The sequence below is a fragment of the Mauremys reevesii genome, linkage group 15 (assembly GCF_016161935.1).
Source record: "Mauremys reevesii isolate NIE-2019 linkage group 15, ASM1616193v1, whole genome shotgun sequence".
Taxonomy (NCBI): Eukaryota; Metazoa; Chordata; order Testudines; family Geoemydidae; genus Mauremys; species Mauremys reevesii.
In genome coordinates this window covers 31,331,512-31,475,024 of record NC_052637.1, presented here as the reverse complement: position 1 = coordinate 31,475,024, position 143,513 = coordinate 31,331,512, and the positions used below count along the sequence as shown (strand labels likewise).

Sequence of the window (143,513 nt, the reverse complement as noted above, 5' to 3'; positions counted from 1 at the left end):
AATTAGGTCAATTTAACTATGTTGGTCAGGGGTGTAAAAAAACCACACCCCTGTGTAGACAGCGCTAGGTCAATGAAAGAATTCTTCTGTCGACCTAGCGACTGGCTCTCGGGGAAGTGGATTACCTACACTGATGGGAGAACCCCGCATCTTGGTATAGGTGGTGTCTGCACTGAAACGCTAAAGTGGTGCAGCTGTGCCGCTGTGTAGACAAGCCTGAGCTAAAATTTGGCAGCAGCAGGATGCAGATGTTAACACACCTGTGCTCATGAGAAGTGCCGTAGGCTCAGGAAGGACCACAAGCGGTCAGGACCTCAGTCTGCCCTCTCATCTGGAAGATGGTGGTGCTGGGAGGGAATATGTACTCAGGAGATATTCAAAGAGAGGGTGGATTTCTTACCTGATGCTCTCTGCAGGGACAATCTGTGTGTGTGTCTCTCACTCCCTAGCTTCCAAACCCACTCATCCCCTTTGAAAGCTAACGGCTATTGTGCAAGAGGATGAGGCATTCTTAAATTACTTGATTTGCTATCGAAAACGCGCACACACACCAGGTGCCAGATGGAGATCTTGGGACAGCTCCTTCTTTACTTCTATGGTGCTACACCCCCTCACAGCAGTGGAGGACCTGGCCCTGTATGCTTGTGTTAGGTGGTGGGAGCTCTTACCTGGAGTAGTCTCCTAAAGTCAGGCATGTTGATCTGACTTCATCTCCATCCCCCCATGTTTCTGATAACGTAAATACGGGATGACAGTCCCTTCCTGCCCCACCCCAGGCATTTTGGGGGTAGAAGCCTCCCCACACTCCAGCTATGGAGGCGCACTCCTGTTTCAGAAGAGTTGCTCTTAAAGGGAGACATACCCCATTTTGAGGCTGGTCAGGGCATCTTCCACGGAGCGCTGGTTGTATTTCACCATGTGCGTGTGCATATCTGGATAGTTGCTCCGAATGTTTCTCTCCGTGCTGCCGTTGGGAACGGTGCCAAAGCGGAACGGGGGATACTGCTCCTGGGGCCGCTGGAACTAGAACGGCAATCACCACGAACATCAATCAATTGCCTGGTCCAACAAACAGGCCCAGCACCGCACTCCAGGCCTCCTCCTGGATTTTCCACTTAGCCCAGTGATAGACCCAGGCTCTGTTTTCACCCTCACCTTGAGCCCAGCTTCCACTCCATTTCTACCCCTTCTATCTATTCCCACCTTGTCACTGCCAACTTGTATCAGCACCAGCCCTGCATGAAAAGTGGGATGATGCTGCCACAAAAAGCTTCCCACTTTGTCAAAATTGGTTCGATTTGGCCAAGGTGGAACAAGTCCATGGGAGAGCTGGGAATCAAACCCAGACCTCGTGACCCTTCGTCCCACAAACCCTAGCCACTGAGTACAGGAACCCTATTTCCCGACACTTGCCCTACAAAGGCATTAGATTTATTAATAGGTATTCCTAGCTGGAGGCCTGTCTGTGCTCTGTTCGCAAGAGCCTGGCTTAGTGGGGAGGAGAAAGGGACACACAGGAGAGCTACTGGATCCACTTCTGTCATAGCACACGAGCATCTCCTATTGACCTCTGTGGGCAATACTTGTATGCTGCGGTGGGAGAAGAGGCCCCACAAATCAGGTTCTGCATTAGAACGTTGCTCCCCTCTCTCTGCTCTGTTCTTTGGTTTCAGTCTCTCTCTGCTGGTCACTCTGCTAGCTCTCCATCTTGGTTTCTTCCAGGTTACTTCCCTCAGCCTCTTTTTTGTTCCTTCCCCCTCCGCCCCACACTCTGACCATTCAGCCTTCAAATCTGTTCAATCTTAGGCAAAAGGAGTTCTTGCTCCCTCAAGACTGTGATTCCATTAAACTTCTCATCTTCAACCCAACCACCTTTGGAATAGTGCCCTAACCCCATCCATTCGCCTCACCCTCTCAACGCACACTTATCCCACCATATTCGTCCTGTCCAAGATGTATACCATGGGCTTCTAGTCCCGCTCTGCCCCGGAGGGGTGTCACGGCTGTCAGACTGAGGCACACACATTCAGAGTAAGCAGTAACCACGCTTAATGGATTCTACACATCGCTCCTATTGCCGGTATCCACTAGCAGTCCACGCTATGGAAGCCTGACTTGTTCAGAAGGCAAAGCAGGTCAGCTCTCCAGTCCTTTCTAGATTAACCTAATACACCTATGCTACTCACTCTGTGTGTTCAATACCCAGCCGTGGTTATCCCCCCATGCTTCCCCTCCCAGACTGTGGTTATTTTCTGCGAGCCCTCCTCACCTTCTTGTCACTCAGCCCAGAGACAGTGTCGATATATTGCTCCTGGATCATAAAGGCTGCCAGGTTAGCTGTGTAACTGGCCAGGAAGATCACTGCAAAGAAGGCCCAGATCAGCACCATGATCTTACTTGTGGTGCCTTTTGGATTCTCAATGGGCACTGAGTTATTAAAGACCAGGGCCCACAGCAGCCAGACAGATTTGCCAATGGTGAAGGAGGGCCCGCCGGACTCTGGGAGGAGAAAAGGAGAGAGGCTTTGAGTAGCTCGGAATGAACCTGGGCCTTTTGATAAACACAACACGTCTCTCCAACCTCAGGCATGCTGCTGCCCCAACTTATGTTTCCTAGAAAACAACTAGGGACGATTCCTCCTGGCTTTTAGCCTTTAGCTGTAGATAAATGAGATTTCCAGTTATGCTACTGCCTTTTTACACGTGTAACTCACCACCAAACAATGTGGGTCCAGGTTTGCTTTTGAGGAGAATTTTTTTTTCTTCCTTAATTCCTGCATTCACTGGTGGGTTCGGTATATGGAGAGAAGCCCAGACACCACAAACAGGGTAACTCTTTCTGGGCCCACATTCTGCCCCTAACATGGAGCAGGTAAGTCTGGCTGTGTTTCAGGGACCTTCAAATGACTGTCAGAGATTCCCTATTAATGTAAAGATCTACCTGCTTTATTGAGTGGAGCCAATTAAAAGCTGGCTGTTCACCTAAAACTAAAATATCTCACGGCCGTGTCCCAGCAAGCACCGGTTCTGTCTCAACAGGAATCAGTCTGAACACTGAGCTTCTCCCGACATACACTGAACATCTCAGCACGAGCCTGTCCCAACATCTAATCTGTTGTAGATACTGCTATAGCGCTAGTCCTTGCGGCATCCAGGCACTGAGTCTTATAGAAAACCTGGTAGAGATTTTTTGGTGCTTGTTTTGTTCCAAAGTCCTGGTGAAAAAGCGAGAGAGAGGAATCTTGCCAGGGCAGGGTATGTGGCCTAGGCAGGTTCTGGCTGGGCTGTGAAGGAAATCTGCCAGACCCATTTCTGGTAAGGATCCAAGACTGGACTTCAGCACAGAGACAGAGACCTACTACGTAGCAGCTTTTCTAACTTCACCTCCGGAAATAGCTGGATGGTTGCCTCTCTCTGCAGGAGAGACTGGAATGGAAATTCATTTTGCTGCCCCAACAACGTACCAAAAAATTAAAACTAGGGGTAAAGAAGGAGACAAAATGAGAAATGAGGCACGAGACTCAAGAACAAACCAGCGCTCTCTGGTGAGAGGAGTGGAGCAGCAGGGTTCTGGCTGGCCGAGTTCTGTTGGAGCCTTTGTTCATTTGGAAGATGAAAGCTAAAAATAGATTGTGTGTTTTTACTGTGGGCTCTAGGCTATTCTCTCCTGGTAGATACCAGCTTCCTTCTGACTCTCTCCTTTCCTCCCAGTGTCTAATCCCTGACTGAACAGCAAACCCTCCAAGGTCGATGCTGAGAAACTGTCCGGGATCTCAAACTAGAGCGGGGAGAGGTTTGGTCCTGGAGTGTTGGTGCACAGGGGAGTCATTGATGCTGTTTCAAGAAACATTTTGATTATGCACCCGTCAGGATGGATGTGCTTTAATGAACATTCATCAAGGGCAAAGATGGCACCCTGGCCTGGGGCTGACAGCTCCTCAAAACAAATGTGAGAAAAATCTTCTCCCCAGCTAGCTCGGATGTGGGAGCTCTTAGCTAAAGCAGACAGCAGAGTAATAGGCTGATTGGTCCTGATGGTGACAGCCACAGACACAACGGGTCTGGAAGGAATTGGATTCACTAGCTGGTCACCATGGACCCTTCTGGCCTTGGAATTTATGAATCTATGTCCACAATGGGCATTAGCAAAAAATCCCATGTCAACTTGAAGTGGCCCGAGGAATCTCCAGCTGGCATCCTGTATTGCAGAGCAATGAGGGAGGGGACGGAAGCGTGTACACAGTTTGGGGGAGGGGTATTTTATGGCTTTTCAGTTTCCCATGTTGACATTGAAGGGGAAGACACTGGAGGCACTGTTTTGGTAGCTGGTGCTAGGCAAAGAGACCCTCAGAGGCCCGGCTGAGGAAAGGAAGACTCCCTCCCCCAATAACAGAGGCTGGGGAGTGGATGAGGCCCAGCTGATGGAGGTTGGGGTCTGCTTTACAAAGGCTGAAGCTCTGCTGAAAGAGGCTGGGAATCAGCTTCCCCCTGCTCACTGTAACCCATGGATGTGGCTGGAAACATGACCCTGGGATGAGCCCATGCTTCCCCAGGACGTGAGGGGCTGTAAGAATCCAGACTCGTTCCCATGGAATTATCATAAAGCAGAGCTCACAGACTGCAGCTGCCTGCATTAAATGCGTGTGGGGTGGGGCGGGGTGCTTGTGACAAAGGGCATTGTCTCATTGTGCAACATTTGCTTGTGGTTCCTTTAAGCAACTTACTTTTGCCACTGGTTAGATTCTGGTTGTAGCCGACGGGGCTGAAATATTCGAACATGAAGACGGTGATGGCGACCACAGTGAGACACATCACGAACATCATCACCCACACCGCCGGGCTGTAGGGCTCTGCAAGGCAAGAGGGAGGCAGTCAGCGCCAGCTGTGCTGCACCTGGCCCCATGCACGTGTGTCACTGTAGGCGACTGGACCCTCCCACCGAGTAATACAGCAGGACCCAAACCTAGAGACTCAGGGAATCCCCCCAAAGCTTCACGCAGGATCATGTGACCCTGTAGAGACAGATATACCCTTCCCAGCACAATACTTTTGTGGTGATCCTATTAGTGCCCTTGGATCTCAAGGGCATCGGGATTACACTGAAAGATGCCCGATAGCTCCTGGGTGTCCTCATCTACAGACTGAGCACATGCTAAATACTCCTGTCTTGCTATTTATTAAGTGGGAGAAAGAGGGAAGTAAAAGGGAGAGTCTTACTTACAAAAAGAGCTAAATTCAGACCTGAAGTAAGCAGGTTGAGAAATTAGCCAAGGGCGGCTGGGAGAGAGAGAAACCAGCCGTGTAAAACCGTCATGAAAATTTACCAGCCCAGGCACAGAATCTACTCACCTGCCTTGATCAAAACATAGTGACAGAGGAAAAACTAATGAGACATTACTCACCAGTCAGAAAGTTTTCAGTTAGCATCCACCCCAGGTGAACAGCTGTATGTTTATTAGTAGTAGTATTGTTAAGGCCCTACTTCATTTGTGATATTGTGGATACCGCAATATTAGGCTTCCACTGCAATTTGATAGTGAGAGCCCAGGCAGAAAATTGTGGAAATGTATTTGCGGTAATAAGGTCCATTATTACTTTTCCGTGATTTTCCCTGGCTTCTCCCAACTGAGCTGCAATTTTTGGACAATCATCCTGTGATTCAAGTAGGGCCTTAAGTATTGTTTATTATTTGTATTACTATAGGACTTAGGAGCTCTACTCAAGGACCAGGGTCCCATTGTGCTAGGTGCTGTACAAAGACTGAACAGGAGTTCACAACTGAAGATTAATCTAAGTGGAATAGAATCTTGCAAGGCTGAGGTTAGAACTGAGTGAACACTGCAAACATCTGTCCATGAATATTTGTTTGAATGCATCATTTATTCAAGAGACTGTGTTCACATCCTGTGTATGTTCATTTTCTCATCAGTGAATGAGCTTCCAGGCAAGAACATTTGTGGAAACAGAACATTTTAAGTGGATATTGCAGAACATTAGTGAAAAGTGAATTTTTAAGTTGTAATCACAAGTATTCACTCCAAAAACTGATCCTAAGAGTTACTTTAATCCAGTCAGGGAACAGAAACATGCCATGTAACCTACATGTCCAGTCAAAACAGCTCAGGAAGCCAATTCTTGGGAGGAATTGCTTTCACACCAGCTGCAGATTGAGAATGATCATTTGCAGAAGTTATTCAGGAAAGAATTCTAGACAATGAGTAAATTCCAGAAAAATCAGCAATCTCATGGCTGAAAAATTCACCAACAGAAAAAGGGACAAAATACATCAGATATGTTATTAAATTTACTGAGCCAGGGCAGAGATATAGAGAGGGAGGGAGAGAATGGGATGTGGAGAAAGAACAAGGCAAAAACAAAAGAAGAGGAGACGCTAAGAGAGGGACAGAGACATCAAGAAGGCAGGAAGAGGTGTGAACAGAAAGAGGCACTCAAGGCAGAGAGAGACCAAGCGGAAGAGACAGTGGCAGTTGCTGGGTGACAGCAGCAGACACCCAGAGTGATAGAGCTCTGTCGTTAAAGGGCAGGCTGAAGGATGGGATTAATTCAGGCCCTCAAAATACAGCAGCAGAGGCCCATTTGTCAGCATGTCCTTCCCTGTCAGGGAGGAGAAAAAAAAACACTTTATCTGATAGCATCAGATGCATTTCATTAGCATGTGGAGGGAGCTGGGCAAGCGAGTGAGGTGTGGGGGGGAGGAACCTTTGACCCTGGCTTCCCCTGGGCTTAGCTTTCCTACACACATTTCTGGCGAGATGACTATGCAGTAGGAAGAGAAGGCCCAGATCTAAAGAAAGCAGAGAGTTAAAGTCCAGAGGCCTGATTCTTCAAGTAACTGAAATCAGAGAGGGTTACTCGGCTGGAGTTGAGGGAGTTAGGGGACAGCAACACTTTTCTGAAAGGGGGGGGAAGCCAGGGTGGCTTGCTGCCCCCCGACTCCATAAGCTCACCCCAGTGTCCTGGTGACAGTGAAGGTGGTGACACTGGTTCCCTCTGGAGCAGATACACTCTACTATGCAGTGCCGGAGAGACTGTACATTTCTCCTGCAATCCCACAGCACAGGAGACAGGAAGCTCTGGGGAGGAGAAGACACTCGTAGCCTCTGGCAGCAGCATGTCTTTGACTTGACAGCACACAGTTTAAAGAGGCCTTCAAAGCATATACAGGCTTATGCCAACATGTGTGCAAACATACAGAACAAGGACAAGCTCAGATATATGCACAAACATAAGCAGGCATGCTCATACACATCGTGCTACACGTGCTCTTTCGTAGACATTCTGCATACACACACTGACATGCAAGCCTGTACATACACACAAACATACATGTACACTTATATGGAACAGTTCACACATGCAACCAACGATCCACATGTTCACACACGCACACTTTCCTAACAGCAGGTACTCACATACCAAAGGTGCATATGTTCACACACACAAAGCAAATATACCCTCAACAACATAAAGACATGAATTCTTTGTCACGCATGCCCAGCTACATCACCACAGACGTACCCATATGTGTAGCAACATATAGTTGCACACACTTATTCACAAACACTTTAACACACACACACACACACAGCACGAAAATGGCACATGCATGCAACACACACTCATCTGCATGTCATATACACGTACTGAACACAAACACAGATGTAGAATCATAGAATTGTAGGGCTGGAAGGGACCTCCAGAGGTCATCTATGCAAACCACCTGTGCTCAGGCAGGATTAAGTAAACCTAGACCATCGCTGACAGGTGTTTGTCTAACCTGTTTTTAAAAACCTCCAATGACAGGGATTCCACAACATCCCTAGGTAACCTGTTCCAGTATTTAACTATCCTTATCGTTAGAAAGATTTTGTTAATATCCAACTTAAATCTCCCTTGCTGCAAACTAAGCCGATTACTTCTTGACCTGCCCTCCGAGGACTTGGAGAAAAAATTGATCACTGTCCTCTTTATAACATCCCTTAACATATCTGAAGACTATTATCAGGTCCCCCCTCCGCCGTCTCTTCTCAAGAGTAAGAATTGGGCACATTTTCAACCTTTCCTAATGAGTCATTTTTTTACAACTTTATCATTCTTGTTGCTCTTCTCTGGAATCCAATTTGTTTGCATCTTTCTTAAAGTGTGGTGCCCAAGACTGGACACAGTACTCCAGCTGAGGCCTCACTAGTGCCAAGTATAACAGAACCATCATCTCCCATGTCTTTCATACAACACTCCTGGTAATACGCCCCAGAACGACATTTGCCTTTTTCCAGCTGCATCACACTGTTGACTCTCATTCCATTTGTCATCCACTATAACCCCTAGATCCCTTTCTGCAGTACTGCTGGCTAGCCAGTTATTCACATGTGAATACATGTGAAACGTGCACATACATGCACATATAGCGACAGACTCACACAACATGCACTGCAAACACACACATCCTCACATAAACACAAACATGCAACATGCACTGCTAATCAAATTCACAGACACTCACATACAACATCCATCCATCCACACACAAACTTTTGTCTTATTTAAACTTACAGGTATTTTTCTGGAAAGCACTTCAAAATCATCTTAGTTTTTTTTTTAACCGTAATTACAAAATTCAAGTGCAGAAGAGGCAAGAACTGGATTTGTGGAATGAACCTCCCCAAGAACATGCTCAGCCAGGGCCTCCACTTAACAAGTCCCTGATTCAGTTTAATAAAATAACTATTGCATACAACCTCAGCCACTTGCTTAGAGCAAGAGAGGAATTCAGTCTTGGGGCCTGTCCAGACCTTGGCCTGTAATGACATCACCAGCAGGGAGACTGATCAGTGCCAGTCTGTGGAGGTGACTTTTGTGACATGGACCCTTATACCCTGGGAACTTTTCTGAGACTCACCGATTCATTTCACAAAGGCCAGTGAAAAACCACCAGCGGTGATGGGCTTTGACTTCCACTGATCTGGCCCAGAGTCAAACCAGCAGTAAAAGTCTCTTAAACTACCCTGCTCCATTTTAATCACTGGTTCACTGGACTTCAAAGTTTCCTGGTCTTGCAATCAGTGTCCCATCTACAAGCCCCTATTACCCAGGCTATAACACCAATATTAAACTCCAAACAGTCTCCCCTAGGTTTCAGGGGGAGCCTAGAGGGACACAGAGAAGGCGGCCCATGGGATACAGGAAATGAGCGCAACCCCTCAGAATCCAGAGAAGTGGAATCTAAATTTGCATTTTGACACTGACTGAAAGTGATGCTCTCAATCAATGCATGGCCAAGCAGTGACTTTGTATGCAGAGGACACTCTTGGCTTTGCCAAGATCAAATGAATTGCATCTGATAAGTTAACTCTTTCATTGCTGATCCTACACAGAAAATGCAGCACAGCCAAAGTCCTATCAAAATCATGGGATGTTAAGTTCATCTGGCAGCTGTCAAGGAGCTCAGCCACCAAAAAAAGGTTTGGGAAGCTATTCCTATGCATGGGTAGTAATGACAGTTCTTTGCACTTTGATAGCACCTTTCATCAGAGGAACCCCAAGTGATCCATCAGACAATTAGTTCAGCCTCCCCAGGCCCCTGTGGGGTGGGTGCTATTATAGTCATTTTACAAATGGGGAAACTGAGGCAGAGAGCTTGAGTAACTTGCCCAAGATGACACAGCAAGTCTGTGGCATAGCCAGGAACAGAATCCACAAGCCCAGAATGCCCCCAATCCCCTTACCTAGCAAGAGACAGGTTAGAATGGAAGTACCCCGACATGACAGGGAAGGGAGTTGAGCCCAGACAGGAATATCAGCCCTTTGATGGCATCAGCAATAAGTCTCGTCCCAGAGAAATCAAGCGCCTCTCTGGCTCAGCCTTGCTTCTGGGTACTCCTCACCACCTGAATCCACAGGACAGGCATGTTCCTTGGGACCAAAATGGCCCACAGCCACCACATTTACACAGAGCGTAGTCTAGGCTCCCCGTGGCCTCACCAAGCCCAGACACACTGAGATTCACCCGGGACTCGAGAGCTGGGCCTGCCTTAACCCTCCATTTTTACTCTATGCTTCTCCCCTCCTCGAACGCACCGCGCTCACCTGCAGCTCCACGCATTGAACAAACATCCACCCTGGCACCAGGCTGGCTCTGCTCACCTAGGAAGGCAGAAGGCGAGACTGTCCCATTGCTTCTAGCGACCATGACACTAATGCCGGTCTCCACAAAGGGCACAGAGAAGTCCACGATCTCAGACCGCTCCTCGTTGATGGTGAGGGACCCTATGGCCATGTCCGCTCGCTGGTAGTACACCTGGAGGATGACAAAGGAGGCAGCCAAGTGAGTCTGGAGCTACGCAAGCGAAACCGCACGCCAGCAATTCACAGGGGACCCAGCTCCAGCATGGCTAACCATCAGTCTCAGTCTAATCCCACCTCCTTTTGCTAGCTGAGTGGCAAAGAGACTAGCCCCAAGGTGACCCACTCCCCCTTTCCTCATCCCAGCTTCAGAGACGGGCTGCACAAGAAAGACGCCGCCCTTCCTGATTGGTTCTCTCCTAAGAAGCTCACGGCCTGATGCTCAGTGACCCCACATCCCTTTGACTCCATTCTGGCAACACAAAGTAGGTGGATAGGGCCACCCTGGCTGTTGCAGAACTGGGATCAAGGCCCTAGGCCAGCCTTGCTACCATTCCCAGATGTAGGGGGCAGATTGGGGGCAGGGTTATAGCGCACTGCACAACAGCTCTTCTCTGCTGCCGGGAGTCCCAAGGGGAAGCACAGCATATGAGTTAGAGCAGCCAACGGTACCACAAGGCCCCTGCACAAGCTACCTTTGCCCCTCCCTAGCCCTTAGCACAGGAATGGAGTAACAGACTCAAGTCCTTGGCCTCTAGGTCAGACTCACACTCCCCAACTACCTCCTTTCTTCCTTACCACTCACTGGAGTCCTGCCTTGCTACACACTGGGCCGAGCCCTGGTCCACTGCAGTCAGTGAAAGTCTGGACTGAATGTACATAGGGACCTCTGACCCCAGGTAAATTACTAGAGCTGGTCAAAAACCAGAATTTCTGTTTTGCAGGAAATCTCAAACATTTAAAAAAATAAACTTGTTCCAAATCAGAATGGCTAAATATTTTTGAAACTTCCCATGAAGCAGAAATTTTGAAGTTTTGCTTTAAAATTAAAATTAAGAACATAAGAATGGCCATACTGGGTCAGACCAATGGTCCATCTAACCCAGTAACCTGTCTTCCAACAGTGGCTGCTGCCAGATGCTTCAGAGGGAATGAACAGAACGTGGCAATTATCAAGTGATCCACCCCAGTTGTCCAGTTCCAGCTTTTGGGAGTCAGAAGTTTAGGGACACCCAGAGTATGGGATTGCATCCCTGATCATCTGGTCTAATAGCCATTGATGGACCTATCCTCCATGAATTTATCTAATTATTTTTTTAACCCAGTTATATTTTTGGCCTTCACAATATCCCCTGGCAATGAGTTGCACAGGTTGACTGGGCGTTGTGTGAAGAAATACTTCCTTATGTTTGTTTTAAACCTACTGACTATTAATTTCATTGGGTGACCCCGGATTCTTGTGTTATGTGATGGAGTCAATAACACTTCCTTATTCACTTTCTCTGTACCAGTCATGATTTTATAGGCCTCTATCATACCCCACCTTGGCTGTCTCTTTTCTAAGCTGAGCAGTCCCAGTCTTTTTAATCTCTCCCCAGACGGAAGCTGTTCCAGACCCTTAATCATGTTCCAATTCTAATATATCTTTTTGAGATGGTGCAACCAGAATTGCACATGGTATTCAAGGTGTGGGTGTACACACCTTGATTTATATAGTGGCATTATGATATTTCTATCTTATTTTCTATCCCTTAATAGTTCCTAACATTGTTCGCTTTTTTGACTGCCGTTGCACATTGAGCAGATGTTTTCATATAACTATCCACAATGACTTAAGCTCTCTTTGAGTGGCAACACTTAATTTAGACCCCATCATTTTGTATTACATTTTCAACATTTATTTTGTTTGTGCTTTGCCATTACTTTTATGATTTTGACCTTATGTCGGGACATGTCATATTATGCACTACTACACCTGACATATTGTCAAAATAATAAAAGAAATGGAAAAACAAGCAAACAAAATATATTTTGAAATGCAATTTTAGCTTTGACATAACATTTAGAAATTTTTCCTAAACAAAATTCATGGAAGTTGACATGATTTTGCAAAAAATTTCCATTTTGTAAAAACAGCATTTTCCAACAAAACTATTTAGACAAAAATTTTCCCAAACATCTCTTTCAAACAACATCTTTCTGGGAGAAAGGGAGCTTATTTCCTGCTAATGCAAAAGTGTCCAATAAAATAAACAAAAAATACATGAAAATAACACTGCTCTGGAAATTAATAAGAACACAACATCAGCGACTCATGGCTGCAGAGCTATAAAATTAGGCAGCCTCAATATACTGACCACCACCTCAGAGCTCCTCCTGCTTTCTCATTGCACCAGAAAAAAAGATAGACCATATGCACCCGCATGCTCTGGCTGGTGCTACTTCAGTGACACTTATCAGCTTAAATCAATTTTAGCCAGATTTACAACTACTTGGCCTTGCTGGATCAATGCAAAACAGCTTGAGCATACCAGAGAATCTGGCCCAATAAATGTAAATAGTACACACACATACTAGGTTAAAGAAAGTTAAGGTTGGAAAATCAAGCACTTAAAAGTTAAGAAATGCCAGCGTTAAGGTTACCTGTGCAATCTTAATTTAGCCCCCTTGTGCATATGCATTATGATACTGTGCTTGATTATGTGATCATATCCTATTTTCCCACAGAACTCCTGCCTCAATCAGTGAAAGGGTTGTTATTCAATATGTCTTTTTACCCTCATTCAACGTGTGGCCCCAGGCACACCATCCAAACTCCACACTGAATACAAAATTATTAAATGTCCTCCTGGGCATGACTATGATGTTCTCACCATAGTACCTGAGTACTTCACAAACATTAATAAATGTATCTTCACCACACCCAGGAAATTAGGTGGTGGTAGTGTCCCCATTTTACAACTGGGAAACGAAGGCAGAGAGACATTAAAGCCAAAATTGTCAACAGTGCCCACTAATTTTGCGTGGCCACATTGAGACATCTAGGGCTTGATTTTTCAGTGCTCAGCGTTTTTATAGCAATTTGTATATTCACAGCACAGCTTCAATCTATTTCAGCTGCAGTTGTGATTGCTCAGCACTTCTGCAAATCTGATTCCAGGTAGCCTGCCGGGCACCCAGAAAATCATGAACATACAATGACCCACTATGAACATTTTGGTGTCAGTGGCTTGCCCAGCATCAGAGAGGCAGGGACAGGATCCAGTTCTCCAGCCAGTATTCAACTGCTTTAACCACGAGACCAGCCTCTCTTTTCCTTCAATTCCCTGCTTCCTTCACTACATACCTTCCAATGTCTGCAACAAACACAGCAGAGGTTCTACCGACAACAGCCTCATTCACTACATAGCCTGCCTCCTTTTTCCCCCTCCCACTCTTCTCCTATCCAACCTCCTGCACCCCCACATTGCCTGCCCCCCTCCCATGCTGCTCTGCATTCCCCTACATTGACTCCTGCCCCCCACCCCATATCACCCTGGCTCCTACTCCTCCATTGTCCCCCCACCCCTCTGCATTCCCTTCAGGTACATCCTCCCCCCTACTGCCTGGGAACCACTGGGGAGCACTGAACGCACATGCAGAGAGTCTCCTTACTCTCACTTCCGGTACTTGGCACCATAGCGGCCTCTGGCAGATGGGCTGCTAAACCCAGGGTTGAGTTCAATCCTTGAGGGGGCCATTTGGGGATTGGTCCTGCTTTGAGCAGGGGGTTGGACTAGATGATCTCTTCAGGTCCCTTCCAACCCTAATAATCTATGATTCTATGGGAGGAGCAATTGCAGGAAATGGAGCCCCAGGTTGGAGCATGCTCAGTACAGATGGAATCTTTGGAGAATTTAGCTGCCAAACGAACAGGTCTCTCATGAACATGTGCTAACTGAGATTTTTTTGGAGGCTGATAACCTGGACCAATTTGGGTACATTTTTATGGGAACAGCACAAGGCATATCCCTGATGCTAGGGCAAATGTCTTTTTCTAAAGCACGCAGGCACTAGCGCTTCAATGATTGAATGAATTTTTTAACTTGGACAAAACAATGTACTTTTCCCTAATGTCTGAAACATCTCAACCATTTTAGCTAACATTTCCCCAAAAACATTCAGCATAAGGCAGGCACCCAAATTTCAGCCCACACCGTTAAAGTTTGGAAAAGTTATAAACAACTGAAAACAGGGTCTTATAATGCAAAATGTTAGGCTGCCTTTACTATAGGCAGTACTACCAGCTTTGCCAACAATTACAGCCCCAGCATCATCCATGTCACATTGTGCCCTACCCAAGCATGGCCAAGGATCAGAAACTGACTCCAAACATTGAAATTCTGACCCAACTCAAATGGGAGAATCCCAGTTCAGCTCATTCCTTCAAGCATTTTGGTAAACTGATTGCAGGCATGGCCCTCCTGGAGGAAAAGGGTCACACCTGTCCCCCTACCTCGCCAATCATGCCATTCCAGATGCCACGCACTATCTTCCCATGTTTTCCATTGGTTACCAGGTAGAGGTCGTAGGAGAACTTCACTGCCTTGGCCAGCTTCTTCAGGATATCAATGCAGAAGCCCTTGCAGCAGAGTTTGGTGTAGGGGTCCACAGGTCCATCCCCACTGGAACCGGACATTAACAATAAAAACCAACACAGACACTGGTCACTTCCTTCACAGGATCTCCATGGTAATGCCAGGGCCATTCCACCACCTATGCCACTTCATGCAGCAATGCTGATATATCACTGTAGGCAAATGCAGGGCCTGACCAGTCCACAGAGTGCTCAGGAAGCAGCACTAAGGTTGCAGAGCCTGATTCTCACAGCCCTGCATGTTGGGTCATCATGTCCATGCAAAGCGAGTGTAAAATGCTACCATGCCAGAATTCTCCCCTCACATGCCACCAGCCATGGTGTTTCAAATGCACTTTTCACAAGAGCAAAATGTCAACATAAGCAGCTTGATTCTCTGCTGCCCTGCCCCTCGTGTAGAGGTTAAAACTGACGCAAAGTGCAATATGCTACTGGTCTGGTCTGACTTGGTAGCATTTTACACCCACTCTAGACTCAACTTTGCACTGGTGTATGTGACTGCACAAGGGGCAGGGTGTTGGGGAGTTAGACCCAATGTACAGTTAGGCAGCGAGGAATCAGGACTACAAAGCAAGTCCAAATTACAAGGAAAGATGTGGCCTTCCCAGTCAGCTGGAAGAATAATTTCCCAGGGAGCTAAGAGGGTAGCTGCAGAATACCTGTTGCTCCCCTGGGAAAGGAGCACACGTCTCTCCACATGGGAGTGAAGGAAGCTGCTGAGTAACGTCTGTGATCCCTTGTGTGGGGAAGCACAGCTGCAGAATAGCCCCCCCCCCCGATTCCCAGTGGGAGTAGGGTGTATCCTTCCACTTGAGGAAGGGAGGGAGGAGGGAGGGAGAGAGGGAACTGTGAAAATGGCAGGGCAACAGGAAGGGCTGCTCCAGCCAGGAAGTGAGAGAGACGCTCCAACAGGCTGTCTGACACAACCTTGATCAGAGAGTTGCAGAGGTCAGCCATAGGCAAGTGATTAATGAGCGTGCACAGGCCTGCCTGGCTATGTCCCTCCGGGGGCACTTTCCAGGCCAATCTCCAAGGCCACCTTTTCAGAAGGCTGTCTCGGGGGAGTCTGGGCCACAGCTCTGGATCTACAGGCTGGCCCTCCACACACACAGCCCTGGAACTGTAATTGATGGGCCAGGACAACAGCCAGTCTGGTGGGAAAACACAGCATTTATAGACACTGAACTGATGCCCCAGAGTCTGCTCCAGGGGCTTCTCACTGTGTCGGAACTAAAGACTAGCGTGAGCCAGAGGCTCCCAGCTCTGACAATTGGGACTGGACTGCAGCCCAGTTCTACGCAGCATCTCCCAGCTGTGAGCATCAGGCCTGAAGTCAGAGCTATTACAGCCAGCATAAGAAATCCTGCCTAAAATTCCTGTACCGAATCCTGGCACCACATTAAACCCACACCAGCCACATTCCTGTTTGCAAACACTCAGACAGCACTGCCTGAGCAGAAAGCACCATTTTATAGTGAAGTTGCAGCCTGCCCAGTTCTGCTCCTTCCTTGGGCAGGGCTTGGAACACCTGACACTCCCTTCTACCGGCCTTGTGAGAAGCAGAGCATGGGCATGTCTAACCCTACTCCAGCACACCTGGGGCAGCTGAAGATGAGGGCTGCAGCATGGCGGGGCACCTCCAGCAGCCCATCTGCCTGCCTGCTTACCTGTTGGTGTAGTTGGTTTGCTTCCGGCAGGGGACGGTGTTGCGCACACAGACACCAGAGGCCGGGTCCGTGTTCTCCACGATCACAAAGGGCCTCTCTTCGAGGGTGGCCACGGTGAGGTGGCGATTATCCGACACGGGCTGCAGGAAGGAGCCATAGCGGGGCCACACTGGGTACTTCATGTGGATGATCCCCTTCTCCCATTTCCCCACCTGCCCGAGATTGGAGAACAGTGTTACTGTCCACACAACAGGGGAAATGCCCGCGCCTGCCTGGCAATGGTGCATGTGAAGTTATTCCTGGGAGGAGGGTCAATGCAGGCCCTTGGCTTCCCACAATCACCACCTTCGCAGCACTGCTGTTCAACTAGAGGAAGAGACAGCACGTCAGGGAAGACAGCACGTCAGGGAAGTGGGTCTGGATATCAGGGCAGCCTGGCCCTGAATGGACAGTAGAGCTCTGGTAGGCAAACAGCACATAACAAATGACCCATTTTGCCTCTCCCTCTGCCTGTGAGCAGATACAGACTCCCTTGGATCGATCCCCTATTACAAACTAGTAGTTGCTTCGCTCACCACCTTTGGGGCGGGATGCAGCACACAGCAACACATCCAATTATCCTGCAGTTTTTACTGGAGGAAGGCTGAATGTAATTAGCTACATTCAGTCAGCATCTCAAAGTTAATTCCCCAGCTCTTGCAAAAAGATCTGTGGGATCTTTAGTGATCACTAGTGGTCCTTTGTTATACAGCTCATGCCAAAGATGGCATGTTCCCCACCCAAAACCATGCTGGGGCAGTGGCTCAGAGGGAAGAGCATCCCTCTTAAATCACTAAAGCCACTTACTGCAGCCTCTCTGTTTTCTTAAGCTGCTCCACTTCCAGCTCTGACCCTGATCATTCCCTGAGACATGCCACCTTGGGCTGTCATCTGGTTTGCCTGAAGGCTGCTTCCTACCTTGGTGCTTTTCACCCTCTCAGAAGAAAGCAGCCTGTCTAAAAGAATATCAGACCCAGGTGCAAACACACTCCAGCGCTCCTAACCCCTGAATGCTGGGAACAGAACTCTCAATACTAATCAGATCAAATGCTAGCCTGATTTTAAACACTGCAGTTCAGAGTGAGAATCCCCCAGTATCCCAGCTGGTGTGAAATAAAACTTCAAATAGCAGCAGCAGGACTCGGGGTGGGTCTGGGAGGCCTACAGGGGGAGTCATCAGTAGTATTTAATAGGAGCAACCAGAGAATGGGGCTCTCAGGCTGCAGAAGCATAACTGGTAGTAGTTACAGAGAGTGTGATGGAGTCTGTGTAAGGAGGAGCACCAGAGGGCTCAACAGAGAGAATAGAAGGGGTTATCTAACAGGAGTATGGAGAGTCTCTAAAGGGGTGGTCAAGGTCGCGTAGGAGCCAACCGAGAGTCTGTGGGAGAAGTAAAAACACAAGGAAGCCTCCAAGCGGAGGAGCAGGAGAACATGGGACGTCTAAAGAAGCTAGAGGGCTTGGCGGCTAGTTTGTGGCGGTCTCCAGAGCACATGGTGGAGGGATCCTAAGAAGTGCATATAGGTGTTCCTGGGGATGGGAGTGGTAAGGACACTGTGGGTACCTAAAGAAGGTGTTTGGATTGGTTGCCAATGGGAGGAAAGTGAAAGAGCTTGTCACAGGTCTTAGTGGACCTGGAACCTCGAGGGAGAGAAGCCATCAGGTAGTGAGTCTGGAGCTACTGAGGCACTGGGGATGGGCGGGTGCAAACCTGCCCATTGCTAAATCCCCCCGCCCGCACCGTAAGGGGAGGAGCCACAGGACCCAGGCATGAACTAAATCCACAGGATTAATGAAAAACAGGGATGGGAGTGAAGGTCACAGGGATAAAATCAGGGATCCAAAGGGAGACACAGAGCAGAGAACCCTGAACAGTGCCCACTGCTCCTCAAAGGCGTCCAGGGAGGCAGAGGAACCCTGTCCTGAGACATGACATGAGGAGGGCTCAGAAGCCGTAAAGAGTCTGGAGCAGACAGAGCAGCAGGGTGTGGCGGTTCCTACATAACTCTTTGGTAGGATGTTATCTCCAGACAGCAGCCTCTTCTCTCCCCAGCCCCGTCCCGTGTTGGTTTTAACCTATAGCACCCAGCGGATGCTGTGCTTTGCAGAGGGGAAGTGTTCCTGAGTGGCCATGTCTTAAAAGGGAGGGTGACGACCGCGGGTGCTGGAGGGAGAAGCAGCCCTTACCATCTCCCAGAGCCGATGCCGGTTCAGTGAGATCACCACCATGGTGGGGCTCACCAAGTAGCCATCTTCGTTGAAGGAGAAGTCCCTGTGCTCCCACGTCACGTTCAGCAGGTGCCTGTGGGGGGAAACGAGAAATGTAGCGCACTGTGGCCAGGGAAGATGGGAGCTTCCCAAACAGCAACCTCTTTCCCTCCCACAGATGCCATCACCAGCATGGGCTAACTCAGAGAGCCCAGCTTCCACCCTGGCCTCTCTCCCCATCACTGCCTCTAGGCCCATCACTGCCTCTAGGCCCAGTCTAGGTCTAGCAGACAAGGCCCTAAACTGAGGAAATCTGGGTTCTAGGCCTGACTCTGCCACTGACTAGCTGAGTCACCTTGGGAGAGTCACTTCACTGCTGCCTGCCTCTGTTTCCCCACCTATGAAAAAGGAATAACAATCCCCTTTCTTGGTAGCATGCTCTGAGATGTAGGGCCGGAAAGCACTATACAAGAGTGGAGCTTTGTTATCCTTTCCTCAGTATGGGCCACAGTTATCAGTCCCAGGGCTAGGGTGCAACAAGGCTTCCCAGACAAAAGCAACCTGAAGGGAAACTAAGGCAAGGAGTCTGCATGGAGTGGGACGGCAGGAGATGAGGGAGAGCTCCACCTGTCTTACGCTCTTACATCGAGCCTATCACCACAGTTCCAAGATACTGGCAGTACATTACGTGACTGATCGACAAATTAGCCCCCCTCAGAGCTTCCACCCTGCTCCCTCATAGTCCAGGGACCAGAGGGAGGCACAGATGCAAAGCCAGACAGCGCTCCAGCGATTTAGAGACACACAAAACATAGCTGACATCCCAGGATCTTAACCCCACACACACTTTATTTTCCCTGAAAGTGTGGTCTGCCAACAGGCTAACGAGCTAAACGGACAGAACATTCTGAATCTGTTAACAGGGCATGTGGGGGAGGGGAGCATTGGGCACGGAGCGGCAGCAAGGTCACTGGATTGGCACCATGCCTGCGTGTGCGAGCCAGGTGCTGGCATATTCCGCTGTAGCGCACAAGAGCAGCCTGGTGACTGGTATCACTCACCCTCGGTGTCATTCCTTCAGACAGCTGCCCTTCTCTCTCATCACACATTCTCTGCCCCTCGGTCTCCTTCCTCCCTTTACCCAGCTCTCCCCTCCCTCCCCGGTGAGTCAGTGACTCTGTGGGACTATATCACCCAAGCAGCACAGGATTTTCCAAACCCAGAACCAAAGCCCCTTGCTCAATTAGCCAAGAGTCACACTCCAGGAGATTTAATTAAAAAATGTTGCGCTCAGACAGATCCTTCAGGCTTTGTAGCCTGGCCCTTCCTCTCCTCTTGCCCTCTGTGCCTGCTGCCTCCTGCACTTTCCCTCTGTCTGTCTATTGTCCTCCTCCTTTGCTCCACACTCCATGTTGGCGGTGACCACGCTGCTGCTTTTGACCTCAGTGAGCACTTGGAGAAAGAGAGAGAGTTTTCCCCCTAGACCCATCTCGCTAGGGTCTATCTGGCAGTGGGGCGCAATGGGCAAGTCACTGGCCTTGGAGTCTGGACACCTGGGTTCTCTTCCTGGCTCTGACCTTGTCGGTGACCCTGGGCAAGGTAACATTCCCTGCTGTAGGTCTTTGAGGGGTGTGGGGAAAAGTGAAGGAGGCAGAGTTCTCTCACCCCCAGGAAAAGGCGGTCCCGGCAGCTCAGAGCTGAACAGGAAGCACCCCTCTACCAGCCAGGAGGTGGAGCTCAGCATCGTTAAGCTGATCAATGTACTGGGCCCTCATGCTCTCTGATGGTGATCCCCCACCACTTTCAGGAGGTCCGAGGTGGGGGGGGCAGGGGATTTCCCCAACTGGTGGAGTTCAGTGTCAGTGGATACTGCCAACCTACCCCTACACAAGGGATAGTCATATCCAGGCCTCTCAGAGCTTTATCCCCTTCTTTCCTGATCCCCACTATGCAAATCGCTAAGTCCCAGCACTGTTGGTGGCTACCCAGGAGCAGCTTTCCCAGGCTGACCTGTAGAAAGTGCTGTTGGCGGTGGTGGTAGGTGGCGTCTTACAGTCCTTGCCCACATCTGGGAGGTACCCGTGGGTTCTGAAGTAGCTCTCAGCCCCCGTGGCAATGATGGCCACGCCGTCCCGAACCTTCTGCCTCAAGCTCATCTTCCAGCTCTCGGTCACCACGCTGATGAGGCCGACGGGGAAAGAGACAGGCGGGATCTCCATGTTCCCCACCGTCAGGCTAGGCACAATCCAGATGTAGCCGGGCCCGACCAAGCCTGCCTGCTCCGCCACCTGGAAGAGGTACACAGCCTCCTCCCGCGAGCAGTACACAATCATCACCTGGGCATCAATCTGCCGTAGCAGCCGCTGGGTTTTGGAGTTGCTCCCATCCTGGGTCATCTCAAAGGTCAGGACATCCTGGAGTTCCCAACCAAAGTAGCTGGCGTCTGTGAAGGAACGGATAACATCCACGAAGATGTTGTACCCTGGATACAGGCTTGTGATGACCGCAAAGGAGCCCCAGTCATATTCCTCCAGGACTTTGAAGATCACCTGGATCTGCTGCTCGATGGAGACTCCCAGCTGCAGGAAGGCAGAGCCAGGCTCCTGGAAGAGAAAGCCACCCATCATAGAGAGGAGAATGGATTAGCAACTGGTTAAGTGCAAAGAGCCCCAGGGTGCCAGTCTTCTCCCCTTTCCTCTCTTAGAAACTTTCACAAGCTGAAGAGGTCACCACCAATCCAGCATCCCATCTTCCAGCCCTATGACTGGCATGGATAGACTGCCCAGTCTTGTGCTCACAGTTCAGGGCTAAGAGTCAGGAAACCCGGTCTGTCTCCACCTCTGTCATTGGCTTATTGGGTGACCTCAGGCAAATTACTTCACCCTGCTGTGTCTCAGTTTTCCCCCACCCCCACACTGTAAAATGGGGATAAAAACCAGCTATGTAACTTCCAGGGCTGTTAAGAGGATGAATTAATGTTTGTAAAAGTGCTATTGAAATGCCAAGGATTATTATTGCTGCTATTTGCAGTCCGGCATCAAACACTTTTATCTGCTATTCCAAGTCAAATATTTCCCATTCCCAACCCTCTCTTCCCTTCCCCCATTTCTTATCCCAGTGGTTCTTCAAATTGCTTCACTCTGCCGAGCAAGGGAGGACCCCACAGACCACTAGTGGCCTACAAATGATAGTTTGAGTCTTATCCCATATCTACTCAGCCCAGTCCTTATATACCTTTCCCTGAGACCGTATCTTCCATGCCTTATCACTCATTTCTCCTTCTGATTCTGGATGTTGAATATCTGCTTCCCAACCCAACAGGATCAGGGATCTCCAACTTTCGTAATTCCAATTCTCAATTATATTTCATTCCTCACTTTGTACATTCTGAGCCCTTCCATTTTCAGCCCTGTATCTCCCAGACTGCCCATTCCAAAAACCTACATTTTACTTATGATCCCATAGGCCTTAAAGTTTGCCAGTATGAAGAGATCATCTCAGCAGTGCCAGGAGATGGTGGAAACCCCATTGCTTGGGATATAGAAAATTAGCCAGTTTAGGATTTCCTCCTATAATATATTCACTGATGTTTTATCCTGTCTGAGAGGGATAGGCTAGATGACCTAAAAGACCCTTTTTGTTCTTAATTCCTATGACTAACTCTTCCTTTGACCAAAATTCATCCTCAATTTAATTTTTCTGCAACTTCAGAAGAGACCAACATTTTGCTTTACAATTATGAAAAAATGAAACATTGAGTAAAAAAAAATCTGCCTGGTGAATTAATGCCATTAAACTTCATTTACACCTGTCCAATACCCACACTGCCTTTTCAAGAATCCCACTGGCTGGCTCCCTCCCTCCCACACCACCCCAACCATCTGTCCCCCTCATTAGCAAATCCTAATTGATCTGATTCCATCTTAAATGGTTTATAAAATGAATTTGCAGAAGGTCACAGAGAAAGCAGTGGGATTTTTTGGTGCAAACTCTCCATTAAATTGTTTTTCCAGGGAAACGATGATCAGTCCCCCTGGAGATGAATTCCCAGGTAAACTCAGAGTTGTCAGGTAGATACATTGTCTTGGGGGAGACTACCCTGGATTTGAGAAGCTTGTTGTAGAGGAGTTTGCAACCAAGAGACATACAGCTCCAAGGAGGAAACGGAGGACATCCCTGCAAATGAATGAGAACCCTAGCACTGGTGCAGGAATTAAACCCTCTGTAAAATATAAAGAGAATCCACTAGGAGGAGATGGAAAGAAGCAGAGAAAGTGCTGCAGCCCTCCGGGTCCAGCACACAGCAAATTCAAGGCCCATTTGTAATAATTTGGAGCTTGATTCTGATACCCTTATTCATGAGTAGTACCTTACACTCTAGCAGTCCTATCAAGCTCAATGGTTGATGGTTTTGTGGGCATAAATGTGCACCACAATTAACTGCAGGTTCAAGTTACACACACAAAGCTTTCTGATGGCATCCACAAGTCAGGAAGCTACACATGCAAACAGGGTCATTTGGTCCAGGTACAAAATTTCAGGCCGTATTATCTGCAGGCACAAATCTGCACCCACAGAAATGGAAAACAAGCTAAGGCCCTTTTGAACATCAGGCCCAAAAAGAGATTCCAAACTGCTAAAAAAAATGCATGTGAAGGGTTAGAATAGATCAAGACCCAGCTCCAGGGTTCTATGTTCCCACTTAGTACAATGTATTTCTAGGGAGCAAATCCTGCACACTCTCCATGCACAGAACTCTTACTGAAGTCAAAGAGAAGTCCACTCGCAGAGGGCTAGCAGGATCAGGGCCTGGTTTTGAACAGAGATGACGTTCACACAAACTGCATCCCAACACGCCTTCCAGACTTACATGGGTATGATAAACATGAGCAGAGGGGAGCTCAGAGGTGCAGCCGGGAGAGAAAGGGGTTTCACTGGGGAGTTGTGAAATCAGTTGAAGATCAGACGAGGCAGAGAGATGCAAGGAGGCTGTTTGACATGGAAGGACCCTTGAAGGAGACTATTGCACCAAGAGTGGCCAGACTGCATGCAGTGCAGCAGAGATGCTGGTGCTTTGAAGAGTGGAGGAAAGAAAGGTGATAGTAGGGTGAACAGATGTCCCGATTTTATAGGGACAGTCCTGATATTTGGGGCTTTTTCTTATATAGGTGCCAATTACCCCCAACCCCCATCCTGATTTTTCACACTTACTATCTGGTTACCCTAGGAGATAGAGATAAGGTACAGGAGACTGTTTGGAGCAGGGCCATGGAAGGTTTAGAAATCGAGTCCATGACAAAGAGGATTAGATGGGACTCCATACTCTGTCAGTACAGCTCCTTAAGACCAAATGTCAGTGTTAGGGGACCGACACATCCCTGTCCGAAGAGCTGAGCCCTGCCTTCTGCAACACCGCATGTCCTGGCTGCATGAGTAACAGAGCCAGTGCTGAGAACTGGACTGGGCTGTCTTTTGTCCCAAATAAAAACACTGCTATATCGTAGTGATCTCCCTCACTAAAAACAGCCTGGGGGGCATTCTTCCTATGTGCCTTAACACCCCACCACCACCACCAATTCCCCGCCTCTAAGGCCCTGCATCATAGTGCCACTTCCTTCAGTCAGGGGTCCTGGCAGCTCATTGCTGCCTCTCCTGAATTGGCTTGTAGGTCTCTCCCAGATGGAGCTGGGTGTGTTAATACCAAACATCAAGCTCACTGTGGCTGGTGAAGGGGCTCAAGATCTCGATTTTAGGCATTGCTTCTGGGCAGGCCAGGCAAGGACCCGTAATGTACAGTGTTTCCCATAAAGAAGCATTTGGGCACAGTCTCTTCTCAAGCTCTTCCTCCTCCCTCAACTCTTCGATGGGACGATGTTGTATTTTTTATTGGCTCTTAAAGATCTGCTGATTACATAAACTGCCCAGGAGAACCTGGCATCAAACTTCCACAAACAAACATGATCGCATTTGCAGTGAACCAGGCTCAGGGAAATCTTTACACATTTCCCTGCAAGCAGATGACAGTAACAGCGTCTGACACCCAGCAATGGGCAAACAAGCTAAAAATAATTACCCAGCATGCAGTCCACCTGTAAGAAATCGCAGCGCCCTGCAGCAGCCTAGGCAATGCATGTTCAGCCAGCTTGGGCTGGTGATTTAAGACACAACCACCACGGCATGAAACATGGGGCTGGATTCCATCCTCACCTGCCTGAGCTGAATCCCAATGCGCCTGGCGAGGACACCTTCTGTCTTGGGAGCCTTTGTGTGGACTGTGGTGACTTAGGACCACATCCTGCGAGGTGCTGGGCACCTTTAACTCCCACTAGTGTCAGCAGTGTGTGCTCAGCACTTGCAGGACCAGGATCTTGGCAGGAGAGCTTCAGGGACCAGTCCCCAGGGACCTACGTCTACACCGCTGCTGGAGCTGTAGCACCCAGTCATGTGGACATACACACATGAGCTCTGATCAAGCTAGCTAAAAGTAGTGGTGTGGCCACACCTGCACAGGTGGTGGCTCGGACTTGTCACCTGGGGACATGCCTAGGGTCTCAGGACAGTGCTCAGGCAGCTTGATCAGAAAGAGCACATAGACCTCTACCTGAGCAGGGAGTTACATCTCCCAGCTGCAGTGTAGATGTACCCATAGAAGATATGACACACCCAAAGAGGATACCAGTCTACTACTGCTGTCAGCTAATTGAGTTCCTCCTTTAGTTCAGGTGAGGGAGATTCATGCTTTGATGCTGAAGTTCCCAGATTTAAACCCTGTTGACACGCATGGCAGGCCAAGGGGGTGTCATTACGTATACATAACCCGGAAGAAGGGACTGTAGGGCCTGATCCTGAGACACTTCCCTGGGGTTCAGTGACCATTTCTCAGCACCAGTGTCCTAAAGTAAAGCTGCACTAGTTCAGTGGAGCCCCCTCACTTGGTGTGGGCAGGGTTGGCCCTGACTTCCCCATTTTGCGTCCCCCATCTGCTACTATCACCAGGCTCCAAGCTTGCCTTGCTGGGCCTGCTTTGCCTGCACTGCCTGAGTTACATTCCGAGAGGCAGCCACATACACAGCCACTGAAGGAGTTCTCAGAACCGTGTTTAACAAACCCCTCCAATGTCCTCACAGTCTCCGTTGTGGTGAGTGCCCCAGGGCAGCTGTCACTTCCAAGCAGGAGTTCCAGTTTGAAGATGCAGAGCTGGACTCAGGGAATGGAGCTCCCATGTAAATGTGTAAGAAAGCAGGGATGTTCCCAGCTGTCATAGGGTAAGTGGTACTCAAAGGAGTGGGGGTGGACAGTGAGAGTTAACTAAACAGTAGCATTTGACATAGATGCTTATGTTCTAGATCAGGGATCAGCAACCTTTGGCACGTGGCCTGTCAGGGAAATCTGCTGGTGGGCCAGGATGGTTTGTTTACCTGCAGCATCCGCAGGTTCGGTCGATCACAGCTCCCACTGGCTGCGATTCGCCATTCCAGGCCAATGGGGACTGTGGGAAGTGGTGTCCAGCACACCCCTCAGCCCATGCCGCTTCCCGCAGCCCCCCATTGGCCTGGAATGGCAAACCGCTTCCCCATGCATTCAAACTCTGGTCTGCATTTCCTGTGTCTTAAAATACATAAGAATGGCCATACTGGGTCAGACCAATGGTCCATCTAGCCTAGTATCCTGTCTTCCGACAGTGGCCAATTCCAAGTGCCCCAGAGGGAACGAACAGAAGAGGTAATCCTCAAGTGATCCATCCCATGTCGCCCTTTCTCAGCTTCTGGCAAAAAGAGGTTAGGGACACCATCCCTCTATCATCCTGGCTAATAGGCTTTAGCGGCTCTATCCTCCATGAACTTATCTAGTTCTTTTTTGAACTATGTTATAGTCTTGGCCTTCACAACATCCCCTGGCAAAGAGTTCCACATCACCAGATTGTTAAGAATATAGCTCCTTGCCTATTAAGCATTGCAGACACTTTAGACAACACTGTAGTGATTTGTTCTTCCCTGAAAATAAAATGATTGGAAATTTATATACGCACATCAGGGGCCAGATCCCCAGCTAATGTCAACTGACGCAGATTGGTTGACTTCTATGGAGCTGTGCTTATTTACACCAGCTGGGTATTTGGACCTTTATATTTAGAGGATTTCATGAGTCTCCCTAATTCCCCCTCCTCCTCCCGCTCACTGTCTCCAGAAATAACCAAGGAAGAGATTTCACCTTGGGGGTCAGGACCACAGCAGAGCCCCCACTGATGCTGATGATGGGGACCTGGGTCTGGGAGGATATGAAGTCCAGGATCTGTGCCACAGCTTCTGTGCCGATGTTGTCCTCAAAGACGATGCCGTGGATCTTGGTGCTGGCGAGGATGTTGCAGATCTGAGTCAGGAGGGTGCCGGGGTTGGTGTCATTCACAATCACCGTGACCGGGTGGATCTCCAGAGGCAGGTCCAGGAAGCTCTGGTGAGTCAGACGGCTGCGGATGTGGAGAGGGTATGAGGAGCCCCCGAATACCACAGCCACATTGACCACTGGCTCCCCAGGGCTTGGCAGCAGGAGATCCATTATGACAGCTGAACAGCCCAGCACCATGGACAGTACCAGAGTGTGCGTCAGAGCTCTGCCCATGTCCACCACGGAGTCCCTGCAAATCCAAAGCAAACAGAAACCAGGGTGGGAATGGGCAACAGATAGACCTGAGTGTGGACAGGGTGGGAGGCCCAGAGGGGAAGGGGGAGCAGGGAGAAAGAACAAGAACTTAGCAGGAGAGGGGCTTAGAGTCTGGTAACAGGGAGAGAGGGACCTGCCAGAAGAAGCTAGGAACATGGCTAGCACCTGGGATCCTGTGCTCCATGAGCCACCCCCACTCCTGCAGGCCAGCTCTCCTCCGCACAGCTCCATATACCCCTGGCTCCAGGGCATCACACCGTGTTATCAGCTGCTTCTTCATAGAAACAATCAGGGAATGAAACAAGCTAGGCACACAGTGATCCCTCACTTCCGGGTCTGCAGGCCTCTCCTGCCCTTCTCACTGACAGCTCCTACTCTGCACCTCGCTGCCTGCTGACCTTACACTTTTCTCCCTTTGATCCCCAGCCCCTCATCCCCCACCCTACTGCATGCTGCATACACTGGTTAGCAGGATGACTCAGCTGTCATCAGCCCCACACTCAGCCTTCGAGGGGCACCTCCTATGTGCAGGGAGCCCAAGCCCAGGAAGTTCTGGATCCTTCGGTTCAGAAATGTCAAAGCCAGGGTCCCAGACTTGGCTTGAAGCATTCCTGGCTGTGGGGCACTTTTGTTGAGCTGACCCACAGGGCGTCCATCCCGCGGCTCTGATGAGTGCTCAGAGGTGATGGAAGGCTGAAGCCCCATGCATTGGGCTGAGTGTATCCCCCTCAGCAGGGAGGTTTCCAGCCCCTCCCTGCTCGGCATGCTCTGCACCCCGCATGCCAAAGCCAAGTGGAGACTCCACAACAGTCAGTCACACCGCACCCCTTCAAATGCCCCTCTTTGGGCACCATCCAGCCAGAGGGGGTGGAAGCAGCTCCTGAGAAAGCCTGTCAGCTCAGCTCCTGGAGTTGGGCAAGAGTGTCACTCAAGGCCAACAACTGGTGCCTTCCCATCAACCCTGGGTCAATGCCTCCCCCTCCACACACACACTGGCTGAAGTCAATAGGATGTGTAAATGCAGAATGTATGGGATGATCAGATCCCTGATATTCAATGCCCCCCTTCCCACTGCTCCTAGCCCAACCCCCCCACCCATCCCAGTGCCCCTACATTCCCACCGCTTCCCTGGGCCCAACCTTCCAGTGGCCCCCCCACTGCTCCCTCCAGCCTACCCCCCACCCTATAACTCTAGTGTTTGCTGGCTCCTTTCACTCTGGGTGCAGGCTCCCTAGCTGCTCTCTAAGCTACTATTGCTGTGAAATTCCTTTTTTATTTCCTTTCACTTCCCCAGTTTTTCATAGCTCTGTTTTATCACACACGAAGAGGGGGTGGACAAAGAGGCAGAAGATGCAAAGAGTTGGAGGCTACTTTGCCTGGCTCTTTGTACACCTGACAATCACCTCAAAGATTTAAAGTCAACATTCTCCCAGCCAATCCATCCAGCAGCGCTTTCATCTGCACTGCGGGTCTCTACGGCACGTTCCACACTCACTGACACTGCTAGCAGGAGAATGGTGCCCTTAGCCACACAAGGTGCTGGGGCTTCCTCTCCCCATACTAGACTGAGTGGAAGATCCGATTAGAAGCCCACTATGACAGATAGGGCAATTTCCTGCATATCCTTGGGAAACCTTATTGACTTAAGCTTAACTGTCTTTGGGGTCCATTGTATTAATTGCAAAGCTTGTGTATTACTGTGGGCCAGGACTGCATGTGACCTCTCTGGGGGAGATGTGAGGTGAGGCCTGGGAGTCCAAAAGATTACACTGAAAATGTGCCAGACGAGAATGGACTTTTGGGACAATAAGCGTGAAGTGGATTTCCTGGGGAATGCCCAGAGAGAAGTTAATGCAAATTCCCCCCATCTCTAGTGATGTCTTTTAAAGCTATGCCCTGAGCAGTGGATCACTGTCTGCAGATTACTGGTTCTTGGAGATGAGATCAAAGGCCTGAATTGTAGAAGAAACAGATGAACTGTCCAGCCTGGTTCTGGTTCTGAATCTGAGACAGTCATAAACTTCCATGGGGAAAACCAAATTGAGGGTTTGAAGGACTGACACCTGCTCTAGGTTGGAATTGGGGTGACCTCTACTAAGCTTTTTACCATGTGTGTAAGTTTTTCTATTGTTTTGAATGTGTTTTTTCTATAATGCTTTCACCTTAAGAATAAATGTGCTCGCTTACAAAGATCCGTGTGGTAATTTATTACTGCAGGCAATACATTAGGCATAGCCTCTGGAGAGAAAGCACAGCGCAGACGCTGGCCTGTTTAGGCAGTTTGGCTTGCTGGGAATATATCAGGGTAGGCAGGGAACTGTGCAGCCTTGAAAAACCCCTGGTCAGGAGGGAGAGAGATGGGCTCTCCGCCCAAGAGAGGTGATGGCTGAGGAGCCTGGAGCCTACAGTGGGTGCCATTAGTGGGCCACAGAGGAGGAATGCATGTGCAGTTGCCCTGAACTGTGACACTCACAGACAGTATAAAAGCTCTAGCACTGTATTACTCTGAGCTAAGCGATGATACCTGTCACAGGGTGACTGGCCCTTTAAGGGGAAGTTGGGCCCAGCCTCACCTGTGATGGATCAGCTACCTCCCAGCTGGGGATCAGATGATTATAAAAGCCAGCAAGGAGGCCAGTTCGGGGGAGAGAGCTGTAGGAGATACAGGGAGAAGGAAGGTTTGCCCTGTGACAGGCCCTGGAGCAGGATGGTTCCCAGGCAGGTTGCTTGGAGGAATAGGGAGGCTGTGGCAAGGAAACCACTGGCTCTGGCGAAAAGCAGCTGTTGGATTTACATGGAACTGTCATATTTGGGGTTCGCTGAAGACTGTTGGGCAAAAAGCCTGAACAGCCTCTGGGCATGGTGTGAATCCTTGCTGGGCTGGGAAGGCAGACCTGCAGCCTCCAGCCCCATTAGCTGACATGGCAGAGGTCTGAGTTTGGGGAGCTCAACACCCCAATTTTTAGCTCTAATGCTAGGTGTGCAGTTGTACTGGTGCCATATATACAGCATGCAGTCACACTCGTTACAGCCTCACGGTCCCCATGTCCCTTGTACGGAACAGGCCTCCTGAAAGCTCTCTGTGATCTGTCGGACACACTGCACAGGCTCTACTCTGTGCTATTCCTATCTAGAGCATTGCAGCCTGAGCGATGGTACGCAGGAACACAGCACTTCTGTATCTTTTCAAGGGTGGCTCTTAATGCACTTTGCAAAGCTGAGCAGGAACCGTCATCTTCATCTTGCAGAGAGGGAAATGGAGGCACAAAGAGGGGAAGGGACTTGGCCAAAGTCAAGGACTCCCCATTCAGTGCCCTATCCTCCTGCAGCTCTCTCTCCTTGCTGGCTTTTATAAACATCTGATTCCCCCTGCTTCCTCACTATATCAACACATCAGAGCCCACCTGGGTGGAATGAGTTTCATATTTCAGTCAGACAATAGACTACATTAGCCCCCTGACATACAGACAGACAGACACCCCTGTGGCACATTTTGCATGTGGTTAGAGAATTCAGAGGTGAAGGGGTTAAATAAAGGCACAGTTCTCCTTGTCTCCATCCTTTCCTCCTGGTGCCCTTTGTTCCTCAGCAATTCAGGCTCCAGGCGCCTTTGAATGTTTTTATATTATTTTAAATGATCTTCAACAGCAATATTGTCTCCACTTCCTCATTCCCTTCCCTCCCCACCCCCAGCTCTCACCATCCCTGGGCTGTCAGTCACCAGAGAACTGCTTACCTTCTGTTTTAAATTAAAAAAATAAATGTATTTCACAGGCCGATAGGCACCTTCAGTTCCATCAACTCAAAGATTAAGTACCCAGGGTAATAATAAAATATTTAAACTTTTGAGGGGAAAAAAATGAGCTGTAAGTATTTTGGAGAAGGCAGAGGTTTAGGCAGCTAATCCCGCAAAACGACGACATGACAAAGCCCTGCAAAGTTCAGGGAGATTCTAATTCCCGTGGACTTCAGCTCAGCTGGAAGCTGGACACACCAGTTAAGCCTAGGGAACTTATCGGTGAGGACAGGAAGCTAAGTATCCCTCCCCCAGAACTAGCCACCCCTGGCTCGAAGGGCCCATGAATGTCTAGCAGGGACTGCCTCTTCCCTTCCTGCCCTGTGTATGTTGGTTTCATTATTTGCCAAATAGATTTTGATTGGCACCAGATCCGGCCAGTGGTCAGCCTGGTGCAGTACCCTCTCTGACAGTAGCTAGATACTTTTGAGGAAGAAATTCCAAAGTGGGGAATTATAAAATAGCCTGTCCAGAAGGGAAGTTTCTTCTAAACCCAGTCATCATTTTATGTTTTTTGCACTGAAACAAGAGGAGGATTAGCATCTTCACTGTAGGCTAGAAGAAGAACCACACACAATCCTTCAGGAGGGTCTGCATTATCCATTCCTCCTCTCCTCCTAGGGCAGAAACAGAGTCAAAAGTCAAAGAGATCAAAATCTGAACCTGCCTCCTTGGGGCTCATCAGCTCTGGGCTTTGTCTCTCTTCTCTCTCTTCTCTGATTCTGATGATCTGATTTCTGATTCCCTCCCCCCCCACCTCACCACCAAACACACACACAGCAAAAACTGCAAAAACTACAAGTATCTCTGGCTGATGGCAGCTTCCACCACCCCTCCAAGCAGTTCCAGGGTGAAGTTAATAGGATGTGTGCACACTGAACGTATGGAGCTGCTCTTGGGTTTCCATTTGATATAGAACAATAATTCTAGGCAGCAGCTTAGCTTATGAGGACCCAGTTCTGTTCCCAATGAAGCCACGGGGAAAAGCCACATGCTTTGCAATGGGAACAGGGTTGGGTCCTAAGTCACTACGGGCCCCAATTATGCCTCCAGGTTCCATGCCTAGATCTACCTTTCAAACAGCAAGAAGCTTCAAACACACCTGCAGCAGCACTTCCCCACTCACCAGCCCACCCCTTTCACCAGACTCTAAAGAAGGTACTCTTGGGGTCCGGGAATCGCCCCAGGGGAGGAGAAGGCTGGCTTTGCAGGGAAGAGGGATGTGCATCATTTCCCATATCAGCCCCATAGTGCTCAGAGTGGAAATTCCCTGGCTGGAGGCTACATTACATACACCCTCTGTGGCAGGGAATCGGCTTAATGAGGGTCCCAAAGGCAGCATGGTGCCAATGCAGCTGCACTGCAGGGGAGCAATTGAGGGGCTCTGGATCTCCAGTGCCACATCCATTAACCCCTCTCTTCCCACCCTTCACCCCTCATACCCATGTGGATCCCAGGGGAGCCACAGGGTTTGGGGTCTGGCCCGACAGCTCATCTGGGGGTGGGGAGGGGGCAGAGACTCCCATACTGCAACCCCAGCAGGATGGCTGGAGAGAACCTTGCTGAGCTTTCTGCCCCCTCTCATGGGGCAACACAGCAGGCATCTGGCCTCAAGCTGCACTGTCCAAAACATAGTCTCCTGCTCTCATGTCAACAGGTGTTCCCTGGTGTGTCCTGCTGAGAAGTGGCCCCATGTGGGGGACTGAGCTCTTGGGGCAGGCACTGTCTTTGCAATATGTGGGTGTATTGTGCCCATCCCAACTGGGCCTGTGACCTGCAGGCCCCACCCTGATAGAAACAACAGACATCAGCTAGTGACTCAGCTAACCAGGGAGGGTTAGCACATGGTTGCAAAGTTTGCATTTGTATCTAGATGCCAGATGTCCTCCTCTCCCCCGACATATTGGGGTGTTTGGATCCAATTATGTCGCTGTGTTATTTATATTGTGGTAGAGCCGAGGACCCCACTGTGCTAGGCACTGTACAAACACAGGGGGAAAAAAACAGTTCCTGGCTCAAAGAGCTTCCAGTCTGTCTCTGCCTTCCTATAGCACGTTCCATCAGAAGATGTCAAAGTGCTCTGCAAACCTTAGCGAAGACTCTCACCCTCCACTGCAAAGTCAGTCAGTAATATCCTCCTCACACAAAGGGGAAACTGAGGTACGTGGCAGTGGATTGACTTGCCTCAGGTCACCCAGCAGGTCAGGGACAGAACCCAAACCCCTGTGTCCTATGATTTAAGTGCAAGGCTGCCCCACTGAACCTTTCCCTTCCACACACAATGCCGACTGACCAATCCAGAGAGGATCTTTAATGGTTGAGTAATGAAAGGAGATCTTTGACTGTCCTCTGAAGTTAAGAGCCGGAACGGAGCAAGAGGGAGGCTCCTTTACATGATGACACCAGCCTCCCACCGTGCTACTGACACAAATGCTGGTGTCACTTTTGCAGCAAGATGTTGGCTGTCAGCAGGAGTCTTGCAAATGCCAATTGTAATTAAAAGCTGTAATTCCAAACGCATCTTTGCAGGGAGGAGCACCTCCCACCAGGGGACCTGCAGCCTGCTGGGCTGCACACACAGTTTCACATCCCAGGCTCTTCCCTTTCCTCATGCTTTTACTCCTCTTCTTTCTTAGCAATGAAACAAAACAGGGATGGAGTGTGAAAGGCGGGAAGTGGAGCCTGCAGCACAGGCCTAGAAGACGGGACCACCCAAGTTCTACTCCTAGTTCTGACACTGGCTCCCTCTGCAGCCTTGGGCAAGTCACTTAACCTCTGCACCACCTCTGGAGAATGGGAATAAGACTATGTAAATGCACTTTCTCCCTCCAGCTAAGGGGGATGAGTCAAGTTACAGAGGAGGATTCGGGTTTGTAGAAGAGCTCCACATAATTGCAATAGCTAATATTGTTAATAATAATTAAAGCCCAACTGGAAGGTTTCTAGCAGAGGAGGAGCCATCTTTAACATAGGCACTTACTGAATTGCAACTCTGCTGTACCAGCTGTTGGTCAAGATTGTCAGCACTGGCAAGGACGGTCTTTGTTCTGTGTTTGTCCAGCACCTAGTACAACACGGTCTTGGGCCATGCCTGGGGCTTCTAGGCTCTACAATAACACAAATACTAGAGTGATGAGATTTCCTCTTCGTTCTCTCTCCGCGGGGCTCATCTCCGGCTCTTACAGAAGAACGTGCAACAGGTCTCGCCCCCTTGGACTCTCCTGGATCTCCTCTGGGAATGAGAAGCCAGGTCGGCTTTACGCATTAGCAGGTGAGCGATCCCTGCAGCAACCTGCACAGTCACAGCCCCATCCTCCCCACCTAGCAGGGGAACCTGGTGTTCTGTTGCCAATAAGTGTAAGGTCCTGTGTAAAGAAGCACTACTAATGTCTGGCTTAGTCTCACAGCCTGGCAGCGAGACCAGACAGGGAAGCCAGTGAGTCTGTCCTTAGATTAGAGCGATGGGCACAACGTGAGCACTGCTGGATCATTGATTACCCCCATCCAGTGACCGGGGGGAAGGCCCTGCAGTTTTCTCCTCGCTAGGGAGCCAATGGAGAACAGAAAACAGCAGTTTGCCTCAATCTGCTTTCTGTCCTCGAAGAGGAGTTTAGGTCAAATCCAACAGGAGAACCAACTCACCCACTCGGCTCTCCAGCATCTGCTCGTATTCAGGCCAGGACTGGACTGAATCTCCAAACCCTCTCCAGATAAACCTCAGCTGTTCTGAGCAGTGCGGGTTAAGGGTTAGGCGGAGGGAACGGCAGGAACAAAGTGATGCCTTAATCCCGGGCTACGGAAACCTAGGACTCTCCCACAGTTCTAGGGTTCACCGTTACACTCATTGCCACAGGAAAACAGATAGTTGACCCCAGCCTAGCACACCACACATCCCGTCTCCCCACCCACCCGCCTGGGCTGGAGGAGGAAGAATCTCTTACAATCTTGCTGTGAATTTCCAGGTATTTTTAGTCCTGCAATAAATAATTCATAAGGAATATGGCATCAACTACCTGAGCTGAGGAAAAAGCCTCTATTAAAAACAGTGATTTGCCCGTTTAATATCTCCTCAAGGACATTTAAATATACTTTAGGCAGCACTTTGTCCTCACAGCTGCTGATCATATTTGTTTGCACCTGACACGTCACTAACACATAATCAAGTTCTCATCATGGCTCAACCATTAGCAGCTCCACAGATGGTTGAAGTCCCCTCCATCCAGTGGGCTGGCTGCAATGGAAGGAGTCCTCTCTCTCCCTCCGCTGCTGATACCCTGCCTGAGCTAGTAACAGACCCCTCCTTGTTGCTCCAGCATCCTCCCCAAAGCCAACATCCTGATTGGCAAGCTAGCTAAAGACTCAATGCCGGAAGATGCCAAGCACTCTAATCCCAATCCAGAAAAGCACTTAAGCAGGTGGGTGAAGTATTGACTTTAAACAGACTGTTCACCTGCTGAATGTGGTAAAGTGCTTTGCTGGATTGGGTCCAAAGTGCTCAGCACCCTGCAGGATGGACCCCTAAAGTGGCAAATGTTCCCACCACCCCACCGCTAGCACCCTGACTGAGATGATAAAGGTGGGTAGATTGACACAAACACAGGAATTAACTCACCCACTGCTGAAATGCATCCAGGGCTAGATTGGAATGTAGCAGCTGCTTAAAAGCCAAGGACAGACTCTGACTGAGAATACCCTCTCAAGTTCTGACTGCAGGGGGAAATTGAGGTCAGCAGAATACAATGATTTCAACTGGAACTTGGCCAGACCCTAACTCTTACAAGGCAAGTGCTATGGAATCTTTAATTGCAGTAATTGGCAGGACTTCCCTTCCCTCTTACATTTCCTATGAAGAGGGGACCTCAAGCACCAAACTGGGATTCAGTTCCAACACAGGGGAATGGTACATGCCTCCTCACACTAGGAAATTCATCCTTTTCTGACCACTGGCTGGAACACCTGGAGTTTGCAATACCATGTCACTGCCATCCTTGAGTTTTAGGACCATTGGCTGTACCATCTGTCTTTGACGTGAAGGAGAAGGTTCTTCCTGTAGGCCCAGCTGAACCAGTGCAGTCTACACTGTTTCTCCACAGCACGAGCAGCATCCCCTGACTCTTGCAGCTACCCTAGTTTAGCCACTCCCCTCAGAATGCAGTGCCTCCTGCTTGGAAGTCACCCTAAAGCCCCTTCTTCCCAACAACAGTTCCGGAGAATGACGGTGCTTCAGGAGACTCTGAATGCACTGGGACAACCATGGCGATAAGGTGCCTGGAGGAGGTGCTGAAATGGATCTGTCAGGAAAACGTCCTTGTGCAGATGCACTAAGCCATCAGGTGGGTGAGCCACTGCACAAGTCATTTTACACAATCAGCCCCATTTAGCATCAGGTAGAGGAGCATCCCCCAGTGAATCACCAAAGGAGGGCTCCCCTCCAAGTCATGACCTGGGCCAACCCTGCTTAGCTTGCCAGAACTCTCTAGAACCCTATTTCCAAGGGTCTGGTAATGAAAACAGCAGCAACAGTCTCTAGGTACCTCCACCAACAACTAAATATCCCTTTATCCTGGGAGCTTCTTTAGCTCACAGTGCAGTTTCTCAGCCGTGGCTCCTGTCAGTCCCTGGTGATCACATATACGTCTTCAAAGGAAGGGAACAGCCATACTGCTATTTTGGAGAAGCGTCCAGTTACAAGGCTGCTTACATGCTGTTGGCTGTGCCTGTCAAGTGGAAGGGGGCTAGCCGAATGAATGCATTCCCCTATCCAGAGGTGTCACTGGCCATGCAACCCGCGCAGGACTGCAGCTGAGACCCTAAGCCCTGAGGCAGCAACTCTCCCAAGTAAGCCAAAAGGGAGCTTTCCCGCCAGCCAAACCAATGGGAGCCACTGAGTGAAGCCTATCTCATCGGGGAGCCTCTTCTTGCTGATTTTACAGACATTGCCAGCAAAATTAATCTCACTTAGTTCAAATCTCGCCTGAAAATGTATTTGTTTAAAAAAAAAAAAGGCAAAAGCATGTGTCACCTCCTCTGGCCCTGGGAGGGGCAGGTTATGGAGGTGCAAATTCAGTCCAGGGGGGCAGGGGGGAAGTGGTCCAGGGGACTGGCTGGTGTTGCTCAACAGCCACTCCTCTGGGTGATAAAGTAGCTGCACTGATAAGCTACATTGACTTCAGTGGCTGGATTGAGTGTAAGGGGCCAGCCGCCAACAGGGTGGGCACAGCAGGGCCTCGGCAGGGGGGTGTTGTAGAGCAGGAGATACTTAAGTTTCTGACCAGGGGACCAAACAGCCCCAGACTGAATTTGCACCTCCATAACCTGCCCCTCCCAGGGCCAGTGGAGTCACACATGCTTTTGCTTTTTTAACAAATACATCTCCTGCCCCCCTCCAAAGCCAACTTTGTGTAAACTTAGCAGATGCCATAACTGTATCCCAGGAAAGACGCTGTTTAAGCAAAAGGAGTAAATTAGATCAATCACTGAAATCGCTGGATGATCTCAGTGGGCATGAAGGGACGGAATCAGGACTCAAGCTCTGTGCCTGGTTCCGTCACGGACTATGTGATCTTAGCCTCTGTCTCAGTTTCCTGATCTGTAAAATGGATATAGTAATACTTTCATCTATTATTATTATTCACTATTATCTAGAGGCCCCATCAGGAATTAGGGCTACTTGGTTCAAGGCACTATCCACTCACCACATATGTGACTGTCCCTGTCCTGAAGAGCTAGATCTCTTTATCCCATCAATACCAGCTTGTACCTAACTATTTTACAGGGATGCTGCCAGACTTACTGATCGTAAAGTGCTCTGAGATTCTCCATATAAGGAGTGAAATAAATACTAATGATGTTTATTTTAAGCAGGAAAGGGGTCAAATCCACCTCATTTTGGTTTAGTTTTAATGGTATGTACCCCAGCATGAGAGGATGTGGGGGGGGGGGAAATGTTGGAGGGAGAGAATGAATTAATAAAAGAAATCAGGAATGCACACAATAGAAAGACTGGTGGTAAAAGGGGGAGGGGAGAAATCAGGCAAAACAAAACTGAACTATGAAAAAACTGCATCAAAACAACATCTAGGGCTGCAGTAAAGCTAAGAAAAGCCCAGGAAATTAAAAGCTAATGTTCAGGCTCTGCTCTTTGGCATTGGCAAGACCCTGTACTCGGGTATTTACATCCCAGATAGATCTGATTGCATCCCTAAGCACAGAGTGGTGAATACAAGGATAATTTCCCATCTTGGGTCAGCTTGTGCCTCATCCTTATGGTTATTTACACTGGGAGGACAGGTGGAGAAGAAAAGGGTCATCTTTGCTCAGTTGGCTAGTTTTTGGTTTGGTGCAAGCTGTGGATTTTCTGTTAGTACTAACCCATCCACCGTAGTCCCTTTAATCCACATTTTAAAAAGCCTCTAAATAAGCATCACATAAGTACTTATTTAGGGAAATTATTTAAAAGGCAGATTATCAGCCTGAGGGAGGCTGGCTGTTGCTGTGTGACGAGTGGCAAGTCAAAGCATGTGGCCCATTTGTGGACAAGGTAGAGACTGGGAGACCATAGAATAAGTGTCCACATCTGTAAAACTGGGATAGTAACACCTACCTACCGGGGAAGGGGCAGGGAAAAAGAGAATAATAGGCCTGAGTCCATTTCCATGGAACCGAACAAGAGGTTTGCCACAGATTGCAATGGGAGAAAGACTGAGCTTAATGCACTTTGAAGATTTGAGCTTTGAGCAGGGGATTGGACTAGATGACCAACGCTAATATTCTATGATTCTATGAAGATGAAGACCACTATATAAATACCAAGTATCATGAACACGCAAGCTCTGTGTCCTGCTTAAGGTACTGATGGTGCCTTCGGAGACCCGAAAGCTTGTTCTGTGTATTCTGCATTATCTGTTGATCCAATAAACGGTGTCGCACTCTCTCTCTTGTCAGCTCTGCCTTAAGAAACAATATGGCTCCAAACATTTTTCCAACCCACTTATGCAAACAGTTGTTTTATGATCACATTATTGAGCTTAAAGACCGCAATGGTTATTTCCTTAGGGTCTGCCATGAAAACTTGTATTTACCATACTGTCAGAACATAGTGTGGTTGACAACAACATATATGGAAATAGATGAATGGAGGAAGGGTAGCAAACAAAACATTTTAATGCTTTGGTGTTTGCTTTTAAACTAACAGAAAACAAAACAAATGCCTTCATTGCATGTTATAGACCAAGTGCCTGCAAAATGTCATTTTAAAAGCAACAACCTATTGAGTTTTTCTTATACTGCCACATCCTAAAGCCAGACAGGTTTGTTTGTTTATTTTAATTGATGTGATGGATGAACATTACTTGTATTTTAAGCCTCTCTGTTGTTCCCCCGCAAATGCTGAATGTTGGGGTCTGACATGGAGAAAAGCTCTTGCAGACATTTTGACTTGAGGGATTAAATAAAAAAGGGTCCTGCTACTTAAAAAAAAAATCTTAACTAGAGAAACCTCCAAACCTGAGAATGCAAGTGAAAAATGTGCAGTGTTGTGGGGAGAGAGGAAAAATAGCGAGTTGTTGATATATTTAAAGTAATGAAATCAATGCAACCCTCAGGTGAGAAATACTGAGCAGAAGCATGACTGGGGGAGGAAAAGGAGAAGGGGAAAGCAGGAGGAAGGGTAGACTGTTACTATATGCTTGTCATTGCATGGATGAGTGAGAGGGATCTATCAAGCAGAGCAAATGATGGGAGTCTAGACTGAGCCAAAAAGAGGGAAAAGCTGCAATGGATTGTAAGTTTTCCCAAAAGGAAGATATTCCAACTTCCCTCCTGCCTCCCACCCCTCATCATTTTCCCTCTTACTTTCTTTGCCATTTTCTTCCAACCCCCCCCCCTTTTTCCTTCTCTTGGGACTCCAGATGGAAAATGAGTTGCAATTCGTAGACTCCTCTCAGTCAAGCTATGTCTCCTTTCAACCTTGATCAGATATACATTTTTCTCCCTTTCTTGCTTAGCCTCCTCCTGCAGCAACAGTTGGAGCCGGGGAGCCTATCGATAACAATTAGGACACAGAGCAATAATCATTGCCAGGCAAATGCCAAGAGTGCAGAGGCAACATGGAAATATTTCTCCCCAAGGCTTGGAGCCTCAGACATTCCTCCTTTGCCAGGCTCGGGCTCTGACACGCACAGAAATATGCAGCTTAAAAAGGTCAAATATGGATTAACCAAAAATAAATGCAAAGTGTCCTGCCTCATGCTATGTTACGCAAGGTGCTAGCTGGGGATGTAAATACCGACAGCGGGAGTCGTTTTTAAAGGACGCGTTAAAACCTCATTTTCGTCCACTTAATCGCTTCTTGTCAACGCGTTCAACATGGTGCTGGGGATTCAGCCGAGGGAGGAAAGCGAGCCCGGGGCTCGGGAGTGCCAGGCAAAGGGGAGCGGAGCAACAGGGGGCGGCTGGAGAGAAAAGGTTCGGGGAGATCGCGGGCGAGGGGCCACCAGCCCCGCGGGCCAAGCGCCGCAGACAAAAGTTGCGTCCTCAGGTGTCAGTCCCCTTTGCAGGGCTGGAGCCTCCCTGCCCGGGACGGGGCTCGGCTAAAGGCACCGCGGCTACTTACTGGCGGGAAACGGCGGGCGGCTGCAGCCCCGGCTCCTCCCGGCAGGTCTGGGCGCTCCAGGGTCCCGGGCTCTGTCCCCGCGGCTCGGGCTGGGCGCGTCCAGCTCGTCTCCTCCTGGGCGGGGAGCAAGTGCCGGGCTCGCCGTCCCTCCCTCCTCCCGAGCGGGGGCTCAGGCAGAGCCGGCTGGCGGCGGGGGCTGCCGGCTCCCCCCGGCGGAGCAGCAGGCGCTGCCCTCGGGGGGGGCGGGGGGGGAGAGCCCCACGGCCCCGCGCCCCGGCTTGTAGCAGGTGTCCCCGCCCCACCCGGGGGGGGGGGGGGGCGGCCGGAGCCGAAGTCCTGCCTCCAGCCCTACGCCGCTCGACTCTGCCCGCCTCAGCCTGCGCGGGACCCGCTCCCCGCGTGACCGGGCAGCCCCCGCCCCACGCGCGCGCCGGTCCCGCGCCCGGCCCCGTGCGTCCCGGCCAGCCACGAGACCGGGGAGGGGGGGGGGTTGGAGCACCCCAGTCTGAGGGGGGGCTGTGAAGGGCGCCCCCCCCACGGGGCGCTCGTGCCTCCCTTCCCGCGCTCCAGTTCCCTCCGCTCTGCCCCCCTCTTGTCATGGTCCCTGCCCCACTCCCCACCCCCTCTACCTACGCTTACTGTCCCCTACCCCCCCACTCACTCCTTGTGCTCCCAGCCCCGCCCTCCCAACTTTGACCCAAACTCCTTCCCGGCAACTCAGGGGAGTCCGACAGGGCAAGAGCCTGGCCCTTTAAGGGAGCCCCTTTCCCTGGCCGGGGTGGGGGGGGTGTCACTAGTGGGCGGGGCTTGGGGCAGTTTGGGGAGGGGTAACAGACAGCGAAGTTCTGGCAGCCCGCAGCGTCCCGCTGTTGCTTGGGCCCAGTATTAATGGTCAGCTGACCACGGTGCTTAACTTAGAGAATATTTAACCCCCCCTCCCCAAAAAAAACAAGGGGGGGAAATCCTGCAAAGGAAGGAAAAAACCCACTGGGGTGGGAGGTTAAGGGATCCCTTCCCCAGGGTTCGCATCACCCCAACTTTCTGATTTAAAAGAGCTTTACTAGGCTATAAAATAAACCCTGCTCCTCTGTGTGAGCGAGGGGAAGGGGAGGGGGCTTTCTCTCCCCAGTGTTGTTCCCCACACTCGAGCTGGAAGAGTGAGGCTGTGGGCCAGAGTTTGCAAGTACCTGCCACCCCTGTTGGTGTCATCACCTCACAGGACTGGCCCTAGGTGACTCATTTCCAGAAGGTCTGAGTCTGACTCTGCGTGGAGCGGATGCCAACAGGAACAGAGGGTGAGCTGCCCCTCTCAGGGTCAGATTGAAGTGAATCCCTGGCCCAGTAGGATGTAGAATTTAGGAGCCCCTGGCTTCCAGCCTGGGGTTCAGCCTACCAGAGCCGGCTCCAGGCACCAGCATTCCACGCGTGTGCTTGGGGCAGCAATCTGCAAGGGGCGGCAGTCCAGGGGCGGCTCCAGGCCCCAGCACGCCAAGCGCGTGCTTGGGGCGGCAATCTGCAAGGGGCGGCAGTCCAGGGGCGGCTCCAGGCCCCAGCACGCCAAGCGCGGGCTTGGGGCGGCATGCCCCGGTGGTGCTCTGCTGGTCACTGGGAGGGCGGCAGGCAGCTCTGGTGGACCTCCCGGTCCGCTGGTCCCGTGGCTCCAGTGGAGCATCCGCAGGCGTGCCTGCAGGAGGTCTACCGGAGCCGCAGGACTGGCAACAGAGCGCCCCCCGCGGCGTGCCGCCGTGCTTGGGGAGGCGAAATTGCTAGAGCCGCCCCTGCGGCAGTCCCCCTTATTTTGCCCCCACGTAGGGCACCAAATTGCCGCTGCAGGTGGGGAGGAAGAGAGGGGCAGTCCGTTTGCCCTTAGGGCGCCAGGCGCATTTCCACGGCAGCGGCAATTCGGCTTCAGCTAAACATAGAAGCTGCCACTGAATTGCACTGCCGCAGAAACGTGCCTGCCACCCTAAGGGCACACAGACACCCCCGCCCAGGGCGGCAATTCGGCGCGCTGCTTGGGGCAGCGAAAACTGTAGAGCCAGCCCTGCAGCCTACAAAGGAATCAGTTTTTCACTTGAGGTATTGGCCTGGAACTAACACGTTCTGGAGTCATGTGCTGGTTCTGCTAGAGACTTGCTGTGTGGCCGTGTGGGCAAACCATGTAAGGCCACGTTTTCCAAAGAGCTCAGCATGCACCACACCTGCTCAGCATGCACCACACCTGCTGAGCTCTTCTGAAAATCTGGCCCCAGTTGTAGGTGCAGAGCCCTTTTGAAAATGTCATCTTTAATCTCTCTCTGGGCCCCAATTCCCCATCTGTAAAATGAGGCTAATGCTTCCTTCTCCAATCCTGGCTTTGTCTCATCTATTTGGATTTGTAAATTATTTAGGGCAGGGACTACTTCTTACTATGTATTTGTACAGCACCTAGCACAATAGGGACTCATTCTCACCAGAGGGTGTTACCAATAATGACCCTCATGCCTTTCTGAGAGAGAAAGCTTAAAAACAAAAAGGTTAAAGCCTTGAAGCAATGAAATAACATTTTAATATCTCAAAAGATGTACAAAGATTTCCAATATACTTTATTTCAGTTTTTTAAAATCCTCCCACCCAACTCTCATATACGTGAAGTCTGTGACAATAAAAATGTACAAATACAATGTAATATGATCAGGTTCATAATCTCAGCTGGTATTGTGCACAAACCAAGCTTCACTTACATTTCTCAGTCACACACCAGTTCATAAAAATGAGATTCTCTTCTGGTTTAAACCGATAAGGAAAACACACAGAGAAGACTACTGAGAACATCATTGGGTTCTGAAAGTGACACCTGGCATTTCGAGCGAGACGGCAGCTTATGTAATGACCCTGACTCTGTTAGTTAACTATTCGCTGTCTAAACTATACTCTGACGGGAAACGACCTATTCCTGGGGAATTGTTGCTGTTACAAAACTGCTTGTAACACCTGGAGGAACTATGACTAGCCACAGTGACCTTTGAAGGGTTTCAGGACTTTACACCAGTCAACTCAAGTTAAAAACAGTTACTGTGGCATTAAAAGCTCTGAGCTAAACCCATCGACACCAAGAGAAATAGCATTCACTCCATCCTTGATTCACAGCGCTGGGCCAGGTATTGTAAAACATCTCACTAGGCATCTTTGAGTGCCTAAATACCTTTGACACTGGCTCACTGGGCTTGATCCCATTGAAGTCAAAGTGATGGTTTGTGTTATCATATTACCCAGGAGCCCTAGTTATAGAGCAGGACAAATTTAAAGTCTTTCATTTTAACAATTAGAAGGAATATAGAAGCCTGTTATGCATATTACAACTGGCTATTGCAGGGGCCTGGATTCCTCTAACTGAAACCATGAGACACCCAGATTAACTGATGCTGCTGCATCATATTTTTTCTCTTTACTTTCTTACCTGTACTAAGGAACAAGCTTAAAGGGGTCAGTGAAGGGTCATTGGCGCCTAAAATCTTTGCAAAAGTAAATTTACAAATGAAATGGTTTCATGATTTATTTTATTTCAATGAAAACATTGTTTCTTGGTTGGATTTGCGCTCCCCCCGTGGTGTTGGCAACCTGGACATTATCACATGGTGGAGTCAGTCCCAAGGGTTTAAACTTCCCAAATAGCATATCCTAGGAACTGTATGTTCTTGGTGTATACCAAATATTTACTTTTTACATATCAGATTCCCCTTTTCTGTACCAGAAAGCCAGGCTCCCCATTTAGCAACATGGGGTGCTTGTGACCCCCTGACATCTGTTTGCATCCCCTTGGTTGAGAATGCAAGGCATATCCGATCAAACAATACATTTCTGTCTACATTTTAAAAAAGAACAACAGGTACAGAAAATGCTGCTTGTGATGCCACATGGCAGAGTTAATATGGGCAGTTTTGGAAACCCCAGTCTTTTGTTGATTTCCCAACCTTCACATTAAATGCAAGTACTTTCTATTAATGCAATATCATTGGTGTGTTTAACTGCATATGCTTTATAGGGGCAGATTCAGTGCAGCTCAGTACCCAAGATGGACAAGAGCTCAGGTGATCTCAAAGGGCCACAGTCTCTGCTAGTGCAAATTGGCATTGAGAGGCACCAATTTACACCAGCAGAGAATTTGGGCCAAAGTCTGGCTCTATGAGGCAAGCCCACTGTCCAACCTATTCCCCCTAGGGAGAGGGTGAGAGAACAAATCACATCACAGAAGTTAGTCTCATTGCTTAAGAGAGTACTGGAAGGCACTCAGATGCTACATTGATGATCACAATATAAGAACCTCTATAGAACAGAACAGTGTGAGGCAGCTAGCAGACAGACAGAGAGACCAAGGTGGCAACAAAACTAATTGTCACCTCCTCTCTCTTGCTAAGTCTCCCTCCTAACACAGGGGTGTCAAGCGAGTTCTGAGATGAGGGTCAAGTTAACCAGTGTCAGTCAGGGACCCTGGGGTAGAAGTAAAGAATTAACTGACAAGAGGCACTGTGCAGCCTTGCCTGGCTGTAGAGTGCGTGTCTGAGAGTACCAGTGTTAAACCCTACAGCTAAAGACAATTAAGGGCTTAGTAACTAGAGATGGTTGGGAATTTTTCAGCCAAACATTTTTTCCCCCATCAGAAAATGTGAATTCACCAACACTGAAACCGTTCATGGGAAAAGGCCCGTTTCAACAAATCTCTAAAATATTTTGAAATTCAAAATTGCCGAAACAGAATGTTTTGACATTTTCGAAACAAAAGAGTTCTGTTTTTCAGGTCAAAATGACTTTATGTTTAAGATGAAGTTAATTTATAGCAAAAAGGAAAAAAATTAAAAGATCAAAATTGACACCAAATATTTTGATTGAAAATCTGCCCCAAAATTTCAGATCAGATCAGTTGGCAAAAAGATGAGATAGATTTTTCCTCCAGATTGAGGATAGAATTTTTTTTTTTTTACATCTCAAATTCTCAAAGGGCAGGAGAACAGTTTCTTAGCCAGCTCTAGTCATTACCAAATAAATGCATTTGAGACCCCTCCCTTTCCCCCACATCACACCCCTCTATGCATCCCCGACAGCTAGTCACCTCTTCCTTTGGTGAATTTCCCCTACACCATTGCCCCATTTTGGGCATCCTCTCCCCCTTCTCAACATTGTTTTCCCTCTGCCCTTTGTGAGGTTCTCCCCTGTGGATGGTTTCCATCCCTGGGAGGGGAAAGCAGCAGCCATTTCCTGACACTATGGGGCGGGAAAGAAGTTCTCCCCTCTTCTAGAAGCCCGTTAAGCAACAGGGACAACAAGCGAGGCAGGAGCAAGAGAGGACAGAGCCTCCTCTGGGCCCCAGGATGGTGTGTGTTGTGGCATTGCTCCCTCCTCAGCTCCACCCACTCAAGCTTCAGCTCTTCCAGGCTGTGTTGCAAGAGGCTGACACTGGCAGGTGCAGGCTGGATCCCTCTGTTCATTCCAAAGGGAGCTCCAGAGTGGAGAGAAAGGTGCTGGGGGGTCAGATCCAGTCAGTGGGCTGTAGGTTGGCACCCCACGCCCTCAGCTGCTGCTGGTGGCCTGTTCCCTCTACCACCACTCAGCTGCTGACCTTGCCAGAGCTGAAAACAGACTCTACTTCTGTTTTGCCAGTTGCAGCTGTTCAAATATTCATCAGCCCCCCTACAATCATGAGAATGGCTTAAAATAAGCAGCTTTGTTTTAAAAATACATTTGGGGCTCTTTTTCTTTGCCCTGTGATTTCTAAGCCTTTAAGGTGCACCCAGGTCACACTTACAAACTTTTCTCCACCACCATGAGAGCTAGAAACTTCCTTTTAAAAATCAGAAGAAAGCGGAGATGCTGATGTAGTCACATGATTCCCGGAGCTGCAGCTTCAAGAAAGACGGACCTCAAATATCCTGAGACTTTTGATAAAATGGTGAGAATTGGCAACACTGCCCTGAGCGGACCAAACAGAGGATCACCCAGGCTGTGTATACAAGGCAGCAAGTGCAAGGTGTGGGAAAGGCAGCCAACAGCCAAAGTGCAGAAGCAAGGAGAGAAGCAGCGTTATCATCCAGCAGCCAATGTGCTGAAAGGGGCATTGCCCTACAGGACCCCACAAACAAGCAGGTGGGGCAGGCAGGGACAGATACTGGAGGGGACAGGCGTGGGGGTGTCTAGCAGCCAGTGACCAGAGATGGGGGAGAAGGGAGGAATGGGATGGATTTAGGGGGAGCAGTGACAGAGCAAGTGGAAAGGAGATTCCTGGAAGAGATCTAGGGGTGGGGAAGAAAATAAGGAAGGAGCAAGGGCCAGTGCGGTAGAGAAGAGATTAGATGGAGAAGTCGAGGAAGGAAGGAATTAATGGGACTGAACAACGTGGGAGAAGAGAACAAAGAGATACAGGGGCTGGAGAAAGAAAATTTCTCCTGAGAGATCAGGAGAAATTAGACCAAGGCCTGGTTTACACTGCACGGTTAGGTCAACGTAAGCTGCCTTGCATTGACCTAGCTGTGGAAGCGTCTTCACAAATTTGGCTCTTGTCTGTCTAAGTGCCTCTCTACGCCGATTTAACACCACCACCACCTCTCCAAGAGGCGTAGGGTCACGGTCAATATTATTAGGTTGATGGAGTGTCAGTGTAGTCATTGCATTGCTTACGACGACTGTTACCAGCTTTCAGGAGCCGTCCCACACTGACAATACGATCCATACAAGCGCTCCTGGTGAGGACCGCACCGCCGACACAAGGAGCCAACTGTGCACACACACAAGTGATTTAATAATTGTAGCGGCTGTGTGCCGATATAGGTTAGGCCAACATAATTTTATAGGGTAGACATGGCATGAGAAACAGATGGGGAAAGGTGGAAGAAAAATAAAGCCAGGCCATACACTGCAGCTGGGAAACAGACAGACGCCATGGCAGAGTCAGGAAGAGCACCCAGGTCTCCCGACTCTCGGTTCATTGCCTTATACACTAGGTCATGCCACCTCCTGGCTGCCTGCATAACTCCTAGTGACCCCAACCAGCATTATTCACTTACCAAGACAACACAGTGTTGTCCCAAAGTAACACTTTGAAGGTTGATTGTTAGTGGGAGAGTCTAATGGAGACACTATCTAGACGGTGGTCCCTTCTCCTTGTTAGTGTGAATACAGTGCCCAAGTCCCTTAGACAGATGTTTCCACCAACAAATTCAGAGAACTTGAATTTTAAATTACTGCTGCTCTATGTGAGCTGGGGAAGGCAGAGGATGGCAGAGATGAGGGTGTAATCAAAACAAAAACCATCAAGTAACTTCCAGTCAAAATCTGTCCCTTTCGGAGTTCTGGGGCCTGTGGGATACAGGATGTTAGACTGGATCAGGGGTTCTCAAACTTCGTTGCTTCCTGACCCCCTTCTGACAACAAAAATAACTACACAGCCCCAGCAGGACGGACCAAAGCCTGAGCCTGCCCAGACCCTGCCACCCTGAGTGCAGGTAGGGAGGGGCAAAGCCAAAGCCCCAGCCCCACCACCCTTGGGGGGAGAGAGAAACCCAAAGCCCAAAGGCTTCAGCCCCAGGCAGGGGGCCTGTAACCTGAGGCCTGTCGCCCAGGGCCTGGGCTTCGGTCCCAAGCAATGGGGCTCAGGCTTTGGCTCTAGCCGCAGGCCCCTAAGCCAGCAATTTGTACCCACCTGCAGGAGTGAATCTAGTCTGTGGGTAGCCAGCACCTCCAAATGCTTGATTTATCGTATGTTGTAGCTGGGTCAGTCCCATGATATTAGAGACAAGGTGGGGGAGGTCATATCTTTTATTGAACCAACTTCTGATGGTGGGAGACAAGCCTTCGAGCCACACAGAGCTCTTCCACACAGAGCTCTTCCCCACGGAAGCTTGTCTCTCGCACCAAACAGAAGTTGGTCCAATAAAAGACATGACCTCACTCACCTTGTCTGTTTATCTTAGGCACTTGTAAGGCATCATTGCCATAGTATCTAGATACCAGCACCCAGGCCTGGACTCCTCACGCTTCTTGCTCCACCAAAAGGACGGCTCCTGCTTTGATATTAACATTACCTTTCTAGGTGCCTTTCATCCAGGAGACTCCAACAGTATTTGAAAAGCGTAACAGAACTCCCTGACGCGCAAGTCGCTTTGGGAATGCAAAGCGGCTGCTGATGAACAGGACAGGAGAGTTTGGGACCATAAGGATACGTTGATTCGCCTGAAACTACAGGGGCAGGCGTAGGTAGGGAGGATGTAATTACCAACACTAGAACTTGGGCAGGACACCTAGGTTACTCTTTCAGAGAAGTGCCCTGGGATGCTCTAATTAGAGCAACAGTCAAGTTTCTGTTTCACATCAGAAACACACTGTCTTCAGCAGCACATTGTTCCCTAACCCCATGATGGCTAGTGATCCAATACTGACTCCAAGGGTAGTGTGCCACCACCCCACTTCTATCATCTGACAGGTCTTCCCAGAGGCCTGCCAGCCAAGTAATGTCCCAGTCCTGCTAGCTCACAACCTAACGCAGAAGGGCTGCATTTACACACAGCATCCCTCCCTCAGGAAGTGGTTACACCCAGGGTTTAGCTGCATCAGACAGATCAAAACTAGTGATTGGCTTTATAATGTAATATTTTATATTTGCAGTTATTCACAAAGCAAGTGCAGGCAGCAGACAAGTCCTTCTAGAAAACAACAGAACAGTTTCCAGAGGTTCAATTACATTAGATCCTCTAAACATCTGAAGCAGGGAACTTTGAAATGGAAAGGTTACAAAAGCACCCTTCACTTTTCTTAATCATTCCCGCCGATCAGACATGCCTCCTGCGCAGAGTCCCGTGTGCGTCAGAGTGCAATCCAAATACAATGTTGCTTTCATTCGTTTAGAAAGGAAGCAGTCATGTTAAAAATCGCGGGCCGAGGGTCGAATCTCCAGCCCAGAGTGTAAATCCCGAGTAACTCGGCTGACATTAGTAGAGCTGCTCTATATTGTCACCAGGACAACTGAGATTGGAATCTTGGCAAATGATTTTTAACCCGACTACATCCTAAAGCAGGGGCTAAGATTCTGATCTCCGTTTCAATCAGTGTAAATCTGGAAGAGCTCCAGCAAAGTCTGGATTTACATCACTGGGCCTGAGATGAGAATCTGGCCCACTACTTAAAACCAAAACAAAACGCTGTTCCCCTTGTCCGTGTTTCTAACGATACTCAAGAATTAAACCAGATAAAATGTTTGAAGTCTAGTTTAACATTTCATCATTTATGTGGTTTGGTTGTTTTCCACAATTCATTCAGTATGGCCAATGAAACTACACTCTATAGTCAATTTCGATTTAGCGCCCACTTCCAGGATTTGCAATCCAAGGATTCATTTAAAAAAAAAAATCCTTTTGATTGTTTTTAATTTATGAAAATGTTTGTTAATATGAGATTTTGTAGGCAAAAATACTTGCAAGACAGAACCCTCCCATTCTGGGGCTAACTAACCTGTGCAGTGTCCCTTTAAAATACCGTCAGTCTCATCTTCCTGGTCATGAACTGCTGCCTTCAACAGCATGGCCTCACACTGCCAATCCTTAATCAATGCCTCCAAGTGCCAGCTTGAGTCCTAACGGAGGTAGCAGACAGCCTGTCACATCCTTTCCCTTTGATTCTTCCCCTTCTCTGGCAGGGATGGCAGCCATGCCACAATGATCCCCACCCCCTTATCCTGTCCCCCTGACATACACTGGTCAGGACCATGCTTCAGAGTCATCAGTGCCAACCCCAACCCTTGGCACAGTGACAACAAGCAAAGCATGCTGGGTGAAATGCTGGCCCTGTTGAAGTCAATAAGAATTTTGCCACTGATGTCAATGGGGTGAGGGTTTCATGCAGTCATTGCTCCTAGAGAAGGAAGTGTGAATTGCACCTTAGTCTCCCAACAAATCCACAAAAATATGCTCTAGCTGCTCATGTGAGATTAAGCAAGGGAGGATGAGCCACATAAGGAAGGGCCAATGCTTACGTAAACGCCCCTCATTCATAGCTCCTGCAAGCCCCAAAATGGAGTAGATTGTCCATGACATCAGCGAACGGCTCAGCTGTGGCAATCTTCCACTAAGCATAGCATGGAGGGAGTGCCAGCTGGCATTATCAGCAGAAGCAGGTGAGCAGACAGGCAGAGTATGGAAGGTGAGCACATAACGGAAATGTAGGCCAGAAACCCAAGAGAGAACAATTGAGGCAAAATAGAGGAATACAAAAAGAAATGCGCAGCTGACTAAGGTCTGAAAGGGTAAGTACCATGTCCATTAGAGCTGGACATACAGCACAAGGCTGCCGTACCCCTCCCTCTCTCTCAGCTCTGGAATGGTACGCACCTTATGACACATGCTGGAAATGCAGTGTCCAGTTACACTAATTAAAAAAAAAGAAACGACCCAGTGAAATGAATAGGGACCCTCAAATCCATGGACACAGTGCCCTGCATTCATTTATATTCACTGAAAGATCGCTGGGTAAGCCGGGGATGAGGCAACTAAAAACCTTCTCATCACAGTAAGGGAAGTTTCCCATGGAGGGAAGAAATAGCTAGTTACTCAACAAAAATAAGCTACTCTAACCTGGACAACTTTATTTGTTGCTTTTCAATCACGTCCCTAAATAGCTCCTCAAAGCAGCTGCTGCAGGTTTACATCTCACTCTAGTCTATTCCCCTTCTAGCCATAGGAAACCTGTTCAGGAGGCCCTGTTATGCCAAAGTAATTAACACACATGAAGAAAAAACCTACAGCCAATTATGGAAACTGGAGCTATGGAGCACTCCTGCCTGCACCTGAGAGCCAACAGCGCCCCCTTCCTCTTCCATTTGGGATTTCTCCAGGAGAGATGAGATTTGATAAGGTGTACAAAGCACTTCCACTGCTGTCAGAGCAGAGCATGGAGGGCTTTGGGCATCAGGGCCAGACAGAGAGATGCTGAGGCATTCAGCTGTACTAGGTGTCTAGAACCAAATATATATTGATCTGATAGAGGGGTTCACCTCAGAGTTGTAGCTCCACTGAAAGCCAAAGGAATGAAATTTTCCTAATGGAAGTTTCTCCTGACCTGATAGTGCTACAGGTGTGTTACACACAGGGCATTTAAGCTTCCCTTTAGAGTGGTCCTCAATCAGCTAACTTGAAGCTAAAGATGTTAACTTACAGATTGAGATTTGGTTGGGGTTAGCTACCCCTGACCACTTTAGCCACATCCTGGGGGTGAAATCCTGGCCCCACTGAAGTCACTAGAAGTTTTGCCATTGGCCTTAACGGGGCCAGGATTTCACCCTCGGTGTACAGTATAAATTCCTGCCATGGAACAAGTAAGCCCCAGCTATAAGTATAAAGGACATGCTGACGCAGACCCGAACACGGTGCAACAGTCACAGGAAAGCAGCAAGCATCTGGTGATGTGGAGGATGCAAAGGGAACGTGGAATCTTCCTTCCTTCCTTCCTCATCCCCTCATGCCTCACCCCCTTCCCCCACACTGTTCCAACTCAAAAGTGGCTTTGACCCTTGAATCAGAATTTTGCATCTAGTTAGCCCTGCAGATGGCCCCATTTCATGAGAGTTCGGGGCAAGGTGGTTGAAAGCCTATTTTATGGTCGTGTTGGCCACAGGCCATCCCATGCCCCACATTCTGAGAGAGGTGGGTATAATTCCATGCACAGCAAGTGATTTTTGCTAGAAAAACGCCACAAGGTTCCAAAAGGACAGTAGGGTTTTGTGGCTCTGTCCAACGTTCTCAGAAAGTTTTGCTGCTGGAGTCAGCATACTCTGGGTGTGGGAACAGATGGCACCAACAGCCATTTAAGACAGAGTCACGCAGACTCGAAGAAGGGATGCCACTCTGGGTGATTCATATGCATTAACGTCGCGGGAACTTTCCTCGGGACGTTGCCTTGGCCGACTGAGTAATTGAGGAAATTCATCTAAATCCATTTTTATGATTTCATTAAACAAATAGCTTTTTAAACAATGCCTCTCTGGTCTTGCTAACTCGATCTTAAATCATGCCATTCCTCTTCCCCACTGGAATGTAAATGTAATGCAGAACCTTTCCCTTCGGCTGTAATGGATATTAAATAACCAGGTTTCAAGGCAGCATTGCCCTCAGGTGGCTCAGTCACTTTAAATACACATTTCGATAAACAGTGTGTGAGTTAAGCAGGCAGGAGGCTGCCTAGTTGACGCTCATAAGAAAGAAAATGTGTTTATAAACACAGTGCTAAGAAAGTGACAGACTTAAGTGCCAGCTGACAGTTCCATGCCCCACCGTGGAAAAGCACAACCCTGGAATGGCAGGAGTGCCACCAGGGCCAACGGGGGCAGGAGCATCTGGGAACCTGCTTGGATTTTTCTCGTATGCTGCCTCTTTATCAATTTGCCAAGCAGCCCCATGACAAAGGAAAGACCAGCCTCCATGGGAGTGGAGTCACTTCCTGGGCACTAGGCGTGGTGATAGCGTGTCTTCCGGGGGAGGATATCAGAGCCGCGCATCCCTCCTGAGGCTGAAAGCAAGAACAGCTCGAGAACGCAGCCCCCTTCTAGATGCTGCCAAACGGCAGAGGAAATGTAGCAGCTTCCCCATTTCACAGATGAGGAAACTGAGGCACGGAGCGGTTATATGACTTGCTCAGGAGCACCAAGGAATAGCAGCCAGCTATCCTGACCTGCTTCAGCCAGTTGTTTTTCTCCTCTACTAGAAAAGTGGCATTATCTTATCTGCATCCCAAAACACAACTGAGTCAAAGCACAGCATCTTGCAAGGGACTTTTCACTGTTGTAACTAGGCTGTGTAATCTGACTGAACACTCTGGCTAACGCTCTGGGCGTGTCTGTTTCCAGAGCAGGGCCATGGTTCGGCCTACACAGCAATGGATGTGGTGTAACTGGGTGAAGGGACCGGGGCTGGGTAGTCTAGATGGGCTCTTAAAATAAAGGACATTCCTCTCCACATTCTAATCTTTTATTGGCCTCAGCTGTTTCATACTGTTCCACTAAGACTAAGCTGTGACACAAATCGCCAGTGCAGGGAAATTTAACCGAAAGGCCAGTACTGTCTTTACTTCAAGCTCTTCAGTTCTCTTCCCCTTCAGAAGCAGGAGGGGAAAGGCAGGTGCGTCATGCTCAGCTTTGCACTGCCTGGCTTCTTATGCATTACACATAACTGTGACAAAGGAAACGAAATGTTTTGTATCAGTAGCTTCTCTTGCTATCCTCAATGCCACTTTCGAGAGAGGAAGAAGCAGGGGGCAACTCTCCAGCAATGTTCACCATCGCCACCTGCTGGGCAAACATTTCAAACATAGCAGCAGGATTTCTTACTGCTCATGCCATGCACACTTGGGAACAGCATTGCAGCAAGGGTGGGAGGTATCTGAATCATAGAACAGAACTGTAGGTCTGGAAGGGACCCAGAGAGTTCATCTAGTCCAGCCTCCTGTGCTGAGGCAGGACCAAGTGAACCTAGACCATCCCAGACAGGTGTCTGTCCAACCTGTTCTTAACTTCCAGCGATGGGGATTCCACACCCTCCCTTGATGCCTATTCCAGAGTTTAAACCCTGTCCTGCTGCGGATTAAACCCATTACTTCTTGTCCTACCCTCAGTGGACACGGAGAACAATTGATCCCAGTGCTCTTCATAACAGCCCTTAATGTATTCAACGACTTATCAGGTGGTCTCCCGCCACCCAGTCTTTTCTCAAGACTAAACATGCCTAATTTTTAGCCTTTCCTCACGGGACAGGTTTTCTAAAGCTTTCAGCATGTAGCCTCTTCCCTGAGGTGTAGCCCAAGCCTCCTCCATGGCACTTGCTACTTGGAGCAGCAAGTGTCTGCAAGGCTAATTCTGTTCAGCGCCAATAAAACCAGTTCCCCACGGCACCAGCCCACAAAGGGAACAGTGGTGCAGAGCTCCACCCTGGTTAGAGCAGAGGGAGGAGGTGGGTGAGTCTTACGTTCATTCCTCCATCGACAGCAAGTGAGAAACACCTCTAGCTTGTCTCCTACCCGTCCACATACACATTGCGGAAAATTGGCTTGCAGCCACCATTCCGCTATGAATGCGGAGCCCCATCTGCCTCACCCCACCCTCCTGTATTACTGACACTTATCTGAATAGCTAAAATAAAAATAACCTCATTTAGCGCTTTTCATCCAATCTCAAAACACTTCACAATCTTAATGTATTTATCCTCAACACCCATGTGAGGCAGGGCAGTGCTATTATCCCCATTGCACAGATGGGGAACTGAGGCACAGAGACATCAAGTGACTTGCCCAAGGTCACACAATAAGTCTGTGGCACAGCAGTGATACGAACGCAGGTCTCCCACCTCCTAGGCCAGTGAACCATCCTTCCCCTTCACACGTGATTGACTCACCTCAAATGTCCAGGCTTTCAAAGGTTTATGATCCCAATGGTCTAATAATGATATTTTTTAATTGATTAATACTCCCTACTTTAATGGTATCTTGAAGAGATTTTTAAAGCATGGGAATTAACTGAGTCTGAGATGGCTACTGTTGTGTGGGAGGTGGAAAGGGGAGGAGTAAGAAACCAGGCCACTGCACCTCACTGCAGGTGAGCTCCCTTTGAAGTGCAGCACTGAACTCTGAACAGCTGAAAAGCACCAAGAAAGCGGGGAACGAAAGCAGAAGCGGACAGGGCCTCATTTCAGACAGAGGGAGGCAGCCACCCCGCACACAGGAAAAGCTGAGTCTACGGCGGACAAAGTAGAGACAAAGGCGGCTAATGAGCCACTTGCTCTTTCAGGCCAGGCATCACCATTCATCAAAATGTAGGTTGTCACTCAGCCCTAGGAAGGCTCTACTGCCCTTGCTGTACTTCTTAGGAGTTACAGTACTGGCATCACAGCGCCACCTAATGGACAGACTGTAATTGGGAAATGAAGTTTACCAGAGATTTAATTGCCCTGGTCCCTGAAGACAGAGATGAAAGAGCAGAGTGAAGACAAGGGGAAAGGAAGCCAGCTCTCCATCCTGAGATGAATTAACTCGGTCAGGGACAGATGACATGCAGCCAGCTATGGAACAGGCAGTTCAAAGGAACAGCGAACATGAGAGGAATTGACATAATCCTCAATAAAAGTCCTTCATCTGCCTGAGATATTAAAACCTGGATCTTGACCTCTTGTGCATCCTTAATGGTCCTATGGCACTTCCCGGAGGGCATTAGCCCCAGGCCTGGGCCAAATTCCTATCTAAGTAACAGCATTCAATCCCCCTCAGTTATTTTTCCCTTCCTAAAAACTGGCATGGAGCCCTGCTTGTACAGAACTGACTACTGCAACCCATCCTACAGACAAGTGTGTGCTCCCCGTACCATGTACACAGCCAGCACAGTGCTTTGGGATTAGCATTCAAGGTGAACTCTGTTGACATAAGCAAAAAGCATTTACCACCGACCACTACAGACAAACAAGGTCTGGCCCATCACATCATGTCGCAGGCAAATACATCACTCACAATGCATTTCAATTGTTTCCTCTATTGTTATGTTCCTGTATGCCCAGCATCAAAGCAGGACAGAGAGCAATTTCATTACTTTGTAGTCAACAGCCTCGCCAAAAAAAAGCTTAATCACCTTTCCAAATCCAGAATCCACGTAATCTCCAGCTCAGAGTTTAACATTAGAAATGCATCATCCTTACGCCATAACAGGAGTCACGTCGCACAAACAGCTGTTCAACAAGCTTTATTGCTAATTTGCATAGATGTTTCCAGCAGTCATCACATTTCCTGAGTTTCTTAATGAGTTTGCAAATGAGATTTAAAAAGAGATGAGGCCCAGATCTGTCTTGTCTAAAATTGGACTAAATGCTGAGCATGGAAATACAATCTGGAACCTCCCAGCAGACAGGTGTCCACATTGCAACAAAACAGCACCACAACTGATACATTTTAGCAGACACCAAGGGCTGCATGAGGACAGAGATTTAACTCCCCTAACACCCAGAGACCTGGTCTACAATAGACACATTTACAAGGGGCATCTGCAGATGTAAACTGTTCAGATCCGTTTTTTATGACAACATGTGACATAAATGCAGTCCAGCCATTCAGGTAGCCCCTACAGGTCAAGGAGGAAGCACATTAGCAGAGCAGTGAGGAAGTCTGCATGATGCTATACTTCTTCTGTAGCTAAACAGAGGATATTAGGGGCTCTCAGTCTAGCAGTAAAACCTGGAATCATTTAAAACATGATCGATTTGGTCAAAGAGGAAGAGGGGACTGTTTAATAATCTTCAAAACATACAGATTACATAAAAAAAGCAGAAAGGCCAAGAGGTTGGTGCTAGTCATAATCAGGGCAGGCTGCACCTCTGAAATACTAATGCACAGACGATTCTAGATATTCTGGGACAAGTCAATTCTATATTTACTAATTTCCCACCCCCCAGCTACAAAAATAAAATAACCCAAGCCCAGTCTAGGTTTCCGTCATTAAGAGCTGTTGAGCAGACGAGGACTCTCCAGGATTTACGGACACAGACTGCGCCTAGTAAAGTTTGCAGACAGACAGAAAGCAACACTCACTCAGCGGATGAGACGCACGGCCCTGCATTTGCACAGCTCTTAGGCTAGCTGCAGGCCTAGGCTGGCCAGCCAGCCCTAAGATTAGTGCAGACAGAGATTAAGAGGTTGGACTCAAACTGTCACTCCAACTTCACCTTCCTCTTCCTGAGAGGGCTTATTTATACGTGATTTAAAGAGAGAAAATCACTTGCTTGGACTCTGACACAGGTTACAAGGAAATAAAGCCATTTGGCTTCAGGCTTTTGGTGTGAATGGAAAGGTGACGGTCACTCATTTTCTATCACTGGCTTTAAAGGTGCAGTAAATGACCAGAGGAGAGCGGTGAGCCAGGGCCTCTCACTCTAAGCGGCACCCGGTACAACTAAGCAGTTAACGCCCAAGTGACTCAATCTACTGCGAGCTCCCAGATGACTGCAGTGACCCCCTCTAGGGCTGACCCAAGGAGGGAAGGTGGCTGGAGACAAGACTGCAGGCTGCAAAGATCTGGAGTCAGTCCATAGCACATGGCCTTGTGTAAACTCATGTCCACGTTGAGAAGCCAGAGTCAGTTCCAGCTCACTACTGGACAGCTCCACAGGCCCCTGGAGCCACCCACCTTCTCCCATGCATCCAAGAACAGCAATCAGTTCTGACTGTGCCGATCCTCCATGGCAGGCATGGCCAGCTGCGAATGGGACTTGCTGATGAGATGCAGGGGATACACTGTGGATCTGTCACTTTCTCAGACCCAGAGGGCTCTGCATAGGCATCTTCAGTGACTGATCAACTGCAGCATCTCCTGAGGATCCACTATCTTCTCCCGTGGTTTGCCAGCCAGCTTGCCTCTTGCCACTTCAGCAGCATCTATCTTCTCCCAGTCTGAGAAGGTAACTGGATGGACCCCTGGTGTTATAACAAAAGAGAAAGGACAGGTCCATCTATCCCAAATGAACAAGAATGAAACATGCAAGCAAACAGAAGAACTAGAACCTGGCAAACACAGGCACCTTCAAAGGCAGTTAAAAGACACACTCCAGAGATCCAGTCAAATCTGACTATTCAGACACTTGCAAGCCATAACAATATTCAGCGCAGCACTCATGAAGGGGAAACGGCCTTGATTCACTTAAAACGTCTTGAACTATTGGAGGGAAGCACACTTGAATCGAAGGCCTTTAAATACAGCAGCAGTAAATGACCCTCTGGGGTGTTTTAATCTGTCCCCAAATGTGCCTGGAAGGATTGCTATGAAAGCTAATCAATAGCAACAGCCATGCTGTTTATGCAGCTGACAATGACACTTTACTCAAGGATTGTGCTGCTTTTAAATGGCCCTTGGCTAGCAACCATTCGCTGCCCTGCAATGACTTTCAAACCTTACTACATTTAAATAAAGAGAATTGCAGTCCCCCCCACCTGTGGTTTTTATTTTTTTTTGTTTTTTTTTTAAGTAATAAAATGCGGGGTTGGATACACATTGTGTTACACACTCTGCTCCCATAAATACCCTGTGGCAATCACTGACAAGAGTTTAGTATGATTCAAACAGAGATTAATCATTTGTATGAAGAATAAAACTGTTTACAGTTACATTAGACGGGATACAAAAATTAAAGGATAGAAACTCTCATGCTTCAGGGTATAAGTCAACAATAAATCAGAGTGTTAGGAAGAAAACTTCCTTCCAGATAGGCAGTTATGGAATAGCCTACTAGGGGGTTACTTGCACAATTTGGTATTTGCTACTGCAAGATACAGGGTACTGGATTAAGATGACTGGCCTGAACTGGTGTGATCATTCCTATGAGCCTAAGTGCAACAGGGCTCAAGGAGAGATCTGTCATAGGAAAGACTCTGAGAACAGGCCAAGGGTAGAAATTTCTCTCTAAATTGCTGACTTGAATATGGATTAGATTAGTAGAAAGCAGGAGCTATGTCTGAGGACTATTGGGTATCATCTATGAAATGGATTTGAGTTCACACCAAGGAATCTAGCAGCACAACCAGCACCCTCTCTGGTCACCTCAGCAGCAAAACCCAAGGGTTTAGCAGCCCATGGAATGAACTCCTCTCTCATTCTTGGAGTGGTTCCTCCGGATTAGGACTGAAGCATTATGGAAGTGCAGCACTGGTGGGGAGCTCATGCTGTCCTTAAACAGACCACCGGGTAACAGAATCTCAGACCCAGGACTGTCACCTCTCTCTGCAATATATTCACTGTAACCACTCAAAAGCTTCATACACAAGGTTCCTCGTTTTGTTAACAATAAGCAGAGGTGCTCAAAATAGCACTCTTTAGGTGCGCTGCAAGCACCCAACTAGGTCTCTCCATATTCTGCACCATTAGGCAGTCCACCTTATTGCTTCAGTGAGTGCTGTAAATTATAATTAAAAATCATACAATTTTCATGCTATTTTTTTTTATTTAAAAGACTGCTCCCAGCAAAAAGCAAAAGGGATAAAGAGACTCGAGAAATGCTTCATATGTCTAATCAGCAAGTGAAGTCTAACCAAGACCTTACAAAAACGAATGCTAAGTGGGAGTGGGTGGAATTTAAACATGGGTAGCGTCCATACAAATGAAAAGCACCCGGAATAGAGAGCGCACTGTGCAAGCTTTGTCCACTCAGCCTTGCCCATGCAATTAAATCCTGACTCTCAGCACTGTGATCGTATTATTACTGCATGCATCCCGTGCAGAGACTGACAGTCAGACCAGCGTGCGTGGCATTTGTTCTCTCCCACCGCCCCTCGGAGACAAGGGGAAGAGAAACGTCCACTACAGACCGAGACAAGATCAAACCCTTTTACTTAGTCAAATTAGAGTCCATGCTCCAGATTTCAGGAGACAGTTCATTAACCTATTGTCTCAGCCTAGAACTTTTGCGTGAGTATGCTGGAAGGAGGTTGGCTGGCTCACACATTGCTACAGATACTCTCACACAAGGACTCATGTATGCATGTTCACTGACCTCGACTGTGCAGGATGCTCCTCACAGACTCGAAGCCTTCCTTGGAGTTTGAAAGGTTCAGTACCCCCGTCTGGAGATCTTCTAGCACGGACTGGGCTGTGTCAAAGCTATCGTTCATGGTGGTGATAATCACCCCTGAGGGTCCCCTCTTCACCCAGCCGCTGCAGTATAGACCTGTAACAGCATGTTACACAAAGTCTGACATGCTCTGATGCAATCCCCAGTACACATGTGGGGATAGGGTCCAGCCAACGCCCCAACACAGTTGTCTCTTCAGCTTGAAGGGACTCAAGAATTAGATATAGATCTATATTTCCTTATCCACCGTAGTTTTACACCCACACCCTCTCAGATGTAGCTGGCCACTGTTAACAACAGCTGACACCAAGATACGTCACACTCGGATCACTACCAAGACCATTGTGGGGTATATTAGGGTAGTATCTCCCCTCCCTGTAGCAGAGAGTGCATCGCCTCAACCATGCTGTCCTCCTCACTGTAGAGCTGCTATGGGAGTTTCTAGTGCCTCAAGAATGTTACCCCTAAGAAGCCATTGCAGGCTGCCATCTCTCGTTAATAAACTAATAACAATTACAGCATGCTTTTGGGTCGTTTGTGTATCTGAGCTATTCATGTTACAAGATGCAGGACAGGACTTTAAAACTGTAACCTTTTAGCTTTTTGGTAAGGTCACAAAATGGCCCAACTGCTACAATACTTGACACGTCAATAGCAATTTCTGTCAGAGGATGTTCAAGTGCTTTCCAGATGCTGGTGACTTATGCCTCACAACGCTCCTTTAAAGCAGGCATTACATCACTTTTATGGATGAGGAAACCGAGGCACAGATAACTGAACTGCCCAAGGAGGGGTCACACAGGAAGCCTGTGAGCTACACAAGGATGGAGCACAGGTTTCCCAGTTCCCAGACTGGTTCTTTACCCAAGCGCATACCCTCCCATCCACACAAACCTCCTGGCCACTGACTCCACCTTCCTATAGGCATGTTCCCCCACCGCTCACACACACAAACTCATAAGCTCTGTTACTCAAACACTACACACGAGGAAACCTCAACCCTGAGCCTCCTCAACCCTGAGCGTTAATACTAACCTGGTGCCCCCTGAACCCTGCCCAGGCTGTTGGGGATGATCCCCAGTTTGGGATCAAATGGTATCGAAGAGTCAAGTGGGAGGCTCCGGTAGCCAATGCTGCTGAGGATCAGCCCACATTCAAGCTCCTCCACTTCTCCAGTGGGGACAGCTCTGGCAGACTCGCCTGAACCCTACATAACCCAGGGAGAGAGAGGGAAGAAAGAAAAGAGTTAAAGAGCCTGTAATGCAAAAGCAGTCGAGAGTCTTCTCTCCCAGGAGAAACAGCAACATTCCCCTTCTACCGCCTGGATTCGCTGGCAATCCCGTTACTGAATATTTAGTAGGCTGGGTTATTGGAGCGTTCTCCAACTGCAACTATCAACACCAATGGACAGAAAGTTCCCTTTGTATCAGAAGCAGCTCCTGGGGGAGACCTAGGGCTGATTTCCCAAGAATCTGTCATTCCAGCTGCTCAGACAGCAGGCAGTTCTGCTGGGTCTAATTAGACCAGGAGTATCAAGCTGTCTTTAGATTAACGCAGAAGGGTTCCCCAGAGATTTCCAGATCCAAGTGGCTGCAACAGACTTTTACTCATCTCCCAGCAACACAGACAGCCAAGCATGGGGAGGGCAAATCCTTTAGAAAAAGAGAATTTTGAGTCCATACCTCCAGCCTGGTGACGGCCATTCGGATGCCTCTTGCTTGGTTCCCGTCAGCAGCGGGCAGTACCTCCAGCGGGCTGCGCCGGAATTTCAAGCCCCACTCTTTGGTTGCTGATGCCCAACGACTGGCTTCTTTCTCACCAGGTTTCTCCAGGGCCGATTTGACCATCAGCTCAGTCAGACGCTTCCTGGGTCTGGGAACATCTAAAATTAAAGGAGAAAGGCAGGAGCATAAGGACCCCTGAACAAAGGTCCATCAGTCTATAAAGAGGGACCAAGAAAGGAGGAGAGTCTGGACCAATGTACAGTTAATGCTAAAGAATTACATCCACTCAGCATCTGCAAACCTCTAAACCATGAATAAGGCAGATAACTGGTGCCAGGCACAGCAGCACAACTGGGACTTTGGAACAGCTTTGCCAAAAGCCACAGCCTCTGAATTCAACAGTTTGAGAAGAAAATCCAAGGGCACCTTAGAACCCAATTCTCCTTCCAGTTTAGCTTGGAACATGGGCTTTCAGACCTGGATTCTCCTTCACTAAAAGTCACACACTGCCCCTGCCCTTCATGATCCATCTCCCCATCAGGCCCCAACAGTCCATGTGATGCTGTTACAAGCCTGAGCAGACAAACTACGCTGGAACGCGCTGCAGGCAAGAGCTGAATGTCCATTTCCTCTAGACACAGGTGGTGTTGCAGCTCTCCTGCTGCTAGCCATCCTTGAATACTCGCCACCAGGGCTACCGTGCTGCTGTTTCAGCCCATTGACCTTCAGCCAGGTGGAACTCATGTGCTAGTCAATCAGGGCATTGCAAGGCTTTTTCTGAAGCCTTATGGTCTAGCAAGCGAGTGAGGGCAAAGGAGAAGGAGAAATTAGCTCTCTCATTACAACCCAATAGACCATAACAACTGCATCCAATCAGGTGACGAGACGGAGCAAGGCAGGAATCACAGACAGGTTTCCAAGATGTGAAGGCGATGAGGGGAGGGTAAAGTTTCCCAGTGGTTTTGTTTTAGTTTAGCAACTGGATTGGAAAGCAGGGCAAGGCCTCCTGGCCTCGTCCTTCATCTCCAAGAGCTCCCCCGGATAGAACCCATGAGTATTCATCCCACCACGGAAACCTCACCATCCAACCTGCGTTGTGCTGGGCAGACTTTCCTCACCTTTAATAACATCACCAAGGCCTGTAAAGTCAGCAGGGTCCAGGAGAGGTCTGGTACCGGGCAGGTTTATCATCTCCCGCAACTCCTGGGAACGTCAGACAGGAAGACGTGATGCCTCACTGTGCCGTGTGTGGATAAGGCAGAGAAGCCATAAGAACAGCACAGATCCAAAAGAGAAGCCAGTCCCACCATACAGGTGGCACAGGCTAGCAACTCCTGCTTTAAAGGCGGGAGGCTGAGTTCAGCATGTGGGCACAGTAACCAGGATGCCAGCATTCACGTGCCTTCTTGTAGACCCTCGAAGCCACAATTAGTGGATTCAACAGCTCATGTTGAATTAACTAGACCCACAGAAGAGGGGCTTACGGTTAGATTTACAGTCACAGCGAATCCTGTTACATTACAGTACCCTTAAGCTCAAACAAATAAGTTTTACCTTTATGGTGAAAGCTACCTGGAGGGGCCCCCTCCTCCCAACAAGCCACACACGCTTGACCTTACTGCAGGCTATGGCTGCCAAGGAGCCTTCAGTGATATCAGTCTTCTGCAAGACAAAGATATGACAATGAACGAAGGTGGTGGGAGAGATAGGCAGGCACAGCGCAGGAAGTTGAAAACAGCAGGGCATCTGCTTGCCCAGGCAAAGCCACCTCCCTTTGCATGAGGTGGTTTTGACACCTAATGCCTTAACACAGCACTCACTGAAAATACTGTCTGCAGTTGTTACACTGTTAACAAGGTAACACCTTAATGAACAGCCTCAAAGGGAAATCTCTCTTCTTTAAAAGCCTTTTAAGAGGACGCTAAAACAGTTAAAACACACACAACCCCAAATCAGTCAGCCATTTAAAGCTTGGGGCCAACAGAGCGAGGAACCTCACCTTTCTAACCTCCTCTGCTGTAGGGATTCACACAGGGGCATCTGGTGACTTGCCCCGTTACCCTTCCCTACAATGGAGGAAACTCCCCTATTGACTTAGGCTGTGATGGGATCTATACCAGCATCACTGAAAAACATGGCTGAGGGCTGTAGAATAAAACGCTTAGCCAAGCCTCCTTACGACCGAAAAGAAATGAGAAGGGCAGTGCTACTCAGGAGGGCAGACTAATTAGAGATTCCACTGGACGGTACCTCAAAGGGTTCCAAATCTGATTTGCTCAGTTCAGAAGTCAAAACATGTTTTTTCCCCTAACCGTCAGCATCACAAATTAGACAATGTGAAAAGCTCAGCAGGGCTCTTTTCTGCCTCTTCCTTCCGCCTTCAGATAAAAGATTCTGCAAACAGAACTCGCTGACAGTTTTACTGATGATGCCCAAGGTGCAACAAACTTCCATACTCACTCGCTTGTAGCGGGATTAGCTCCACAGAGATAAAAGCAGGGAAGAACCTACATTCAGCACAAAAAAGGAGCAAATCTGACTAAGGCACAGAGTCAGCTTTGGGACCGTTGCACCTCATAGACAAGTGCCATGTCCCCCTTGTACCAGGGCTGAGTACTGCCTCTGGTCCTAAAGACCACATCATTTGAAGCACAGCTCTCACTTCCCAATCCGTGTAACTATGTAAGGCCTCTAAACATTGGCAAAATCCCAAGCTTTTTTAAATTTAGCCATTAATGTTGGAGGTAGTAGTTGAGTTTCAATCAGCCTCTTTTCAGTTCCGGAGGGACAGAAAGCTCTGGGAGGCCCTTGCTGCTAGCATCTGGGACAGCAGCTGTATGCAGCAGCTGCTGCCAACAAGCTTCCCGCTATCGAACTGGGAGCACGGCAGGGAAAAGATCTAAGAGGCTGGATAGCAGGCACATCGGGTGCTGCTGAGGCTGTTGCTACCACTAAGACCCTGGGAAGCAGAGATGCGTGGGGAAGAGGCGCACCCTTTCCAAAAGAGAAACCTAGGCTAAACTTCTGACCTCCCAGCAGCTCCAGCAGGGGGCAGGCTGCAGTTCCCTCTTTGTCGCTTACAAGGAGAAAGGGCCAGAGCCTCATTCATTGTCTTTAAAACACAGAGTTTGAGGTTGTGTTGGACAAAATAAAGTGATGATCTCCACACTGTGAAGGGCCCTGAGTGCTACAGAAGAGGCCAGCTGGTTCTGGGAGAATCCCAGCCCTATTCCTGCATTCTCTAGATCTCGGGTATGTAAGGAGAATGTTTCTCACTGGGGAAAGCTCTAGAGCATTGTTGGAACATGGAACATGGTGCTTTCCTTGCCTTTTTTTAAAAAAAGCACCAAATATGCTTTTTCCACCAGCCCAGCTGCTGGTGCCATCAGCCGGATCCCAATGCTGAATCCGTGACTCCCCCGATCACTCCCATAGCAATGCTTGGGTATTACAAACCTAGGACTATGACTCTCTTGTAGGGAAGAGCAGGAGGGGAAGCAGGCTGTGAGGGAGAGAGGCTCTGCTTGAAAACAGGGCCCACAGATGAGTCTACATGTGGTTGTTTTAATCAGCTATTTTGTCTGTGTTTCCCTCTTACATCAAACCCTAATGAATTTTAAGTAGATTTCTGGCCCTTATAACGCCTCCCTCAACTCACCCTGAGTATATCGAGTGGAGACAGCAGAACTCGGGCAACATCCAGGGCTACATTCCCCTGCCCCAGGACCACGGCTGTCTCGCTGCTTAGGTTGGGTTTCAGCTGTGTGGAAAGAGAGATCCCACTGAATAGTACTTCAACACCCGGTCAATCCTGGCATCTTCACCACACTTAAGGCTGGTTCTCTCCATCCCCTCCTTGTTACAAAGGCAGAAGCTTCTTCGGCCTCCTGTTTCACTCTAGCTGCCATTCTAACCCAGATAAAGGGGCCCAGGTAGGCCGAACAGTCACTCCCTCAGATGCAGTTACCTAGTGTGGCTTTGTCAGAATGGCTAGTTTGCACCACATTCAGTTATTTCCCCAGCCTGCATCTCTTTCAGCGCATCCTGGGCCCCCACTCCTGGATTCCCGTATCTCTCACGGGGAATCTCTGTGAGTGTCTACTATTTTGACAAGCCAGCTTCATCTCCCCAGCCCTAAAAATGTCCCTTTCGGGCTTCCTTACGTCCTCTCCAAGAAGTACTGCCAATATACAGAGCTGGCTAATCCTCTCTTACTGACGTGAAAATTGTTCACATTTTTAACATCGGAGAAGGATTTAATTTTGCGTCTGCTAATCTCTTTCAATTGCAAGCCTTTCAGGCAGGCACTAATCCGGAGTTGGAGGACTGCATACAGATGCACGGAGAGCGCAAAGGCTTAGAGAGGAAAAAACAAACCCTTACATCTCTGTTCTCAGGCAGTCCATTGTACCAGCCCACAAATGCTCTTGCTGAATAAACCCCCGAAAGGTTCTCCCCTGGGATTCCAAGGATTCGGTTATCCTCAGCACCATAGCTCTGCAGAGACAGAAGCAACATTCCCATAGTCATACACATGCCACTAGATGCGGGGATAAATATCACACGCCATGCAAATCTCCAGCTCCACAAACACAACACAGAGGAGCCATTGCTCGGCGGTTGCATCTCTTGGATACTGTACTGCCTCCAATCACCATAATATCCGGGCACCTCCTGGGGTAGTAGATCAGCACAGCAAAGACTCTAGTGAGGTTTGTGGAATTATCGGCTCTTCTTGGCTTGCAGGACACCCTGCTCACCACACTAGTCTAGCCAGGCTGGTCTACGTCAGACACAGAGGTGTGGGGAGGAAGAGCGGGGCTTTCAAGCTGCTTTTTTAAGGCAAGGGCAATGTGAACCTGAAGAAATGGTAACTGTGCATCTCCTCCTCTGGGACCCGCCTCTCACTCCGCAAACAGCCATAAAGCCTGTAGCTTTTTAGACTAGCCGCTATTTTCTCCCGCGTCTCGGCAGCAAGGAGAACTATGGCGGACTATGTCACAGACACATGCGATCCCCAGGGCACCAGACTAAGAACGATAGTTCCAATCAGGAAGGGAGTTTCTTTCCATTCTGGAATGGAAAACAAGGAACAGACAGTTCCCTGCTACTAGCTCAGCCATTTCTCTACGGGACAGGAGGGGATACGGTTCCCTCTGTAGGTGAACTGTCTCCAGATCAGCAACATGCTCTGGGATGTGCACGTCAGGCTGAATGGCTACAGGAAATATTCACCAGCACAGCTACTCACAGATTCAAACACCCTCTAAGAGCGAATTTCATCCCCCACCACCTCAGACCTGACACTTCACGCTCAGGAGAAAGGGCAGTTCATTGGTTAGGACACTCATCTGTGACCAGCGAGATGGGGATTCAGTTCCCTGCTCTACCTCAGCCCTGGTCTATACCAGGGTCGGGATCGATCTAAGTAGCTGAAGTCGACGTACTTAGATCGACTTACCGTGGTGTCTTCACCGCGGTGAATCGACTGCTGCTGCTCCCCCATCGACTCTGCCTGCGCCTCTCGCAGCGCTGGAGTACAGGCATCGACGGGAGAGCACTCGGGGGTCAATTTATCATGTCTAGACTAGACGCGATAAATCAATCCCCACTGGATCGATTGCTTCCCGCCGATCCGGCGGGTAGTGAAGACATACCCTCAGACTTCCTGTGTGACTTGGGCAAGTCACTTAGCCTCTCTGTGCCTTGGTTTCCCACCAGTCCTGCCCTGCCCTGCCCGACAGGGGTGTTGTAAAGATAAATCATTTAAAAATTGTGAGGAGCTAAGACACTACAATGATGGAGAACATATAAAAACCTAGGAGAGACAGATTCCCTCCCCCTTAAAAACCAAACTTGACAGGAGGGGCTAAACAGTGGGGGAATCCAACAGACTCAATACCCCAAAACTCGGTAGGAAGGAGTGAAGTGTTCTGGATCTGATCACGACACCACCCCAGTCCTTTCCCCACTAGACACGCAGACCATTAACCCACCAGAACCACCGCGTGATAAGCCCGCTGCAGCTCCTTCACCATCACGTCCTTCCCGATAGTGACGTTCCCATAATAGGCACAGCGATCAGAATGCGCCGTCTGAGTAAACGTGTTGATTACGTTCTGTTGGGTCAAAAGAAGTTTTAAAAGGGTTTAAATTTAACAGCCACCCAGCACGTCCTACCAAGCACAGCCAGAGAGGAGACAGAGGCATGGTCTGGGGATGTATAGGTCCCCAATGCCCCCATGTGGCCTTGAAGCTGTAGATCAGTGTCTCCCTCTCTAATTCATGCTGGCTGTTCCGGGACACACAGCTCTTATCTGACAAAGGCTTGAATACTTCATTTGAAAATAAACACAGTTATCCACGGCTTGGCACCACACCAGTCAGATCTGTCGAAAGGAAGCGACAAACCGCAAAAAATAGAAACAAAAAAAAAAAGATCCATTCACTGCTAGTGCGAGTTTGCCCCTTTGAAGAAACACTTGGCTGGAAGTTTTGCTAACTTGAATTTTGCCCCTTGAACAGCCCTCACCAGCATCAAGAGGAACAACTCAAAGTTCCAGCTGTTCTTATGTTCGGTGCTACTGAACAATCCCAGCACTGACCTTCTGATGCAGATATCCCTGCCTGACACTCCCAGCTTTTAATATGAAATCTCTTTCTTGAAATCGGACTGTGCAGCAATTCATTCTTATATGCACTTCCAGAGCCGTCCCTAGCTCTTTTGGTGCCCTACGCAGCCCCCCCGCCCCGCAGGGGTCTGTCTGGGGCCTTGTCCCAGACCTCCACGGTGGGGATTGGGGGGCTGGCGCCAGGCCTCTGTGGGGGGGAGCTGGCCACTTCCTACGGGAAGCAGAGTGACCCAGCCCTAGTCTACTCTGCTCCCCTGGCTCCCAGGTTTGGGGAGGCAGAGGGAACCGCCCCCCAGCTCTCGCCAGCGGTGCGGCTAGGAGCCAGGGGAGCAGAGCAGGCTGGGGCCAGGCCACTCTACTTACCAGTGAGGGCAGGCCCGACCACTTCTGGAGTCCTCAGGGGAGTGGGGGCGGAGCTGGAGTGGAGCAGGGGTGAGAAGGGGCAGGGCAGAGCAGGGGTGGGGGCTTTGGGGAAGAGGTGGTGTGGGGCAGAGCAGGGGCCCTGGGGAAGAGGCAGAGTAGAGGCTGGAGCAGCACGCAGCTGCATAGGGCACCAGGAAATTTGGTGGCCCAAATTTCCTAGTGCCTACACAGCTGCATAGTTTGCATATGGGTAAAGACAGCCCTGCGCACCTCCCCCCATTTCCAAACTTTTCCCCTTACTTTAGTCGCCAACGCCTCTGCTTCCCAGTAGCCTTGTCTATTCGGCAAACATCACTTCTGTCCTTGGAATGCCTGACCAGACCTGGTCTGACAGTAGAAAACAGGCCCGAAGACAGAAAGAGAATCCCCTACAAACAAGAATTGCACCCCCCCACTGGGGCTTCTTATACCTCTTGTGAGCTGAGACAAGTCGTAGGTCCTCTCAATGGTGTAAGTGGACCACCACACCCAGTTCACAACTCTTGGACAAAGCTACTGACACAGACTCTCCATTTCCACCACCCCTTGACCTAGGGTGACCAGACAGCAAGTGTGAAAAGTCGGGACAGGGGATTGGGGGGGGCGGTAACAGGAGCCTAAATAAGAAAAAGACCCCAAAATCGGAACATCTGGTCACCCTACCTCGACCCTGTGAGGCAAGGGGAAAGCCAGTACTAACTTTGACTTCAGGGTGGTCTGGTGCCACTCCAAAACGAACAAGGCCGAAGGGAACTGGCAGCTTCTCATAAATATCCACCCGGGCCAGCCTGTGGTGCTAGAGAAGAGGAGCAAGTTCACAGTTATAATATAAGCAATCAAGCGAGAACAAAAGCACACAAGCTAATTGGCTAACAACAGGGGCCGAACATCAACCTTCTGCTGCGGAAACTGGCTGCACATCAAGAGACACTGATCTTGAATCTGCAGGCCAAACTCTCCTGTGTTCTGCTAAACCACATTCTCAGGTTGGGATACTGTGGATTTTGCCAGCCTGCCCCAATAGAAAGAGGAAAGGAATTATTTAAAGAAACTTAACAAGAGGATCTACCTTCTGACCTGAAGATTCATTAACTCGCACCAATAGGAACACCATATTGAGCTAGAGACTGTGGCTGGTTTGTTTTTTGTGCAATAACTATTTTATCTTAGGACATGCCCACTAGGTCAGTGAAAGGAATATGAGATGCTGCAAAACACTGCCAGCAGAGATCCATGACTGACCAGCCCATCATGGAGAGTTTGGCACTGGGTATTTAAGCAATTGGTGCAGACGTATATTGGCCCCAGATTTCACCCCTTTGGCCCCCCCAACAGCAGTTAATGCTGGCCGAGATCCTAAAATCTTACTGTCGATTATACACATTTTAGGTTTGTAGCTGGTATGTATTTTAGACACCGTCAGATTTTTTTCTTTAAGTACTTCGTTAGCAGCTAGTATTTTGAGACAGCGTCTCTCTCGTGCTATTTGTTGAGATTAAGTAGCCTTGAAATTTGTCCTTGAAGTTCATTAATGGCTAAAATGCAGAGTATTATACCACAGCATGCTCAAGGGTACTTCAGAGACAGCAAAAAGCAAGTGACCTCACTTGACTAAGCAACTATGGATGTGACTTATCACTAGCAGCACTCTCTGCAGGTTTTGTAATCTATTCTCATCGCCAGACCAATAACTGATCGACTAAGGGCTGACATTTACTGTTAAGTGACATTTGTTTGTTCATTTGTTTGGTTTAGTCACTATGGAGAAGGACCTAAAACAATTCTCCCTGGTGTCCATATATTTATAGATGAATGTTACCAGCATTTTGTGGAATAAAAATTTTAAAAGCCCAGTAGACAGATATTTGTGGTGTATCTTATTACAGAAGAATAGTTTTGCCCTAATTTATAGTGACAGCCTTATAGGCTTGATGGAGACAGCCCAACACAGTGCAGGCACCAGAGAATCGTCCCCTGAATTATGGGATGTCTATGGCCCATATGCCAGCAAGCAAGAGGCTGAATATCTCCTCTTATGTTGAAGCCACATAACCGAAAGCCAGTTACCTTCAGGAGGTGCTGGGCGGTGTAAAACCCAGCAGGTCCACTCCCCACAACACATATCTGAGGAGCGAGAGCAGCTGTAGAAAGCAGCCTGCTGAAACCTGAGCAAAGATCACAAAAACAGAGTCAATGAGCAGACAAAATACCACCCTTGACACAAATGCCTTTATCCTGCTAGGATTTTCCATGCACACTGGCTGGACCTCAGAACAGGGAGGGGTGCGAAAGGCTTCTAAGAGCTAGTCCTTCTGCATTAAGCAAACACAGGACTTAGAACCAATTAAAACGGAAGGCTAGAAGTTACCCTTAGGAACACGTATACCATGGAAAGAAAAGCCACCAACAGGAAAACATCAGGGATGTGCCCAGGGATTCTGCTAGGTAACAGACCTCCCCTTTCAAAGGGACTCTTTACTGAAAGGGGGCATAGGATGACTCCCCTTGTGATGATTTAATCTTTTAAGTCCCTTTCAGCACTCCATTCTGCGCAGTGGGCTGGACACTATGGCTTCCCCTTCCACCTCTGACTTTGTTATCAAGTGGGGGCTGCCACTTGAGATTTTCCTCCTGAGCGACAAGCCCAACGAAAGATCTTGCTGTCACGGCAATCTAACGCTTCGCGTTCCCCACACCGCAGGCTATTCAGAGAACAGGTCATCGATAAACTTTAACGTGATCCGATTAAACAGCAACCGGAAGGGCTGGAGACAATAGTGATTTCAGTCATAGTCCAGCACAGCCTTGGCAGTCAGCTGAGAAGTTTTAGTCCACTAAGTACAAAGACATTCAAAGCAAAAATGCACTGGGGTCAAATGCCGGGGACTAACTACTCTCTGCCAAACCCTGATATTTTTCTTCAGTGCCCTTGATATTTATAACTATTTTAGGAAGCGGTTACCCAGAGCCACTCACACTGTACCTCTAGAGTCAACTGGACTCTTTTAGAAATGGAGTGTGTCTGGGGAAGGTACTTAGCACAGAGGGGTAGGCATCAAGAGTCCTGGATTCCATTCCAGGCTCCGACACTGGCTTGCCTTGGGACTTTGCCTCTCAATGCCATTGTTCGCCCACCTGTAAATCAGGTAGAGAAATTCCTGCCAACCTCACAAGGAAACTTGGACTTCATTCATTAATATTTTGATTAAAGCATTTTGATGACTTCAGAGGAATGGCATGACAGAAGTGCATGATAGGAACAGAATTTTCTTCTCAGAAAGGAGGAGGGTATATGCTTGCAGGGGTGGGTAATTTTTCGTGAATCTAAGCCTGATGAATGGCGGCAGCCGGATGTCCTTGGAGACTGAAATCCTCTCTCTACAAAACAGCTACGGCACACGCAATGGCAATGCAAGTGTCCTCCCCATTCCACCCCGACAAGTTGATTCACCCTGACCTAGAAGGACAGAAAGTAGTTCAGTTTCCATGGTCCATTCAAACTTTGGCTTCTCTGTTGAGACTGCAGACCAGGGCCCCAATTTAGTATTGCCCATATCTCAAAAACCACCATCATGGCTATTTGTTCATTGAGTACTGGACTAAACCAGCTCATTCTGCCAAGGCCTTACAGCAGTAATCAGATGGCTACAATTTAGTCACTACTGACCTGAGCTTAAACCAGCAATGGGTCTCTGTATCCTACTAACAAACAACCCACCAAGGCACACACTTAATGTCCAAATGTATATGTATTTAACAAGGAAGGGGGCTCTCACCCTCCAAATGCTAACTGATATGGTGGAGTCTTTCAAACAGGCATCACTATAGAGTACTTTTACTTCTAGTTACCCTAGATGTTATTAACATCAGGAAATTGGTGGTTTATTTACAACACTATTCTTATTGGACAAGGTTACTTTAAAGAAAGTGATCCTTTGCACTCAAGTTACAGGACAGGAATAAAAGGAAGAGTTGATCATAGCTTTGAAAGTCATAGTTAAATCTACTCTAACTCCTGTAGTTTAAGGCTAACTTTTAGTATTTATATATTTCATTGCATAAAAATCCCTCAAAACCTCTCTCTTTTACCCCTCTCGGGATCTTTTCCATCTCTGCTCTCTTTCTCGTAAACTGAGGTAATAAACTGGACCGCACAGAATGTATCGTTTGATACAATATCATTTTTTAAATACGTCTCCTCCCTTCAACAGAAGACTGAGCATCTTAGTATTATTGTTTTTAATTAGACCAATACTCAACACAGGACGAATATCTGCACTGAGCTCTCTCCCCCTTTACTTCCAAATTTTCTTCTGGAAAAAGTCTTGCAAGTTCAGAGCCTAGCAGCAGATGAGAAGTTTAATGTAAGTACAATATTTATATTCCAATTGATTTATTTATAATTATATGGCAAAAATGAGAAAATCAGCAATTTTTCAATAATAGGGCAGGGATGCTTTTATATTTTTATGTCTGATTTTGTAACAAGCTGTTTTTAAGTGAGGTGAAACTTGGGGTAACCAAGGCAAATCAGACTCCTGAAAGGGGGACTGTAGTTTGGAAATGTTGAGAGCCACTGCTCTATAGCCAGGTTCCCATACCCTCCCCAGCTCTCAGCTCCCATACCCACACCCCAGCTCCTCTATAGCCAGGCCAGGCTCCTATGCCCTCCCACTCCAGTCCCCCTACAGCCAGGGGCCCATACCCACCCACTCCAGTCCCCCTACAGCCAGGGGCCCATACCCACCCACTCCAGTCCCCCTACAGCCAGGGGCCCATACCCACCTCCCAGTCCCCCGACAGCCAGGGGCCCATACCCCCGCTCTCCAGTCCCCCGACAGCCAGGGGCCCATACCCCCGCTCTCCAGTCCCCCGACAGCCAGGGGCCCATACCCCCGCTCTCCAGTCCCCCGACAGCCAGGGGCCCATACCCCCGCTCTCCTGTCCCACGACAGCCAGTGGCCCTTACCCCTATAGCCAGGGGCCCATACCCACCCCCTCCAGTCCCCCTACAGCCAGGGGCCCATACCCACCCACTCCAGTCCCCCTATAGCCAGGGGCCCAGTCCCCCTATAGCCAGGGGCCCATACCCACCCACTCCAGTCCCCTTACAGCCAGGGGCCCATACCCACCCCCCAGTCCCCCTACAGCCAGGGGCCCAGTCCCCCTACAGCCAGGGGCCCATACCCCCGCTCTCCAGCCCCGGCGCAGCGAGCGGACGGCCCCCTTACCCGTGAGGCGGCGGAGGGGAGACCCCCACTTCCAGCAGATGTGGCCGCGGCTCGAACCCATGCTAAAGGAGCGCGCCAGGAGCACCCCACCCCCTGGAGACGAGACGCTCTGCCTCTGCCGCCGACCCGCGGCCAGGCAGCAAAACGACTCCGCCCTGCGTCCGTATTAGCCAATCAAATGGCGGAAAGTCCCTTTGATTAGCATAGCACCGCCCCCACATACTCATGAACCAATTACACGGCAACGGATTAATTAGCATAACCACGCCCCTCCCGGAACACCGCCTGTTGGAGAGGAAGAGGCCTTTCCCAGGCCCGTGTATTCCGTCTCTATGGTTTATCCTCCAGTGCATATAACTAGGTTCGCCCCCCCATATCCTGGCGCACAGTGTCGAGTCTCTCCCGGGTAGGAAGTACCATAGAGAGGGGGCGGTGGGGAGGGCTGGTTTGTTTGGGGACGGAGTGGGAGGCAGAGGGGACAGGTCCCAAACACACTTATTCCAGTGCAAGTTTCACCTCCCCGCCCACACGTGGGGGAGGATCACTCTGATTGACCCCCCACAGATCAGCACACAGTCCCTAAATCCCCAGCCTGGGCATTGTTACTAGGGCCTGGGGCTGGGAATCAGGAGACTGAGGGTCTGTCTCTGCCACTGACTTCCTGTTTGATCTTGGGAAAGCCTCCTAACATTTCAAGTGGCTAAAGCAGGATGCAGCACCACCAGGGTCTGACCTGTCCAACCCCCTCTATGAGTGGCACTGCAAGCTCATATTTGTGCCCGATCGTAATGCCTCTAGGTTTGGGGGCCCTTTCATGTCCCCTCCCCTGGCAGCCATCAATGTGGGAAATTTTTTCTTCAACTGGGACAGAGGGGCTGGAGGGGTCAAAGCGGGACAGACCCACAAATCCTGAGACCATTGGGAGACATGCTTCTGACCTGATTTTAGCCCCAATCCTGCTCCCATTGAAATCAATTGCAATGTCCCATTGACTTTTGTGTATTACCAGCATCAAGGGGAATGGTGCATGTTCCATAACTGACAATCTGTGTTCCTCTGTTTCCTAGTGAGTACAATGGGGATAACAATATATCTCGGGCCCCCAGGAATTAATTCATTATTATTATAAAAGGCTTTGCGGTCCTTAGCTTGATAGTGCTATAGGAACGCAGAGTCCTGTGATTATTATTACAAAGTTGGCATGCTGACAGTACCACAGGGTTTAGGCCATCAGTGTAGAACATAAAGTTTTTTCTTCAATAAGGAATACAACTTCTTAATTGAGACGATATCTTTCCTAGGGACTTTAGTAAGGGTAGATTTTTCCATCATCAAAGCAATATACAGTGATTAATCAGTCCATACAATAATTTAAGGCCCTGATTTTGATCCTGCATCTATTGAAATGAATGGCAAAGCTCTATTGGCCTTTAGGATTTATTATTAGATTTATTTACAAAACAAAAAAGAGGTGTTGATCCTAGGCTCTAAGTGCTCCTGCCAAATTTACAGGGCGGGGGAAATATATCATGTGCACATCCTCAGACTGCTCTCCTTTACGTCTGATTTCTCTCAATGGCTCTCACCACCACAGCTACCCATATAAACAAATGTGCCTTGTGCCAAGCTTTGAAGGTCAGTCCCCTAAGAGAACCGTGTACTGCCAGCCCCCTTTCTTTTAAACTGAGGGAGAGCCAACTCAAGAATCCCCACTGATTGCATCTGTGGTAGTTCCGCACAAGGAGGGAGGCAGTCTCTTAAGTAACAAGGTCTGAACCCATTTAGGGTTTTACAGATTAAAAACAGTGCCTTAAATTCAATCCAGAAACAAAAAGTAAGCCAGGGAAGTTCATGGAGAACCAGTGACATGTGCTGCCACCAAGAAGCAAAGCTTAAAGGGTGTCAGCATTCTGCATTACCTTAAATTTTTAGATTGGTCCAAATTTTTACCCTACGCAGAGCATATTGTAATAATCCTACTTTGAGGTGACAAAGACCTGGATCCATGGTAGCAATCTCCTGCCGTATGACCATCTATCAGCTGCTGGGGGTCTAATGCCACCCCCAGATTCCAAACACAGCTAATGAATGGTGGGAACACATCTTCAATCAAAGGGGGAGAAATCAGCCTTGCCATGTCACTTCGCCTACCAGCATCACCTCAGTCTTATCTGGATTGAGCTTCAGCCAGCTAGCTTTCATAAAGTTGCCCAAATCTCCTCCTGGTGACAGCTGGTGATATCTGAGTTCTCTTTATCTACAGAAAGACAAGTGAGTCCTTTGTGAGGCTACTTTTAACAGAAAAAAAACCTTGAGGCCCAGAATATAGTCCCTTAAAGGTCTGATAGATAAGAACTCCCTCCCACCCAGAGATAGACAAACCAAGGCCAGCCAATTTATCTGGCTGGGGCATGGGAATAAGGAGGTTTCTGTCCTTTATTACCCTCTGGGATGTATTTGCATTAAATGGTGTCTTTACATTATCTACCTCACCACAAACCAGACCACTCCTATCATCATTTAAACAAAAATTCCACATACAATGTTTTAGAAAGGGATGTGATTTTGAGAGTCACCACTGCTACTCAGCAACATCCACATTCAAGCCCTCGCTGCTGTTTGTGCCAGTACACCTTTGTCCCGGTCACTGCTGTCTCTGAAACAGTGCTGAGCGGTGTTACTCCCTGGCTATGCTTGCAGGTAAGCTCTGTTCAGCACCTGTCCAGCACCTGCTGCTCACACCCCTTCCCAGTAACAGGTAATTTTTGTGGATTCTGGGACAGGAGTTGTATGCAGTGTCATTGTAGCAATGTCAGTTCCAGGATGTTAGAAAGACAAGGTGGGTGAGGTAATAGCATTTATTGGACTAGCTTCTGTTGGTGAGAGAGACAAGCTTCTGAGGTTCACAGAGCTCTTCTTCAGGTCTGGGAAAGGTAGGCCCAGCATCACAGCAAAATGCAAAGTGGAACAGATTGTTTAGCACATATTGTAAGGGACCAATTCAAGGTAGAGTGGCCCATTAACACCTCTGCGGTCATAGGACAAAAAGAGGGGGGTAGCAGGTTACAGATTGTTGTAATTAAACATAAATCTAGTGTCTCTGGGCTTGGCTACACTTGCAGATGTAGAGCGCTGGGAGTGACTAGTGCCAGTCTGAGATCAGTTGGCCCAGGGGTTCTTCAGGCACCGCCCCCTCAATAAGGGGCTGATTTTAATATTCAAATTGCTCTAAAACCCATGTGTGTAGGGAGATTATCTTGAAAACTGGTATGTCACAAGAGAGGCTGACGTAGATCAAAGTTGGGGTCATTTGGTCAAGGGGTTCCCAAATTACAGCCCATTTCCACTGAGCTGGCCATACCAATTTCAGATTCTTATAGCTTTTTTGATGCAGAGCTAGGGAAAATTCACACCCCAACCTGAATCTCAGCACTGAGGTTTTTGGGCGGTGAATAATCAATAGAGTTCCTATGTTGCAGACTGTCTTCCTTAGACCCTAGTAGTTGCCACTTTCAGTCTCTAGGTGGCTCTGTAGGTACAGATGCCGTTGTAATGGAGAACTACTAAAAACAGCCATTGCTCCCACTGTTGCTTAGCTTATGTGTAGGCTGATGGGATATCAGGTTTTGTACATGTTAGTGGAGGGAAAAATAGCATTTTCTGTCCTCAGGATTTCTTTTCCCACCAGGTTTCTGTCAAATCCACTTCTTTCCAAACAGTGCTGTAATAACTATAGTAGCATGTGGCAGTGGGATTAGCCTCTCTGCACTGCCTAAGAGTGTAGCTAATGCACAGTTAAAATCTTTCTCCTGCTTTCACTGGAACTGGGAGCTCCATTAACATTGCAGATTTTAGCATAAATTGGCCATCAGGATTAATGAAGCATTTACTAACGGAATCATAAACATTATCGATGGAAAAGGTCTGTTAGAGCTTAACTCTGTGACTCAACTGCACATCCTTGGATGATCTCACACGTGCAACCACAGGGCCCGATTCTCCTCTCACGGTGGTGTAAACCAGGAGTAACTACACAAACCAATGGAGTAACACCGGTGCAGAACTGCATTCAGGGTGAAATTCACTCCTGTGCACTGGGCCAAGGGGACTTAGGCTGTGAATATGCCTAGTGCTGACCCTGTGCTCAGAGGTGAAATTCACATTCAGTGAGGAAAAGAAAGGGCCTCCACCTGTCAAGATGTGAGATTTTGTTCAATCCTGGTAAGATAAATGCCACAGATATTCTAGTATAGCCATTCTTAGATGCACATTCCAACACAATACCCACTCCCCACCCTCCCACAGACACGTGCTTCACCACTACCACTATATTCTCGGGGCCAGATTGTTCAATCCTTCTGCCTTGACTCCAGTGGTAATTTTGCCTGAAAAAGCACTGACTGCAGGATTTGGCCCATAGAAGGTGACCAGACAATCTGCCTTTGCAATGGCTTTCTAGAACTGAGGACAAAGATAAATAAGAGAACTTTATCGCCCATTTAGAATGGTTTGTAATAGGCAGTTTGGGTGTTAGGATTTGCTTCTTGCTGAATGAGCATTTCTTTCTTTGCATTAGCCACACAGCAGACAAAGTGTTAGGAACAGTGGAGGCAGTGCTCCCTTATCTGCAGTTATCTTGCCTTTTCTTAACATGAACTATTAATCCGTAAGAGTGGATAAATATTAATAGCGTCTTGGCCGAGAACCCAAAAGGGGCAGAAGAGGAATTTGCCTCTTGCTGTTTTTCAGAAAGCTCTGAGAGGCAGTTTTAGCACAATGCACTCACTCCCCAACCTTCCCACCCTCCACAATACTCCTGGCTGGTTCTGATGTTCATCCTCTAGGATTTTACAGCAGAAGGAAGGGAGGCTTCCCATGTCTCTCCCTGAGGACAGTGGAAAATGAAGTTAGAGCTGGGCTCGCACAGCATTTTAGTCCTTTCACACACAGTTTGATGCTGGTGAAAGGTGCCAAATTGCAGAGCCAACCTAAGGGCTATCCCTCCGCCCCATCCCTTCCCAAGTGTGTAGGAACTGTGCCATGTAGTGTAAAGGAGAGAATCTCTTCTCTCATGTTTCTCCCCCTTTTCCTCGCAAAGTGCTCTGATAATGTAACCCAGTAGCTAGGGATGAAAGCTTGCCACAGACTTTTTGCTTGAAGATCACTGGTTACCCCGGGCTCCTCTATACACCCAGGACTGGTCCATTGGCTCAGAACACCATAGCCACAGGTCCCTCAATTCTAGGGCGAATCTCTGAAGTGCTCATGGCTCTCAGGGGCTGTGGCATCCCAGCTGCCCCTGAGGACATGAGGGGGCTACAAGCCAAGCCCTCTCCTGGATAGTGTGGTATCTGGCCGCACACAGGGGCAGCTAAGCAGTGAATTAGGTACAGGACTGAGACCAGGGGTCTCCTGCATTCTAAGCCTGGCTCCGACACCAACTCCCTCTTATCGAGATCATTTAACCTCTCTGCCTTTGCTCCCCCGTCTGTTAAATTGGGTAACAACAGGTAACTATCTTGCCGGATGTATAGTGATGATTAAGTACCTAGGGCAACATTCTGGGACTCTGGTCCTACATCACTTAGGCATTTTTGAACATTTTACCTTTAACATTTGTATATTGCTATATATCCAGGGTGAAATACTGCCCCTACTGAAGTCACTGAGAGTTTTGCAATGGGCCAGGATTTCACCTTAGGTATATGGCAAAATTCCTGAATGAGCACAAAGTCCCTCCAGTAGCTAGAAACCAGCAGGCTTCCCAGAGTCCTGCCTTCTTTGGATAACTGTCTATTACAAAACTTTCTGCAATGTTGGTGCCTATGTACAGTGGCCAGGACAAACAGCTGGGTTCCATGTTTGCAGCAGGAGGCTGGGGTAACCTTCTGATTTCCACCATGACCACCCACAACACAAACACTCCACATGTCAGAAGCCAGTTAAGTTTGAAGTACACCCCAAAGAATCCTCTCTCTAACTCTTCTGCAAATCCTCCATCCTGCTCTGTGCACTGGGGTGAAACCATGGTTGCACTGGGGGGAAGAGGCAGCACAAAAACATTCCACCAACTCACCCCCAAACTGCTCTGGCTAGTTTTGTCAAATCCACACTCCTGGAAGGAATTTATTTATCCACAAAACAGGTAGAGCATAGGTTGCAGCCATGCAAGTTTCTCTTACACCACGCCACCAATGTGCCTCCATTAATCTGGAGAGACCACCTTTAAAGCAGTACATTCTCTATGGCCCATTTCCATCCTCAGCCTCTCAACTGAATCTGCTGACTAAGGTTTTGTAATATGGGCATCTTTCTCTGAGGAACTGGAGCCATCAACTCAATTCACACGGGCCATCAGAGCCATTGGATGGGAACCAGTTTTCGGTTGTTCCAAAAATACAAGCTTTGCCCAGATTTGAACCATTGACCTAGCGTTAAAGGCTGCCCCACTGCCAATCCCCTGAGTCATCCTGTCCTTTTGGCACACTGGAGTTGGATAGGATGTGACTTCCCCTTCTTGTTGGGCTCCCTGTCCTGTTCCAGAGACACAGCAGTAAAGAAAACAAGAATCAATAGCGACCTTTGTCCAAGAGTTAAAAGAGAATGGAGGAAAAATAAATACCAGCTTCTAATATCTCTGGTAAACTCCCATTTGATCCTACTGTATTGGAGCTACAGAATTCCCTTCTGTCCCATCCCCATTCAGTCACAATTTATCATTCTAGTGGCGTTTCTTGGTCTCTATGTGTGTTTCTACCTGTCCAAAAGCAAGACACTTCAGGCAAACTTGTTTCCTCTTTGATTGCTTTATAAGGGCAACGTCTTTGGTTTTAAAGTTCCTGATCTTGTCCGATGTTATAACGACCCACAGGAAACAGCCCTATGTCTTGCTGTCGTGTTCCAGAGCCTATCATTGAATCCCCACAAGTTCAGTTATTGGGGGTGCATTGACCATCAGTTCCTCGTAATGGTGTAGGAACAGCTGTAGTCGGGACATATAGGAGTCCTCGTTGTATGGCAGCTTCTTCTTTTTCAGGTACTGGGAGACTATGGGCTTGATCTAAAAGGGAAAGGTAGTATTAAAATGGCACAGTAAACTCTAATGATGATGACTTACATTTGTACAGGGCCTTTCCTCCAGAGCGATCACTAAGTCCTTTGAAAACTATGCAAGTAGGAATCATGTTGCCTACTGCCAAAATGTAGCCAACTCTGGGGTGGAATGCAAAAAACTGCTTAACAGTAGCTAACACTACACAATGGCTTAACTCAGGGAATGAAGATGAATACAGTATCCAACTCGAGCAGCAAGGGGAATTTAGATGAGTTGGAATAAGGGCAGGATATTGAGGCTGACGCCCTTCTCTTGTCATAAGGGCCAGACAACCACAAGTGCTCACTACTTTGATCTTGCACCTCATCTGAAAGCTAGGATCTCCGCCATCCTTCCCTCATACCACGCTGGGGCACTGGTTCAACATTGGCATAGAGGGAAGCGTGTCACCTACTGAACTACCAACACCACCTTTTGCAGCACCTGCAGGTTTGTTTGTTTTTGAGACCTCCCAAGCCTGACCTTGCTCATCTTGTGAGATCTGACAAGGACACTGCCTTGAGTTGGTATCACAGTAGCACCATGTCTTTATTGTTACTAACACCAGAAGTATACATGGGACTGTAAAATTAGAATTCTGTGGCCTGCACTGTGCAGGTCAGACTAGATGATCATAATGGTCCCTTCTGACCTTAAAGTCTATGAGTCAATGAGTCTATTAGTAAATGGTGTCAAACAAACACAGTGTAGAGATGGGCCTGGATTGCAAAGTACAGATCCAGAGCTCAGCTTTCCCAAAATTTCGGAGTGTTTGGATCTAGGGTTTTGGTTGGAGCCTACATCTAATACACTGCAAGTGGACAAATGAACACAATACAGGTCAACCATAGCAGGTGTATGATGATTATAGCTGGAATTATTCACAGATTAGGCAGGGCCTGAAAAGCTTTCCCAGGAGGAGAAGGGGGACTTTGCTAAACACTCACTGGTAGGTTGTTACAATAATAAAGCACAACGTCAAGAATGGAGGAAGGAGACAATGGAAGAAGGTTGGAGAGAAGATTGACTAGAGTGTGGGGAGGAAGAAGAGGAGTGGGAGGAAATGAGGACAGAGGTCGAATTAGAGTTGGAGTTATGGAGTGTTCTGAAAATGGGAAGGAGTCTAAAATTAATGAGGAAGCAGAGGGTAAGCCGGTGCAAAGAGAAGAGCGCAGAAGCATGGTCAGATCTGCAGGTTAGAGAAAGTGGCTTACCACCTCCATTTTAGTTAACTGGAAGGGGGAAACACAAACTTATCTCCTCGTTACCTCTTCCCATGCTCATCAATCTTCTCTATGCTAAATGGCACTTCCCCTCCCTCCACACACCTTCTGGACGTGCCCTCCTTTTATCTCTTACCTTCAGGCACATGTTGTCAGAGAGGTTTGGGAAGAGGTGATGCTCCACATGGCAGCTGATGATTGAGTGCCCAAAGGACCAGTCCAGCAGGGCATTCCGGGGCAGATTCAGAACTCCAAGGCTCATCAGGTGAATCCGCTTGGGCTTCTTATCAGCAGAGAACATCGGGAGGCCAATGTGCTACAAGACAAAACAGGAAGACTATGGCATCTCTTCCTACAGCAGGCAGATAGGGAGCAGGGCTTCCTGAGGACAAGGGTGGAATCCAACTGTGTCAGGCCAGGGCAGAATAGTGGCAGTTTCTTGAACTCCTCATCCTTTTCTGTACATGATCTTGTGAGTCTCCTTCTTTATGGGGATGAGGAGTCCTCATAAAAGGTAACAGGCTGGTGCCATCAACTGGAATGCTCTAGTTTCCCACTCACTACTTATGGGTCAAGCATGGTGTGGAAGCATTCACACACTGCTCCCACACATTATCCCAGGGCCACCCATTCATGGCAAATAGAAAAGAAGCTTCTGTGCCAGAGTCCAATAATACTACAGTAGCTTGGAAACACTAGCGGCTTCAGAGGGGTTATCCTGCCTAAATGTGATCAGAATCTCACCATCTATATGCATTTCATCCTAGGCCTGTCAAGATAGATCTATCAGTGAATCCCCAACATGCAAGGACTACCCACTTTTGTGGTTCTATGCACCTGGATTTTAAAGTAACATCTTCTCTTAGTGTGAGAAGGGGCCAATTCTGATCTCATTTACACCTGTATAAAACTGGATAAATTCCACTGAAATCACTAGACTTGTTTCATTTTTACACCACTGTAATTAAGATCAGAATCCAGCCTTCTGTGTTCATTCTCTCTCAACTTTTTGCACACTGCTATGCCAACTGACATCAGTCTTCTTGACATTTTGAACCTGAGTCTAATGCGATGTGAAATCAGTGCAACTGAGATCAGAATCGGGTTGTTTGTCTTAAGTTTATAGACACTTCAGTTGCCAAAGTCAAAGTGAGAGCTATTTAATTAATACAGGGAGCTTTGCTTTGTTTTGTTTCCAAGGCCTTTGGTACAAGCTGGAGTTTGCGGTCTCTACCTGGAAGATGTTAACATGGATGTAGGGGTGGGCCAGGAGAGATCGTGTGATCAACATGCAGATGAGGGCAGACCGCACTGATTGGAACCCTGAGACATTGACCAGGAGCCAGTAATGGGAGTAGAGCCCAAGAAACATGCAGCAGAGGGTCCGGAGAGCCGTTTTCAACTCAACATCCTTCAGCAAACCTAGGAAAGAAAGAACAGACAATGTGTAGGACAGCAGTCAATCCCTCCCCACATCTTCCAGGTTACCCAGATGGGGAATAATGCTGTAGTGCTTATATTCTAAATCCCAGGATAGGCGCTGGTCAGTCACAATGTACAAATTCCATGAGCACCTGATCCCAGACCCAGGGCCGACTCCAGACCCCAGCACGCCAAGCAGGTGCGTGGGGCGGCATTGTCCCGGCAGGGCGGCATTTGGCTCTGGAGCCCGGGACGAGCGGACCTGCCGCAGGCACGACTGCGGAGGGTCCCCTTTCCGCAGCACCAGCTGAGCTCCGCATGCGGCACGACTGCGGTGTGTGTGCTGGGTCCCGCGGCTCCCCCGCGGCAGCAGGGGATGCTCCACCGGAGCCAGGACCAGCGCACCCGCCGCAGACACTTCTGCCCCGGCCGCGGGACCGGGGAAGGGCAGCGCAGCGCGCCGCCTTGCTTGGGGCGGTGTAATTTCTAGAGCTGCCCCTGCCCAGACCCACTTCAGCACCTAAGGTTCCACTGCCTTTCAGTGGAAATTTTTGAACAGTGTCACCAAGGGAGCTGTAGGACATGGATTTGTTTCTGGTTTAACTTGATTATTGTTCTAGTCCTGAGACAACGTATGGGTCAGATACTGAAGACCTTACTAAGCTTCAGCAGCCCTTACTCGGGTGAAATTCCCCACTGAAGTCAATAGGCATTTGCTTGAACAAGGACCGAGTAAAAATTAAAGGCTAATTCTGCAACTCTTACTCATGCTGAGTAGCACTCACCCAAACGAGTAGTCTCATTGATGGAATGCTACTGCTACTCTTCAACATGAGTTAGGGTTGGAGAATCAGGACTTAAATAATGACCTCAGAATTTGGTCCTATATATGATTTTTCTGCAAGCAGCTGTTCACTGCCCATGGTTGTGTGTTGGCCTCCTGTAGACTGAAGAGCTTCCATACACTATGAACATTGTATTTCCCCAGTTATCATCCAGTCTCTTCTTCCAATGTCTGCACCACCTGATCCCATTTTTCCTACTGAGACCATCTTCTTACACTCCCTAGCACTGACACCAGTACACTTCAAATATTTTCCACCCCTTTCTTTCATTATATTCCAGCCTAGCATGCCCCTCACCAATCCTACATACATCTGAGTAAGGACAACAGGATCTGGCCTGGGTAAGGGCTTCAGTGTTTGTAGAATGCTTTGAAGATCTGAAGAAGTATATAAAAACCTGGATCCTGTTGTCCTTATCTAGGCAAAATACCTGCTGAAGTCAACGGGTCTGAGAATGGACTGAATTAAAAATAAATAAGGATTTCAGGCACTTGGCCCATTGATTTCACTGTGAGATTTGCCTACAGTCGTCAGTATTTGATCCAATATATTTAAATATGGAGTTTTTGTGCGTGCATTCCCTTCTGAATAAAATCTGCTTCTCAAAAGGGTCCCTTTTGTGCCAGTTTAAGAATCAAGAAGCCCTGCAGATGGTTGTGGCAAATGCCTTAGTTTTGAGCAGATGGCCCAAAGGACTTCTCCTGCTCCTTCCTAGTGTCTGTTATACATGCTTGCCCTGTCTCATCCTAACTTAGATGGTAAGCTGTTCAGGCAAGGGACTGCATTTGTACAGCTCCTAGTACCATCAGGCCTTTAACCTGACTGCGGCTTCCATAATGCTGATAATTGTATTTCTTTTTTGGGGCCTTACAAACGAGTTTAATTTTTAGTTTAAAAAAAACTTTTAGGTTTTAAACAATACTTATAGAAGAAAAATATCTCAGAGGAAAGCAACATACCAAGTGCCACTAGAGGGGTTAAAATAGGTATAGCAATGGGTGCAATGAACATGTAGACATATCGGTTCAAGAAAGGAAGCTTCCAAGTACTGGAATCGCCTAGTCTGATAACATTAGTGTAACCGTGGTGGAGTTTCACATGGTTGTAGTATGCCTGCTCTGCTGTGAAAGCCGAGCAAACCTGGAAGAGAAAGAAAAGAGAATGAAATGAAGAACAGCGTGCATGCAAGGATCAGAACATGGCAGGTACACAGCATTGTCTCACTGGGATGACCTCACCATAGAGGTTCACATTCAAAGCCTTGTTATTGTCATGCACTAGGACAAGATATGATGTAACTACACCCGAGAAATGCATCTGTTGTCTGCACCACATATGCAGGAGCATTGCCAGCTTTTTTGGTGCCCTAGGCAGTGGAAGGTCCCACCCACGAAATGGCGCCCCCAACAGAGGCGGCAGAAGGTTCCGCCCCCAAAATACTGCCGACGGCCGGGGCGGCCAAAGATCCGGCCGCCACAGTCGCTGCCCCCCAAATGTTAGCGCCTTAGACGACTGCCTATGTCACCTAATGGGGCCCTGCACATATGCCTTAAAATGCTATTGAAGCTGCATGATACAACCATGGTAGATAATTTCCGGAGTTACACAAAGATGTGTACTTTACAGCTGAGGACAGTACTAATCTCTAAGGTCATTTACCATGATAAGAACATTCCAGTTACACAAAGAGTTATTCAGGTTTACTGATTATCAGAGACAGGCTTTAGCCAAAACACTGACTCAAACAACCCCCAGCTTGAGGGTAAATTGAGAGTGAGAGGCAGAACTGAGGGTCAGGCCCAGCTCCATTAAGTGATGCATCTAGTGATCATGTATACCTTTGGCTGTTCTGAATGTATGAACTCTTACACAGTTAGGAGCTCATGTCTGTGCCCTAACTGATTGGAAAGCTAATTTCTCTTCATTTTGGAAATTCCAAGTTTCCAGTATGGTCTCAGAGTTGATGTATGACCTTAATATGACAAGAAGATATTATAACAAATCTGTGTTCACTTTATACTTCCTGGTTATCACTACATTGCACACCAAGGCCATTTGCAATTTTGCAGCACCAGCAGAGATAGAACTCACTTCCTCCTGCTTCAAAAGAAGCACAAACTCCTGCCAACTGAGCCAAAGGAGAATCTCTGGGAATCATCAACAATATAGAGACTACAACACATTCCTAAACAGTTCTGATTCTGCTCAGAAGAGGGCAGTGGTGTACATACTTAATAGCCAGCAGATTGCAGTGCTCATTCTATCTATACAGACAATCTGCAGTCAAAAACATGTTTTTCTCGTTCTGCTACAGTGTTATTAATTTAAAAGAATAAAGTTAGTTAGCAGAACTAATTCGTTTTTAAAAGTAATTTTTTTCTCTGACTATATCTGTCCCTTGATCGGAAAGTGCTACTAGTTCAGCACCATTAGGGACTGGCTTTTGAAATGAAGATTTGATCCCAGGAGCTGATGTATTCACAAGTTATGGATCAGCGGGGCAGGTGGTTATCAGGAGAAGACTGGAGAGGATTGCCTTCATTTCCTTTTTGCATTTTCGAAATCAGAAAAAAATCTCCCCCCTCTTTGGAGAGGAATGTGGCGGTTAATACACTGCAACTTCTTGAGCCGCTGATTAGAGCTAATGTGCCAAATTCTGATCTCAGTTACACCCACATGAATCGAAAGTAACTGAATTAAGAATCATCTTGATGGCAACTCATCACCAATCTAACAGAACTGCCTCTGCTCAATGGAAATGTGCTTCTATGCACATTATTGACCCCATCCCCAGGGATGTACACACATTCATAGGCGCCGACTCCATGGGTGTTGCAGGGCTGAAGCACCCATGGGGAAAAATTAGTGGGTGCTCTGCACTCACCAACAGCCAAGCTCCCCACCCCACCTCACCTCACCTTCGCCTCCTCCCCTGAGCCCACTGTGTCCCCGCTCCTCGCCTACCTCCCAGCACTTGCCGCCGCCAAGTGCTGTTTGGCAGTGTAGCAAGCTCCGGGAGGGAGTGGGGAGGAGCAGGAACATGGCACTCTCAGGGGAAGAGGCAGGGCCGGGGTGGGGATTTGGGGAAGGAGTCGGAATAGGGGCAGGGAAGGGGCGGAAACTTTGGGGGCGGGGTTAGAATGGGGGCGGGGCAGGGGCGGGAAGGGGCAGGGCAGGGGTGGAGTTGGGGCGGGGCCAGAGGCTGAGGGGGGTCGAGCACCCTCCGGCGCCAGCAGAAGTAGGGATGCAGCAAACCACCCCACATCCATGCAACACCACAAGGGGTAGCTGTAAAGCTTTGCAGTGTTCTGCCTAGCTATCTAGGTTTTTATAGTCACCCAGTACCATGAAATCTGAGCACCTCCTATAATCGTACACTCTGGAGCATTCTCACACATTGATTACATACCTCGAGGAAGAATATGGCCCACACTTTCCCCCAAGACTTGGACTCCGTCAAGGCATTGTGGCTGGCCAAGTGGCTTCCTTTCACTGTTACAGTGTGGTGCACTATGCCCAAGATGAAGATGCCCAACAGGAAGAGGAGGGCATTGTTTGAACGCAGACACAGGAACCCTAGAGACAGAAAGAAAACCTTGGAGCTGGTAAGCCTTCTAGACAGTCAAGATCAGACCAGTATAATGGCCAAGGCAAGACCCATGGGGGACTGCTTTCCCCATAAGAACTACAGCTCTCCTGGGCAAATGAGATCTCATTCTGAAGGAGTCTCCATTTTCCTTCTTCTCACCAAGGTAAAGTGGAAATCCAGGTACCCAGTTCAGATACAACGGGGATGAGGGCCATAAAAGCACCTAGCTACATTGATGGATGAAAGTCTATGGGACAGGGAAGTGTTCATGTAGTCTCTGGGACTGTCAGTGACGCATGAAAAGGGTTATGCTGACTATCCAACTCGCTTTTCCCCCCAAATTTAAGGGCAAATGCTTATGTAGTCAAAGTGCCCTGCACACACCAGGGGATTCTTGCACTCCTCCAGTCTCCCCCACAAGCTCCCTGGGCATTACTCTCCCATCCCCCACTATTTCAGAGACTCCCAGCAACTCCCTGCCCCCCTCATGGGCTCTGTGTCCCTCCCAGCCTTCCTCCTCCCTACCAGGATCCCCCATTCTTCCCCTGTCCCGTCCCCCCCAGCCACAGAGACCGTGTGTGCACCTTGTGGATAAACATGACTAAAACACAATTCCTAACTCCCCCCTCCGCACTGCTAAGCCCTCCCCTCTCTCTCTTTTCTCAACCACTGTGGACAACACCATCATCCAGGCCCATAACCATGGGCAGCATGGTGCATAGGCTGGGGAAGGCCCTGCCCATGCTCCTCCCAAAAGCCCTGCTTGTCCTTCTCCCTTGGCCCCAGCCCAGGCAGGCTGGTCCTTTCCAGGGAAGCAGCGTGCTGGGGTTGGGCAGGCAGGACCTGGGGTGGCTGGGGCAGCCCAGCGTTGGGGGGCCCCAGGAGCTGGGATGACGCTGCCTGGAGCTCGGGGGGGTGGGGCTGGAGGTGCTGGGGCTGCCCACCCTGTGCTTGGGGGGGGTCAGGGGGCGCACATACTGCCCGCCCTGTGCTCGGGGGCTGGGGGCGCCACTCATCCGGCACTGGGGGCTCTGGCGGGGGAAGGGGGCAGGTCCTTGGGTGAGGGGATGGGGCTGGCCGGGGGCTAGCCTCCCGCAGCCGACAGGTCAGAACCTGGGCATCACCTTCAACCTGAACCTCTCTCTGATCCTCACATCCAGGCTATATCTAAATCTTCTCCCGCCAACCTAGCTACCGCCTCTCGCAGAGGTGGAATTATTAAGCCAACTGGAAAGTGCTCACCCATCAGCTTAGAGCATCTTCACCAGATACACTACAGTGGCACAGCTGCATCGGTGCAGCTGGGCCGATGCAAGTTTGTAGTGTAGGTCTGCAAAAGGAAGCAGCAAGATTTAGAAATAGCCTAGATGTGAGGATCAGAGAGAACACATATTGCAAGGGACTATTGAAAGTGAAGTGGCCAGTTAATACCTCTCCAGTCATGAACGAGGGAGAAAATGGAGGAGTAGTGGGTTATAATTGTTGTAATAAGCCATAAATCCAGTGTCTTTATTCGCTCCATGATTTTCAGTGTCTAGCAAAGTTATGAATTTAAGCTCCTAGGCTCATCTTTTGAAGGCGGTGTGCAGGTTTCCAACAGAAGGTGTTACATCTGCCCAACCGGAAAGGTCCAATGACATCAGACTGACTATTGTGGGATGATAAAGAGGACAAAAAACATTTGTTGTTTTGTCTCTCCTTCCATGAACAGAAGTCATGCAAGTGGATTTCTCCTGTCAGCTGAGCTTGCAGCTCAGAGTACAAGGGAAGAGGAAGATAAAAACCCCTAACAAGAAGGAACTGGATCTCTATGCTGATTGGACTTGGGGGGGATGGGGGGGAGGGCGGCAAGATTTATTAGGCACAAGCAAGGCATCCCATGATGCCTACAAATAACTCCAGAATGGTTAGGCTGTTGGTGCTGAAACACTGCCCATCACGCTGACCAATACTGTGTCATTGTTCACTTGTGTACGTACACACACACACACACACACACACACACACACACCGTCTATATCCATCTGCTGTCTCTTATCTTATATTTTGATTGTGAACTCTTTGGAGCAGGGACCATCTTTTTGCTCTGTATTTGCACAATGCCTAGCACAGTGGGGCTTTTGTGCAGGACTTGAGCTCCTAGGTGTTACAGTAATACAAATAATAATTCCTTATTTTCCCTCCATGCCCCCTTTTCTTCATTCCACCCTATACCCCCCCCCATGCCAGAGGATCTGTTTGCGTCCCATTTTCCCCATGCCAGGGTCCCCCATTCTCCCCCCACTCCATCAGGGATTCTGGTGTGCACCCCTTCCTCCCAGGCCTCTCCATTCTCCCCTTCCCTCCCACCATTTTTATTTTCCTTTCTTTCTCTCTCTTTCTTTCAGGGTGTTAACACTTTTAAACTGTACTGGGAGGAGTGGGAGAGCTAAACTGAGGAGTATTGTTAATGGCTGCCATCAATTGACTCTTTGATCTATAGACTATTATAGGTGGTTGAAGCAGCTGGCACTGCTAACCAGATGCCAGGGACTCCATGTGTCCCATTTCCCCCTTCCAATTTTTGCATTTCCACCAAAATCAATAGAACATTCCCTAACATTTTGGAATTGATTGGAAAAAGCATTCATAAGGTATTGCATTGCATCCAAACGTCCAAACAGAGAAATGCCATTACGGTGAGTGGAAGTCCTCGCAAGGTTGGTCAAATAAACAGTGATGGCAAAATGTTCCAGAGTTCTGGTTCAGCTCAGCTAAGCAGCCATAAACCCAGGTCTCTAAGTCCCCCCCTCCCTCCTTTTCTCCTTGTGGGTGACCTCTTTCCTTCCACATTAAAGCCAAGGCTTTGCTCCTCACTTTTAAGGCACTCCATAAATCTGTTCCCTACATCTTAATCTGCATCTCCAGCTCCACCCAACTCCACCCAAGGAAGCTTCCCTCCTAAGAGCTCCCTTCATCTCTCTTTCCCCATTCCTAACTCAATGCCCTCTGTCATGCTGCTTAGTATGCCTTGGCCAACACCAAACTCCCATTCGTTCCTTATTCAAAACACTTCTGAAAAGCTACCCAACTCTTGCATTTTCTAGCTACAATCACGCCGTTATGCCTCCTGGTTTGTACCTGATTATATACCGAGACTAAGCTCTTTGGGGCAGGGACCTGTTATTTGCTTGGCACTGCAGCTCCCCTATTGCACAATGAGGTACTCTACAAGGATTTGTAAGTCCTGAGAGTCTTAATTAGTTCATACTCAGGTAAATTCCCACTGGAATCAATGAGAGTTTACCTAAATAAGGGCTGAGCAAGCCCTCTACACAGAGCCAAATACTTACCCTGTTTTTACCGGGTTCCTTAGGCAAAATACCCCCTGAGCTAAACCGTGAAGGGTGCTGAGTACGTAATTAAAACTCCCAATGCCATCAAGGGGTGTTACAGGTGCTCAATCCCACCAAGAATTTGGCCAAAGGGGAATTTTGCCTGAGTAAGGACTTCCAGATGTAGTACAATACAACGAGACACATACATGAGAGCAGCAGCTTCAGCACCCTATCAGTCCCTCAACCCTGAGCTGAAGTGAGTGGGTTAGAGGTGTAACGTTATTAACTTCAATGGGATACATTTGGCTCATGCTGTTTAGATGTAGAATTAAGCACAGGCTGCTGTCTTCATAATTCCATCCTAATGCAACACTTCCAGGAGATGACACCTCACTAGCTCCCAAACTGGTTTAGGGGCCCGTGAAAGATGTGTGAGCACTGTCTGTAAGGCGTAGAAGCACTCCAGTATAACTGGGCCAACCTGGAAATACCTGTCCCAGGATGAGTGAAGAACCACCAGCCACAGGACAGTGCGACACCTATGCTTGCAACTGGTTGCTTCTCGTACCTCTTATTCACAGCAAAAATTAATGCTCACTGGCTGCCAGATGATGAATGAGGGCTTGTATTGGCCATTCTTGCACATCCTGAGAGAAGCTGCAAGACCAGTTCAGCCTGTAGTTAAAAATACATCTCTCCTACATCACATCATCAGAACCATAAGAAGTGACTCATATAAATACAATAACAAAGCTTCCACGGGAGGGCTGAGCTCCCCCTTTGAAGATCTCACTGGGACAGACAGAGCTAGTATTAAATGGCAGCTCAGTAGTGCTGAACAAGGAAGGTTTCCCCAAATGCACATCTTTGCATCAAAGGGTTAAATCAGAGATGACAGAGGCACTGAAAAGGCTGCTGCCTTGGCATCCCACTTACCTGAAGCTCCCCTGTGCACTTAATCCGGATCTGCAGGAACAATTACAAGCTGCATCAACTCCTTAAGCCTGAGCAGGTTTAAAGCACAGGTACTGAAATGATGCTGAACACAGTTCAGCTCTACTATATTCAGGTTCTTATGCTGCTCCCATCACCACAGTATCTGAGGCCCCTTTTGCCTGGCGCTACACTTGCAGTTAAACTGCATTTAGCACTGGCTCAGCTGTGCCCGCTGCTGACCCCAATTGTCACCAACAGCTAATTGTGTTCACATGATGCAGATCTCGGACACCATCCCCCGCGGCAGCTCCCATGGGGCAGTATGGGAAGTAGGGCTTTGGAACACTTCGCCCCATTAGCAGCAACACATAAGTGGTTAATAAGCAGCTGAGCTATCATGCCTACTAACGCAAAGAGAATACAGCTCCCTGTTAATGTGTAATGAGAAAGCAATAAGGAGACACAGGGGCCCTTCCCTTCCTTCCCTTAGTTGACACAAACCTTCCCACTTTTACCTGCAGGAAGGATGAGGAAGTTCAGGGTAATGATAGAATCATCTATGCCATGTCTCTCCCACCAGCTGCTTCTCTTCACCACTTGCTGCACCAGCTCAGAGAGCTCCCCCATCAGGGCTTCCTCACGTCTCCCCTCCTCGGGCGGCTCCGCTTCCTCCTTGGCACCTCTCTGAAAGACCCTCGGCATCTCTTCTCCTCCGGAGGTGTTTCCATCTCCATCCAGGACTGGATGATTTAAGGTGGGCCCTGGATGCTTTCCTTTCGGAGTCACCTCCTGCTCTGGGGGACCCGCTCTGCTGATGCCAGTCTGCAGCTGTTGTGTTGGATCTGCAGTCTCTTGACTTGGTGTGTCCCCTTGCCCCAATTTCTCACCTTTCTCCTGGGCATGTCTTCCTTCTCCTGGGGGTTCTGGCTGTTCCACTCCATGGTTTAGGGGAGAACCTTTTTGCAGTGGCTCTATCCTGGCTGCTCCTGCCTCACTTGGCTGCTCTCCCTTCTGTCTCTCTTGGTACAGGTCCTGATTCTCCATCAGCATCTCCTGCCATGGCTCCATCCCCCTGTAGAGCACAGGACACTGCAGTGTGATCCAACGTCCCAGTACCTCTGCAGGATCAGATAACAAATGAGCCTGTCCCGGGAAGGGCAGAGGCAGCAAAGAAATGCAGCTGGCCTTGGCAGAAGTGCCACAGTGTGCAATCTGAAATGCTTGCAGACTGCAAGCTCAAATTGCTTAGTGCTAGTAATGTGTAGCTGGCTTTAGTCCCATCCCTAGACTCTGCCCCTTTCTCATCCTCATCTGCTTCTTCCACGCCCTTTCTGACTCTGTCTCCCTCATGGTGCTGCTGTGTCTGTTGCCCTTGGCTCTGTCTGTCATGAAGAATAGCTTGTGCAGGCAGGCAGGAGCTCTGCTGCTCTCACCAGAGCCAAAGGACGTGAGAAGGGCAGCGATATAAAAAAAAAAAAAGTGACTGCTCCTATAGAAGAGCACAGAGCTGTGCTGGAGGCAAGAAGAGGGAGGACAAAGAGAGCAGCGAGAGACACAGAACAGCTGGGGGAAACCTTGTTTGCATGCCAAGCATCCTAGTTAGGAAGGACAGTTCCTATCCCAGAGCAAGATACTCATCATATTCCCACTGTCTCTCCCTAAAGCTCCTTTAGCCCCAGGGATTTTAAAGGAGTTAAAAGGCGTGCTCCTATTTTTCTCTCCAAATGTTCCTACATATAGGTACCAAATACAAGCGGGTTTAGGAGGGAAAACAAGGGGCAGGGAGGGGAAAGAGTTAGCAGCAGCATTAACCCATTTCTAAAAGCAGCCATCAGCATAGTATCTGGGAGTTTGTAGCACAAGGAATGTCCACTGGAAGGAGTGGGGGGGCAGGGAGGGAAAAAAGGGGTAGGAAAAAGAGACTGTAATAAGAGATGGCGATAGAAAGACAGGCAGTGGAAATGGTAAAGGTGGAGAAATCCACTGGTGGAAACTACTGAGAGAAACACCAGCGGTGTATCTAGGCCAGAGGATAGTGTTTCATTTACTCCCAAGAGAAGAGGAGCCAGAGAAAGCACAGAGGGTACTGGGTGGATCTGTTGTCTCAGGCTCAACAGCCTTTAATGGGCAGATTAAGAGAAGTCAGGGGTGAGGGATGAATCAGGGTTACAAAGAGACACAGCCAGATGGGTGCAGAGATGTTCCAGTACCAGAGATCAGGTGCCAGGTGACACATGCACGTTCTCTTGCTCTCTGTTTCTAGTTTGCTCCCTTCTCTTCTGCAAATTGAGAGATTGAGGCTATGGGGTTTTGCCTGGCTGAAAACTACAGCAGAGGTCTCCTGTAAAAGACTTGTTCTTTGGGGATACTATTCTCCCTTCTTGCTGGGGACTTCACCCAGTCCATTTGGGACCCATAAGGAACATCTCTTCTAGGGTCCATAACAGCAGCACACGCACATGCTAAACCATTAATTAAGCCAGACCCCCAGACCAAGAAGAGAGAGATCACAGGAACCCCCTAGGGGGGTGAAGAGACCTTGGATTTCATAGTGGGTTGAAACAACCAGTTGGCTGAGCACAAAAGGTCCCCAGTAAACACATGCCTAAGGTTCTATCTTACAGCCCTTCTCCAGAGCCAATGCACTGGCACAACATCGTGACTGTGCAGTAGATGCCACTCTACTGAGGATTAATGAGCTCTCAGAACTTGCTACATAAGAGTCTCCTGCCCCCAGGCCATTGCTTGGATGTAGTAATGCCTATATAATTAATACCATTGTGGGGGTGGATTTCTGGGAGAACCAGTCTCCGCTCGGAGAATGCTCTAGGTTCCTCGCCTGCTCCTGCCATTGAACTGAGTTTCTAAATAAAACATCTATTTCTCTCTCTAATGTCATGGCTACGTTGGGGATTTGGCCCAGTGGCAGTCATCAGCGGCTGGCTACTGATGTAGCTCCTCCAGCACACATCTTTGGTGTAGAAAAGGGAGGTTGCTATGAGCCATGACTTGCACCTGTGCAGTTTACCCCGTTTCAAGCTGGGGTAAGCTTCACTGATGCAAACTATGACTTCCATTGGCTTTGCCTGCTTACACTAGGGGTTTGCACTAGTGCAGCTACACTGAGGGCTAAAACCCCTAGTGTGGACAAAGCCCAATTCACCTCCAGACTTTTATTATTGCTTCATCCACAACAGTCTGGCACAGCAGTATCCTTAGCTATGGCTCTGCTTTCTTCATACAACATTTTTAGTATTATTATTTGTATAACCATAGTGCCTAGCGGCCTCCTCAGTCATGGACCAGGACCCCATGTGCTGGGCAGTGTACAAACACATAAAAGAACCCTGCTTGGCTGCCTGCTAGCTAAGGGGCAGACTGTAGAAGGAGACAGAGCAAGAAATACATTCCACTTTTTGTCTCATGGAGACTTTATATTTGTTCCTTCTTAGTGTGTTGTCTCCTTCAATCTAAAATAAAAACCACTTAGCCTGGGAGGTACAGCTGGTTGACCAGTAAAGGAAACCTGGTTCATAAGTATCTGTATGTGCAAAAATAGAGAGTTTAGTTCACTCTGATTCATAGGGTCACAGTAGTAGTTATTCACTATTAGATTAAATTTACCCCTGTGCAGAGGGCTAGCACCATCCGCATTCCACTTAAGCCTTCAAAACAGAGCTTATCTGGGATGAGAGTAGAGCAGAGGCCTCACTGGGATGAACCTCCCTTATTATTTGGACAACTATTGGGTCCTCATGACATGTGAATCCTGAGTGTCATCATTTTAACACAAATGTCTATTCATTCAAAATTGTATTCTGAATGTTCATATTTGTCCCTCATTATCCACCCACTTTGAAAGTTTTAGTCATCAAACAAGGGTGGAGAAACAATACCATGTAACTTCCTGTGGGTGACCAATCGCACCACACAACCAGAAAATAGCGAACAGCAAAAGTGAACAGTTTGTGCACAATCAATAGGCTGCAAATGGTTTGCGAAAACTCTGGCGAATGCTTACATCTAGCAAATACATTCACATGACTAACAAGCAGCAAATGCCTTTAATAGTGTTTGCACAGTACCCCACAACTCGATCATGACTCAAGTCTTCGAGTACGCAGTCAAAGAAGTGCTTTATTAATAATCATAATCACCAAAAATGGAGCTAAATTCATGATAAACAGTTCAGCCAGTTCTCCCTAAGCTACATGGTTTCATCATTTGTGCATGGAAAGAACATCGGCCAAAAGGACAGGGTGGATAGTATTTTAAAGACGAGAGGAAGAAAAAGAGAAGTAAAGAAACACGCCTGTCTCAGCAGAGTCTGACTTGTGCTCTGACAAAGTTATACCAGCTGTAGCCCCCATGAGGAGCATCTAGCTTTGCTAAGCACATGATTTAGAGCCAAGAGGAAAGAAGTACGATGTTTATGTCAGAAGTTGGCTCAAAGTCATTTCCTCTCCCAATGGACCTTATGGCAACACAATATTAGGTGACACCGAATGTAACAAGCTCATTAAATGATTAGATTTTTATTCCCACAGCAAACATATTGTGGCTGAAAGATCATTTCCTAAGCCACAGATGACTCTGAAACAGCATCTGAACGTGCAGCAAGTTTAAAATACTCTAACTCTAAAGTGTGTGACTCTGGAGATACATTTGGACAGCTGAGAGATCATTTTGAACATGAACTCATTAGCAACATCCTGTGAAGCAAATTACTAAATGCTGCATGTGGAGGTGACATATCTTATGCAAGGACATTGGGTGACATTCACCCAAAGTATAGAAAAGCTGCACATGGCCTTCTAAACTCCGTATGTCTCCAATAAGAGCTTAAGTGGTGTGTTGTTCTTGTCTAGATTCTCTACATTTGGTCAAATTCCACCCATTATGATTATTTTGGAAAGTCCTACACTCAGCATGGAAAGGAACGAATGTCCACAGCCATCCAGGCTGTCCCCATTGGCTTACATTTGCAGATTCCAGCTACAAAGTCATCCCACACAAAGCCCCAGAAAAGTCACCCATTGAAAACAGTATATAAAGCAGATCACATTTCACCCCCTCCCCCCACCCATCATCAAAGAGTCAGAGATTTAAGAAATTCCAATGCTGGTCCACTTTCACAGCTAGGACATATTGAGAGAGCACATGAGAAAACAACAGTGGGGAAGCTAGCAGTGTCTTCATCAACACTAGGTTGTCAAACGCAGCACCAAAGGAATATAATAACCAATAGGCCCTTCACGCATCAGTTTGCAGTGCAGTGATTTCGAGGGTATTTTTTTGGAGGCGGCCAGTGGGGGAACATCAGGGGTGAGGGGAGTAACTGTGACAGTAAATTTAATTATTGGTCTCAGGTGGAAAGGTCCTGTTCATCCAAACAGCCATCGGATTGAGGTGCTAAATTCTGACTGCTCAAGAGTTAGCTGGGTCAGATGATCCAGTGTCAGAATGATGTACTAAACATAGCTCCGAGTTCAAATCAAGATGGGCATATTACAAAAGGGACTGAGACTAAACTGTAGATTTAGACTGAGAAAACCATTCTAAAGCTTTTGAAAGTTAGACCAGTGCCTGACACGCTGTGGGATTCTGTGATCAACAACTCGAAAAGCTCAAACAATCATTGTTAATCCCCGTTCATCCTAATGAGTGGATCACACTTATTCGATGTGTTACCAAAGCAGAGGGCAAGTGTAAACGTGCAGCTGTTATCAAATGGCAGTGGATCACTACCAATATGTAGATTTTCACCCTATTCCTGTAGCTCAGGACTTGTTTTTAGATGTTAGCAGGAGATAAGGTGGGTGAGGTAATATCTTTTATTGGACCAACTTCTGTTGGTAAGAGAGACATGCTTTTGAGCTTGAGAAAGAGTTCTGTGTAAGTGCAAAAGCATGTCTCTCTCACCAACAGAAATCAGTCCAATAAAAGATATTACCTCAACCACCTTGTCTCTCGAATATCCTGGGACCAACATGGCTACAACACTGCATATAGCAGGGGTCATAAGATTATTATATAGGGGGTTCGCAAGCTGTCAGCCTCCACCCCAAACCCCGCTTTGCCTCCAGCATTTATAATGGTGTTAAATATATAAAAAAGTGTTTTTAATGTAGAAGGTGGGGAGGTCGCACTCAGAGACTTGGTCTGTGAAAGGGGTCACCAGTACAAAAGTCTGAGAACCCCTGGCATAGAGCATATAGGAAAGATATTCGCCAAGATTAAGATTAGACTCATGGTTACCAGCATGTGGCACTGGATAGGGAAACGAAACTGGTACTTTATTAACACAGTAAAAGGTTTCAGAGTAGCAGCCATGTTAGTCTGTATCCGCAAAAAGAACAGGAGTACTTGTGGCACCTTACAAATTTATTTGAGCATAAGCTTTCATGGGCCACAGCCCGCTTCATTGGATGCATGTAGTGGAAACTACAGTAGGAAGATATATATATACACGCAGAGAACATGAAACAATGGGTGTTACAATACACACTATAAGGAGAGTGATCAGTTAAGGTGAGCTATTATCAGCAGGAGAGAAAAAGAACTGTTTGTAGTTGTAATGAAAATGGCCCATTTCCAGCAATTGACAAGGAGATGTAGGGAACTGGGGGGGGGGGGGAAGGAGGGGGAATAAGCATGGGGAAATAGTTAGTAAAAGGGTTATTCCAATATAACAGGTTACCCTATTGTATATCTAGGTGCACCAGTGTTTTTTTTCCAGCACTTCGTAGACCGGATATTGCAAGGGCTAACAAGCGCCATGTATAATCTGGACAATGTCCTAGTTACTTGCTAACTGACCATTTATTATTTTCATTACAGGAGTGCTGAGAGGCCCCAATCAATATATGGATCCCACTGGACTAGATGCTAGGGAAGTCAGATGCTCAAATATCTTTGAGGATCTAGGCCTAAGTGGCTGTTCAAAGTCAAACAGGAAATCTGTGGTAGAAATGGAGGAATTAACCCAAATTTCCTGGGTCACAGTCCAGTGCCTTTAATCATAAGACAATCCTTTCCCTTTAATATAAACTCTTTCCTTGGACCATGATTGGGCCTTCTGGCCACTCCTCTAATAGAAATACATAAATGTATAAATAAATTCAGAGATTCCAAGATCAGAAGGGACCATTGTGATTATCTAGTCTGCCCTCCTGTATAACATAGGCCACAGAACTTCCCCAGAATAATTCCTAGAGCAGAGCATTTAGAAAAACATCCAATCTTCATTTTAAAATCACCAATGATAGAGAATCCATCCTGACCGTTGGTAATTTATCGCAATGCTTAATTATGCTCAATGTCAAAAATGTACACCTTATTTCCAGTCTATCTTCAACTTTCAGCCATTGGACCTCTCTCTGCTAGACTGAAGAGCCCATTATAAATATTTGTTCCACACATAGGTACTTAGAGACTGTAATCAAGTCACTCCTTAACCATCTTTGTTAAACTAAATAGATTGAGCTCCTTGAGTCTATCACTATAAAGCATCTTTTCTAATCCTTTAATCATTCTTGTGTTTTTTCTGAAACCTCTCCAATTTGTCAACATCCTTCTAGAATTGTGGACACCACAATAGGACCCAGTATTCCAGCAGCGGTTGCACCAGTGCCAAATACAGAGGTGAAATAACTACTCTACCTTTACATAAGATGCCATTGTTTATACTTCCAAGGATTGCATTAGCCCTTTTACAGTGTAGTCCTGGAAGCTTATTCATCCCTACCCCCACATCTTTTTCAGAGTCACTATTTCCCAAGATTGAGTCCTCCATTGTTTAAGTATGGCCTATATTCTTTGTTCTTAGATATATACATTTGCAATATTAAAATGCATATTGTTTACTTGTGCCCAGCATATCAACAGATCCAGATCACCCTGAATCAATGAACTGTCCTCTTCATTATTTACCACTTCCCCAAATTTTGTGCCATCTGCAAACTTTTAACAGTGATGATTTTAGGTTTCCTTCCAGATCATTAAAAAAATATCAAACAGCATGGAGCCAAGAACTGATCCCTGCAGACCGCACTAGAAACACACCCTTTGGATAATGATTCTGCATTTACAATTATATATTGAGACCTACCAGCTAGCCAGCTTTTAATCCATTTAATGTGCGCCATGTTAAGTATAAATCTTTTTATTTCTTTAATCAAAACGTCATGCAGTACCAAGTCAAATGCCTTACAAAAGTCTAAGTATATTACATCAATACCAGTATCTTTAGCAACCAAATTTGTAATCTCATTGAAAAAACGATATCAAGTTAGTTTGACAGGAGCTATTTTACATAAATCCATGTTGATTGGCATTAATTATATTACCCTCCTTTAATTCTTTATTATTTGACTCCCATTATCAGCCATTATCTTGCCCAGAATGGATATCAGACTGACAGGCCTATAATTACCCAGGTCATCGAATTTACCCTTTTTAAATATTGGCACAACATTAGTTTCCTTCCAGTCTTCTGGAACTTCCCCAATGTTCCAAGACTTATTGAAAATGGTCCAGCATGCTGCTCAGTCAGATGTTTTAAAACTCTTGGATGCAAGTTCTCCAGACTTACTGATTTTAAAAATTTAGTAGCTGCTGTTTAACATCCTCCTGACATACTAATGGACTAGAAAGAGTGTTATGATAGGATTACATCATCTGTTTTCCCCCAAATACAGAACAAAAATATTTATTGAACGCTCCTGCCGTATTACTGATAATTTTACCATTTCCACCTAGTAATGGACCAATAAAATTATTAGGATTCTTTTTGTTCCTAATATACTTTAAAACTTCCTCCTTATTGTCCTTAATTCTGCTGGCCATAGATTTCTCCTTCTGTCCCTTTGCTTCCCTTATCAAATTTTTACTATTCCTAGCTTCTGATTTATATTCATTATAATCAACTTTCCCTTTCTTCCATTTGTTATATATATATATATTTAGTTTTTATAGCTGCCTTCACTTCCCCTCTAAACCAGGACCTTTTTTTACACCAATGCAGCCTTCTTCCTCAATTGTGGGTTTGTGGCTTTTGAGGGCATCGAATAAAGTGTTTTTAAATCATTCCCAATTATCATTCATATTTGCATAATTAAATTCTTCCTCTCAGCTGATTTGGCTCATAATTGTTTCCAGCTTTGAGAAACTGGCCCTTTTAAATCATCAAGTATATAGATCACTGGTCTGGACTTTTGTTTGCACATCATAAATGTGATCAAGTCCTGATTACTTGTACCTAGGTTACCATTAATTGTTAGGTCTGTGATCAGACCTAACAAGTCTGTCAAGTCTAATACTGAAAGTCTAATACAGACTTCCCCTGGGTTGGATGCCTCACTGAGAGTTAGGCAGTTGTCATCTATAATATTTAGAAATTCCAAGGATGTCTCAGTACTGGCAGCATGAGACCTCCAGCATACCTCATTCAAACTGAAGTCTCCCATGATCACACAGCTTCCCCCCCGCACCCCGTACGTTTCTTCTCTTTATGTCCGTTGGTTCCTTGATTAATTTTGTTCTCAACATCTCCATTTTGTGTTGAATGCTCAGATCTTCCCTTTCTTTGCCCTCCCCTTTTGTTATTAGTTTAACAACCTCCTGACTATTCTAGCCAGCCTGTCCCCATGAAGACCGGCCTCTCTTCTACTAAAGAGTGGAAGCCATTCAAACTATACAGCCCCCTCCGTAGGTGCTGACTTCCCCTCTGCCCGATGGGTGCTCGAACTCCCTGGCCCCGCCCCATCCCGCCTCTTCCCATCCCTGCATCACCCTCACCCGCCCCTATTCTACCCCTTCCCCAAAGTCCCCACCCCTTCTCCGCCTCCTCCCCTGAGCGTGCCGCATCCCCGCTCCTCCCCCTCCCTCTGGGAAAGTCCTAAGCACCACCAAACAGCTGTTAGGTGGTGGGGGGGGGGGAGTCGCTGGGAGGCAGGGGGAGGAGCGGGGACGCGGTGTGCTTGAGAGTGGGGGAGGTGGTGAGTCAGGGGTGAGGGGAGCTTGGCTGCTGGTGGGTGCTGAGCACCCGCTAATTTTTCCCCCGTGGGTGCTCCAGCGCCTATGGCCCCCTCCATTCATAGAAGGTGGACCAATGTTCCACAAAACCAAAACCCTTCACCCCATACCACTTACCTAGCTAGCAGTTCACTTCCAGAATCTTCTGCCATCTGTTTTCCATAAAATAAATACGTAAACAATGATAATAGCATCACCAGTGAAAGTCCATTGACTTCAATGAAGTTGCACCAATGTAAATGGGAACAGAATTTGGCTCCAAATCTTCAGAAACAAAAAGATTGTGTTACCTTGATTCTAATTAACCAAGAAGAGCTGAGCTGATGTTGTAATGCTTGGTGCCTGTGTGCGTGAAGCGCAATGGGAACCGGATAGGCAAGCTTGAAGAATGTTCCAGTTCTCCTATCTGCTTGTATCAACGAATTCTGCTTCATCGTAAGTCAGCATTTGTCTTCCTAATTCACTCCCCCAGACTCTGACTGTTGTTTTAAGCCCAATAGTCATGTTGGGATGGGACGCCACATTGATTTACTCTTGAAGCTGTTTTATGGCTTTTAATGGCCCCATTCTGCACCCGTTCAAATCAGTGTGATTTTTGCCACTGCCCAAAGTACATTTTAAACATATGGAGTATATTTGGGGGATGGAGGAATAGCTCAGTGGTTTGAGCATTGGCCTGCTTGAGGGGGCCACTCAGGGATCTGGGGCAAAAATTGGTCCCATTAGTGAAAGCAGGGGGCTGGACTACATGACCTTTCAAGGTCCCTTCCAGTTCTAGGAGATTGGTATATCTCCAATTATTCTATTATTTTATTATTATATGCAGGCCTTGAATGCTGACTATTTCAATGATAATGATTAAGATGTACAGAAAAACAAAGAGCAAAGATAGTCTTGTGGTTAAGGCACTTGATTGGGACTCAGGCGCTCTGTCATAAACTTCCTGTGTTACCTGAGCAAGTCATGTGATTTCCCTGTGCCTCAGTTCCCCATCTGTGACAGCGAGATAATGATACTTCCTTTGTCTGTCTTTTGCAGTGTTGTAGTGGTGCTGGGCCCAGGATATGAGAAAGACAAGAGAGATGAGTAATATTTTTTACTGGACCAATTTCTGTTGGTGTAAAGTACACGCTTTCAGACTACGCAGAGCTCTTCCTTGGGTCTGGAGAAGGAAATCACAGTGTCTGGGCCAACTCGTATTTAGCTCTGATTTCCTCCCCCAGGCCCAAAGAACAGCTCTGTGTAGTCTGAAAGCGTGTACTTTACACCCTTAGAAGTAGGTCCAACAAAAGATATTATCTCACCCACTTTATCTGTCTGTCTTGTCTTTTTAAATTATAAGCTCTGCAGGGCAGTGACTGTTTTATTATTGGCAAAGAATCCTGTGGCACCTTATAGACTAACAGATGTTTTGACCAGGATGAACAGGGATTAAACAAAGACTGTGAATGGCGTGCCAACTACAGAACCAGTTTCTCCTCCCTTGGTTTTCACACCTCAACTGCTAGAACAGGGCCTCATCCTCCCTGATTGAACTAACCTCATTATCTCTAGCTTGCTTCTTGCTTGCATATATATACCTGCCCCTGGAAATTTCCACTACTTGCATCCGACGAAGTGGGTATTCACCCACGAAAGCTCATGCTGCAAAATGTCTGTTAGTCTATAAGGTGCCACAGGATTCTTTGCTGCTTTTACAGATCCAGACTAACACGGCTACCTCTCTGATACTTGTCTTATTATTGCATCTATACAGCATCTGGCACGAAGGGGCCCCAGTCTCAGCTGAAAATTCTGGACACTACTGTAACATAAATGACAACTTGAGCCTATCCTACTCAAAGGCTCTCTATCAGTTTTAAAATAATATTTCCATACATTTCCTTACAATGTTACTTATTACACCTCATATCATTACAACTAAAAGAAGTATTCTTAAATCTAATGTACTTTTCACTAGGTATGCTATTTGTTTACCTGGATAAAACTCATTTCTATGCTGAGGGTCAGCACAAGGCCTATGCACCACACGAGTCCTACTTAAGATTAGGGTTTACTCACCTTTTACAAAGAGAAACTTCACCCCTTCTGCATTACATTCAGCTTGGACAGTAAAACAAGCCCAGCCAGTTTCATTTTTGTTTAGAATCAATCTCACTGTGAAGCACAATGTGGCAAGATTTTTATTTCTATACTGAAAATGTTTAAACCCAACAGTTCCAATCTGAATCACCTGTGTTTCCTATTGCCTTATACAGTCAGCACATAAGTAGCTGAACAGCATGGGCCAACTTCTGACCCCCTTTACGTCAGTGCAACCCCATTGACTTCAATAAAGTTGTGCAGGCACAACTACAAGTAGGATGTGTACCCATCTGTAGAACAACAAGCTACAGTTTTGAAAGGAAAACAGCAAAGGCTCACAAATCCTTAAAATATATGGCAGCTTGCAGGGGTCAAATATAATCCCCAGATGCACAGCGCAGTCCTTCCAATAGCAGGCTCCTCCTCCCACAAATCCTGCTGCCTGGCTTTTCCATCCATCCTTAGTAACCAGCTTCCTCTGCTGCTGTTCAGAGAAAGCTGCCCTAAATACAGCACCACCTCACTCCCTGCTGATTAAACAATCCATCCACATTTCCAATTAACTTCATCAAAGGTAGGGGGGATGGCGAGTGAATTCCACAGTCAATAGTCACTACAGGCCAAATCCTGCCCTCCTTGACACCCATGCTGCCTTACCAGTTCCAAAGGAGATGGGTGTAACTGAGAGCAGTATCTGGCCCTGCACGTCTTCCCACTGGGGATTCCCTGCCATTGCTGCTTCCTCCCTTTTCACTCTGTTCCCATGTCTACTGAGATCTAGTTTGTTTCCAGACCAGGTTGTCACCATTCCGTCCTTAAAGCTCAAATCAAGCTCGTGTATAAACATGGGAATCTCTCAGGCCAATACAGCAGTAACATAAGTAGTCACATAAGGGCAGAATATCTCTGCTGCACCACCCCTTCCAAAGGGGACAGAAGAAGGCACACAGCAGATAAAACAACTAACAGCAGAATGTTCAGTAAAGCAGGCTTCATGGGCCAAATCCATCCTTGATGTAACTCCATTGACGTCCAAGGAGTTAAACCAACAGCGAATTTGTCCCACAGATTTCAGTGGAGTTGCACCCATTACGTCAGGGGTGAATGTGACTGGAGAAAGAGCCTTGATTATATTACACCCTTCGGTTAGTTCCTTTCCTGGTGTACATTCCCTATCCCCCCCGCCCCTGTTATCTAATGCAGTTTCTCAATGACTGGTCCATAGACAGGCACTCGTCCCTGAGATCTACCTGACAGTTTAGGAAGGCAGCAAGCCTGTCCCTGGTCTCAAAAAGATTGAGGAAACACTGAAATTCTAATGGACCTCCGCTTTACCACTTCACATGGTTAAACCCATTTTCTCACCAATTTGCATCACTGTTTACAAGGAGTAAGTTACACCAGCTTGCAACAGCCAGCACCATGTATGTCACTGGTGATTATGGCCCTACATTTCTTACACTGGAAGAGGCTATTTTGATTTATTTTTATAACTAGGCACTACAAACAGGGACCCGGCACCATCTGAAGAGAGGCCAGGGCCCAAGCACACTGCATTGGCTGCAGACCTATGTCTCTGTGTGTGTGCGCTGTTGTCACTGGGACTAGGCCAACGTACAGCAGCTGAAGATCTGGCCCTACCCGTCCGCTGAAGGGTGCACTCAGCTGGCAATGTGGAAAACGTTAATTTTCTACTAAAGCAGCGGCCTGGTTCCCCCTCGCCCTGCGCCTTGGCCCGTCCGTCACGCCGGCAGACAGCAGGTGTAAAACGCCACCCGATCAGCGCAGAGTTCTGCGCCGCGAGAAACCGTCGCCGAGCCCCCGAGCAGGGGGCCCGGGTGCGGGAGAGGCCCGAGCCTCTTCCCCGCAGTCTCAGGGACAGCGGGAGCCCAGGAGGGGGAGGCGGGGGCTGTCCCACAGGAAGGGAGCCAAGGCGAGGGGGGCTGGAGGAGACGGGGGGGGCAGCAGGAGCCTGGCACGGCCTGAGTGGGTTCTGGGGCAGGGAGAGCTGGGCGGGGAGCCTGGCACAGCCTGAGGGAGGGGCTGGGGGCTGGAGGACCGGGGGGGGGCTGCTGGAGGACTCCTGGGGGGCTGTTAGGTGATTGGGGGGGCAGGGGAGGCTGGAGGGCCGGGGGCAGCCTCCCCCCAATACTTCCCCTCTCTCCACATGTCTCCCCTAAACTGTCCCTTCCCAGCCCCCATCCAGGCCTCTCCCCTCCCTCTCGGCCCAACCCTACCAGCGCCGCCGCCTCCTGTGTGCCGGGCCTCCAGGTTGCCATGGCACCAGCAGGGGGCGCACAGAGAGAGAGAGAGAGAGACCGATACTAAGAGGTCGTTTGGCCTGAGGCCAGGCATCACAGTGGCCCCCAGTGGCCAGATAGAGGAACTGCAACTCTGCCGGATGGTCCCGCTGGACTAAAGATATAGGTGGGAGGTGACATAAGAGCTCATACCGTGCTTGATTCAAACCCAGGCTGGCGATAGAAACCCTGCCAAGTCTATCCTTAGGGCTTGTCTATCCACAAAGGTTGCACTGCTTTAAGTATACCAGAATAGTTATACCCGTGCAACCACGCTAATGTGGACACAGTTATACCACCCGAGCTAAGGGTACGTCTACACTATAAGCACAACAGCGGCACGGCTGCAACGCTGCAGCTATGTCACGGTAGTGTAGACATTTACAACAGTGATGAAAGGGGGCTTTTTGTCACTGCAGTAAATCCATCTCCTCAAGAGGTGGTAGCTAGATTGATGGAAAACATTTTTTTAATCAGTCCTGAGCACAGTAACTAGCTTGACCTACGTTTTAGGTGTAGGCCAGGCCTTAGTCCCATAAAAGAAGAGGAATAATCTATACCCACATAAAATGGATTTTTACCTCTACAACACCAATACAACTGTGTCCACACGAGGGGTCGTACCTGAATAACTAATTCGATTTTAAAAAATCACTCTCCTAATCAAAATAGTTATACTGGTGCTTTGTCCTGACCATGCCTTGGAAACTTACATTGCTGTGGCTATAAAATGGATACTTAGCTGCCTAAGACAGGAGGCTAGATCTGATTTGAGTTATACGCAGGGTAATTCCAATGAAGTCACTCCAAATTGGCACTGGTGTAACTGAGATAAGAACCTGGGCAAAAGGCATCACTTTTGTAAAAGTAGACTGCTCCAGGCCAAAGTGGGCTGAGTCCTCAGGGGACCGCGAAATTGAGAACTCTGGAGGTAGGTTACTGACTAGACCAAGGGCTGTGATGCAACTGAATCTGGTGTGGAGCTGCCCAGCTAATTGTATGAGCAGTGCAACGGCTACCCATTACCTCAAGACATTTTCCTGTCTGTTGCTTGGACACAATGCTACCCAGAATGCTCTTGTGCAAGGCAGGGGACCGTACCATGGGAACAGAGTGTAGGGATGGATCAAGCTGGAAATGCTCCTGGGTAGATTACGTTGGTTGATCCTCTGACTTTTCTTAAGCCTTGTGTTGAGCAATCCTGCCACTTACCAATTGGGGAGTGGCCGTGCAAACTCTGTTGCATCACCCTGCTGGCTCCAGTCCCAAAATCAGTTTCCCAGCTGCTAGTGCAGTCGCTCAGCCCTCACCGATCAGAGAGATGATCACCCTGGATCACACCTTTGCCCAGCATTACTGATGCTGTTAAAATGAACTTTACAAACAACTGGGCATGGGTTTTTTTTATTATTATTTTAGGCCCTACACGTGTCTGGGTAATTCATTTAATGCCAGGTTAATTACCACTACCCCAGGGAGGGAGGGATTAAACCCGGTTGTTTGCCCATTTACAGGACAAGGTAATAACTGCCTGCTGTCCATAATGATCTGATGAGAGAGGACTGCATAGCAGGAGTGCTGATGAGCAGCTGTAGGAGCAGCAACATGAGCCTGCACAATCCACGTGCCAGGCTGGAAGCTGGATGAGGATCTGACTGCTCATCTCTGGCCCATCATTTGGTATCTGCAGCGAAGAGCATGGTAAGTTTCTCCAGCTGTCACATCCCACCTTGCTCTCTGGATCATACTGAGAGTAGAATATAGCCTTGTGCATTTCCTTGTAGCTGTCAGCCACTCTGCTCGCAAGGATAATAAGACGATCCGAATGGGCCAGTACCACTAAGCACAGTGGGAATCCACCTATAGGCAGGGGTTGTTTAAGCAAAGATTTGTGTATCACTTACCCTCTGTGCTTCCTGATCCTTGCCCTTAGACCTGCTTTAGAATAAAACAATAAGGCTCGGTACTTCTGAAGCAACTTTCACCCAAGGATCTCAGAGTGCTTTACAACTCCTGTAGGGAAGGACAGATAGGGGTTACTTTTGCCACTTGTGAAAGGCAGCCTCATCTGGGGAGGTACATGGCAGCTGTTTAACATCTCAACAGCGATGCCATACAACAGTTTAGGACAGGAAGTGGAGAAAAATATTCCTCTCCTATCCAATGAAGCGGCAAGGGGAAATTTGGCTCAGACACTGGGCTTAACAGCCAAGCTCTCATCAAAGGTGCCATGGGATTGCTAATGAGCACAAGCGGTCAAGAGGACTGGTTTTATTGCTTCATCTGCCAGGCAGCACAGGGCTGCCTATAATTAGGGCTATGTAACAATGCCAAGAGAAGAGTGCCACCTACTGGTAATCATCAGCACTGCTTCCTGACACACCTTCAAGGTGCTCCTTCCAAGTAGTGCCTGGACCCAGCCCCACCTACTGTTGTCTGATTGGAATCACAGCACAAGGAGCAATAGCTATACAGTTAACACGGCACTGAACACATTTGGCAATTCTTTCTTGCAAGATCTTCTCTAGGTAGATCAACCGGTTCAGCAAACTCTTTGGAAAAGTGTTTATAATCCCTGCTGAATGGAATGGCGGAATTCCCCTAGCTTGGGACGCTGTACTCATATCAGGTCTGGTATCTCTATTACCCATGGTGTTTTTAACTGGATTTTTATAAATGTCAGGACAGCAGGTTGCTTTTGCTCTTACGTGCGGTCCTTCCTTCCTTCTCTCACCTCATCCCTTCATATCATCTCCACCTCATTCCTTACCACCTTCGCAGCCTTGGGGAGACCTCCCTTAACCCTGCTCCACCCTTCATTCCCATGGTCTTCTCCTCCCACACACCTTCCCCCTGCCCATCACAATCTGATCCTGCTGTCACATCCATTCTCCCTCCAGATTCCCTGCTCCATCCCCGAAAGCCTCCCACGGATCCATGACCTCTTTATCTCCTGCTATTCTCCTTCCCCTCACATGACCCTGGTACTCTCCATCTGACTCAGCATCCGTCACTGCCCTTTCCTTTGGTGGCTCTTCATCATAAACTACCCTGGCCAATGCCACTGGGTCTCTCCTCTCACACACACACACACTATTATCCCAGCGCTTCTCTTCTTCCTCCCCGCTCCTTCATTGGATATCCCACCATGTGTCTCTCTCCCCGCCCTCCCCTTAGCATACATTATCTACCTCTCCACCTAATTCTTCTTCCTCTGTTTTTCTGCCATCTTTGCTGCCTGATTGATTCACTTTCTTCCTCTCCCCTCAGTCCCCCATCCTCATCTGTGAAACTTCATTTTCCACATTGACAACCTTCCTGATCCGACTGCATCTCCATTTCTTGTGCTAATGTCCTCATCTCTCTCTACAGTCTTGATCAGACTCCTCAACTCAGTCTCAAGCACTCCCATGACTCTGTCCAGCCTCTCCCTGAACTCCCTGTTCAGATCCAAGGTTTGAATTCAGCCCATCTTTGCCAACCACAAACTTGGGATCCAGAGCTGAACCACCTCAGGGTTTGAAGGTTATTCATATCCTGGGGCTTATGGTTCAGGCCTGTCTAGACTTAAAATGTCTCTTTCTTCTGATAATAAAATGGCATAACAACAACTAGAGTCCTTTGCTTGTGTTAGTTCATTTATATCATGCAGTTGAAAGAAGTAGAAGGATAAGTTAATAGGAGCATCAGTTACCTTACTCAGAGCGTTCCCCACTGACCTCCAAAAGTTCTTGAGAAGAAAGCAAGGCAACTCATCATACATATCATCTGATACACACTGTCTGGGTGATTCTTCAGTATGAGAGGTGGCTATTTGCACAGGAGTATGATAGCTACGATGTAACAATTCATGATGCATAGCATGATGGTGCACATGTAAAGAAATATTTTCAGGGTGGTGAAATAAATCTTATCCTTAATTATCAGTAGAATTTGGGTCTACAAGATCAATGGCCCATGCTCTACCACCTTGGCCATCCTTCTTGCTTGGTGTATTGGCAGTGAGCTGAATATCACTGACAGCATTTTTTCCACTCATGTACTGAGAGGATTTTTCCATTGGGATACTACGAGGCAACGATTCTCCAGGGTTGGCATCTAGTGTTTTATCTGCTGGGCCCTCAAAAATATTGATGAATATGTATATTGAAATTTGACATCTCAAAAGAGTTGGGTCTACTTTGTTTGGCATTGTACAGTGATTCTCAAAGCTCATTCATCATGTAGAACATGTCTTACTAGACAGATCTTTTCACAGGCTGCTTCTCATCTCATTTACAATCACATGGACCACCTTCCCTCCCATCTGAGATCCCCTAACATCCATGTGGCAACTACAGTTATTAATGGGAAAGTACCACTGGAAAAGCACTTAATGAGCTTCTTCTAACGCAATACAGCAGCTGGAATCAAGGCTAGGCCAGTACCATGTGCCCAGCCAGCTGTCCAGACCCGAGTTTGGAAACCACTGCCCTAGGTTGTACACCGATGCACAGCTGGCATTTAAGACAGCATGTACACAGAGACGCACACACCCATCATCAGGAACCAAATCTGGGACTTTGATCACCAAAGTCACATGCCTGGAACTAAAAAACTCCTTTGGCTGTAAGAAAGCAGTAGACTATTATGGCCCAAAAAACCAACCACTAGAGGGAGACACAGTCACAGACACTTAGCAGGTTTATTACACTAGTCTACCATTATTTCTAAAAGCTTTGGGAGATTTGAAGGCACTGGGAGGTTTAAAGCAAAACTCTCAGGGTTCTGGTTTTAGGGGCAAACAGTAAAGGGATACGGGGCATTCTTGACTCATGCCATGTGTTAATGGAAAAGGATCAACAGTATCTGGTTTTCACTGAGATCATTCTGTTAGGCAAGGGCAGCAGAGGGTAAATCTGTCCCCAAAGCCAAGCTCTCAGGGTGGGGATGCTTATTTTACAGAGCCAGACATGCTCTCTCAGGCTAAAGTGAGACAGTTCCATAGAACTGGGAAGATTCGCCATAATAGAATGCTAGTGATTTCTGTGCACTTGAGATAGTAACGTGCAAGGAATATTTTCACTGATTTCCCAGAAGCTGCAGCAGGAGAGCACCACTGGGGAGCACTCATAGCACCAACAAAGAGCTCCCCAAAAGCAGCGGCACAAAAATTTATAAGACAAGAGATAGGCGGCAGACGGGATAGCATGCAGTAAACTAGACATGACAGACTGGATGACTGCCCCCTGCTGTGCAGGGATATTCCTCGAGACCACCCCCCATTGTGCAATGTCTTGCATAGGAAGCATATTACACCTGGACTCCAGACACTGCACTGGCTTCCAGTTTGCATCAAGGTGCTGGTTCTGATTTATAAAGTCCAGACTGGTTTGTTCGTACAGACAGACTTTCTACTCCTCCGTAACCCCTGCAGTTGCAATCAGACAGGAGCCAGGAATCTGAGGGAAGAATTTGCCCTTCTAAAAAGTGGTTTCACATTCTTCCACTCCAAGGCAAGGAGCAAAAAGCCCCCCCTAGAAACCCTAGACTCATTTGACTGGAGGCAGGGGGGTGGCAGTGGAGGGTCCTTGACTCTGGAACTTACTTCCCTTGGATACGATGGAACCCAACCCAGGCTGCTGACAGGGCATGTTCTAGTCCTGTCTATTTCCTGGGGGTGGAAAGCTGGGTCTTCCAAAGGATGGGTTGCATGGGGATGAGTAGGTTGAAGGGGCAAGGTTTGTGGATTTGGAAGGATGATGAATGTGCCCATTGGGTCAAGTGACACCTGGAACGTGTTTGCATTCATGAGGCCAGCATAGGCTATTAAGGGGCTATTGAAGGTGGTGGCAAACCTCCCATCGGTGCTGGGTGTCACAGCACAAAACCAGGTTGTGTCTGGCTGACAGTCCTTAAATCTGTTTTTCTAAGGAGGTGTGGCAGAGACTCGTGGGTGTTGAAAGTCAAAATGACCTTGCCCCATAGCTTGTGCCCTTGCTTGGATATTACACACCCCACACGCTTCCAAATCCCACTGACCCTGGCGAGTTAATTTAAGGAGCCAGCTGAGTCAGTAGGTTTTGCTTCCATGTACCTGACCTAGTGGAGCAAAAATGGGTTAGACCTGAGTTAAGCCCATGATGTGTGCAACTCCCACCTTCACGTCTTGGAAGGGAAGAGTGTTCAGTGGTCCAAAATCTCCCTCACTTATATCAATCAAACTCTGTTGAAATCAATAGGCTTGCACCAGAGGAAGATTCGTCCCAATGGATAGAATTTGTATTTAGTCCCACTGGCAACTCCCACCATCAATGGCAGAGCACAATGCTGGCAGCGTACTGCTGAGATCGTAAGCTCTGCGGGGCAGGGACCACCTACTGCAATGGGGCTCAGGCCTCTGGCCACTACTGCGACACAATAAGTTCTCAGTTTGCCTGCTAGTTGCCTTACCGCTGTGCCATGTTTGCTGTCTATTCCAACATAGGGCTGGACCTGACCACCCGAGTTCAGTTTATGACAGCGGCAGAGAAAGAAGGGGATGATGGAGGAGATTGGTATCAGGGCTGAGCAGAGGAACAGTTTACACAAGTTTAGGCAGATCAGAAAGCAAAGCAAAGGCCAGGATAAGCAGCTCTACAATACACTGACTAGTGCCGTCACTGAATATAAAGGTCTCATTTTGGTGTGCTCCATTTTTCATGCAGATGAGCCAATTCTGAGTTTGATTTGCCTAATCATGGGCCCTGTCCTTAATCGTAGGCAATAGCTGGTGAACTCGATTCACCCCAATAGTGCAGGGAGGTGCCGTACGTACCTTCCTGTGTCTTTGGGGGTCTGTGCCCCAGAGGGCAGTCACCCCAGCGTAGGGCAGAGGCACTTGTGCTGCAGTAGGTTCCACCAGGGAAGGGCAGCTTGACAATGGGGATCATTATACCCATCCGCTTTTGGGAAGCGCTGGGAGGTCTCCAGATTAAGAGAGCTACCTAAGGACTCAGTATTATTGCTACACTCTGTATTGTGACCTAAACTTCATAGGAGCTCAGCAGGTGGAGAGTGCTGAGGAGATGCATTGAATCCACTTATCCTTGAATCCTGCCATAAACACGTCCCCTCCCCAATCCGGGCCTTTACTAGCTCCCAGCAGGGGATCTTTTCTATAGAACACAACAGTAATAAAGATCGTGTTGCTCAACCTGTAGCTGGGGTTTCTTTTATGTGAGAGTCTATTTCAGTCCAGGCTTAACAGTCCAGCCCCTGGAGCCTGGCCCTATAATATCTGACTCCCCTGGCTTGAAATGCCACCGCAGGTTGGAGCCAGTGCAGAGGAGCTTGGCAGGAAAACCTGTATTATGGCCACAAGCCGTCTTCATTTTCCTGTTGATGAGGGATTTTTGTCTGTATCCCTCTCTGAAGATCTGGTGTGCACAAAAATAAATGAAGCAAGAAACTCTCACCTGAGTGTGGAATTTGCACCAGATTCCTGATCTCAATTTTTTAGAATCAGACTGTGACAGTGTTATAGAGGGCAGACAATTTATAAGCTTTATACAGGGTAAAACAGATTTATTTGGGGTTTCGACCCCATTGGAAGTTGGGCATCTGAGTGTTAAAGACAGGAACACTTCTTAAGTTGCTTTCAGCTAAGTCTGCAGCTTTGGGGCACGTAGTTCAGACCCTAGGTCTGTGTTAGAGCAGACTGGCGTGTCTGGCTCAACAAGACAGGGTGCTGGAGTCCCAAGCTGGCAGGGAAAGCAGGGGCAGAAGTAGTCTTGGCACATCAGTTGGTAGCCCCAAGGGGGTTTCTGTGATCCAACCCGTCACACAGGCTCCAGGCAACTATAATGTGGCAACCTCCCACGTGGCCAGGAGACACTTTCGGGGCACTAGCCAACACCCCGGTCTTTCAACAATACGGATTCAAATATAGCCAGTGAAGTGTTTGATCTGTAATAATCATTAACATTTCTGGGACAGCTTCTGGTCTCACTCCTGCGAGTGTTAAGCCACTCACTGGCATAGCATTGCTCCAGATTTACAGGCGTCACGGAGATCAGAACATGCCCCCAGTGGGTTTGTGCCGTGCTGCGTCTTTTAAGCTCTTCAGGGCAGTGGTTTTGTTCTTCCCTTGCCACAGATTTCTTTGTTGTAAAGCGCCAGGCATGTGTATAGGCAGCACTATACAGATACTGGGCCAAATCCTGAGGCCTGACTATTTTGCCTTGGGCAAACTCCCACTGCGTTGAAATCAGTGGGAGTTGCAACTGCTTGCAGCAGGGCTGGCTGTAGCCTCAGGAATGCTGGGGATGCTGTGACGTAAGTTTTAGTTCACATCCTTCTCTTAGTGGCTTTTCCTGCTAGACTCCTCCCCCTTTACCATGGAAGTGACACTCACGGAATGACAATGTGCTGAAAATTACACTACTCTGCAGCTTACACCCAACGTGGAATTTATATCACCGTTTACATCACAGCTGTATTTGTCCCTGGGACACTGGGGCAGATTCTAATCTAGTTTCATTGGTGCAAATTTGGAGCAACTCCACTGACTTCCGTGAAATGGACACCGGTGTAACTAGAGCTGGCTGAACTGTTCACAGCAAGCAACTTATTAGAGAGACGTCGTCCTTGTTCGGGATGTGGATGTCACCTTGGGACCCTCAAACTGTTTGAGCAAGGTGATTAGGCTTTTCCCATGCCCTCTGCTCTGGCACTGACTGCACCTTAGAGCAGTGGTTCTCAAGCAGGGGTCCAGGGCCCCTGGGGGGACACGAACAGGTTTCAGGGAGGCCGCCAAGCAGGGCCAGCATTAGACTTGCTGGGGCCCAGGGTAGAAAGCCGAAGCCCAACCACATGGGACTGAAGCTCGAGGCCCTGAACCCTGCCACTCAGGGCTGAAGCTGAAGCCTGTGTAGCTTTGTGGGGGGCCCTGTGGCCTGGGGCCCCAGGCAATTGCCCTGCTTGCTCCCCCCTAATGCCGACTCTGGCTTTTATATGCAGAAAACCAGTTGTTGTGGCACAGGTGGGCCATGGAGTTTTTATAGCCTGTTGTGGGGCCTTATAGGACAGATTTCCTCCCACATGCCTTTGACCGAGAACCCCGAGTACGGTTAGACTCCAGTTTCCCTTTTATTACCAGCCATTGATTTACCTCTTCCAAGACACCTCTACAAGAATATTCCCTAACACCACAAGGATCTTAAATAAACAGGGCCAAATGCTCTGTGTCAATCATCATTGGTCCACTGATCTCCATTCCAGGGACACCAGTGGAACTAACACCAGCTTCCATGAGATGAGGGTCTGGCCCATGAGGTTTATTAGGAAAAAGCAGCAAGTTTTACCTTAAAAGAAAAATAACACAATAGACCAAACCCACTGAGGTCTGAGACTCCCTAGCCTTGCCCAGGAAAAGTCGACCCCCAACCCTTGAATTTACAGAAAAGAGTCGTGTGTCTAACGCTCACATTGCTAGAGCTCCGAGTCTGTCCCATCAGCTGTGCAAGTCTTCAGAGTCCCAACCCTCAGTGCCAAAATAGCCTCCTTGCTCAGGGTATGTCTACACTTCAAGCTGGGGGCGTGGTTCCCAGCTCAGGAGACGTGCTGGCGGTGGTTCTCATTGAGGCCCTAGGCACATACACGGGGTGGCTAGCCCGTCCCACCGCTTGCACTGCTATCTTTAGTGCACTGATTTGAGAAGCAGTAGCATGAGTAGGTCTCTAGCTGGGAATCACAAACCTCCCGCTCAAAGCATAGACGAAGTTAGTCCTGCTCATCAGCCATGGCCATTGAACCCTTCCAAGTCAGTAGGTGTGAGAGTGCATTAGCATATTCTCCACTGAGACCTGCTTGCCTCAGCTATTGTGTCAGGATGTTCCCTAGGCTATTGCATGTTCTTCTATCGACTTGTTTCCATGAATAAACCCGGTGTCATCCACCCCTTGTCCCATCCCAGGTTAATTTCCAAAGTCTCTCTTGAGGTGTTGACTAATAATGGACTTCCTCTCTCTGCTTAGAAGCTCCAAGTAAAGGTAATTACCAATTTGTGTGCACCTGTTCTTGGCCCAGCCAAAACTAATGGCCTCTCCCCCTCACCCATCTCCCAGGCATCCCCGCCTGTGTTCGCTGAAATCCTTTTGGATGTTAATTAGGCTTCAACTGCCTTGGTGGAGATGTTACCTGGTGTTCAAGGAGAAGAAGGGAGAAAGTCAAGACAATGCAACATTCAGATTTTATTCCTTCCTCCACATACACTGTACACTCCTAGCAAGCACTTCTGGAAGTAGAGGTCTCTACGTTCCTAGATATTTCCCTATAGATAAACATACTACCATGCTAGAAAGCTTCCCTTTCATCACATCTGAGATAGAAAATTAAACATGACAAAAATTAAACAATATCATAGCCTGCTGCTGTATTTACCGTGCTATTACAGTCCCTTAAAATCTCTCATATCACATATAATGCCCCCTGTTAAGAAACTATCTATTCAAACACTGGAGACAGCTTAGCTCTCTGTGGGTTAAAGAAACCATCCTTGAATCTCTTTTGCCTACTCACAAATAATCAGCTAGTCATTTCAGGTGATAGGATAGAGGCATCTGGGTAGACAATATCTAGGCCACCACAGAAGATAATCCTCAATCATACTTCAGCTTTTAGGAATGTCTTTGTTTATTCAAAATGATTTGCCAAATGCTTTGTGCAAACAGACTTCAGCCCACGGCTCCAGTCTCCAAGGGGGCTGCCGTGGTTATATGGCACAAGGCCGAGGACTTGGGAGACCTGGCCTACATTTTTCCAGCACGGGCTTCCTGGATGAACTTGACCAAGTCACGCTTCCTGTTCCTCAGCTCCCCCATCTGTAAAATGGAGTTAATAGCCCAGCCTATCATCACAGGGTGCTGTGAGGACAAATACTATTCTGCTGAGAGGTGCTAGTAACTGCTTGGGTCACAAACCTCTTTGAGATTGGGTGTGAACGCACCCTGCAATTAACATAACTGTCAGGATGAGTTAATCAGAAGTTCCCCCACCACCAGCTAAGACAAATGGGGGTTGTGTGAACCCACTCAGGAGCCTGGACTGCATTGGGTAGGCTCGTGGTTTTGCAGGGGTGTGTGTGTGTGTGTGAGTGTGAGAGAGAGAGATCACAGGGAAACTGAGGACAGACAGCACTGAGAGCAAGAGGCAGAGGCAAAAAGCAAGAAAGCCAAGCAGCAGCTTGTGAGCACAGTGCAACCCTGGAAAAAGCAATAGGGAGACCTCATGGGGCTGGTGGCTAAACCTTTCTTCTTTGTTCCTCCTGCATTCGGGGCAGCAGGACTGGTATATTCCTTGTAAATAAACAAAACGGCACCCAAGGAAATACCAGACTCCATCCATTTCAACTCCCAACTAGAACATCTCCAGGGCCCTGAACTTGGACTAGCGGCTCAGGTCAAAAACGGGCAAGTGTGTGTGAAAGATTGTGAGCTGCTCAGGAATGGGGACCCTTGAAGTGCCATGGATTGAATCTGGACTATTCGCTCAGGCGAAACTCTCTCTTTCAGCAAACAAACACAGACTTGCGTGTTTGAAAGTTCGCAGACAGCAAATAAAAGGGGTGGTGAGGACCAAAGCAAATTGATGGTTTTCCTTTTGCAAGTAAATGTTTGTGCATACCTTTCGCCACTGTTTGCCCAGTTCTAAAAGTCACAGATAAGCCTGGCTCACCCGGTAGCTGCTTTTTTTTATTTGTTGCTTCTCTTTATAGCTGCGTCATATGTGTAAGGTTACATTGGAAGAAATGCCCACAAACAAAAGAGAGCAGGTGGGTGAGGTCATATCTTTTATTGGACCAACTTTTGTTGGCGGGACAGAGAAACTTTCGAGCTTACACAGAGCTCGTCTGCAGGTCTCTCTCACTGACACAAGTTGTTACCTCACCCACCTTGTCTCTAATATCCTGGGACCAACAGGGCTACAACACCACTGCATATAGCCTGCAAAATGGATTCTTTATACTTCCCATCCTGCCTCCTTTTGTCAACAACAGAGGGGCCATTGTTCAGATGAAGTGCCCACGGGGTTCCCATAGAGAAGTAGGCGGAAGCAGCCAGCTCTCCCCTTTGTCTCCGTACCATGTTCTCATTTTCCCCAACACTGGCCCTATTCTTCCATTTGCTCCTGCATGGCCGGGGTAGCGCAGCCTTCCAGCTCCCTGGACAACAAGCAGCCTGGCCCAAGCTCACAGCAGAGAAAGCAGCTCCTCACTGCCATGCCAGCTGCACAGCAGAAACCCCAGTGATCTGAACCGTGCATATCCCCAATCCCAGGGCCGCGGCGCTGGAGGGGTTTAGATAAGTGAGGCGTGGACACGCAGAGCCTTCTGGCTCAGCTGGACATCAGCAATTTAGCTCTGGGCCTATGCTATGCAGCGAGGCCAGATATGGGAGTGTGGTGGCAGCACCCTAGCCAGGAGCAAACAGGAGAGCGGGGGTGGAAAACCAATGCACTGAGCCATTCCTCTGGTTGTATGCCAAAGAGCCCCTCTCTGCACCTGGAATCCAGGCCTCTGTCCCCATATTTCTACATATCATATGGCCAGTACTTCCCTTTCTGTTGCAGTATGGAAGACCCTCAGGCTGCCCATGCACTCTGCCATTCCCTGCAGCCCCTCCAGAACAGAAAACGGCTGCCTCTCTTCTCTCATCTTCCAGGCTCCCTTCTCCCAAACCTGCCAGCTTCTCTGTTTCCCTTCGCCAACATCTTCCTCCCCGGGGCTTCCCAAGAACTCCCGGTGTCTCTCTTCAGTAACAACAGAGCCCGGCCGCCTCGGCTGGGATCCACTGATGCTCTTGTGCCAAAGGCTCCATTCAGCCGTACACACTGCCAGGGCCGATGCAACCCATTAGGCGACCTAGGTGGTCACAGGGCCCTAGCATTTAGGGGGCAGCATTTCGGGTCCTTTGGCGGGGACTGCGGTGGCCGGATCTTCAGCCGCCCCGGTCGTCGGCAGCTTTTAGGTGAAGGGAACTGGGGCAGGGGGATGTGGGGAGGGCCGCCTGCAGCAAGGGGGGTGCCTCACGCAGGGGAACCACTCCCCGCCCCAGCTCACCTCTGCTCCGCCTCCTCCCCTGAGCATGCTGTCCCGCTCTGCTTCTCTCCCTCCCAGGCTTGCTGCGCCAAACAGCTGATTGGCATGGCAAGCCTGGGTGACGGGAGAAGTGGAGCAGTGACGGCGTACTCAGGGGAGGAGGCGGAGCAGAGGTGACCTGGGGCGGGGAGCTGCCGCATGGCTCCCCTGGCCGGGGGGAGCTGCCACAAGGGGAGGACGCCTCAGGGCGGAGGGAGGGAGCTGCCACAAGGAGGAGTGCCTTAGGGCGGAGGGGGGGCAGAGAGCTGCCACAGGGCTGCGGGGGTGCAAGGTGGAAGTTTCGCCTAGGGCGTGAAACATCCTTGCACCAGCCCTGCACACTGCACAGCAGCACGTTTTGTGGACCGTAGAATGTTTTGGAAGTTCCCTTTCTTGTCAAAGGATAAGGGACAATAACCTGCCATTTTTGCATCCACCTCGTCTCTCATCACACACTTAGACACTCTAAGCTCCCTGGGGCAGGGACTGTCTTTTTGTTATATGTGTACAGTACTTAGCCTGATGGGGCCCTGAGCTGTGACGGGGGTTACTCCAGGTGCTACCACAATCCAAAAAACCAAAACAAAACGCACTTTTTACATGAAAGCTTAGATGAGCCCTGGTAATTAAAGGGTTAGCGAACAAGCCGTCAACCAGCCATTTTGCCAGCACAGCCAGGCTCAGGGAACCAGTTAGTCTGTAACACCAGAAACCCCTCAGACAATCTGTTCAGGCCAGTTCTGTTCAGAATTCCCCTCTGCCCAGGAAAGAGCAGGAGAGCTTGGAAAGGCCTAACACCAAGCAGCAGTGCTTAATTTGGGCCAGGGTTTGCCAGGGCTGAGCCCCAGCACCTCTAGGCCAGGCAGTTCCTCGCCCCGGCACCTCTAGGCCGGGCAGTTCCTCGCCCCGGCACCTCTAGGCCGGGCAGTTCCTCGCCCCGGCACCTCTAGGCCGGGCACATCAGTTATGAAACTAAAAAAATTATTTGAGCCCCGGCACCTCTTTCTTTACAAATTAAGCACTGCCAAGCAGGATGTCACCACTGCCACCCTCCAGCATTTGCGTGTTAAGAGAGCCTCATGGACCCACTGCTCCACCTGGCCACTCTAGCCCCACTGCCAACATACATTCTGAAGACCAGAGGAAGGCCTCCATAGGTCCCCACTGGGCCACGGACGACACTCGAACAGCCACTAGTTTTGCAAATATGTTAACCTTTGACAAAGTGAACACACAAAAGCAGCTTAGTTTGTTTGCTTCAAACTCGCTCCTCCCCACCTCCAAGAATATCCTCCAGCCAGAGTCTCAGTCCCTATCGATACTGAGAATTAGCCCCAAACTCAGAAATTGACTGCCCGTCTGGGCCTCAGCCAATGCCCATTGAAATCAGTGGGAGACTTTCCACTGCTTTGGAATAATGGATCAGGACCCAGGAGCTGAGATCAGGGTGATCATCATGTGAAGATCCGCATACTTGAGTTTACATGGGGGGAGGGCAAAGTTAGACAAAGCTAAATAGGGAAGGATGGCAAGATACACAATAAAAGAAATAGGAATTAATAATGGAAATCAGGGTGTAACCTAAACTGTGGGAGGAGCATGGTCTGGAAAGTTTATAGCAGGTGAATGAGGCGCCAGGAGAACTGCTGTGATGGGGGCATTAGACAGGCACATGATAAGGCAAATGCATGACCTTAGAGAAGTCACTTAACCTCTCTAAGCCTCAGTTTCCCATCCATAAAACTGGGATTCTAATACTCACCTCCTCCCTGTGGAGAAGCTTAATTAATGTTTACACAGCCCTGTGAGATGGTTATAGGAGAACTGCTATGGCCCTGCAGAGGACTATTATTAAAATAATAGAAAACACGGGGCCAGTCTCTGATCTCCTCTAAGGATGGGCAAGAGCCACCTGTGGGAGATGCCAATCTGCCAACCAAGTGGCCAGGACATAACATTTATCACACGAGCAATGGGGAGCCTTGTGCTAGCTCACATGTCGCACAGGCCTAGCACTGGCTGTGATGTAACACGGCCATATGTCCAGCTAGCTTTATAGGCACGGAGAAATGCGGCCACCCAGCTCAGCAGATTCCTGAGGGAGTTTCTTCAGAGCCTGCTCTTGAGCACTCATTGATTTTTTACCATTGGCCAATTTCTTTCTCTCTCTCAATATGAAGAATTAACACAATTACTAGTGAGCAAAGCAGTGCTGCAGCCTGCAATAAGGGTGTATGTAGCCCTGGGCTGCACAGATGGGGGCATCCATCCAGTCCCATTTTCATGGCCAGACCAGTTTCTTACGAGTTATGTTGGGATGGGTCTCACGATATCCTGGGGACTGATTCTCCATACCCGGCAGTAGCCTCAGACTCTTAAGAGGAAAATGGAATGAAGCAGCCACAGGACTTCGAGGGATTGCTCACTCTATTCTCTGTGCATGGTGCTGCATTTCATTGCACGTCTGTGTATCACTGCGCCTTCCCCTTAGTGCTTGGCCCGGCCTCTTATTGGAGGGTGGAATGTTACCCCAGAAGGCCCATTACAGATGATCTATGCCAAGTGTTGATTGAGATAATTGGGTCCCAATTAAAATACCCTGCCGCTCTGTACGAGGCTGCGCAATGAAGATCAGACAAGGATGGGGCGTCTCTTCTTTCCAGTGTCGTTGATCAAGCGCAAGTGCCCTGTGGAATCATGTTGGAACAGGGAGTGAAATCCTAGCCCTGCTGATGTCAACGACAAGATTCCCTTTGACTTCAGTGAGCTCCAAATGGCATCAAGGGTCTTCAGAGCTACAGGAGTGTGACCTACCCAGATCCCTTCAAGTAATTCTATGGGAACTCAAGGGCTCCTCCTTGGCCCAGAGGTTCATGTGGCCCCCTAAAGTCTGGGCAGGCGATGCTAGGAACAATGAAGGGGAGAAAACCCAATGCATAAAATAAGGATGTTTACTTCCTGCCTTGCCGCAGCAGCGTAAAGAACAAATCCCATTCAAATAGCAACGAATTCTTCTTTCCCTTGCTGCCCAGGTCTTAAAGGCCTGATGGCCAGAGGCCCCTTAACTCCAGTGCAAATCAGCGGGTGCTCGGCTGTGCAGAAAATCCAGCCCAGCATGCTCTTATAGCACATTTTCAATTGTCATCAACACTCTGGACAGCTGTGGGGGGGGGGCTCCCAAATCCATTTCTTCTTGCTAGGGTGACATTAGGGGCAAAATTCCAAGTGCAGGGAGGGGGCACCTGTTGGCCTCTGAAGAGCGCATGCTTCTGACACAGGGATCAGCGACCAGTGGCCCGGCGTGACTGGGGACTCAACCGGCGGGAGAGCAGGACTCGAGGGCAAGGCTGAGAGGACGTCTTGGGGAGAGTTCTGGCTGCAAGATGGAGTTTTGCTTCTTTTCAGACAATTCCTTTGCCACCGGGTGCCTTTCTCTGGGTTAGTCCCCAGGCTAGCATTGGTCCATCTCAGGTACAGACCTGCCTAATACAAAAGTAAATTCAGCACAGACAGGTCAAGGCCTTCAGATGGGAGGCTGTCCTGTATTCCCTCTGCCAATCCTTCTCTTGGTGGCAGGAGAATTGGCAATCCAGGGAGCACAGAGGGGTGGGAACCAGACTAAAATAGACAAGGGACTCCTGCCATACAGAATTCTTGTCACCCGCAGGCCCAGGGTACGTAATGTGTTTGGATGGCCAAGTCAAATCCCAACTGTTTATTCATTCTCTCACCTTGGTGAAGGCAGGTGGGTCGATTTTGCTCCTCGACTGGTTTAATTCTGCACGACTGCTTTAACCTACCAGCACCCCGGCTCATGCCGCTATGTCATTGGCACAGAGCTCAGGTTGAACCGCTTGCCTTGCGGCATGCCTGAGGAGCACACCAACATGCGAGCGGCCCACGCCCTCTGTCGGGGTTTATCGCTCACATAGGCAATGCCCAGCACAGGAGGATATCGCTCAGCTCGTTACCCAAGGAGTCATCCTGCAGTGGTATCAGAGCACTCGCCACAAACACTAGGACCATGCTGCTACTAATCATCCAGGATGGCTGGACATTGCTCAAGCCAAATTATACAACCCTCTTACATAAACCAGGTGTTGTGCTGCTGCAGTGGGAGGAGAACCCACGGCTTCCCTGCTCAGGTTTGGTTTCATCCCCTGGGCATTCAGTGGAAATACACCGCACTGGTCTGTCCAGTCTACGTGGCACGGGCAGCTCCTCCCACTAACCTTGGGAGCAGCAGGAATTCAAAAGCTAAGAGTCCTCAGGTCCCCTGGGGCTCGGGTTAGCAGCCCTCTGCTCAACACAAGCTCTTCGGATCACTGGTTGATACCTTTGGCAAACCCGGGTCCCCTTGTCTTTTTGGGCCTGGAGGGAGAGCACAGAGGGAGAGTGCAGGCAGAACAATCTTCCCCCCAGGTAGCGCCTTGCCTAGCTAAGGGGCATAAAGGAGCGAGAGCTGGCAGGCTTCATCCCCAGGCTGGAGGGCAGATTTGCAGGATGCTGGAGCGGGATCCTACAGGACTGGATGGAGTTTTAGATTTTGACCTTCACACCCAAGTCCCGTCCATCTCTCCCTTTCTTACCTCCTGATGCATGACCAGCCTGCCCACTCCCCACGCAAGCTGCCATCCTAATCACTGTGACCGTGCCGGCCAGAGCAGGGCTCCCATCCAGGGACATCACATCTCTCCAGCTCTGGCTGGCCACAGGCTGGTAGTTCAACCTATTTCCCGACAGCGGAATGTGTCTTTATTTTTAACCGCTTCCCCTTGAGCACTGATGGGGAGGTCGCCCACACAACTGTGGACCCTTAGGGGGCGCTCAGCTGGGACGCAGCCTCTCGTCACCTCCGACCAGTCGTTTGTCTGGCTATCGCCGAAAAGAATTCAATAAAAAGCTTTTCTTTTAAACTGAGAAGTAGGGACAAGCTGGAACCAGAAACCCACGTCGAAATCTCCCCCGTTTCTGAGCTTCGTTGCTTAGGCAAAGCTCTATTGGGGAAAAGCCCCGAGACCCAGCCCTCTGTTTGTTTTCACTGACCCGCAGAAAGGCTTCCAAAATGGGGTCCAGCATACTCCACATTCCTACACCTTCCCAGGGCCCGAAACCTCCAGCGTCCCTCCCTGGACCACTTCTGTGACTCAGTTATGTGCCGCCACTACGGAACTAGGCGGCACGTTGAAAACGGAATGGCTGCAGACAGCGTGAACTAACTCGTCTGTCAAACTCAACAGCACAAGGGGCACCGTGCTGTGGGTATCAGTCACTCCCATATTTAAGTCAGCAATAGACTCAGTAAGTAACCTAAGTCAGTAGTTTAAGACATAAAAATTCAGCTGCCATAGAATTTCCCATCTGGAGCAGAAGCCAGGGGGCCTGGCTGCAGCATTAGGCCCATCGTAAATTCCAGTTGGGTGCCACCCTACCAGGGACAGTGGCACCCTGGGAGAGGCAGGGACTCCCCAGCTGAAGGGCAGCAGCAGCATGGGGAGAGCCCCAGGACCACTCAAGCAGAAGGCAGAAGCCACTTCCTGGGTGGAGAGAGCTGGAGCCTGGGCTGAGACTATCCTTAGGGTCCACATCTCCTCATTTCCCATTAGAAGCCAGCCCTGCTTTCCTCTGTTGATGCTTTCCTTGCCATTTGGATTGCTCACTCGCTGCCAGAATAAGGGCAGAGCAAAGGATCTTGCTGAGATAACAACCTCCCCCCCAACCCACCCCCGCTTCCATTGTACATGGCAAATCAAACACCATGGTATCAAGCCAGACACCTTCTGAGTCTTATCCACCACCACCCCTGCAACCGTTGAAATCTACATCCCATTATGCTGCTAATTGTGGCCACATGACGTAAGGAATGAGTAGTATCAGGAAGAGGTACGTGCAGCAAGACGAAATTACATCAGAGGCCGGATTCCGTCTGGGCCAGTCATCGTCCGTCTCTCTGTCCTTCTTCCCATCCTTATCTCCAGTTCTCCACTGGCACTGATTGGGGGGAAAGTCCCTAGAGGAACAATATCCCTTGGGCTTGCCTAATTTTCTCTTCCTCCTTCCTCCATTCCCTTGCAATCCCTCACCGGCCCCCTCCTGCCATCCTGCACTTCTAGCAAATCTTCCCACGCCGCCAGCTTTGCTCTCCCACTCATTCCTCCCCCCCCCCCATCACTGCCCCACCTGGCAGTCCCCCCAGCTCTCACTTGCCCCATGCCCCTGGTTGGGGTAACACATAGAGGTGGAGGAGACAGCATGCTCCCCATCCCCCTGGGAGGCCAGGAGTTCTTTCTTTCTTCCCCCGGCTTTGCGGCTCCATTCGGCTGCCCGCAACAAAGCGGAAGGTGATGGAAGGTGGTGGAAGAAGAAAAAGAACCCAGATGGGAGAGGCTTTAGGCTGCTCCTAGTGGCTGGAGGTGGAGAGGGAGCACTGGGACCAGCCAAGACAAACCTCCGTCTGCTTCTAAAAACCTGCAACACGTCTTCCAGATCTCAGTGCACAACGTGCACCCCTGGGGCTTAGGGCAGCCAGGTCTTTGGGCTCTAGCTTCCCTACAGGCAGAGGCAGCATGATGGAAGGAATTCACTGCAGCACATGGGGGAAGAGGAAGGCCAATGCCAAGCGCAGCATGACTGGAGAGCACTTTCCCCCTTTATGATTATGGCACATACATGCAAAACATGTTAGCAGAGGGGACGCCTTTTTGCTCATCCAGCCTGCAGGCAAAACAAGTTGGTTTTGTCAATGTGTTGCTAGTTGGTGGCTAACTGCCAGGTGATGCAAACCAGACAGAAACCTCTGATTTCACGAACGAGAGCCTGAGATTGACATAGGATCACTGAATCCCTGCAGTCCAGGCCCCCAAATCTGTTACGCTGAGCACGCAAGCTCCTTAGCAGGTGTACACACAGTGAACCAACATGAATGAACACTGGGCAAAATTCTACTCTCAGCAATCTCAGAGTGGTCGTGTTTTTATAGCACTTTCAAAGTGCCAAATTCTTCCCTCAGTTACACCATGCAAGTCCACCAGGGCTGCCTGACCATATACGAGAGCAGAGGCCAGTTCCCAGCACTTTGGAGAATGCTGTAAAACACATTAGAAAATTACACAATATCCCGTAATGTAAGACTTGTTCTCCATTTTGCAGATGGGGAAAATCAAGGTACAGGGAGGTCAGGGGACTTGCCCAAGGTCACAGAATGAGTCAGTGGCAGAGCCAGGGATTAAAGCTTCAGCAACAGGCATTATTCACACACTAGGGGGTGGAGCAATGCTTCAGAGGGAGGCAGGGACCTTAGTAAAGAGCAAGGGTGATATACTAGCATCTGTCAAAGCTAATTCTCTTCTGGGTCCCTTTGCTCTACCTGCCTGGTGCCTCGCTGCTACTCCTCAAGCAGGTTTCTGGATCTTCAAGTTGGCTGGGATTGAAGACCTGACACCCGTTCCTCCTCTTATTCCCAGGCTGTGTCTGAACCACTGGCCACAGCAGGTTCCTCACAATCATAGCAACTGAACCACAACACACTTGGGAAGCCAGTGATGGAGCAAGGTCAGTGAAACAGGAGGTTTCTCCTCCTTTTTATCTTTATTGTTGCTGTTGGAGTTGTCCTTCCTTAACTCAGGCGGGGAGGCTGCAGACTCAATAGCTCGGTTATGGAACAAGACATGCTAAAACGGTCTGTTATGCCTCTCATTGACCCCGGTGCTGGAGTAACTGCATGGACTGCAGTGGCGTTCCTCCTGACTTACACCTGAATGAGGTGAGAATCAGGATCTCAGGGCTTGATTCTCCATTGCCCTGCACCACATGTAGCTATTTCCATGTGCAAAGTGAGTTTAAAACCCTGCCTGGGATGGGCGTGAGAGGGTTCTGATTTGCTAGTGTTTCCCAGCCATTTTGCTCAGGTGTAAATGACTCCAAGTGGTCGCTGATTCTGCGATAGAGCTTTCCAGGAGTTTGCAAGGATTGTCAGTTTCATTCAGAGACTCCCCACACGGGGGTGCTCTGCTCAAGAACATCATCGCCACCTGGCCTGCCATTATCTATTTGACACGGGTATGAAGAAACAGGCAATAGCCAGGAGAGGTAAAGCGTTAAGTAGCCACATTTCATTGGGATAAATGAAAGCTCATGGGGCCAGCATCCGATCTCAGTCATGCAAGTGGAAATCCAGAGTAACGCACTTAAGGCAAAGGGAGGATTGATCCTGTTTCCATGGGCTGCCAATCCTGCTCCTCCGGTGAAGGCAGTCACTCTGGATTTACCCTAGTGACTGAAATCACCATTTGGCTCAGTGCCAGGCTTTCGGTTCATTTGTGTCAGTATGGAGGGACCTCCAGTCTGTCAGGCTGAGGGTTTTACCTGGAGTACTTTGCTATCCCCTCTAGGTTCTTCCACCACCTCTCTAAGCACCTGTATCTTGATCTCTTACTTCACTCCCCTCTCTCTTGCAAAAGCAGTGACTAAGGGGAGACACAGCCACCTGCCAGTCCTTAAAGGGTGTAAACATCAGAGACAGAGAGGAATTACTGAGGGTGATACCAGGGAGCATCACTGAGTGGAAGGAAATTAATAAAGGGGGAATTTAGGCTGAATATCAGGAAGTGAGATGGATCAGGCTGGGCAATATTCTCCCAGGAGAAGAGGTGGAAGTTCCATGGCTCCAGGCATTAAAACTTAGATCAGACCCAGCACTAGAAAAGTGTTGTATTTAAAAGCAACAAGAAGCCACGTCTGCAGAGTTTTCGTCACACACCGATCACAGCTTTCCTAAATGCCACTCGATAAAGTCAGGCTCCGCTACTTAAACACAATAAGGTCAATGGAATGGAACCAAAGCCATGTCGTACATGCCCGAATTAGCAGTGGGCGGCTCTCTCTGAAGGCTTGGTGGCTGTGTGCTCTGGTTGGATGAGCACTCTTGTTATTCGAGTGCCAGCAACGCGCTCTGGGGACAGATCTTCACCTGGTGTAACACTGGCATTGATCTATTGCAGCCAGTGGAGCTGTGACAGTTTGCACCAGCTGAGGATCTGCCCAAAGGAGCCTACAGTCTAAGGCCTCCATCCTGCAACATGCTTCTTGCACCCCCCTCATGCTTTAATGGGGGTCTGCCCAAATTTGGGGCTCGGCTACCTGGAACTCAGGATCAGGGCTTAAGGAACAAACCCAGAGAAGACAGGATACGCTGAGAAGCCCAGCATATCCTGTCCCTGTTATCAGGTGCTATTGAGCACCCTGCAAAACCCTCCTTTCTGCATCCTCAGCCCTTCCACTCCCCTATCCCCTCCAGCACATTCTGGCTCCCCGTACCTGGTGGAAGGTGTGCTTGGCATTAGGCTGCTAGACCTTCTCCTCCACACAAGGGTCAAGGATCTTCTTTAGTGGGCAAATCCCCAGATCCCTCCAGGGACTTCTGGCTGGCAGGGCTGTTCGTCCCTCATCCCCCTGCCAAAGGTGAGCTGCTTCCACTCACAGCCAGAAACGCAGGGAGAAGCTGGCCTGGCTCGCAGCATTTTTGGTTCCAGGCTTGGAATGGAAAACAACGTTTTTGGGACACGTAGGAACCTCAGGGAAGGTTCCGTCAGGCATCTGGGCAAAGATCTGGATGCTGGTCCAAGGATGGCCCCCAGCCTCAGTTGACAGAGGAAGGTTCCGAATGAACGCGGAGGGGTTTGTTCTTTCCTAACTCCAGTCAATCTGTTTTGGCAAAGCGGCTCCCACATTGCAGCCAACGTGAAGCTGGATGCCATGGCATGTAATCCAAATCCTTTTGGGTGCCATGGCATGTAATTAACCTGTGGCACTCACTGCTGCGGGGCAATTAGCCAGGGTTTCGTAGGAAGGAGGAAGCAGGGAAATGAATAAGAATAGCATGTGCAATGGCATTAAATGACAAGGGCTATTAATCCCTCATGCTGCATGGCAGGAGCCACTTTTTCGTGATGCCCCCATGCGATAATTTGATATCTGTCCCCGGGGCAATTTTGCATGCTTGGCTATTTGCTTTTCCCTCCTTCCTTCTCTGTGCTGTATCCTGCACACCCAGGGTCATTGTCTTCACATATGTCACCATTCCAAACACAAACAATAACAGCTTGAAGACAATGCAGGGCAGGGTGATTAGGTCAGGAATCAAGGCTCACCCTGGGAAGGGTAATAGTAGAGGCCTGTTCTCACCACACCCTGCCTCTGTTTGTGATAAAGGCTGGAGTGAGACTCAAGTCCTCCCTGAGCAGGGGCAGGCTGGGGCTTTCCTGCATGGCTCATGCAGGGCCGCCCTAGGACTTGTCCTCTCTGCCAGACGCCTGTGAGGGCAGCATCCCACGTGATGAGGCCACTCATCCACAATGAACTTATTCCACGCAGACTCCCAGAACTATCCAGATACTTACGTGAGCCCACCACTGTAGTATCCAAACACATCATGTGCATCAGGGAATTTTTCCCCACAACACCCCTGGCATGCAGGGAAGTATTATGAGATGGGAAACTGAGGCACTGTGCGATTAAATGACTTGTGCAAGGTCACACTGGGAGTCTGTGGCAGAGTTAAGAACTGATCCCAGCTCTCCTGCATCCCACTCTGGTGCCTTCACTACATGACTATCTAACAGCTGTTAGAGTCAGACTGTACCAACTACAGTTTCACGGGGGGACAGAGAAGCAGACAGTATCTGTGCACGTGGATTCCGATGCCTCAACATTACCAGCCACTAGGGCCCTGTTATTGCTGCCACAATGGGTGTTTGCTAATTTGCCCGATTTAGTGAAAGATAGGATGTGTTTCTTACAGACCCACCGTAGCAAGATGCGCTCCCAGCGCCATAAATTACCCTCAGTTCTTTGTGCCTCTCAATGAATTTATTAGCCACTGTAAAACACATCCAGCATTATTCACCCACATCATCTAACCCAACAGCTCCTCCCCACTCCCTCCACCACACTGTCCCGCTCCCGGCTTCGCCCACCCTGTTTTGGGGTCCTTGCTCAAAACCAACCACGCCGGGCCAGTCATTGCAAGCTAACTAGACTGATGACTCAAGCTAATGCCCAGGCTGTTGCATTGCTAGGAAGCTCTGCACACACCTGCTGAAGTTGCGCCACAGCAGAAGATCCACATGCTGGCGTCTCTCTGTTTTTATTCCATTTTCAGTTGATATCAGCAATAACGATCTTGGCGATGAACGTTGCCTGGGGATTAGCAGCCTCAGCACCTTGGGTGATCAGGGCCACCCACCAGGTCTTGAACCCTCAGAATTAGTGCTTAGCTAGTGTATTAGAGGCACATGCTGCACCCGACTGCCTCGGTGCATAAGCCCCACAAAGCAGCATCGTTCTGGTTCTGCTACAGCGATGGGGAGTGGAGGGACAGGTCAGAGAGAGGGAGTGCAAGGGACTCCCAGCCCCTGAGCTGCATGGCAGCTCATTCCTCAGCAGCGTGTGGAGCGGTATTGAGGACAGGTCAGGGAGGCAGAAGAGGCATGGCCAGTAGATCAGCATCTATGTGGATTCAGTGACCAAATTCTCGTGAGCAGGGTGGGCTCAGCAGGCCTAGGGCGGCTACACCGATGCTCCACCCTTTGTCACAGGGCTGGGGATGAGGGCCCTGCTCCAGCAAAGCACTGAAGCGTGTACTTAACTTCAAGTCCACATGCCTCATTGAAGTCAATGGGACTATTCACGTGCCTACGTGCTTTGCAGAACTGGAACACAGGTGCAAGGGACCAGGATTTGGCTCAAACGTCATTAAGTCAAATATCTGATCTAGTGTCAACAATTTGAAAACTTCCTCCTCCCCCCAGTTTATTAGAACAATCAGTGGGAACCTGCATTGGCTGGCTCCTGAGCATTTTGAAATCAGAATACTGATTTCAATGAACTAGCTGAGCAAACCGCACCATATAATCAAACCCAACCTCCCTGCCTACCCACTGGCCAGCTCCATGCTGCAGCAGGGCTCCATAGCCTAGCATATTGAAAGCTTGTTATTTTAACACAGTTATCACTTTAACGTGCAAGGCGTTTTCTGTTCCTGTTTGTCAGCTAGGGTGCATCAGAGCCAGCCTAGAGTAAGGTGCAGGGAGTTATACTTCTCTGTTATAGGGAGCAGCCTGCTTTGTCTCTCTCTGTTTTTTGGATTCTTGGGTGTTATTCTGAGTTCTAAGAAATAGAGTCCTGTTATGTTCCAACTTCCAGTAAGAGTATTTTATGCTTTTATCTAACTTCTCTGTGAGTATGCCAGGAAAACAACACATGGGACTATGATGCCACAGCATGGTGCATGCTGGGATGTTATAGCCCCAGAAGAGCCTGTAATGTGAATCGTTGCGGGGAGGGGGGGGGAAATCTGAACTATTAAAAAGAGAAAAGTGTAAAAGTCATTGTACCATGATGGGGTGATGTCTCCAACACCTGGCCCTGATGGTGAGGGGAGTAAAATCCCTGGTGTATGGGACCAGGCAGAGTCCCTGTCACAACACAACCCCCCTCCAGTATTTGGGAGGTTTGCGCACACTGCTGCAGGGGCACAGGTCTGTGCTCGGGGTACCTGAAGCCTGACCCTACCCCTGCTCAGCCAGCTCTAGTATGTTTACATGATACGTTCCTTTGGGAAGAGGCAGCTGTATTTCATAACCCACCTCCCCAACTCAACTTCAAAGCCTTCTGCCACCTGACAAAGCCTCTTGGGAACAACAGCAGGGCCCAGTCTCCCAGACAACACGCCCCGAGCCTCGTGTTTCATTCCAGCACGGCTCTTGGGAACATTGTGATGCCTGCAAGTTTTCATGGGCCAAAGCCCTGACCGACTTCTCAGCTGGCAGGTCACAGGTCTGGGAGCTATTTATCCCTAACACAGGCTTCAGCATCCCCTGTGCCTGCCATTAAAACGCTTGACTCAACTCTCTGTTTGGGCATGGCAGCAGCGTTGTTACAGGCTCATCTTTGTAGGAGAGACCATCCCCCATCCAGCAGTCAAGACATAGAGCAGATCCCTTTGTCTGCTAAGGTCACTGTAGGAAAGCCCCCCCGCAGGAGTTTTAAGTAACTCATTGACCACAGGCTGTGGTGATGTAGAGCCCAAGGGCAAAAGAAGAAGCCCCTAGCACTTCACTAAAGGAGAATCTCCGTTATTAGCAGTCTATGCCCTATGCCACAGCACTGGTCTGATTCTCTCCAGCAGAGGGCAGTGATAGGAATCCACCTTAACTAATATGTTACAAGAGATTTTCAGGCAGGATCTAAAATGTATTTACTCACCCTGGAGGACTCAGCCAGGTCAGATCCCCCTTGTACCGGGCACTGTACAGACACAGAGCAAAGGACAGCCCCTTCCCTAAACAGCTTCTGATCTCAAAGAGGCAATGATGCACATTCACACAGTAACTGTTTTAAAGCACGCAGTGATTCAGTGCAGACTATTACACACAAGCCTCTGGAACACCTGGTTCTCCCAAACATAGACAAAGCTGCTTTGTTAATTGCAGGCAACAACTTAAATAGAGAAAATAAAACACATCCTGCCCTCCACTGGCCTAAACTAGCACACAACAGATCCCCAGGAGACTTCTCTTGTCACTTACAAATCAGTGGCTTTCTGGCACAGACAGCAGGGCATGCGCTTCCATTCTAGCTCCTCTCCACGCTGGGGGTGGTTGCTAAGCCCTTCTGTTTATGGCCAATTGGCCACAGCTGCTGCTGCTGTGCAGCTTTCTGGCTGTCAGTGGTTGTTGGGAACATCTGGAAGCAAGCAGGAAAAACACACTTACAGAGGCACATTTGGAACTTCTTGTGTTTAATTGTGATCTCGACTCATACCAGGGTAACATCATTGATTTCACAGGCATTGGTCCAGATCTACATCAATGTGAGATCAGACTCAAGCCCTGAGCATGCAAAGCTCATCGTTAACTGGGTCAAACTCAGCCTGGAGTGAGTGGGTGAAACTCCTGCCACCTCAGGTTTAAGCCAGGGCTGGATTTGGCCCCTGGAGTTCAGTCACCCACGTGCCTCTGTGGAATTTCTTTCACGGCAACACAGAAGATAAAGTTGGCTGGTGAATTGTGCTTTTTTTCCCCCCTCTGTGCCTGCTTTCCTAGAGCAGGGACTTGAAACATTCTCATCATTGTCCACCATGTACTCATGATCTTCCAGAAAGACATCTGCACTCTGAGCAAAGATAGGGACCCAACAAATGGGGGAAGTTTTTAAAAATCCTCATAATGCTATGTGTTCCTAAAGCGCTTCCTCCCAAAGCATTTAATCCACTACAGACACTTCCCCCACTGCTGAAATGCAGCCACCTCTGGGGGTGGAATGCATCAGCCCTTGGCAATACACCAGCACTCAGCAACACACAACAGTGTAGGACAGGATGTGAAGCCCCAGCTGGACCTGCAGGGGATAGTTAAGAAGGCAGCCTGGACTTACCTAAACTGGGATTTGCCCAGGACATCTGCAATGAGCACATGTTGTCAGGACTTCAGTTTTACATCTTATTTCAAAGATGGCACTTCCAGCAGTAGAGCAGCTACTGTCTCAGAGCTGCAGTATCAGGGGGTAACCGTGTTAGTCTGTATCCACAAAAACAACAAGGAGTCCGGTGGCACCTTAAAGACTAACAGAGCTGCAGTGTTCTCCTGAGGTACATGCCTGGAGACATCAGCCGCAGGAGATCCTAAGATTCTCTATCATTCTCCAAGGTGGACAAATCACCTCACCCCAGAGACAGAAGCACACCACCCTCCATGAGCCCAACAGGCTTTCGGCAGTAAGTTTCCCCTTTCAGCAACAGGGGATACTCTGATCTGGCCCCTGATTTCCCATGGGAAGGCTCCCTTGTCCCTTCCAAGTACTGGCCAGCCCCCATCCTGTTTAACTTGTGCAGCTGATGAGCTGACAACTCAAGGCTGTACAAATGCAGAGTTTCCAAACTGGCTCAGTGGTAGGTATCCCAACAGAGTCCGCACTGGGGTTTTCCAACATGACTTTGTAACTGGGTAGCTTGGTGAAGAGAGAACCAAGGAGTCAACTTTCCCACAGGCTGCCATGTCGGGCCCAACTCAGAGCCGCTCATGATGCCTCTGGCACGTTGCATGCTGGGACGGCTCTGCACAAGTGGGAAGTCAGTAACCGAACCGTAGGAAGTAAAGGAAACTGTAGATAAAACCCTGATCATTTGTTGTACGAATGGGTCGAAATAACGCCCTGGGATGGGCAGGGCGGGAGAGGGGGTGTTTGGAGTGTGGAGAAGCAGATCAGGGAGTGCAGCCCTGTGGGCAAAGCTTGGTTCATTTTTTAACCCTGAAGTTTCTGTTTCATCTTTCACATTTCCCACGTAGTAACAGCTCTGCGTGTCGGCCCCTGTAACACAGGCCCCGGGAGGGGACTTCTTGCAAGGAAATTTCAGTGAAGAGGGCATCACAGCATTTTAGTTCTGTCTTCCTGGAGCCTCTCTGCCCTCCCTATGGCTCTGGCCCCTGGCAGAGCTCTCCCAGAAGTTTGAGTCCAATGCAGCCGTGCCAATTAGGGACCCGCACGGGCTACGGCACAGCCCGGGCATTGGTGAGAAAGTTAAACATGGTTTATAAAGCTGGCCGTATGGAGCACGGTTCTCCTTCACTTCCACTGGATTGTGCCCATTGACTTCAGTGGAATTTTGCTTGATTTGCAAGCGTGAGCTCAGTATAAGAACTCAGGTTCCCAATCTCTGGCACAGGGAAAGCATTTGAGCCCTGCACTGACCTTTGATTCCCACAGCAGGGCACCACTGGAAGAAGGTGCAGGTGTTTTTTTAGTATTGGGCTCAAGGACACAGCCTGAATCGGTTTCTGTGTGGAAGGGCAGTGTATTTACAGAGGGGTGTGCCCAGACTGGCCTACACGCTGCTTTCACAAGCAGCCTCTCCAAAAGGAGTTTGTTGTTCCCAGTAGCCTCTGACATGCAATTAGCACATGTGAACTCTCCAGCTGACTTACGAGTCATGCATACAAACCAGAGAAGGCAGTGTTGCCTAATGGGTAGAGTACTGTGCAGGGACTTGGGTTCTGTCCCCAGCTCTGCTGCTGGATTGTTGTATGACCTTAGGCAAGTCATTTCACTGCCCTCTGCCTCAGTTTCCCCACCTGTAAAATGGGGATAAAGTTGCTTTCCAAATGAAAAGCACTAGGTAAGAGCTAGGAATTGTTAGGAGTCACTGGTGCTTCCTCGCAGTCAGGGAGTCTGTCTAACGTGTGTAACTAGTTAGCAGTTAGAAACGCTGAGCTCCTCCTGTGAGCTAAGCCAGGGAACTGCTTTAAATTGTATTGGGAGCAGAATCTTTTTTATTTGGGGGAAGATGGGCAATGCGCCAAAAGCAAACCATACCAAGGAGGGGAGGAGACAGACAGCTGTTCAGTTTATGACGACTTCTGAGACAAAATCCCGCTGGTCTTACTGAGTATGTCTATACTACACTCTAAGCCCAGGCTCTGACTCAGGTTTGAGCCCACGCCCCCGTTCTGTCCACACACAAATCAGTCTGAGTTGGTCCGCAAGCACTCAGAGCCCAGATCTTAGGACCCTCCTGGGGGTGGGTAAGAACCTGAGTCCTGCTCTGACTTGGGTCCAAGCCCTGTCATTCTGCCGTCTGGATGCAGCTCAAACCCCAGACCCGAGTGAGAAGGGCTGCGCAGTTCTGTATATGGACGCATTAGCACGGCTGTGATACCCAGGTCCAGCACTTGTAAGGCCAGGTTTACAATGCAGTGTGGACACTCAAGTGCAGGCTTGGAAACACGGAGTCCATGAGCCCGGGTCCCATAGACCTGGGATTACAATGCAGTGTAGACTCTGCTGGCTCTTTCCTGAACTTCAACATAAGCAGATAAGGGGAGCAGGATCTGTCCGTAGCCACTCCAGTCTGCTGCCCAGCGGGTGCAGCATGAGGCTCGATGGGTGGCCCCTGTAATAATCCAGAGTAAAGCAAAGGCTGATGGTGCTTGCAGCAGGCTGGAGTGACACTGACACCACTCGGAGGCCTGCACTGCACTCGGGTGCTTGAAGGGGTAGATTGGCACCGTTTTAATGCCTGGCCAGGGCCACCCAGCCACGCTGACCCAGTTGTCAGACCTCGCTGCCTGTGCTCCACAGCCAGGCTGTTTGTTACCCGAGTGCTGAGACTCCAGGGAAGATGCCAACACTACCTGGTTTGGAACTAGAGCGTGCCAGGCCCATAACAGTGCGTGGGAACACGGGGGTCTCACATAGCCTGGCAGTTGTGCCATGTATCTGCTGCCCTCTGACACGTGACCCAAGGACAGCAAGTGTTTGCTGGGATCCTGCAACAGGATCACACTCACCTCCTGATGCGCATTCAGAATTCTGTGTCCCTGTCAGACGGGCACAACCTCCTCCCGGCCACACCACGTCGTTGCTCTACGTATTGCAGCCTGTCTGGGGAGCTCGGAAATGCCTTCCCACCGGAGGGCACTCCCGCTGGGTGGAAACCCTGAGACCATTTAGTTCCTATTCTTGCTGTAAGACCCAGAGGTGGGGACGGGGGGCTCCTTAGCTGCTGTGGTTTGGGTTTGTTGATGGGCTCAGCCTCAAGGCTCCCTCACCTGTAGGTTTTCACACACACCTGGCTCTTCTCCCAGGCCTGGAAAAGTAGTTGCTGAACCAGCTGTTTTGGTGAAAGAGAGGAAAGCGAGTGTCTGTCTAATACTCTAAAGTAGCGGCTTATCAATCTGGGGTCCGGAGACCCCTGGGAGTCCGCCGACTATGTCTAAGATTTGCAAAGGGGTCCGCACCTCCAGTCGAAAATGGTTAGCGGTCTGCAAATGAAAAAAGGTTGAACTGCATTGCTATAAAGGATCAGACGTCACTTTTTTATGTATTGGGAACTAGGAGCTGGGAAGCTCTTGAACAGGATCAGACCGTTACTAGAATCACAAAGCTCCGTGATCCCAGAGGCCCCGAATAAGAGGCTGATCACTGATATTGACTAGCTGTCTGAAGAGCAGAACAGCCTAGAAATCTCCATCTTGGTGCGAGAAGGGAGTTTCTTGGCCTGAGCGAAGCGTATTTGGCCTAGTGGAGGCTGCCCCTCTTGTTTCCTTTTCTCCTTTCCCAGGAATCTGGTGCCTTGTTTCTTGAAAGATCCCAGTGTTCATGGGCACCGTTGTGTTCCTGGCAGGCCACTGGCCTTTCTGGCAGCTCCTAGCCAGGGCTTCCTACTTCCCCGTCCCACGCCGTCCTTCCCAGGACCCTGCCTCTGCCTCTGCCCTGCCCTCTGGTGCAGCTGAGAGATCCCATTAGCTCTATAATGCCTCCCAATTGACACCCTCTGGCCCTGTGCCCTCTAAGCTATACTAGCTAAAACAGAACAGTGGATGATTTCGCAACCACAACAAAATGCTTTTCTCTCGTGCCCTCCGTAAAATCCACAGGGTCCTTAACAACAACGCTCCGTTTATGTGATCAGCAGCTAAGAACAATTTAAATCAACAGCTCTTGGGTATTTTTTGTTTACTTATAAACCCCAGAGCGGACAAAAGGTGCAAAGTCATCTTTTGAGTTTTTGAGTTGCCTGGGTCATTGGGGATGGGCTATCTTGACTATTGCTAAGTACTGCTGTCCTTAGGGTATTCTTTGTGGTGTACTTTTGACGTTATTGAGGGCACCGAGAGTGTAGGGATAGTGGCTGCATTTAATACTTGTGCAAATCTAAATGAACAGACACAGGCCCAAAGCAAACTCCAGGTCTGAACAGCCCTGAATTTAGGCGCATTCCAAACCCCTCCCTTCAGTTCCAAACAGGTCCTGTCCTATAAGGAGCTGAACCCAACCCCCTCGAACTTCGGAGCATTCCAAATCCAGCTCCGGACTGGAATTTGACGTCCTGAGCCAAGCTCCATTCCGGCTCTCGAGTGTGACTCAATGGGAGTGCTCACAGCGCGCTAAGCGCTCCACCCCAAGGAGCTCACAGACCAAGAGACAAACAGGCAGAGCTTAGGGGGGAGGGTTAGAATCCATCAGGAGTTGTCAAGGGGCGTCCTGTCCACATCCTGGCAAAATAAAGTTAAATTCAGCTAAATTAGGGGGGCTCTTAGCTTTGGCTAGGCTGTAGGTCAGTCCTCCAGAGGGACCCTGCTGCAGAACAGGTAAGGTCCTTGCAGATGCACCTAGCAAGAGCATTCCCTGCACAAGGGCAATGTGGAAGAAGCCACAGGGACATGGGGAGGTGAGCTCTACCGTGGAGGGGCATGAATACAGCATAGTCCGGCTCCCACTGTCAAGATTACAACTGGGATTTACCAGTTCATCAGCCATTTTCCCATCTCACTGGGCTGGAAATGGCATGGTAACAAATGATTTTAAATGATTACTCCTATCCTCCGCCCTTGGACAACTCATGGACAAGCAGGCTGGGTTACCCAACCAGGGAGAGGAACCTTGGTCATCTATAGGTCTGTGTTCACGTCTTGCAGTCACACACAAACCCTAGGCCCCATGGCTTTAATTCTGCAGAGGTTAAGATGGTTTTAAATTCCACGGTGGCTGCCAATTTATTCCAGCAGGAAGAGCTGTTGCCTTTCTTGTAAATCTAGTATGCTCTTTGCAGTAGAAAGAAGCTGACACAATCTTGTAGTTGCATGAAAAGACCAGTTGGTGGGACTCAGTATTCATTGTCTGTCAGCTGGGAACTTGAAAACTCAGTGCATCTAATTTCAGTGCATTTGTCCTGGACTTTAGTCCAGAGGTTCTACAGGGGGCCAGATTTAACTGCTTTGTATATTCAGCGAGCTAATCATCCTTTCAGTAATAAAGGAATAAATCCTTAGAGTTCCCTTCACCCTCAAGCACATTACAACTATTCAGTGATTAAAGCATTTCAACACCCTGTGGCCACAGGGGATTTTTAGTATCATCCCCATTTTACGGCTGGACGAGGAAGGCTGAGAATATGTTTACACCGCCAAAACAAGGAGTTAAAACTTGGCTGAGCAGCTTGCGTTCAACCCCAGGCTCCACTACATGCTTGTACTTGAGCTGCTAACCCGAGTCTCTCGGTCTTTGCTGCTGTTTTAACCCGAGCTAGCTAACCCGAGGTAGGAACGCGGCATTTTTTTGCATTGTAGACAAACCCTAAAAGAGATTCAGTGACTTGTCCAAGGTCACAAAGCGAGTCACTGGCACAACCAGGACCTAACCCCTACAGTCCTGATTCCATTGCCTCTCCCCCTAAGCACTCAATCAAGCTCCCTCTTTATAGGCTTCTAATTCGGAGCCCTCTGGGAGTCACACCTGTGTCTGTAGCTGATCAGCAGGCTCAGGCTGTTGCTCTGGGGTAAAACGAACAAGCTGATCTCATCAGGGCCATAGACGTGTGTAGACAGAAATATGCACAGGCATCTGCGTAGACACTCAGCAACCAGGAATGAGAGAGAGACACTAGACCCAAGACCAGGAGCAGGAAGTGTTCCCAGAGCCACGGAGAGGAGACAAGGTGTATCAAAGAGCCCCAAAAGCTTTTATAATGGGATCTGTTGGAGCTGAAAGCTGTGACAGAGAAGCAACATTACAGCTGGGTTTTTGACTAGTCTCAGGAATAAAATTCAAGCCCTGGCACTGATGGTATTAGCTTGAGATTCTGCCCTCTTCATGTGAACCTTTCCAGCCTCACTTCTTGGGAAGCAAAAGAAGCCCAAATTCCCACACAAGTGTGACCTATCGATACGGCCAACCATCCAAACCAGAGTCAAGGACATCACTGTACAGAGGGTGTGTTCCTTAAAAAATGTGTAATTATCAGGCAGTATAAGGGGAAGGAAGTTCATGGTCTCTAATAAATAAATGGCAAACAATGTGGTTCTTGTACAGGTAGGAATCACATACAATGAAAAGAGAATGGATACCTGCAGAGGTCGGAGGTTTTACTTATATACATTGTATAAACAGAAAGGTACCTGGCGCAGGAATGTCCTGGTGCGAGAGAATGTGTAGAATGGAAGAGGGAGGAGGCATTTTTCACATCTTCACATACTGGGCCCACCTCACTCTAGGTTGGAGATGGACTCCAGCCTCACCATTCGCAGCTGGAGCAGCTCAGAGTTTGGATCCAGGGCTTTTGATCTAGTCCTTTATAAAGGGAGGGGCTGCTTGAACCTATCCTGTCTGTGGAGTCATTTATAACAGGCCCACGGCTCCCTGGTTTGAATGAATTCTGGGCCAGGGTTTCAAACACTGCCCTGAGCTTGTGGGCTGTTTGCATCTGGGGCTTTGATTGAGGCCCAGGCTATTTTAGTTCATATACGTTCAAGTTTTGCCCAGGATGGACCTGAATCATCTACCCAGCCACCTTCAAACAGGGGTCAGGGCTGAGACTATTCTTCCCACTCAGCCTTGTTTGTCTTCTCTGGAACCTCTCACCTCGGGGCAGGGGCCATAGTCAAGGTGGATTGCTCGGGGTGGCCGCTAGCGAGGGCCTGTCGTGCTCTCCCTCTTGCCATGCTCCAAAGCCCACCCGCGTCCATGCAAGTCTTTCCACTGATTTCAACGGGCTTTAGCTCAGGGCCCGCGTGAGCCGGGCTGGTCAGGGCGAGCAGCACACGCACTACTGCTTCCTCACTAGAGCCCCAGCTCAGCAGGGGCCGTGCCCATTCAGCAAAGCTCTTACGCACAGGCTTAACTTTAAGCACGCGTTTAAATCCTGTTGAAATCATCCAGACTTCAATACGTCCCTGAAGTTAAGGGCATGCTTCAGTGCTTTGCTGAGCAAGGCTGGATGGCTGAATGGCGGCCTACCAGGTCCATTCTACTACAGGTTGTTCTCCACCAGCTCCCGCTGGCTTCAGTGGAAAGTGTGGGTGCAGGGCCCAACCCCATTGTCACATCTTTCCCCACGTACATGGAGGACTTGAGCCCAACCCTCCGCAAAAAACCCACCCTCTAGTACAACACTCTGTGATTGACATGCCATGTCCCAGGAGACAAAACATTAACCAACACAGCCAGGGCCGGCTCCAGCTTTTTTGCCGCCCCACACAGCGAAGAAGAAAAAAAAAAAGATAAAGCCGCGATCGGCGGCACTTCGTCAGCAGCTCTACTGCGCCGCTTCATTCTTCGGCGGCGGGTCCTTCACTCCGAGAGGAACTGAGGGACCCGCCACTGAATTGCTACCGAAGACCCGGACGTGCCGCCCCTTTCCATTGGCCGCCCCAAGCACCTGCTCTCTGTGCTGGTGGCTGGAGCCGGCCCTGAACACAACACTCACTGGACACTATGCTTTGCAAACAGCATGACTGGGTTTCTATCCTCATCTTTGTCCCAGAGTGACACACACAGTGCCAGGAGCGGGCAGTGACAGCAGGTGCAGCTGAGACATTAGGAAAAGCTGTGGGAGAGCTGGAGTGACCCAATCCCAGCTGCTCCAAACAGCTCCCTCCAGGCAGTCACCTAATGTCACATGTCAAACAGGTAATCCAGGTTGCCCCTGGAAAACCATGAATCAGAAGCACTACCCAATGGCAGGGATTGCATTTCTTATGTGAACTATACAGGAGTTACATGTGCTTTCCAGCAGGAGCCAGAGAGCCACGGGCTTTCAAGCAACTAAAAAGGACCTGGCTGCTAGAGTGGGGCATAGAGTGAGTTGTCTGCCCTAGGAATGTTTTTGAGAGATTGAAAAAATTTCCTGTCCCTAATCAGGATGAAAAGGCAAAATCTGGAAAATTTTCATGAACCAAAGAAAAGTCGGTTCAGGTCAATCAAGATGTTTCATTTCAATTCCGACTGTTTAAAAAAAATTGTTTTTATTCTGATTAGTTTGTTTCTAAACGAGACAGTTTTTCAATTAAAAAAACCCAGAATTGCTCCTTTTGAAAAGGTCAAAATGTTTGGAAACTATTTTTTTTCCAAAAATTTTCTCAAGTTGAAAAACAAAAATTGAAATGGCCCCTTTCCCACCAGTGGTTTTGGATTTGGATGAATCAGCATTTTCAGATACAACCGTTTCATTGGAAAATGCCTGACTAGCTCCACTTGCATGAGGGGTATTATTGCAAACACTGGCAGTATGGATCAGAACCAAAACCCCACAGCAGAGCACCCCTGAACTTGGGGGAAATGTGGATCTGAACGCGGAGGCTTAGGTCCATAACAAAATGGATATTAAAGTGTTTTGGTTACTAAGCCCAACCCATGAGGGAGTCATCTCATAACTACTGCCTC

The 143,513-nt window shown here is 48.7% G+C and overlaps 3 protein-coding genes across 9 annotated transcripts in view; all 3 read right to left on the bottom strand.

Annotated features, from left to right (window-relative positions):
* The window catches only part of GRIN2C (glutamate ionotropic receptor NMDA type subunit 2C), a 46,934-nt gene extending 5,846 nt beyond the window's left edge, over positions 1-41,088 (bottom strand). The window contains exons 1-10 of one of the 3 annotated variants that reach the window (XM_039501915.1): positions 40,763-41,088; positions 26,904-27,327; positions 20,703-21,295; positions 18,672-18,786; positions 16,446-16,585; positions 14,638-14,806; positions 10,164-10,317; positions 4,724-4,849; positions 2,270-2,499; positions 863-1,023 (exon numbers count right to left, since the gene is read on the bottom strand). In XM_039501915.1, coding sequence (XP_039357849.1) covers positions 863-1,023; positions 2,270-2,499; positions 4,724-4,849; positions 10,164-10,317; positions 14,638-14,806; positions 16,446-16,585; positions 18,672-18,786; positions 20,703-21,295; positions 26,904-27,311 — 2,096 coding nt within the window. In that variant the 5' untranslated portion in view covers positions 27,312-27,327; positions 40,763-41,088. Of the gene's footprint in view, positions 1-862; positions 1,024-2,269; positions 2,500-4,723; positions 4,850-10,163; positions 10,318-14,637; positions 14,807-16,445; positions 16,658-18,671; positions 18,787-20,702; positions 21,296-26,903; positions 27,328-40,762 lie in introns of those variants that run through there. The other 2 variants (XM_039501913.1, XM_039501914.1) reach the window with 2 other exon arrangements.
* Positions 41,089-56,485: 15,397 nt separating this feature from the next.
* Positions 56,486-74,508, bottom strand: FDXR (ferredoxin reductase). The gene is made up of 12 exons (XM_039501972.1): positions 74,359-74,508; positions 71,195-71,292; positions 69,828-69,923; positions 68,090-68,212; positions 66,477-66,590; positions 65,752-65,853; positions 63,648-63,755; positions 63,212-63,296; positions 62,052-62,251; positions 61,405-61,576; positions 60,292-60,465; positions 56,486-58,222 (listed from the first exon to the last, which is right to left on the bottom strand). Exons 1-12 carry the CDS (start codon positions 74,417-74,419, stop codon positions 58,092-58,094), a joined length of 1,464 nt encoding a protein of 487 aa, XP_039357906.1. The 5' UTR covers positions 74,420-74,508; the 3' UTR covers positions 56,486-58,091.
* Positions 74,509-81,145: 6,637 nt separating this feature from the next.
* On the bottom strand, positions 81,146-133,958 carry FADS6 (fatty acid desaturase 6). 5 transcript variants are annotated; one of them, XM_039502370.1, is made up of 7 exons: positions 133,886-133,958; positions 93,299-93,855; positions 88,351-88,517; positions 85,901-86,081; positions 83,909-84,096; positions 82,811-82,990; positions 81,146-81,418 (listed from the first exon to the last, which is right to left on the bottom strand). In XM_039502370.1, the coding sequence occupies exons 1-7, from the start codon at positions 133,918-133,920 to the stop codon at positions 81,269-81,271; spliced, it is 1,458 nt and encodes a 485-aa protein (XP_039358304.1). In that variant the 5' UTR covers positions 133,921-133,958; the 3' UTR covers positions 81,146-81,268. The 5 variants fall into 5 exon arrangements, with proteins under 5 accessions (XP_039358304.1, XP_039358303.1, XP_039358307.1 ...); XM_039502369.1 differs by lacking the exon at positions 133,886-133,958 and adding an exon at positions 108,416-108,464 and having other exon boundaries at positions 93,299-93,901; XM_039502373.1 differs by lacking the exon at positions 133,886-133,958 and adding an exon at positions 108,230-108,259.
* Positions 133,959-143,513: the final 9,555 nt, after the last annotated feature.

Bases quoted from the DNA above. Each gene is read 5' to 3' on its own strand.
- FADS6 (XM_039502369.1), bottom strand. From the start codon at position 108,449: ATGCAACAGAGTTTGCACGGCCACTCCCCAATTG. The intron at 88,518-93,298 runs GTAAAAGTGGGA...TTCTGTCTCTAG, and splicing joins CTTCCTCATCCTTCCTGCAG to GGTTCCTGTGTCTGCGTTCA. The intron at 84,097-85,900 runs GTATGTTGCTTT...TTTCTTTCCTAG, and splicing joins AACCCCTCTAGTGGCACTTG to GTTTGCTGAAGGATGTTGAG.
- FDXR (XM_039501972.1), bottom strand. From the start codon at position 74,419: ATGGGTTCGAGCCGCGGCCACATCTGCTGGAAGTGGGGGTCTCCCCTC. The intron at 63,756-65,751 runs GTGAGTTGAGGG...TTTGTCTTGCAG, and splicing joins CTCCACTCGATATACTCAGG to AAGACTGATATCACTGAAGG. The intron at 63,297-63,647 runs GTAAAACTTATT...TGACGTTCCCAG, and splicing joins AGGTAGCTTTCACCATAAAG to GAGTTGCGGGAGATGATAAA.